This window comes from Meleagris gallopavo, chromosome 1 (assembly GCF_905368555.1).
Source record: "Meleagris gallopavo chromosome 1, MGAL_WU_HG_1.1, whole genome shotgun sequence".
NCBI classification, from domain to species: domain Eukaryota; kingdom Metazoa; phylum Chordata; class Aves; order Galliformes; family Phasianidae; genus Meleagris; species Meleagris gallopavo.
The window spans coordinates 110507709-110648472 of NC_139404.1; the positions used below are offsets into that span (position 1 = coordinate 110507709).

At 52.2% G+C, this 140764-nt stretch overlaps 2 protein-coding genes and 2 long non-coding RNA genes across 14 annotated transcripts; 2 read left to right on the forward strand and 2 right to left on the reverse strand.

Annotated features, from left to right (window-relative positions):
* The first annotated feature begins 34523 nt into the window (after positions 1-34523).
* On the forward strand, positions 34524-43753 carry LOC146545566 (uncharacterized). Its single transcript, XR_014879835.1, has 2 exons — positions 34524-34615; positions 43394-43753. It is a non-coding gene; the product is annotated as an uncharacterized LOC146545566 (long non-coding RNA).
* A 4080-nt stretch (positions 43754-47833) lies between these two features.
* On the forward strand, positions 47834-106299 carry BCOR (BCL6 corepressor). Of its 11 annotated transcripts, none has more exons than XM_085209814.1 (15): positions 47834-47973; positions 77454-77585; positions 78261-78342; positions 79103-81916; positions 82612-82665; positions 83090-83273; positions 88484-88765; positions 89157-89510; positions 92593-92921; positions 93256-93516; positions 97837-98003; positions 102746-102891; positions 103817-103894; positions 104101-104251; positions 105168-106299. In XM_085209814.1, the coding sequence occupies exons 2-15, from the start codon at positions 77500-77502 to the stop codon at positions 105460-105462; spliced, it is 5283 nt and encodes a 1760-aa protein (XP_085065940.1). In that variant the 5' UTR covers positions 47834-47973; positions 77454-77499; the 3' UTR covers positions 105463-106299. The 11 variants fall into 11 exon arrangements, with proteins under 11 accessions (XP_085065940.1, XP_085065937.1, XP_085065929.1 ...); XM_085209811.1 differs by lacking the exon at positions 47834-47973 and adding an exon at positions 62414-62490; XM_085209803.1 differs by lacking the exon at positions 47834-47973 and adding an exon at positions 62885-63024.
* LOC146545567 (uncharacterized) lies at positions 55630-57466 on the reverse strand. The gene is made up of 2 exons (XR_014879838.1): positions 56604-57466; positions 55630-56177 (listed from the first exon to the last, which is right to left on the reverse strand). It is a non-coding gene; the product is annotated as an uncharacterized LOC146545567 (long non-coding RNA).
* LOC146545568 (uncharacterized) lies at positions 67596-74243 on the reverse strand. The gene is made up of 2 exons (XM_085209870.1): positions 72415-74243; positions 67596-72256 (listed from the first exon to the last, which is right to left on the reverse strand). The coding sequence occupies exon 1, from the start codon at positions 73897-73899 to the stop codon at positions 72721-72723; it is 1179 nt and encodes a 392-aa protein (XP_085065996.1). The 5' UTR covers positions 73900-74243; the 3' UTR covers positions 67596-72256; positions 72415-72720.
* Positions 106300-140764: the final 34465 nt, after the last annotated feature.

Genomic DNA, 140764 nt, shown 5'->3' on the forward strand with positions numbered 1-140764 from the left:
CCAGCAAGCAGGAGAAGAAGCTCAGCTACCTATGCTAGAGCTAACCTAGAGCTGTCCTGTGGCGGAATACTTGGCTATACTAGCAAGAGCCTCTGCTTTGTAAAGGTTCCCCTTACCATTCATCCTCAGTGCAGTTAACTCAACTGGAATGCAGTTAACGCGTAGGCCTAAAGCAGGAGTGAACAAAATTGGGTCTAGAAGGAACAAAGCAAGTTACTCAGTGCTGTGTAGAGACTCTGTTTATATTAAACAGCCATGAGATCCAGCAGTATTCACTTGCCTGCCCATCAGTCTTGCCAGACAAATACCATCACAGAACAAGAAATACATACAGATCCAAGCTTATCAGGAGAAAATACACCTGCTATTATACTCAACCATGCAGGTTATGTTGAAAGAACTTGGTGTGAAAAAAAGGGGCGCAGAATGGAAAGAAGTGAGTGGGAGCTACCCCGTGCTAAGCACTGCTGAAAAACTGAACTCACACAAGTGCCTACATATGGGCTTAGTGCTCAAAGTCTGGGTCCTGCTTGCTTTCTTTGAAACCTTTGCCACAAAGTATGGTATTCAGCAAGACCCATTCCTATTTGCGAACACAGAGCACATCTTGGGATGTGCACTTCCCCTGGAAGGTCACGTGGAGGGAAAGTCCTATCAAGTGAATTTTTCTCTGTCTGCAGACTCATGTAGGATTGTTCTTAAGAACAGCATTAATTACACCCGGCCACTTCCTCAGCTGGAGCCAGTCAATACATCCATTGCTTTCATCAGCTGCACTGCCTGTGACAGCTAGGAATGACCTATTCTCTACAGCTAAAAACTTTATTTCTCACAAGTCCTGAAATCTGGAAGCTTCCTAGTTTACATTGGATTGGCCCCCATTCTAAAGAAAACCAGCTCCCAATCCCTATAGATTGGAGCTCCTTTTGATTTCACTCGTTTTTCAGCAGCTCTGCCCCTGTGATATAAAAATGATAAGATGCAGGATCCCTACACTCATTCAGAGCCAAAATGTTTGCAGCAATTTAGGTGCAAATGCACCTGTGTCTGGTAGGTACAAATAGAGGGAAGGAGAGAAGGGAACAGGGCAGACACGAGTCAGATGAGCAGTGGCAATGCTAAGGGAGCTCTGCCCTTTCAGCTCTTTTGGAAGGACTGCACTGCAGGAACCCCATTGGCACGGTCCTTGTGCTAGAACAGCTTTCATCTAGAAAGTAACTAGTTTCATTGGGTTTGTCCTGCTCAATTTACCTAAGTGATAGATGAGGACAATCATTGTTTTTCATTAATCTCCTCCCTTTTATTTTGCCAGTAGGTAGTGCTGCTGCTCACACTAGTCGCTTGAGCAGGTTCTCACCCCCTTTCTATGAGAGCAGCTCCTCTGGGGTCCTGGGCATTTACTTTTGAATTCTTCTTATTTAATATAATGCCAGTGAAAGCAGGAGGAATAGCTGTGTGATCCTGCCTTTAATCCCAAAGGTTAGATCAAGCCTGGTTAGTGAAAGCTTGAATTTCCTTGTCTTTCAGAAGCACGTGTGAGGCAGCTCTGTCCTTGTCTGTCCTGCTGAGCCCCCCAAGGACAGCATGTATCACAGCATCGCCCATGCTAGGTCCGCTGCCAGATTTGGAGCCACCAGACAGCCCCAGTGTCTGGCTGCTGGTTGTGTTTGTTCTGAGACAAGAACCAGCAAAGGATTGTGATTGTCCACTACGTGTTGCTCAGTCTCACTTAACCTGGTTCCAAAGGGCTGGGAGTGGCATGTTTGGAAACCTTGCCATGCTATGGCCATCTCCCTTCTTCAGCACTCTCACATCCTGCTCGTTTGAGTTAGCCAGTATTCTTAGCTTTGTTCATTTTGTTCTTAGCTTTTAAAAGCATTTCTGTAGAGTGGAGGGGCTTTTTCCTTCCAAGAAAACAACAGTACTTAACATGTGTGAGATGCTTTGCATCTTTCAATCAAACTCAGTTAACTAATTAATCCTTGCAACATTCCTGAGAGAAAAGCAAACATTATCTCATTTTTGCATGTGGGGAAACTAAGGCAGAAAGGTGAAGCAAATTGCTTAAGGCCAGTGAGAGATTTAGGATCACAAACACAGGAGCTGCATTCTGCTGCATTCTGGCAAGCAGAGCAAGTCTCCAATGGGTAAAACAGGCTGCAGGCGTGACCTCCCCTGCAAGCAATAGTTTTGCTGTGAGGCATGCAGAGAGGCTGATGCTTAGAAATGGGGAGATGTGGAGGAGGACGAGTAGACAAGCTCTGACTCTTTCCTGGTTCAAGCCCTGGTCCCGTGCTAACTGTGCTCTGTTGCTGCATGTGAGCTAGCTGCATAGAATGTACAGCAAGGGGAGCTGCAGGATGCAGCTGAAAGGAGTGGCAGCTGTGGCAAGATAGGGCCTGTAATTGGGAAGCAACATGAAGATAGAGTTCTGCATCTCCTGCAAAGATCTAATGGAGATGTGATGTGCTGTGCCAGTCATCCAGGGGAATAAATAAGAACAATCCGCTGCCTGTCCTAGGATTCTTCCAACTCAAGGGAGGATGCAAACAACTTTTCTGGTAAATATTTTTTACCGGTACTGTGCTCATTCTGCTTATAACAGTTCCACTTGCTCCAGAATGACAATGAGCAGCTTTATCACAGCACTCGACAGGGAGCCAAGTTCTAGCTCTGACAGCCGTGCACTGAGAGACACTGCTGTGGTTTCAGATGAGCTGCTCGAGCTTTCTGCTGCTGCAGCTCTGCACTGAACTAGCCCCAAATATCTGTCTATGGACCAGCTGAGAGAGAAGTGAGAGCATCTGTGCAGCAAGCAGCAAGGAAACTTTGCTCTACCATCAGCCAGCACTATCAAAGGCATTCCTTAAGGGAAGACTGTTCCAGCACTTTGGTCTTTTTATTAATCACAAGCATTCCTGCTTTTATTGAACAGGAGGACTGCTGACTGAGGAATTGACATCATCCCTCCAAACTGTCAAATCTTTCTTCTAGTTATGGGGTCCCTGTTTTAAAACAAAGCAAAAAGAGAACCAGAAATATGGCAAGTGAGTGCCAATAATTTTTAGCTCTGCACTGGGGCAAATTGTGCCAAGCATTTTGTAAGAGAAGGACAACAGAGGACAATCCATCAGTGCAGCATACATCATTGTATTAAAAAAATGCAAGTAGTGGGGAAAGCTTTTAATTTGAATGATATCGGTGCCCACAAGCACGACAATAATTAAAGGTCTGCCAGCACAGCTATTATACATTCTGGTTTAGTGCATTTAATATCTCAGCTGCTTCAAATCAGATCAGCCTGATGGCTGGCAAGCGTGTTTCCACTCTGGATGCAAATCAAAGTCGCGCAGACCGTTCTGAAGCCTCGCTTCAAGATTGGGACTTTTTTGCATAGGACAGGACAGACTGTCCTTCGTCCTTGTTGTGCAGCTCTGTGCTACTGGTACGCTTCCACCTTTCAGGAAAGAGGAGAATGAATCATTCTCCTTAGGGTCAGACATTAGAGACATTGTGCCCTACTCGAGTGTCCTTCTCCTGCTCTTCATAACTTCCTTTCTGTCTTTTCCTGGTCAGGTATGTACTCTGTGGCATAGCGTGGGTGCATCTTTCTTTTTGAGTCATCATGAGGGCAAGCAAAGGGATGCAGTCCTTCCTTCCCCTCCAGTCCCGTGCTGGTAGCTGGCAGAACACCTTGGGCTGCGTTGCATTCAGATCATCTTTGATAAGCTTGTTGTGAGGCTGCACCCATCTCTGACAGAGGAGGGTGGGCAAACAAGAGTTTCCTTTCCATCTTCTGTTGCCTCTATCCCCACAGAACCGTGGGACCTCCTTGGGAAACTATGTGGCACTTCTTAGTACAGAAACATGGTGGACTGAAACAAATGATCACTTCTGCAAATAGTAATTTACAGCACTATGAAAAAGAAGCCAACAACTTGTTTTATTTTAATTTGGAGGAGGTGAGGAGGAAGCAAGAGACTAGCAAGCTATGTGACTAGCGTTACTATGAACACTTAGCTTTCATGTCTCCCACTTCCTTCACACTCTGCCTTCCCTTTCAGACCATAACCCTATGAGGGCAGGAGCTGTCTCTCATAGGTGTTTACATAGATCTAAGCACAACAACCCTCTTTGGAGCCTCCCAGTCCTACTGCTGTACAATTGGTGGTGAAGTTCTAGACCGATGTTTCAACCCATATGACACTGAAAGTGCCCCTGAGGTCAGAGAGAGATGGCACATGCTGAGATCTGGGGAAAGTTAAAGAGCAGAGCAGTTAGATGGTTGGAGGTCACCAGTTAGATCACTGGGTCTGACATCACCCAGCAAAAGTATGACCTTGTCAGAATTAAAAAGTGAAGGGTTCAAGGAAGTCTGATGGGGAACAGGAGAGAGGGAGGGAGGCCAAATGAGGGTATCAATAGACAAACAAATACAAGGGTTAAAAAAAATCTGATGGTGGTTTTCTTTGCCACTTTAGCATCTGCTTTTGTATCAATTCACTCTTGGAAATTACATTTGAATAATTTTTCCCCCCTAAAAGACGTGGTAAATGCACTTCTAGGCTATTGTGAAGGCAAGATGAATTATAAAAGCATTTGAAAAAAAATGTTTCATTATATATTTGCAGTGGACTAAGGAAGGAATGCATCACAGGTTCAGGTAAGGCAGAAATCCCTCTTTGGTGGTGAAATGTCTCTCCTGCTGTCCTAGTTTAGTCACACAGCACACCCTTGTTTTGAGGGTGCTCTCTCATGTCTTCACTGCTCTTCAGGAAGGTGTGATTTCACTGAGCAGCCTTTCAGTGGGAGACATTAATAAGAACTCTGTTTGTCTCTTTTCATGCACATTATGGGGGCTGATTAAAGCTTTTCACACTCTGTCAAATGGTTCAAAAGTTATCAGGAGCAGGTATCTACCTTAGCGATTTAGTGTGCTGGAATGGTATTTTTGTGATGTAAGTTCTCCTTGCCTCCTGACTCGGAGTCTTGCAGTTGAATTCAGGCATCAGCCTGATCATGGCAGTGACCATCTCTGAGCCATTTCCCTCTTAGCACCACTGCAGTGGATTACACTAGTGTGTGTACACAGCATCTGAAATCATACCAGCCTTGTCTCCAGAACACACAGGACTAAAAGCACAGGACCCTAGCACTGGTCAAGTGCTGTTGGCTAGGTTCTGTTGTTAGCTAATGAACAGCACGAAACAGCATCAGTTTTAGTGACTACGCTGTTAATTTTAATAAGAGTTTTGTTTTATGCTGATCTCTGTAATGATTAGTTTAAATATTGCTGCCTGCTATTAATTGGTACTGCACCGTCTGCCTGGCTGCACACTGCCAATGCACTGTGCTGGGGCTGCTCCCAGCAGCAAGCTCTGCCAAGCAGAGCCCACGTGCAGGCAGGCTCGTGCAAAGAGCTGCGGTCTGACAGGAAATCAGAGCGAGCACGCTTCCATTTCTGTTGTGCCCTCACCCTCAGGGTGTTATTACCAAAACGTGGGCAGTGTGTCTGGTTATACCTGTTCTCCAGTGCTGTAGTGCACTGGCCCATGCTGCCTACTCTTTTTCATACCTTCCTTGCTTAGCTGCAGAATCTGGTACGCTGGAGGTGCCTTGAGCCTTCCTTCCTAGAGGCCTGCTCCCCTTCTACCACATGCAGCTCTCATCATTCCAGCTCTGATGTAAGCTGCTCCTTTGTCGCACTGCTCCTTGGCTGCAGGAGTGCACCAGATTGCTAGTTAATGTATGGGAAGAGTCAAGCACACAGCTTGATTTAGGGAAAAGCATCCAAAGCCAGTGCCTGGATCAGAGCACCTGGGAGAAGCTGTCTAGTAAAAAACTTCAAACACAGGGAGTAAACTGGACACCAAGTTGGTCCTCCACCAGGTTGATAATGCTAGATGGAAAAATGTTATATCATCCTCTATCTACCCTCCAGTAAGGGTTTTGCTACTCTGTTACCTTGGTGGCTTTAGCTGCCTGTTCATGCCAATGGTTTTGGAGGCTACCAGAGCAAAGAAGAGATGCAGGATATGATATGAAGTTAACATCAGGTCCCATCATCTCCTGCCCTAGCCAGGAAGGCCTGCAAGCAGAAGAGGAGCCACACAATCTATTCAGTGTTTTAGCAGCATCTGAGCCCACAGCGGTGACATGGCCACAGTCCTCCAGAGTCCCTCACTATCTCAGAAACATCACTGAGACTCTCAGGGCAAACAGAAGTACCAGGGTGCTCCAAAACCTTCCCCAGCACAGTGCTTGTAGCTGTGGGCTCAGGCAGGGTGCTGAGAGGCCTTGGCTCAGGCTGTGTGTTGGGAGGGCAGAGGAGAAGCTGGAGCATAAAGCAGATGGCATGGGAGGGGATTTGTCCCAAAAGGAGGGAACTGGAGAGGCATGTATCAGAGCAGCCTGAGAAGGGATCACAGCAGCAAGAGCAATAATGCAGATTTTTTGCTCCAGAATAAAAAGAAGGAGTTAGATTGTTGTGCAGATATCGCTGCTGGCAGATAGATTTTCCAGGGAGTTTCCAGCAGCACTATTAATAAAAAACAGTTTTTATTGCATACTTTCAGTTTCAGAACCATTCCTGTTCTCACTGCTTTTTTTTTTCCTTTTTTTCTTTTTTCTTTTTTCTCTTTTTTTTTTCTTTTTTTTTTCTTTCTTTCTTTTTCTTTTCTTTCCTTTTTTTTTTTTTTAATTTAAAAGACCACTGCCTCCAGAGTCTCTTGGGGCACCTATCTTTCTAATGCATAACTTTACCCAATTCTTCTGCAGGTCACCAGCATAATTTGGGGGGCAACTTCTCTGTCTTTCAGCATTTGGACATTGCATTTGTTTGCATCCAGCATTGCAGAAAGGCCACAAGAGGAAATGCCAGGGATGGGAAGAAAGCATATTCTGCTGGTTGCTAGGTGGTGTGGAGACTCCTGTACACCCCTTAGGCGTAAAACAGAACAGCCCCCAGGCCAGGCCAGGCCCATCCCTGCTTGGTCTGTGTCTCCCCACAGAACATTAAAGTTCCCAAACAGCTTCCAGCTCTCCAGGATAAAAGAGGTGGCAGATGCACGTGTGTATCTTTGAAGCAGCATATCTTTGTCCTTCCAGTTAGCTTTCTCTCCTGGGGTTGCTGAAAGCCAAATTTGCTCTCTAGAAACTGCAGAATGTGAATGGAGTGATGCAGCCAGAGACTCTGCTCTTGGGAAATGTCTGGGGAGCTGCAAAATAGCAAAGCTAAACACGATAAATCTTACCTGAATGCCCGCATTAAAATCACATTGGGGCAGCCCATTTGTGAATTACATGCTTGTGATCAGAGAGTAACTTCCATTATTTTTAATGTAATGGCAAAGCCAATAGGCAGCACAGCAGATGAATGGGAAATTGATCATCCCTTCTGGACAGATCCCACTATATTATGAAATCTATGTACATGACCTAGATACTACAGTGATGAATGCTTTGGAGATGTTTATACGTTAGATTAGACTCAGGTTGTTTAGGACACAGCAGCTGAATTCTGGAGCTGAGCCTTTGGAGTTTATGACTTGCACTGAGTTTTCTGACTAGCACAGTTCATTCTGTTTTTTAATGGATTTTGCTCCAACAAATACCTACAAATGCAATTTAAAAGTTCACAGATAAAGATTTTTCTTAAGTCCTTTTTTTTTTTTTTTTTTTAAAGGTCACTGTACATGAAACATTCCAATAATTAAGATCACCTTCCTATCAGAGTCATATTCTGATATTTGATAGACAAGCTAAGGTACTACAAGTACTGCCTCTTCATGCCTAGACCTATGCAATCTACTCGTCTCTCTCCTAGTTTGAAAAAACACTCCTGACAATCTTATAGTGAAGGCCAGACCACACTCTCCAGGCCATCCTTCACTCAAGTGTACCCAAGGTTAGAATGGTGTTTGCTGCCTTCCTGGGGACATCTTGCAACTTTTCTCCCACTGGGCCTGAATACAGAAGTCCTCCCTGCCTGTCTCACTGAATGTTTCCACCCAACAAGGATGTCTCTTTTTCTGGATGAAGCTGGGAAGATGAGGCAGGTGAGTAGTCATCCTCCAAGGACTTACCACAGTTGTATCTTTCCATTGGAGTGAAGCATTGTCATACCTCAAGCTGGTTTTACTCTCTCATAGAGACAGGCTGGTCTGCTAATACATCTTGGCTGTAGATTTTAAAGCCTTGTTCATCTCCCATCCCAAGTGTGGCTTAATCTTTTACTGGGAAATGAGTGTCTTTCTTTTGCATCCAACTCTCCCGTAAGAAATCAGCTCTCCTGTTTTTATAACGTCTTCCCGCCACCAAAGATGAATGGGCTAAGTATTGCTGCTCTTTGGACTCAGAGATTGCCATGCTCAAGGCTCAATGCAGTGCATCATGCCCTGCCAAACGCAGTCAGAGTGCTTGGCATGAGTTGCTCTGTGCTTTCCAAGGAACCATGTGTACTCTGGGCAGTGGTAAGAGAGTAATCAAAGCACAAGGCTTCAACTACAAAAAAAAGAAAAAGAAAAAAACAGGAAGGAATAGATGTTCTTCTGCCTGGGATGAGGAAGCAGAATCATATCGGAAAATTCATCCAGCCTTCAAAGAAATGTGCTTCAGTGTACAGCAGTGGCTGCATTACCTGGTTCATGAGATGCTTACACCATGTTGGGACCCACCTCCCAGGTTTAGATGAACTGCCAAGACTCTTGGGGGAATACTTGTGTTAAAGCAGTATAGAAGTCTAATCCTCAAATTCCTGACATTTTGATAGATCGTGGCACCATTACAATGCAGATTAAAAAGCATTTGTTACCTTTATTGTTTGTTTTATAGGCTAGATTAATGCCTCTATGTCAGTTCTTTCGCCAAACTGAATCACGGGTTCAAAACTCTAAAACGTGCATGTGAAAAATGTTCAGTAGAGGATTTGCTATCTAAGATTAAGCTCTATGCTCTCAGCTGGGGTTAATTTAGAACCATTAATAATGTGTGGGTTGGACATAAGTTTTCAGGCACATATTATTTTATTACCTGATCACATAATTAAAATGTCACTTATCAAGGGACAAATTTTAATGAAGTTAAAAGCACCTTGATGACATATTATTATTTGACCTGTTATATAAGAGGATTATTTCTTGCCTGTTACTGATTGAGTTTCTTTAATAGCATGAAAATAACTGGTTTTCAATTAGCTTTCTCTTTGGAGAAGGGGCAAAACCTTCTTCATCCTTCTTATTACCTCCAGGACCCCTGCTAGCTGAGTTATGCTGAGAAGACCCTCTGCTTTTACACTGAGCTCATCAGCTTGCTCAGCTGCTCAGGAAAGGGTAAACATTGTTAGTCTGTAATACAACGTAAGAAAAAAGGGTCAGGAGGAAAAGGCTATAATTACAACGATATCCACTAAAGGTCTCTCAAGTGGAATCTTGTTCAGCTGAGGCTGGGGGAAGTGACCCAGGAGGCAAAAGAAAAGCATAGATTTTGAGTGACAGCAAGGAGGGCGACAGGTTTATCAAGTAAGTAAATGCTGCTGGAAAGAGAGTGATCTGGCATGGGGTAAGATGCTCCTGTGGAAGCTCCAGGGAGGCACTAACAAAGCACCATTTTACTAGAAGGGGCTCCCTGCTTCCTCAAGATGGTAATAAGAAGTCATGGACTTCTGTGAAATCTGGCTGTTGATTCCATGGGCCAAAACAACCACAGGCACCTTGCTGCAGCAAACTTATGAGTGTCTAATTTTGAACTGGAAAATGTCGCAGCCTTCCATTCACAGGCAGGACTTTGAGCTGAATTGTGTATCCTGTCTCTTCATCCATGGTTTCCTGCTGGAGTACATTTACTCCCTCAAAAATTCACTACTAATTTACAGGTTGTTAATGATACCCAGAGTCTTGCTGGCTGAGAGAGGAGGATGCAACTGTCCCTTTGGATTCCCAGGAGGTCCTTGAATGGCTGTGACAAGCACCAGCAATAGGACTTAGATAAAAAGAGAAGTTGCTAACTTTGTCCCAGTGAATTACAGATACAATTTCCTTGAAAGATGAAAGGATTGTTCAACTGATGGGGAATACAAAGCTACTCTCCTCAGATTGAACTGAATCATCTTTGCCCATTTCAACTCCATTGTTCCGTTTCTTAACAGCATGTGATAGAGTCCTAATGTTTCTTGCATTAAGTTACTCTGAAACCCATGACACAAGTGACACAGATGCTCGTTTATATGAGCTTTATGTGCATTGAGAGCCTATTCCCTGAAAGTGTTTAGATGCATAAAAATGCAGAGATACACCCAGAGACATTTTTCTTAACTGCCCAAGGTTACAAATCCTCCTGGACTATCATTTCCAATACATTAAAATCAAATCGTCATTAAGATTCTGACCACAGTTGCACTCACAATGGACTGTACCATTTTATAGGATAGTTTCTGTGATATTTCATTCTTCTTACGCATTATTGGGTGTTTCTGGATTTTGACCCATGTCAAATCACAAGATTCCTATAGAACAGGAGTATAAAGAATATAAAGTCCTCCAAGCTGTTGGGCTTTATGATACAAGTGCTATGTTTCTCCTAGAAGATCACCACAGAGGCTAATTCCTTAGGATATAAAGAACCTATGTTTATGGATAGGAACTAATTTACCTTTAATAACTTGAATATTTTTTTATTTTATAATGACCAGGAGCTTTTACCAGAAGGTAGCAGCTAGCCCAACCGCCAACTGCCCATGTCCCTCAGTGCCACATCCACACGATTCTTGAACATCTCCAGGGACAGTGACTCCACCACCTCCCTGGGCAGCCTGTGCCACTGCCTCACCACTCTTTCTGGGGAGAAATTGTACCTAATATCCAACCTGCACCTCTCCTAGCACAACTTGAGGCCATTCCCTCTCGTTCTATCGCTGTTACCTGGGAGAAGAGGCCGACTCCCACCTCACCACTTCCTCCTTTCAGGTGGTTGTAGAGAGCAGTAAGGCCTCCCCTTGAGCCTCCTTTTCTCCAGACTGAACAATCAGACAGACTGAACATTTTCCTCAGCCTCTCCCCATAAGACTTGTGCTCCAGATCCCTCACAGTGTCATTGCCCTTCTCTGCATACACTCCGGGGTCCCGGTGTCCTTCTTGCAGTGAGGGGCCCCAAACTGAGCACAGTAAGTCTGTGTAGCAGGGTGGAGAAATTCGTTGTTACTGCCGTTTCACACAGAAGTTTAGCAAATGCAACCCCCTCTGGTGCCTTATCTCCTGCAGGCAGAAGAGAAGCATCCCGCTGGATGCAGCACTGACTTCCAGGAATGAAAGCTTGGTGCTGCCAGGTCTGGCCCTGCTGGTTCCAGCAGCCTGCGGAAGTCAGTGTGACATATGGCATGCTGCCCTGTGTGGGTTGCACCACCACGCACGCCCACAGCACAGGAACACACAGCTGCAGGGGTGCAGCACGTGAAAGCATCAGGTTCTCTGCATGTCTGGACATACAGCAAAAGGCAAAGCACAACTGCAGTGAGAGCCACGATGAACTGCAGGCATTAGCAAGGACGAATTCTGCAGGCCAAAGTACCCTGAACAACATGACATCCTTTTTAGTCTTATTTGGAATTAAAATATCCTCCTCTTTTCTTTTTTTTTTTCTTCTTCTTCTTCTTTTTTTTTTTTAATTCCTCCCAATGGAAAGCATGCTCCATTGTTGCTTAAATAGCATATATTTCTATAATGGCCTTTTAATGCAGAGCTGTTTTTCTTTAGGGCCTTGAATATATGCAAATGAAAACAGAGTGGAGAGCTGAAGTATAAAGGCAGCACGTTAGTCTGGAGAAAGGAGGGGGTGAACAACTGCAAAGATCAGCTGCGAGGCTGAAGCTTAGGCTTCTGGGGGAGGAGCGGGGAGTTATGAGTGCCTGCATCTCGTCCTGTGTGACTCTAACTGCCTTACAGCAGTAGCCTTATAGAAGTCAGAGCATGCGAAGGAAACAACCTCTGCTGAGATAAGTGATACAAATCAGAGAGAACGTTTCCATCCCCTCAACTGTGATGCCATCAGACGCAGAAAGTGCTGTTTAAATATGAATGGCATCCTGTTTATGTGCGTATTAACAACATGTATACCAAGAAAGGCCAGCCGACATGCAAATATTGCTCTGCACACCAGCCTGTCCTGCTGAGGCTGGTTAGAAAAATAGCGTCAGGTTGCAAATTGGTAACAATAAGTACAGCTGACACCAATAATGAAATAAAATACATATGTATGTGCGAGGGGTATAAAACTTGGGCTCTGAGACAGGTGCCTTGCAGTGCTTGGTGGTAGCAGCTCCTATGTCCCCAGTGACAGGTTCCCTGCTGCTCCCAGCTTCTCAACCAGGTGTCCGCTCTGAGTGGCAGCCTTGCTGCACACGCTCAGCTTTAAGCAAACACTGTGATTGTGCTGACATCCCCTTAAAATGCAAAAATGCTGTGGAAATGTAGGAAGGGAAATGGGTAAGGCCTGCCTGATCAACGGAGGCATTAGGGCTGCACAGTGGTGTCAGCACACACGATTTATGGAAGAGCTCTAAGAGGGAGAAATCCCAGTACAGAAGTTTACAGGTTTACGTATTTTGTGATTTCTATTAGGTTCTCACTGGAAGGGTCATGGAGGATCACCATCACATTTCCGTGCACAGGCTGTTTTTCCCCATTTAGCTGCTGTTCCTAGCCATGCTGGAAATTCTGACTAGGTCGACTTCACTCGAGCCACCAGCTGTCCAAAAAGTTACTCATGTACATTCATTCAGAGAAAGCCCTGAGGTTCGCCTACAGAGGGTTTTCACCAGCATTTGCACAAGGGACATCTCTGCATTTGCCAAAGTGGTGATGGAAAACACAGACCTGCAAGTGCTCATGTGGAGGTGTCTGCAGCAAAGCACGCAGAGGAACTTTTCCTTCCCTTAATTGCCTTTACTGTTTTTGCCATAGAATGAGTAGAATGTGATCTCCAGTGAACGTATTCAGCAGGGGATTTCTTCCTGTCATGTATCTTTTAATTCTCACCTCCTCCCCAACTGCTGAGCATGACTGGTCCTACATATTCACGTCACGTGTCTGCTGAAGTTCATCCAGCCTTCAGAAAACACCTTTGAAAAAGGTCACTGGACCACTCTTGTAAAAGTGAGACAGGCGTCATGCTTTTCAGTTTAACCTAGAATCATTACCCAGCAGAAAGTACTTTGTGTGGAATTTCTCTGAAGAACTGCCTGAAGTCACTCATCATTGGTGCATGAGTAATCTCAGGCAGCAACAAGCCAAAAAGGATGCAAACACCAGCAATGCTTTTAATTAATCTTTGTCTGAGTGAGTATTTGATTTCTGTACAAAGGGCCATATCCCAACTGCAGTAAGGAATCTTCTGGGTTTTGCACTGATCTTTTTGCTTTAACTGTTTCTCTCTGGAATGTTAAGGTACAGGAAATTATTATTATTTCTTGTTCCTTTGCAGTGTTGCCTTACTGCCCTGCATTGAGAAAACTTCCAAATTGTGCGTATCATCTGAGAGCAAAATTAATAATGATTAATAATGATCTAGTGCTGACAAAAACATCATCAGGCTCTGATGGGTGGTAGAATATGGAGGGCCTGATGTGCTAACAGCCTCACTTTCCTCCACTAATGTTTCTCAATTTGTTCTCTGAAGGGTTTGACTGAACTGCTGTGAATTCAAGCAAAATGTCCATGCAGTGGAATGGAAGCTTTGCTTAAACAAGAGCTTCAGGATCAAGTGCCTGAAGTTCTATAGGCCAGTGTTATCTGTGAGGTACAACAATATCCACCTCTTGCAGGGACCAGAGAAGTAATGGCCTCAAACTGGGCAGAGGAGGTTCAGGTTGGATATTAGGAACAATTTCTTCTCAGAAAGAGCAGTGAAGCAGTGGCACAGGCTGCCCAGGGAGGTGGTGGAGTCATTGTCCCTGGAGGTGTTCAAGAACCGTGTGGATGTGGCACTGAGGGACATGGGCAGTGGGCATGGTGTGATGGGCTGCTGGTTAGGCTAAGTGACCTTAGTGGCTTTTTCCAACCTTAATGGTTCTGTGATTCTAGAAGATCCTGTCATGTAAAGAGGGATAGCAGAACATGCGTAGGGTTGACATAACGGAGGTGTGCGGGGTGGGTTGGGAGGGCACAGTTCAAACTAGTTACCAGATCCTAGTTAGCCTCAAGCAAGGCAAAATGTGCTCAGTCAAGTCTTTCTTACTGCTGTCATCATACTAAGAAATGGTTTCTAAAATTTAAAGTAATTAACATACAACATACACTGGCATAATTTCACTCTTCATGGAACTGCTACATGAAATACTGCATCTAATTGGCCCTTTGAAAATCAGCATTATACATTCATGTCTAGGCTGTAATCAAGCCATATCTTCTGGTAACATGTTATGACTTTAAAGGCTCAATCCAGTTGTCAAATACATGTCAAACATGTTGTGATTAGGAAACAAAAGGTATTTATTTACTTTCACCTGAGCATCTCAGCTTCCTCTAATGCCTGTGCTGTGTGCTGAAGAAATGCAAACTAAAATACAAATGTAACTCCTCAAATTTTAGGGTTTAAACATGTTTTCAGGTGGCTTCAACCTTTTGTACAGCAATCTGTATTCAGCCCTTGGCTTTCTAGTGTGACAAGAGCCATGGAGATGAGAACAGGCACATCTGTGGTGTACTGCCCCTCAAGTATCAGCCTGGGACCCACACATGGGCTGGTGCCTTGCCGCCCTGCTCTGCCCTGTCTGGCTGCTGAGCTCTGCCCCAGAACAATTCCTTCATTATCCAAACGTGGGATGCTATTATTGGGATGGGAACATGGCAGTGTTAGCTTTATTTTTTCATTAAATTCAACAGACACTACTCAAAAGGTACATTCAGAGCCAACAAGGGCATTACCATTTTGTAGACAATTTTCTTATCATTGCCTTAAAAGTAGGAGGAGATCCATTATAGGACTGTAGTTTAAAACCGTGCCAGCAGAAGAATGTAGACATTATCCAAAATTAACAAGTCTCACCCCTATTTCTCCCACAGGTTAGATGGTATAATTTTCTTTTCTTCTCCAGCATGTCTTGGCAACACCTTCTATCAAGTCTGCTGCTGAGGAAACTGAAACATTTTGTTGTTATTAAACTAGATTAGAGAGGCAATTATCGAAGCACAATTAGCACAGTTAGCAGGTCTGGAGAATATGGTGCACTTTTATTGGACTGCTGGGAGCCACTGCTTGTTTTTCCCAGCTCTGAGGACCCAGGAATTCTGTGTACCGGTCGTGTAGATGTGTCCATGAGCACTGCAGCTCACAGCCCCTGCCTGCTCACCTTGGCATTTGCAGGACTGGGGCAGTGGTATGCAGTGGATGGGCAGAGGGAGGGTGCTACCAGGTTGACTGTTACACTCCTCCTGTAAAACAACATAAGGCTAATCTCAAACTCCATCTCAGAATCATTAAGGTTGGAAAAGAGCGCTAAGATCATCTAGTCCAACCATCAACCCATCACTACTACGCCCACTAAGCATGGCCCTCAGTGCCACATCTCCGGACTCAAAGTGTTTACCTTCTGCCAGTGTGCAAATGGCCAATGCATTGCTTCTTGTCACAGTTCTGAAAGAGTAAGCACATGGCAAGCTGAAATTTAGTTTCTAATTGACAAAATGTTTTTCCCTCTCTTTATCCTGTTTTGAGAAGGGATGGTTTAAATGAGCTGAAAGGATTCTCAGGGTACATCAGCGTCTTATTTTTTTTCTCTACAACTGACTGTGTTGGGAAGTCAGTTTATGAAGGGTAATTTACAAGCAATAGACTAGAGATAGCAAAGTCTTTATTAGATAAAATAGGCAATGCCAGGTATAGCACTGTCTGGGAAGTTATCTGATGCCAGCCTGACAGTATTCCAGCCCAGCGGAAATTATTAATCTGTGAAAGGGGGATGTAATGAAACACATTAAAAATGGCAGCACCAAAGCTGTCAGTCTGCTCTGTCACAGTGTGACACCCGTGGGGTGCGGGGATGTGCCAGCACTCGGGACAGAGTACAGAGCACAGGGGTGACACAACCACGTCTCACGCAGGTGGCTGTGACTAATCCCAGAAATAGGCATACAGGGTGGCACTGCTGTATTTGTTCACAGAACTCTCTGAGCTCACTGAGCATGTGCAATTTTACCCAATTAACTCAAAAGATGTTTTGTGGCACGTGTGCTTGTGGGCTCTGTAGGTGAAGGCGGGAGCGATCCTTCCAGTTGAGCAGCTGAAGCCCTGATTCAGCAAGGTACTTCGACACATGCATACATTGAAGCATTTGAGAAGTCCTGTTGTTGACATTGGGACTACTTAGGTGCCTCCAGCTGAATAGCTACTTAAATGTTTTGCTGAATATGACAGTGTCTAATAAATGCACTACAGGTCTCGGGCTTTTAAATGTCATGTCAGGCAGAGCAAACAGCGCTAACGAACACGGCGCTGCTGTCAGAAGGGTGTGTGCTTCTGGGGGCGAGGGAGAGCTGGAAATGGTGCACGCCGAGTCAGAGTGGGCTGCAATGCACAGCACGCTTCTCCCTGCTGCAGGAACCCACTCTCATCTCTCCTTTGGTAGCAGTTTGGTATTATTTCTCCTTATTAAGAATAAAAAAAAAAAACATGGTTCGCAATTTAAGCTCAAATTCTTGTGATTCACTGCAGTTCTGTTCAAATTAGGGGCCATCAACATGTCCAAGACGTATTGATCTGCTGAGGAGCCTCAAAGGCTGCAAAGCCCAATGACAATTCTTTTTTTTGTTGTTGTTGTTTCACCAGATTGAGTCAGAAGGCGGGGAGGGGCTGGGGAAGGACATTTTCCTGTCTGATATTGCATTAATGAATCCAGCCCTTTGTTCGGCCAGGGGCTGCGTGCTGACAAATGTGCTGTTTCCTGAGAGCCATAACATCTTTGTGCTGTGTCCAGGTGCAGGAAGTAGGTTGCATACTGGGAAAGCCTGTGTATTGAAAAAAAGAAGAAGAAAAAAAAAAAGAAAAAAAAAAAGGAATTTTAAAAATCATTTTAAGATTAAGAAAGCAACCCAAAATCTCAAGATATGCTTAAGATCAAAACAACTCCAGCTCCAGAAAATATCAGAGCCTCTTTTCATTCCAGGGCTAGCCATCCTTCTACACTAATGAAGCCCGGTTGAATCAGCTATTATCTATCCTTTTCCATAGATGCTGCCTTGTTTTTTTTCTTTCTGAAATCTTCTTTATGGTCATTAAGTCTGCTGCAAGCTACAGATTAGGTAGTTGTGTGTGCGTTGCTACACCGTGTCAGCCTGCTCCGTAGCTATGATTGACAGAAGGCCAGTTTCCTGGCACTGGCAATTAGTCAGGAATTGTAATACTCTGGATGCTGAGTTCTCAGATACTGTCGCATTGGATCATTTTACCCTTGAATTGCCTCAAGACCCAAGCTAACACCCAGGCAGCCTATCAGTTTCATACAGCAGCTCCCAGCTTCAAAATCAATAGGAGGTAAGTGGAGGGTGACAGGGTCCCATGGAATCTGACAACTTAGTATTGAAGCATAGTCCGCACACATAGCAGGAAAATGTGGGACTTGGTTTGCAATAAAAATCATTTTTTCAGTGTGGTGTTAAAGCTTGAAGGAAAAATGATCTAAATTGATACATTCTTTTTTTTTTTTAGCCAAAAAATATATATTTTTGAGCATTTCAAATAAGATTCAAGAAGGTTAGAGGCAAAAGAGTAGATCACAAGTCGTAGACGTTACCTTAGACACTGCTCATAAAACTACAGAGGAAGAGATATCCTTCCCAATCTCATCTGCACTGCAGAAAGCCATTTGTCAATCTATCTGCCTCATTCAATGTCCCCTTAGCACTATCCACAGCAGCACATGGAGAACTGGTGCCTAAGCCACCAGCACGTAGACCAACAAGCGAGCATCTTAATTACTTACCCACAACATCCTCTTTCTCCAGTTCCATGGCTGTTCAAGTCTTCCTGGTTCAAGTGCTCTGCCAGGATCTATTTCTCCAATTCAACTTAAAATAGAAAATCATAGAATTATTAAGGTTGGAAAAGACCTCTAAGATCATCTAGCCCAACTAGCAGCCCATCACACCATGCCCACTGCCCATGTCCCTCAGTGCCACATCCACACGGCTCTTGAACACCTCCAGAGACGGTGACTTCCCCACCTCCCTGGGCAGCCTGTGCCACTGCCTCACCAAAATGGCTTACTTTGATTTGAAGTGCCATTATTCTGCAAATACATTATTTTTTGTAGAGAAAAAAACAGGCTTACAGAGAAAAAAATTAATATGTTTTTAGAGATGTACCATTATAGGACCAGCTCATAGTCTAAGCAGGACACAGAATCTGGCTGAAAGTCTGTTACTTAGTTACATGGGTCTTGTATAAGCCATTAAAATTCCCTCTATATAAGAGGATATCAGAAATAAAAAAATAGCCAAAGTCATTGTAAACTATCTAAAGCCAAATATGTTATGTTCAGGACCCCACCCATCCTGGCCTTGAACACCTCCAGGAATGGGATATCCACAGCTTCTCCAGGCAGCCTGTGCTAGCACCTCTGAGTGATATTTTGTCACATTATTGCTTTGCCACTTAAGGAAGATGCACAGGGTCAGATGCCAAGAGGAGCTGACTGCTAACTACATAGCTAATCCAGGTGTGCTGAGCAGCGTAGAGTTATTTAGCTCATGGCTAGCTCTGAGCATTACAACTCTGTCCAATGCCTTCTCTGGAGGAAATCGTACACTCAGTCCTGGTGATCCCAGCAGGCCAGGACACAACCACTGAGCACACAGAGCAACAGCACGGCAGCAGCCAGCAGAACAGAGTGAGGCTCAGAGCACTGCTGAAGGGGGCTACATGGGGAATCACTCTTCTGATCTTACAAATGGGAACAGTGAAGCAAAAGGAGCTAGTGTCATGATCGGGACCAGAATCTGCAGTGCTGCTCCAGCTCCTTCCCCACCTCTGCTTGTGAGGGACCATTCCCAGAGAAGCTGTGCACTTACAGTGTGCCCCAGGTACTTCATACCTTGACTGCAGGTCAGGACTTAGAGCTATACAAAAAGAGAATTCCTTTATGAAAATTGGGGGCCTGCAAGACTTCAGAATCATGTCCTTATCTGATCATTTCTTATTTGTCTAACCTATTCCAGATTTTTTTTTTCCACAAAAAAAAAAAAAAAAAAAAAAGAGACTTTTGGATTTTGAACATTGTGGTAGTACATAAATCACCACCTTTGCTTAGCAAAGGCTCTTTTCTAAATCCAGTGCTGAATGTCTCATTCCATCTGAATCACCAACTCTGTCATTCCTAAGGGATTCTCCCATAGAATCACACAACTGTAGAGTAATCCAAGTTGGAAAGAACCTCTAAGGATCATTGAGTCCAGCTCCTGGCTCCTCCAAAAACCAAATTCTTTATTTGAGAGCGTTGCTTAAATACTCCTAGAACTCCAGCATGTGGGGCCGTGCCCACTGCCCTGGGCAGCCTGTTCCATGCCCACCACCTTCTGGTGAAGAACCTTTTTCTAATCCCCACCTCACTCCTAGACAAGGCTGTAAAAAAAAAAAAAGATTAAAAAAATATCCTGCTGAGCACATTCTTGAAGGCATGCTTGTTTCTGTGCATTTCACCTGAATTGTTCAACAGCACCTACTTCTCTCCGTTCAGTAGACTGCATGTAATGTTACATATGAGTATATGCTCGGGGATTTGCAGCTATCATGTCATGAGCCCGTTTCACTCCATGCATGGGGAGCCCTGAAGGCAGAACAAGGAGCATTTTGCCATTTCATCAAGTCTATTTCCCTTTCCTTAGTCTCTAGGGTTTCATAATTTTATTCCCCTTCTTTTCCATGGAAGGCCATGGTATTTCTTCCAGTGTGAGGATACCATCAGGAATACTATAGTAACTCATCCACACTCCTTTCCTGTCTCCAAACCTTCTTACACCCTTCAAGGACAAGAAGAATCGAGCCAAGATGGAGACCAGCAACAGACAGGCACTGAATTAACAGTGAACAGTCATGGTCATTTCAGTGGTTTTGAAAGCACACACCTCTGAGGTACTGAAGGAGTTAAACATTCGAGTATCTTACAGGTCAGCCTGCTGCAGTGGGAGAAGATGCTCTGCTATGCACGCAGTTAACCATTAGATGTCCCTACTCCCTTGGTCTTGGAAAACGATGCAGTCAAGCGTGATAGTCGGTGGTTAGCAACATTAGATGGAAGTGGAAAGTGGTCATTAATCGTCTTAATTAGCAAGTAAGGGCTGATACAGAGTGTCCATATGCTTAGGAAGGAGTTCTTGGACTGCAAACCCAACCTTCTGTAAATCGAGGTCCTCTCTGCCCTTTGGTGGACCTAGATTCTCTGAAGGATGTGGTCTACAGGTCTGGTAGATATTGAGGCACTACCTGAAAGCACACTGAGGTCAGGATGCTTTGCATGCTCTCATGGGCCAACAGAATTCGCTTCTCCATTGTTGAGGAGGCTGCAGCTGTTTTCCTCAGTTTGGTCTGCTTATTTAAACAGCACAATGGATTTTCTCTGTCCCTCCACATGGTATGATTAACAGGGATTTCTCAAAACAATAAGACATTTTCAAAAAGACTTACCAAGTAAAGTTAAGATAAGCAAAGCCTAACTCCTAAAAAGTTGTTTGGGGCTGGATTTGATCTTCAATATGGATCAGTTTGCTATTTGCATTTTCTATATGAACAAACCAGCCCAGAACAAAGTTAAATAACTTGCTATGGCCACCAAGCAAGTTGATGGAGAGCTGGAATTTGACTAAATGCTTATTCTGGTCAATTTGTCTCTTTCCAGTATTTTCATACAGATGATCACAGAAGAGAATGACATATCTGCTCTATGCTATAGGCTCACTGAGCGTAATTAAGAATGGAAGTAGGTGTTAGGATGAATGAAAATCTCAAAGGTAAAGAGATATGGGTAGAAAATCTTGAAAGTACTAATTACATTAATTGTGATCAATTAGAGTAAACTCTCCCTGTCCCTTCTTTTTTTGAGCAAAAGATTTTTGGAGGACTTGTGAACCCCATCTGATGCTCAGCAGAACCTTATGGGAGTCATAGAAGAGCCAGAATAGCAAAACTAGACCGGTAGCAACTATAAGAATGGCCCTGCCTCTCAAACCAGAAGTCCATCATCCCAGGAGTGCCCAGAACTGTGTGTGTAAGAACATGAGAACAAGCCCTCCCCAGCACACCTTCTTCCATCTCTATGTACCATGGGTACCCAAGGAAACACTTGCATAGCCACTGCATACATCAGCAGCCCTGGTAAGGGCACAGCCCTCACTTGCATGGCACTGGATCAGGTCTGCTGTGCTGTGGTTGGCCACGTCCATCATTAGCTATGAAAAGGCTTCTGCAGGGCCACAGAAATAAATAGTCGTTTCAAAATTCTCCAATAGTTGCTGAACTTCTTGGAGAAGAAAAAAAAAAAAAAAAAAAAAGCTTAACAAAGATGAATGAAACAAATTCTAAGTGTTTGAGATTTATGGTCTATGCAATGACCTTCCTTTGAAACAGTGTCAGTGTCATTCCCCTTGCTGGCTGAGCGCACACATGCACATGCACACACGCTGTCTCTGCAGCAATCCCGGCCCATTTCTTTCTTTCTTTATTTTTTGTCCACCCTGATTTATAAGGACATGCCCTATCTTCATGTCTCAGGAGCAAATAGGTCTTTCAGTAAACATACACAATGTGATTCCTTTTCTTCCTAGAGTCAAAAGGAAAAGGCTCCTTCCCATAAAATAAACAACCCACCCACCCTTTCCCTCAAGCCATCACATTAGGAAAGAGACAACAGGCTTGGCATTGTGCTCCACTGGCCTACAGGCTGCCTTCTGCAGTGAGAGATCACTGGGGATGGCCATCTCTGGAGGGCTCCCGACCATGGGTCACCTCGAGTGAAGCGTGGGGCTCTCGGACCCCGCGCTCCCTAGCATCTGGCTTCTCCCTCACCCTCATGACAGAGGCAGATTATTCCAAGATGAAATAATGCCCAAGGAGCCAAACGTTACAGACTGCATAGTCTGTGGGAGATGATCCAGTTCCTGTTTGACTGGTACCAAGTGATTTCTATGGTTGTTGGCTGAAATATCTTTTAAACTAATAGTACGTCATGGTTGTGATGTAAAAAAAAAAAAAAAAAAAAAAATCCATTGACCTAGGGACCTTGAAATGTATCCAATCTGCCTTACAACCTGACCCCAAGACCATTAAAGTCAGTTTAAAGTCCTCCTTTGATTTCATCGAACTTTAGATTGGCCCTTGGCAAATGTTTCAATTAATCTTTGCCAGGTTTCATGTTTGTAATGAAATCTAAATTCATGTTAGTTTTGTGTGGTTCCCATTTTTATAACAAATGTTCTTCATGGCCCTTGTTTCCAATAAAGAAACATGCTCAAGCCATACAGAACAAGTAGATAGAAGGTAAATGAGTGGCCATGTGAGACATATATTTTTAAAGGATACCGCAGTAATATCAAAACCACGGTGGTCATTAATCAGAAGGTCCCCAAATTACTTCTCACCACAGGACTCAACACTTAACACCTTTGCCTTCTGTACAGGAGTAATCTTAACACTGGAGAGCAACACTGGAGACTTGATTACCTGAGGAGAGGAAAAACAGAAAAAGAACTGTGTTGCAATAAGAAAAGCACATGTGGCCAAAATACAGTCAGTGGCACACTCATCCAGACTCAGCCACATAAACAAGAAGCAACAGAACCAATCAGCTGCTAGCATGTCTACATGTCCGCAGTAGACATGAGATCCCACAGATCAGCACAGACATCTTTCCTCTTCCACTGAGGATTCAAAGAGCTTGAATTATCCCACATTGGCCATGGCAAGAGTCTGCAGAGACAGTTGCCATGGATCAGCAGACACCTGATAGTTTGTTAGCCAGCAGTAAGTTCTTCATATATTCAAACTCAGGAAAGGATCTCTTTTGGGATAAGGCTTGGCTTTTTAGTGCACATTTGCCTATCACCTCAAGAAACCAGGCCATGGTGCCATGCACTCAGCCTACTACTTAGATGCTGTTTACTTCTTTGTAACACCTTTTTATTGTTAATTCTTTTTAAGAATGCAGTCAGCATTGCAGTTCCTCCTTCTCTATTATAAATTGGCATTTTGTGTTCTTCACCTTCTGACTGGAGTGATTATTTCAGACTATTCTTAGTGCTATCCCCTGTTCTTCACTCCAGATTAAGGACTGTTGGTTTGAGGGCTGCTCATTCTGGAATGGGTTTGTGGTGGTATCAAATAAATCACTCCCAGATGGGCTGTGAAAACTCTTCCTTCAAAACACAGATATCAATCAGGCTCCAACCCTTATCTTTTGTATTGCAGCTGCTCTGCTCATCTCCCTCATCCCACCAGAAATGTTTAAAACTTAACCAGAGCCAAGACAGTTTAAATTAGCTTTCAAGGACACAAGCTCTGCATCACATTCACTCCTATTTCATTTGTTTACATTCTCCAATAATGATAGCCCTGTGTTCTCATCCAGTGCTTGCTCAGGATCAATAAGCACACCTTCTGATGGCAGCATGGGTTTCCCCTCTATAGCCCCCAAAGGGTCACGATGTAAAGGTGATAACTGGTTTTGGTGCCTTCTAGAATAAAACCCTGCACATGGAGAGGCCAGGGCACGCATCAGCCTCTCAGCATATCTCAGTGGGAAGGCAGGTTGGATGGCACATAGCTTGTGGGAGACTCGGAAAAGTTGATTTAGTACAAGCCTGCATCTTCCACGGTAACCAGCAGCAATGTCAGGTTCTTAGGGTATGCTCTGCCAAGGAAAATTCTTCTGTTGACGTGATGCTCAGACTTGGTTACCGCATGGGAGTCTTCTGAAGGATCGTGTAGTGTGGCTCTCCAGTTGACATCATCTTCCTTCTGCTTTTGTCATTTCAGTCCTGTGTGGTTTTACGCAGAATCAGCGGTATGTGCTAATAATCAAAGGATGGCAGTCTGCGTGTTGTGCAGGAAGATGACTGAATGTACCAGTCTCTTCCTGAGCTGCAGTTTGGGTGCCTTTCTTTATCTGAAAGTCAACTGCACATCCTGAATTAACAGAGATAAGCTCCACCGAATGAAAATTCCTTTCAATCAAGGTTTAAGGCCCCGTTTCTTGAGGAGATAGACAAAAGTGCGCTAAAAAGCCAAGTCTTATCCCAAAGTACATGCTATCCTGGCTGCCAACACATTGTAAAAGATACATTTAGAAGATGCGTGTTTTTCACAAACATCAAAATGTTATGTTGTGTTGTGTTTGTTGTGCTGCATTTGTCCTGTGTCGCATTTGTATGTGTTGCATTGTGTTGTGTGCTGTGGTGTGTTGTGAAGTGTTCTGTAGGAGAAGTTCTTTTGAGAGCAGAACAGCCTTAATATAAGGCAGATCCTTCTGTCTGACTCAGAGTGGTTAAAACAACAACAGAACAGCCCTATGAAGCAATAGTTAGTAGGACAAGCAGGGGCGGGTAGTAAAAACAAATGCAAAATACACAGAGCCTTAAAAAACACAAGAAAGCAGGAAGCCTATAAATACTTAGGGAAATAAAACAAGTCACTGCCCTCATTTAATTAGCAATTTTTTTTATAACAGCAGTTTGTTGACTAGAGTGCAGTTTACATAGGGCCCACATTAAAAAATATATATGTATACAATCAGGAGATAGAATCATTTTAATCCCCCTATTCTCAGGATGGAAATGAAACTGCTAAGCTTGTCCTTTGTGCCCCCATCCATAGCCCAGAGGTGCAGAGATGACCAGGCTTTGCAATTCCTTTGGGGACTGGCTGCAGGGGGTTGCACAGCTGGCACAGCCAGCTGCAGGGAGGCAGCAGGGACAGTGACTGCAGGTGGGCGTTTGTCACTTCTTGCACATGGATAGATTCGTAAGAACACTGCCAGCAAAGCCAGCACTGCTTCGCTGAAGCATTTCTTGCTGTTGGTCAAAAATGTAATTTTCAATATTTAAATCAAAGCCCACTAACTGGGAAGCTATAATGTAGGTTTCCACTCGAATACAGCAAATCTGCCTGTGACTTTGGCTGGGTTGGAAGTAGGGGACCAGGACCGACCTCCAGAGTTCAAAAATTCCTTCTCAGTAAGAGCAATGAGGCAGTGGCACAGAGGAGGTGGTGGTGTCACCATCCCTGGAGGTGTTCAGGAACCGTGTGGATGTGGCACTGAGGGACATGGGCAATGGGCATGGTGTGATGGGCTGCTGGTTGGACTTGGTGATCTTAGAGGTCTTTTCCAACATTAATCATTCTGTGATTCAACAGTGATTCTGCAGCTATTCTTCTCGTGCTCTCTACTGGCAAAATAGGAAACTAGATGGTCCATTTTATTTGTCTGTTTGTTTGTTTTCACGGAGGCTGAGATCCTCCCTCAAGCTCGGGAAGCTGGGATATGTTGTTCTACGCCCCATTTCTGCTTCCCTTACTCGGGGGCTGAGCCAGACCCAGTGATGACTTAAATGGTAACAATGCAGCGTTAGAGAGGTTAAAGTGATGTTGAGGAGTGAGGTGAGAGGGATAACTCCCAAGTGGCTTTAATAGGTGAACATAAATATCCCGGGAGAGCCACAACCATGTAGTTATCTATCCCATCTGTCCATCTGCCACACACGTGTTACTGGTTATTCGCACACACAGAACGTATATCTGCAATAAGTATATATATTTGCAAAACACTTAACAAATCATCCAGAGACCGGAGGATTTACCCTGCATGCCAGGACTGCTCATACTGCCACTTCCATTACAGCTATTCCTCTCCAGCACTCCTAGCCTCCTTCAGCACGGCACCTTCATGCTGGTATTTACACGCTGTGTGCTCAGCGCAAGGTTGGAAAGGAAAATGGGAAGAGCTCTCGTTTCCCCACCTCTAGGATCAGTCAAAATGAAAAATTACTTTTTTGTGTGTGTTAATAATAACCAACCCCTGACGAGGAGACAATTTACCTGAGAGGCACTGCAGCTCTCAGCAAAACAAAGCACCGAACTCCCGCAGCGCTCTCCGGTCCTCCCTGCCCGGAGGGGAAGAGAAAGGGGAAAAAAAAGCAAGGTGCTGCTCTCTGCCCCCGCCTTACGCCAGGTGCTCAGACAGACGAACAGAGACGGCTGTCTGCGCCGGGGATCGTCGGCCTGAAAGGTGCGAATGGGAAAGTGCCGCATATGTGCCGGGGGCAGAGATAACATTGTCCTGCGAGCCTTCCTCTGCATTTCCTGGCGTGAGGTTTGCAAGTGCATTGTGTGGGGCTAATGGCTCTGTTAAGGTGGTGTGCTGCGGGAGGGAAGGGGAGGGGAAGGCAAGGCAAGGCAAGGCAAGAGAAGGGCAAGTTCGTTGCTTATCAATTACCGAATAAATCCCAGAGGGTTGTAATAAATGATGAGAGGAACCAGGCTTTATAACGAAAGGTTATGAAAGCCTTCTTTGGCGCGCGGAGCTAAGGAGTTGAGTGCTTCTGAAACCAATCTTGGATGAAATAGCCCCAAACACAGAGTGTTCCATTCACTTCTGGTGCAATTCAGACCTGCCCCAACTGTCTGGACTCCCTGTGCAGCTGTGGCCAGCTGCTGGTGCAGATCAGACGATGAGTTACATAAGCCTCTCACCTGACCCTTCACTGATGTCCCATCTGTAATACACTGTCCCTGTTTGTGATGGTGCACGAGGGGCCTGCCCAGTTCTATATAATTGCACTGGAAAGCTGTAGAACGTCCTAGGCTCCTACCTACACGCAATCACAGCAGGCACCCTGCTCTGGGTGGTCGTGCTTGAGCAGAGGTTGGATCAGATGGAGCAGAGCACCCTTCCCACCCAACCATGCTGTGGTTCTGTGGTTGTGGGATGGTCCCTTTACACTCAGGAGCAGTCTGCACGGCCGTGCCAGTGCATAACAGAGTGACCAGGAGAAGAGACTCACGCTGGGTTGCAGATACCAAAAGCAAGATGGGGGCTGCTGCTTGGAAGAGGTGCCTGGCAGCCTTTGAAGGCAGCGTGATACTGATGATAGAAGGTACGTGAGAGCTGAAGCTGGATCGATAGTGAATTCAGGCTTTGCTGGTGATTACTGGATTTTGAAGGATTGCTCTGATAAGAAAGGTGTTCCTGCAAGCAGGAACAGATTGGATTTTTTTCTTCTTTTAAATTATTGGGCTTTCCTGGCTTGAATATATATGTCAGTCTCTCTGTGGTATAAATTAGTCTCAGCTGATGATTTAGACCAGAGATGGTCCCTCTGCACATCCTTTTGTTCCTCACTAACTTGTTTATGGCTGGAGTTATGCTTCCCCCAGGGCCAGGGAGATTGGCTTTCCTATCAGCTTATCCCTTTTCTGCTCCTCCTGAGGATCTCTTCTTGAGGAGAAGGCTGCAGAGGAAGTGGTTAGCCAGCTGTGTGCCCATATGGCCGCAACGCTGTGAACACCATCCCCCAGGAACAGTTGTATTAAGTCCTCTTTGGATTTTGTACTCCTGGGGTTTAAAAAAAAAATCACTGTAAAATTAATAGTTTTTCACTTCTGCATTTGATTACTGTGTGAAGAAAACAGCCAGTACCCGACAGGTGTTTTTAGTCACCTCCAAACATGAGATGTCACACACGTGTGACTTCTCAATGAAAACACTCCAAACAACCCTGCCTCAACATCAGTAGAAAGCAATAAGTCACTGCAAGAACCCTGCTGCACATGGCTTGTACTTCCTTCGGGGAAGGTGGGGAAGGGCCGGGGTGTATGAAGGCAATGCTGCACTTCTCTAGTACATCCTAATGGAGGATCTCAAATTGCTTGGCAAACGGTGAAATCTCACAGCACAGCCCTCACGTTACTGAAATCCTGCCAGATGCTGCGCCCATTTTACCAGTGGGAGTGCTGAGGCACAGAGAGGTTGTACGGTTTCTGCAAGGAGAAAGCAGCTTACAACGGGAAGTTAAGGTTGGAGACCAGATGAACTCCAGAAGTCCCTTCCTACCCCTATGATTCTGTGATTCTGTGACACCTGGGATTGCAGAGACTGGCCCAAAGACCCTCATTTCTATTTTTATTTATTTATTTACAGTATTGATAAGACCAAACATTAAGACATAAGAAGGAGGTGCAAGATATGCACCAGCATCACCAACGCTTCCCTTGCCACCCCTAGCAAGCTGTGGCAGATACCCAGCAGTCACAGGTGTCATGTGCCATACGCAGAAGCTGGAAAGGGCATGGCTGGTGATCTGTATCCTTGTGATGGCAAGGAGTGTGAAAAACTGGCTGAAACAGAAATGAAGGCTGCCACTGCCCTATTACTCCTGGTCCATTAAGGTCTGAATGCTCTAAGCAAAGCTTTCAGGTGTTCTTAAACCCACGCTTCTCCAAAGCTATAGCAGCCCTCAAAACATTACGCCGCAGGCAAAACCAGCTGTCAGCAGCCTGGGAGGCCCAGCAGAAACCAGCTGTCCTCTGTCACATGCGTGCCACTGTCGCTCGGCCCCAAAAGGCTGCCTCTGGCAGCTGGGAGCAGCAGGGCACGGCGATGCCTGGGCTGTGGGATGCAGTGCTGCTGGGAGCACAGCGAGCCCAGAATGCAGCCACTGCCTCTCCTCCCACCACACACGGGATTCCTATCTCTGGGAGGGAGCAGAGATGGAATCCACATCCTCTTTCTTTTTGACAGACAGGGAATGGAGGAGTGGTGGGTCCTGAAGTCCCTCCTTCAGCCTGCAGTATCAAACGTGCTTTAAACCCGTGGAATGTATCATTCAGAACAAACCAGGTCATTTTAACTTGCCTGTCACAGGATGCATTTTTTCTTCTATATAATAAAGTAGAAGCTAAAGATCCAGGATCTATGGCTACGAGGTTTTCATGTTCCCTCTCATCAGTTTGGTTAATTGCTCGTTTCATTTACTAGCTGGGTTTTAACTTTCCTGTGGATCACTTGGCTCTTGAAATTCCATAAGCTCTGAAAGTCAGCAAATTTTGGAAAGTGTTCTCTGGAGGGAAGTCCTGGAACTCGTACAACAGGCATAATTTTCATTTGTGCAGGTTTAATGCCCTTGCAGAATAAATAAGCATTCACTGTCCTCCAGCCATGCCAACATGCGGTGGGTGTGCAGCCTGCCCTGTGCTGTATGGACACCTAAGCATTTTATCTTGCAGGCTTATGCCTCTGTGCACAGTAATTGTGATTGTTACACAGCAGATGCCTTCCAGATGAAATCTTGCTCCAGATCAGCTCTGTCTGGCTTTAATGCACGTAATAGCAAAACAGCAGTATTTGCATCCAAACTCTAACTTTTGTGTAAGGGGAACCGTGGGAGACAAAGGTAACTTTCTGATCAACCCCTCCAGCATCTGGGTGCCACTACTGGTTTGTTGGGCTAACGGGATAGCAGCAGTCTTGCAACTTTCTGAGAGTAATGTGCACGTAAACCATTCCAATGGATTGTTAACACATAAGAAGCTCACCTCCATCCTGCTCAGTGTGTTCATAAAGCACCCACCCTGTATGTTTCTGATTTCCCTCACTCCTCACTCATAGTGACTGTGTCTCAGTGTCCAGGCATCGTTTAAGTGCTGATGCAAGAGCTGTGCACTCAGCTCTTGCAAAGTCTGGTGGAGCAAAGCACTCAGCCTTACGCTTACCTTTAAGGCAGCTGAGTGATCCCCTTGCAACCAGTGAAACTACTCACATGCCAGTATGTATTTGCTTTGCTGTCTTAATGCATAGTGCCTGGAACTGAAGACCTGGTCAGCAGCGAAGCACTCTGAGCTGTCATCTTTACTGCTGGCTTCTTCCCCATAGCGTTCCTTTGCAATGCAGACCTAGTTCCGTATCCACATACAAGATGCGTGTAGCTATGGCTGTTTGTTAGTCTCTAGCAGATCCTGACATGCCGTAGATCCCTTTCACGTGAAAAAAAGGGTCACAAGAAATCACCACTTAATTAAATAAATGTATCTTGGGAAGATGACCCTTCCCCCAGCTCGCTGCCACCGTGAGAGCCCCACACACACTGCGGCAGCGAGCGGTGTGCCTCGGCACTGCGGCGTGCCCAGCAGGAGAAATTGCTCCTGAGATCATTTAACCTCCCCGGGGAGATGACAGGAAGGAATTAATCTTCCGCTGCTAATCCGCCCTGTGCTGCCGGATCAAGAATTGGCAGCGTCGGGGGTGCCTGCGCGGGGGAACCTGCTGGGGCATTTACCATCCGTGAGTGCTCCTTCCCACCGCCTCCGAGTGCGGCTCAGGGAGCGTGGGGCAGCGATTTCGGGAAGCGCCCGCAGTGTGCTGGTAAATGGTCTGTGCTACTGGGGCGGTGCGACGTTTCCAGCGCTGCTCCAACATCCAGTCTATGCCAGCAAGATGAATGCTGCGGAAATGCCTTCGCCTCAGTCCCATGAGTCAGCCTTGTCACTGAGTTTTGCTGGTGTTTGCCATCTCTGTTGTTTTAGATTTATTTCTTCCCTGGGGAGGGAAAATTTCAGTAGGAGACAGGCTCTTTAGCAGGGTCTCTTGTGATAGGACAAGGGGAAATGGTTTCAAACTAGAAGAGGGAAGAATTAGATTGGATATAAGGAAGTTTATTACAATAAGGGTGGTGAGGCACTGGCACAGATAATCCAGAGAGGTGGTGGATGCCCTTCCCTGGAGACACTCAAGGTCAGGCTGGACGGGGCTCTGAGCAACCTGATGTAGCTGTAGGTGTCTCTGTTCGTTGCAGGGGAGTTAGAATAGATGGCCTTTAAGGGTCCCTTCCAACTCAATTCTGTATTCTATGGAAATGTACTAGCATGACCCTGTGTAACACTTTATATCGGGAGTGGCTCTGCAGCTCTTTTGGAAATGTTCTACTTCTCCTGGTGAGCACAATGGCTTCAATGAACAGCTCAGTATTTGTGGCCAACCCCCTGGAGAAGGGGATCCAGTTTGTAGGAGTGAGGTGAGGCCCATCCTGAGCAGCACCTCAGGGAAGTGTTTAGGGGCCTGAGGTTTGTGCAGGTGCTCCTTCAGCATTGACTGGAACACTGGAGACAGCTCCCATCCCATAGAGCTGCTATTCGTTATTTCTGGGCTGAGACAAAGGGCTTCTGTGTTTCTTTCTTGTACGCTGAGCATTTCCTCTCAGAAATACTCAAGCATGCTCAGGGTGACCTGGTTCTGCACTGCGCTTCCAGGCAGCACAGCTGGGTGGGCTGTGGGAAGGCAGAGGAACCTGCTAGCATCTGGGCCAAGCTCACAAGCCCAGCAAACCCTAAACTTGCCTTAGGTGCCTGTGCCAGCTCGTGCTGGCTTGGAGCACCTGCTCTGCAAGCAGCGTTGAGCCAGCACTGTGACCTGGCACTGTGCATCAGTAGGCCTCAATGCTCCCAGCACTGCAGCCTGGCACTGTGTGTCAGCAGGTCCTGGGGCCACCAATACAGCCTGCCCCCATGCAATATGCACCCACTGCACTGCACCATGCCAACGCCATCTGACCAGTGTGGTTTCACCCATGGAATTGTTCAGGCTGGCAGTTGTAAAGGCTGAATATACAGCATTGCCATTTGACAGTCAAGTCACACTCCCCATCGAACACAATATCTTTAAAAACAAGAAACCTGGTGCAAAACAGAAGTAGAAGCAACAGAATATGGATTTCATTGCAGCATTAGAAACTGCTTGCAGCAAAAGATGGGAGCTCTGTGAAATCCAGAAACAAGCTGTCTGTATTATGCCTGATATTTATTTTAATTTTGAAGAACTGCAATTTGGGGACTACTACCAAAATACACTGTAAGTGGTATCCTGATGGATGATGTTTTGCCCAGAAGTAACTTTTCTTGCAAGCTTCTGAGTCCTGTTTGTCACTTCTCTGATGTTTCCAGCAGGCTCAAAAGCAGAAATGACAGAGTAAAACAGAGCTGGCTGTGTATCCGTGGTGAGAATCATCTCCTCTGGCAACGAAGTGCGATCGGTCCCCGGCCTTAATTACTGCCTTTCTACCCTCTAACAATATGTCTGCACTTGTGTTCCAGGGATACGGGGCTTTCCCTTATAGGGCCTTTGCTGTGTGAATCTTACGCTGAGGAGCCACGCTTTTCTCTCCCCCTCTTAAATCCCTCATAATGCTGGTAGCACGCTGCCCAAGCCCACCCCCTACACGCACAACACAGCACATGGCCAAGCAGTGTGCCCAGGCTGAGGCCCTGCCAGCACTGCTGGGAGAAGCCAGAGGTAGCACCGTGCTGAGTGCAGCCAGCAGCCAGAGCCCCGCGTGTGCCGGAGCTGGTGGGTGAGTCCGCTCACTCTGCTTGGCGGCTGCTTCTCAGCAACGCAGAGCACCTCTGTGTTCACAGCCTGGCCCTCAGGTATTTTGCTGCATAGGGTTTGTTTGTTTGTTTGTTTGTTTTTTCTTGCATTGCTAAAAACCTGGAGTCGAAAAGATTCTAGGAGGATCAATCTCACCTCAGAAAGGAGTATATCAAAACGTGCCAATGCTTTCAGTATCGTTGTTAAACTGCAGCCAGATTGCACTAGGATGCGCTCAGGAGCGATGATGCTTTTTTTGCACTTGCATTATGTAAAGGTTAACGGCAGAAGGGCACATTATCTAAGATACAGGGCAGTATGTATATGTAAGGTTAATGATTTTTCAAATGGAGAGCCCTGAAAAGGGCTGTGCAGGTGTAGCCTAAGGAGCCACATAAGCATCAACCAATTATTTTCACATTTCTTCTTTCCCAGTGTAAGCAGCTGTGTCCCGCACGAGTGTGTCATGACAGATGACAGTGACATGAGCAGACGAACCCCAGGGCGAGCCGCTGTCCTGTCAAGGAAAGGGCAAAGCCAAGTCCCCTAAATACGCCCAAGCTGTGTCACTGACAGCAATTTATGGGCATGGTCAGGCGCCTGGCGTCTGCGCTCTCCCCCAAGAAGCAGGTTCTGAGGTATTTTTAGACACAATTGCCACCAATGTTTGTCTTCAGTACAAATCTCTGACAAAGGAGAGCCCGATCGCCCACGACCCAGTGGAGTTTAACATTTTTTGAACCTGGCATTTAAAATGACGTTGAGCTAAGCCGTGCCTACCTGTTCCTTAAGGCTGAGGTCTGCAGCAGCAGTAAGCTGTCGAGAGAGAGGGAAAAAGGTTACTCTAACGATTTGTCATAACTGTTTACATTCATTGTGATTTGGCTCAGACCTGTGTTTTATCTGGCTCTGCTCGTCTGGTTCAAAACACTGACGATGGAGGCAAACACACGGTTTCCTCCTTAAGGTGAGGCCAGAAACATTTTAGTCTAAGTGCAGTGCAAAAAGATTGCCCAATCCATCACCTTCATCGGGAGCTGTATAAACAGGCCGGCCCTGTACGGCGCAGTGAGCACACAGCCTGCTGCCCACAGGGAGAGCTGGTTCCTGTTCTGGCTCACACCACAAACCTGCACTGCAGCGCCTCGCACCTGTGCCTTGCAAACACAGTACCCAGAGCCTGGCTGCAGTTATAAACCCTCACTGCTCGTGCCCCCTTCTCCATCTGAACGCCTCGTCTGCTGTCAGGTGATGCCTGAACACTTTGCACTGCTTTGCAAAGCAAACAGAAGGAAAGGGGCGGTCTGGGCTCTAGGACCAACGGGATGTAGCATTAGCCCAGGGCGTGGTCTGGGTAAGGAGAGGGGAAAAACAGCCAGATAAAGAGGTGATATGGAAAGAGAGGTGATGCGTGAAGATCTCAGGCTTCGCAAGATGCCGTGGAAGGAACAGAGAGATGAAAACACGAGCCACCCACGCCATCTGCCAGTGTTTGCACAGAAATCCCACCAAACCGAAAACATTGTTAACAGTCCATCAAAGTTGCTCAGGGTACATCCCACCATCACATACAAAAAGCCCAGGTGGCTCCCAGCCCTCCCACCCAGCACTCCTCAACTACCGCACAGAGTAGCAGTAAGGACTGACCATAAGCATGTAACAAAATCGTATTTCCTTGCAATTCTTTCCAACTGTTGTTTTGTTGGTACTTTAATATCACAACTATTGGCTCCACTGAGTTCCACCCCATCAGTGTGGATGCACAGGAGTGGTTTTATGCCACCACGCCGTGCCTTGGCAGTAGTATTATCAGCTGCACCTGTCCTGCGCTCACTGATGAGCTGCCCCATTGCCGTGCTCTGTTCTGCTGTGTCCACGTTAGGAGCTACCCCGCATTAAAGGCTGATTTGAATCCCCTGAGAGCCAGCAAGGATCTTCCCAATGGGCGGGCTACAATAAAACAGCGCAGTGTAACGCAAAGTGAAGCAACGCAGCACGAAATGCAATAATAAAACGAAATTGCTCGCGTGCTGGGGGGGGGTTCCCATCCGCCAGGAAAGCTTTCGTCCAACAGGAGGAGCTCTTCGCTTTGCTGAGACGATGCCAAAGGAGTGGCCGCGCTTTCGCTGCGTGCCCCCTCCTCCCCCCCTCTCCCGCCCCCGTTTCAGAGGAGAGCGGCAGCTTAATTGATTTGATAACAAAACAAACAGCAGCCGAGGGCTGCCCGCGGTACGGCACGGCACGGCACAGTTCGGCTCGGCTCTCCCTGCGGCCGATGAGGCGCCGGGTGTCACCGCGGTGCTGTACCGTGCCGGGGGGAGGCGGCTGCGCTGGGGGGTGCAGCTCCGCCCGGGGAAGCGCTGCCGGGGGGGGCGGCCCCTTTCCTGCCCCCGGCTCTCAGCGCGGAGGGCGGCACCGGAGAGACGGGAAAGCCCGCGGCGGGGCTGCCGGGAGCGGAATGGAGCGCAGCGGCCCGGGGTGGCGGGGACGGGGGAGGGGGGGGAGAACGCTCTCGGCGTGTGGGCGACAGCTGCGCCCCGCGGGCAGCGGCCGGGGATTAACACACACGCGCCTTTGCGTGGCAGGAAGGAGCGGCCCGGCGCGCTCCCCGGGGGTTGGGGGAGCCGGGGGCAGGATATGGGGAGGCCGGGCGTGCAGTGCCGGCTGCGGCCGAGAGGGGACGGCAGAGCAGCGGGAAGGAACGGCCGTACAGCCGCCTCCCTCGGCCGCGACCATCCGCCGCGCGGTCCCGACCCCCGTCCCGAGGGCAGCGTCGGTAGGGGAGGGAGGGAGGCTAAAGCGCCTCTGAGCGCTCTGGGCTCTGAGCGAAGCGGAACGTTGGCCCCGGGTTTCTCCCAGTCGGGAGTTTGTCGCTCGGCTCCGCTCGCGGCGCGGAAACTTTCGGCGCCCGCGGTGCCGCTCCGAGTCGCGGAAGGCCGGGGGTTGCCGGGAGTCCCCGCGACGGCCCACGCGTGTTCGCGGCGTCGGTCGGCCGAGAGCGGGCGGGCACCCCCAGGATGGCGAGGGGCCGGGATGCAGGGCGTCTGTTGGCTCTCAGCGCAGCCCCGAGCAGCAGCAGCGGCTCGGCTTCGGCTTGTTTTTCTTCCTAATTATTTTTTAAAGACTCGATGAGTCTTCGGTGTGGTTTGCTTTTTTTTTTTTTTTTTTTTTTTTTTTTTTTGGGTCGGCGTCGCAATGGGGATTTTGAGCTGTAAAACCCGAAACCGGGAACGGTGACTAATTTCGGGGTGTATTTATTCGGTGCATTCATTCTGAGACCGTAAGGCAGGATGGACTGGAGGTGTGTGCTGGGGAGGGGAGTGCTGCAGGGCTCTGCTGAACGCACCCCGAGGGCCGGGCAGCCCTATGAATTAGGGCGACGATGGGGTTCGTCATGTGGGCCCTGATGAATTCAGGGAACGCGAGAGCTGCAATTGACATTCCTAAAAACAATTAAACCGGTGGGGAGCTCTGCTCGAAAATCGATACGGCTCTACGTAACGACGCTGTATGGCTGCAGGCTGATTCCTCCCGTAGTAACGAAACGCGAAGTGGCTGCGAAGCACCGCGATTCCGAATCGCATCCCCGGGCCTCGAACGACGCCGGAGCGCGCGTCCCGCTGCGTCGGGGCGGAGACGCCGAGTAGCCCCAGGAAATTAATAACCTCGGGTATCGGTCGGGGCAGGCATCTGAATAGGTGCCCGAATAGGCAGCCGAGCTCCTTTGGTCTGGGACGAAAATAACCAGGGAGTTAAGCTTTAAATATCCTGTCTTAAGTGCGAGATGCGCTCTGCTGCATTGCTGAGTCGGCGGGGATGGGGACGGGGAAGGGAAGGAATAGGGTCGGGGTTGGGAAAGGGATCGGGGCCGCGTCGCCCCGCAGCCGCTCGCGGATCGGACCGGACACGTTTCCTGCGCTCGCGGGAGACGACAGCGCGGCCCCGCACCGCGCAGCCCTTTCCAACAGGGGGCGAGGGGAGGCCGGCTGGCGGCCGAGCCGGGCGCGGAAAGCCCCCGCGGGAGCGGGGTCGGCGAGGGGGGGTTGCGGGCGAGGACGATCGCGACCCGGCGCCCGGGCAGCTGCGGGATGTGCGGAGCGTGCTTTTATTTCGGCTTCGGCTCGCTGCCGAGGCCGCCGAACCCCGCGGCGGAGCGCTGCCTGCCGTAGGCGCGGGCGCGCTACGAGCGCCTGGCCGCCCCGCGGGGGCCGCGGCTGTGCGGTTTGCGGAGCGGTCGCTCCCCCCCGATTCCTCTCCGGCCGCAGGGAACAGGGACGCCGCCGTGCGCCGTTCTGGCAGCCGGAGGCTCCTCGGTGCCGGCACGGAAGAGGACACGAGTTGAATATCGTTTGTGCGGCCGGGACGAAATACCCAAGGCCGGCGGAGGGGGAGGGGGAAGGATTGTGTTCGCCAGCCCGTGATGAATAATCCGGGCTGGCCTCCCGGCTGCGGCGGCCAAACCGCTCGCGGCTCTGCCAAGAGATCAGCCGCGGCCTCTGCCCGCGCCCCGGGCGCCGCTGGCCTTTCCCCGGCCGCCTTCGGCACGTCGCAGCTGCCGGGCGCACGGCGCGGCACCGCCGGCACCACCCGCCACGGTGTGCGGGGCCGGGGTGCGACGAAAAGAAGGGGAAGGGGTGTCCCAGGGCGGTGAGCCCGACGGCAGGTGCAGTCCCGACGCGGCCCCGTGTGCGGGTGCGGATCGGTGTCGGTGCGGGTTGAGGCGTGCGAGCCCCTCGGTGCGCGCTGCCGAGAGGCGGGCGGTGCGTGTGGGTTTCGGCGTGAGTGACATCGACCGTGTGCGTGGCGCCGGCGAGGAGAGGCAGCGTGTGACACGGGACACGCGGCGTGCCCGCGTGACTTCCAGCGAGTTCACGCGTGGGTGAGAGCCGTGGCGCGGGGCCGGGCAGGAATCGTACCCCGCAGCCCTTTCCCGAGCCCGGCCCGGGACCGCCTTTCGGAAACCGCTTCTCGCCGGCGGCTCCGTCCCCAGGTGGGGCCGAGCCCGCGTGGGGGCGAGAGCTCCCGGGTCGGTGTGCGGACGGGCCACGAGAGAGGGATCCCACGGCGATCCCCGTCCCGCGCGGCGCCTAGGCACCGTTCTGCCCGTCCCCGCCGTGTTCCTGTGTGGGAAGAGCGGAGATTTTCCATCTGCCGGCCGCCCCGCTGTGACTTCGGCGCGAGTTCGGCGGCAGCGCTACCTCCGGGGCAGGGTCGCGCCGCGGGGCTCCAGCTGCTCCTCGGGGTGCGGGAACGGGACGGTGGCAGCTGCGGGTGGAAGGGCTGCGGCTGGCGGTGGGAGGCCCTGGAGCCCTTCCCGGGGAGCGCTGCCAGCGCTGTGCTGCCTCGGCACGTCCAACCGCTCCGGCACGAGTTGGCTCTCCTTGCCCAGACCCGATCTGCGCTGCGGAGACGGCAAATGCCCTTAAGGGGGGAGGGTCGGTTAAAGGAGCACTAGGGGAGGGGGTTTCCAGCGGACACGCGTGGGCCGACGCCGCACCACGGGGGGGCTCGGGGCGGCGTGGAAACAGCGCTGCGAGGGCAGTGGGAGGGGGAATGGCTCCGATCCTCCCGCTGTGTGCGTCGGCGCTGCCTTGCCTGAACGCGGTGCTAAGCGCTGATTTACAGGTAGGGGAAACGTGCTTTCCAAGCTCCGTGCCACTTCCCTCCGGTGGATTCAAATCATATATAAAGAGAGTGAGGTGGCGGTCTCCCGGGCAGCTCCTAAGATGCGCGGCGTTGTTGTTAACACATGTTTCAATTTGGGTTCGAGACTGTCAATTACCCGCTGAGGCTCCCGAGCCCCGGGCGGGTAGCACAGGGACGGCTGTGCTCAACCGTTGCCCTCCCGCACCGCCGAAGCAGCGATCTCGGCTCCCGCACCGCCTGCGCTCTGCCCCCGCCCGGCGGCTCTTGGCCCCCGCGGGGCGCTCCGCAGCTGTGGGGGGTTGGGGGGGAGGAGGGAGGATGTGCGGAGTGGGAAATGCAGGGGCAGCGCTTTCCTGCTTCCGTAACACTCTCTGTTTCTCGGTCGGAAAAACAGGCCGGCTCTGCTCGGCATCGGCAAGCCCATTGGTTTGGTTTTTTTTCTTCCCGAGCGGAAGAGACCCCCGTCTCCCCCCCGAGCAGAAGCCAACAGCTCGGAAAGGCCGCTCCAGGGGCAGCGGCGGAAAGACCGCCAATTAGCATCGCATCTACGGACGGCGAGCTGCGGGCGGATCGTCCGCGCCCCCTCCCGCAGCCCCCAGAACCCTCACGGGGGGGGATCTCACTCCGGAGGGCCCCGCCCGGTCCCGGGGACGCTGCGCCGGGGCGGCCCCTTGGCCTTACGGGAACCCAAGCTGCTTCCTCTCCGCTCGGCCCAAACACCCGCACCCGCAAAAAGCGGCTCCTCCGCTGCCCCTGCCCCACCGTCCGCACTCGGCCGGCTCGGGCCGGGCCCCGCACGCCTCTCGCTGCCGAGAGCCGCGAGCGCTCCGCTCCGCACCGCGCCTCCGTGACGAGCCCGGCATCTCAGGCAGCCTATAAATAATTTCCATTATGTTCAGCTGACAGCGCGAGGCGATTAATTTTAATAGCTGTATATTTGCCTGTTTCTCCTAATGCTCTGTAATGAGATGAGAAGCCATCCAACCCCAGATGGCTCCAGCCGCCTCCTTATTTATTTATTTGGTGTGTGCGTGTGCAAAAGAGGGGAGAACCGAGAGCGGACAGCCCCCCCCTCCACCCCCGGTGCCGCTCCCCGTGGTGGTGCTTCCCGGGGCCGGGGGGGCTGTGGGGGCTGTGGTTGTCGGTGTGTCATCTCCGAGGGTCGATAGGCGCAGAAGGGTAGCGTTCGGGGTGAAGGGAGCGCGGCTTTGAGCCCAGCCCATTAACCTGAATTCTGTATCGGGGCGGCGGAGGGGGCTTGGGGGCGGGCAGCGCTTTATGGAGCCGCGAAGAGACCCCGCCGGCGGCGGCCGCGAACAGCGGAGCTCTGCGTGCGGCCGTGTGACGAAGCCGCGCTGTTCTCAGCCGGGGGGGTCCTGCATTTGGGAGCTGCAGAGGTGTGCGTTTGGGAGTGGGGGGGAGAGAAGGAGACGGGCTGCTTATCCAGGTGAAACAGCAGCGAGGCGAGCACCTGTGTCTTTTTTTTTTCTACAAGGCGTGCACCGATAATTGCAGCAGTTAATTGCGTTTCTTTGAAGGTCATTGGAAGTTACGGGGCTGTGTTTTCTTTCCCGGCTGGCAGACAATGGCTGAGCGCTGTTTTAAATGTAAATCAGAGGGTATCCGCAGAAACCTGTGCTGTCGGATCGCGGCGTAATGGATTCACTCCGGCTGCGCCTCGCTCGCCACAATACAGCGCAGCGCCGGGCCGGGAGCGCGCCGGGGTTCCTCTGCGGAAGCGCAGTTGCCGACGAACATGGAAAGCATTAAATCGTGACGGAGGAGGGGGGGGGCGGCGCGGCATCGTGCTGCTGCTCGGGACCGTAGCGCAGCCACGCAGCGCCCGCACCGGGACGTTGGGCACCACGAGCCAGGGCTGCGGGGAGGGGGGGACACCCCGCCGCGGGCCGTGCCTTATGCCTTGAGGTCGCGTCCTCACCCCCGGGGGCGGCGGAGAGGGGCCGGGACCGAAAGGTACCGTCTGGCCGCGGGCCCCCTCTTCGGGGGAGGCGTTCTGTAGGAATGTGGCGCGCGAGCCCGGCCCCGCTGCCCCTAAGCCCTCGTTAACCCCGGGGCCCCCGCGGCCCCCGCTCGGCACCTGCAATCGGCTCCGCCGGAGGCGAGGACGTGCAGCAGCGCGGAGCCCGCAGCGAGAGCGCAGCCCTCCCCCTTCGCCTCTCCCCGCTAATAACAGGGCAGCGCTCGGGAGGCGGTGGTTGCGCGGCACGGAACAAACGCTCCGTGATTACCGCGGCGCGCCCCGGGCTGCTGAGGGATACGGGGAGCCGAGCTGAGCCGTGCCGAGACGCCCAGACGGGAGGCTTCGCGGTAGCCCCCGGGGGCCCGGCCCGTGCCGTCGTAGGGGCCGGGGCAGCCCGCGGGGCCGTGCTCGGTGCCTTCCCAGCGGCGCCGGGCCACCCCTGCGCAGATGGCACCGTGTGACCCCCATTAGGGCAGTGCGGCCGCCTCTCCGGCAAAGCAGTCAGCCCGGTACCGCCGCTTCCCCCGTTGTCCACGGCAACCGACGTATCTGATTGAACCTCGTTGTACGCGGTGACACCCGCATAATGGATCATGCTGTCAGGGCTTTTTTATCACAGGCATTTATTTTGGTCACGGCTGGTGATAACTTCGCTGCTCGGCCCTCGTGGCGGTACGAGCCCCGTTGCCATCTCCCCGCCGCCCCTCCCCCCCCTCCCCGCAGGGCGATGCGGAGCACGGGCCGCCCCCAAGCCGAGGGGCTCCTGTCCCCCTCGCCCCTCCGCGCACCGCAGCGAGGGGCTCCCCGCGCCCTCTCCCGTCGGCGCCGGCCCTGTGCCCCCCCCCGGCTGGGTTATCTTGGGTCACGCGGAGCGGGGACAGGATCCGCCACAGCCCGCGTGCCGGGGGAACCGGGCAGGAGGCACCGCGCCGCTCCCGTCCGCGCACACACTTCCAAAGTAAATACAGCGGGGCAGGGCAGGGCCTCCGGGAGGGGAGAGGAGAGGCCTCTGACAGGCGATTGTCAGGGCGGAGCCAGGGCTATTTGCAGCCCAGGAATAACAACGCTGGGGCTGCGGTGGCTCCGACCCGCGTGTCCAGGAAAGACCGGCTCGGGGTGTTTGTTTGGGTTTTAATTGGTATTTTGACGGCGGCCTGGCTCCGCGCAGGCAAACAATGACCTCGGGCCGGCTCGGGGGGGTGGCAGCACCGCCCCGACCCGAGGGAACGGGGCCCGGCGAGGGTGCCCCACCGCAGGGGCCGGGAGGGGCTGCGGACGGAGGGCAGCGCCGGGGCGGCCGCGCAGCCCCCGGGGAGGAAGCGGGGAGGGGGGGAGGAGGCGGCTCGGGGGCCCGGCGCGTTGCGGGGCGGGAATGGGGGGCGAGGCCGCCGCGTTATCTGGGTCACTGGGGTTAGAAGGAGCGGCCGATAGGACCGGGAGATCTGCGCTCCGCTGCTGCGGAGATAGAGCAGCGATCTGGGCCGGGCGGGCACCGCGCGGTTGGGAGGAAGGGAGGAGGGAGGACGAGGAGGAGGAGACGGTGGCTCGTTCCGGCTCCCGAGCCGAGCCCAGGTGCGCTGTGGTTTCCCTGCGCTCGGCATCCCCCTCCCCTCGCTTCCCATCCCCCGACCTCCGCCAACGTTTAACCCTTTCCCACCTCGGCGGGGCTGCAACTGAGGCGTGCGCCGGCCCGGCCGCGTCCCCTGCGGTTCCCCATTCCTTCCGTGGCAGAGACTGATCTCGGCCGGAGAGGGGGGGCAGGGAAGGGTGGGGGAGGTTGGCGTTGTGGTGCTGAGCACCGCCCTCGAGCAGCTCCCGGGCTCCGGCTTTGTACACGCACACGCACTCCCAGCTGCGCGGAGCCGAGCCAGCCTGGGGCCAGCCTTTGCCTGCTGCTGCCGCCGCTCTCGCTTGCAGGCAGCCACCAGCGAGGCTGCTGCTGCTGCTGCTGCTGCTGCTGCAACCGCCGCCGCCGCCGCCTTCCTCCCCCGCCCCGCTCCCCGCCGCCCTTTTCCTTCCTGCTCGGGCCGGGCGCCCCCGGAGCTCCGAGGGCCGGCAGCTCCCCGCTGCCGAAGAGGAGGGGAAGGGCTCTCCCCGCGCCCCATCGCGCGCAGAGCCCTTTAATCAATTTCACCCGATTAATTATTAATTTAACGCCAGTCAAGCTCGCCCCGGAGGAGCCGGCGGGGGGAGGGGAGGCTGATGGCAGGCGGAGGCGGCGGGGCCCGCTGCCAGGCGCAGCCCCGGCCCGGCAACTTTCGGCTCCGCCGCTCCAGGAGCCGGGGGGGCTGCGGTTCCCATTGCGGCGGATGCCCCCCTCCCCACTCACGCGCTCCCGCTCCCTCCCCCTTCTCTCCCGCCCGCCCCCCGCGTAGACACAGCCATAAAAGGGCCCATCGCATCGCGGTGATGATGGATCGTGCCTGGCGGGGGTGATTTGGTGTTGATCGCATATTATCACGGGCAGGTCGGACTGGTTGCTGATGGACGGCTTTCCAGCCAGCCGCTCGGGGAAGCGGCTCGATCGACAAACAGCTCGCTCGCTTTTAACTCCTTCTCTCACCAGCGAAGCCGAGCATCTGTCACAACAGCTCTCCGGGCGGCACTTCGCCTCTTCCCGCCCCATTCTGTCTTCGGCCTCCCTCCGCCCCGGGAGCGCTCCGGGTGCGGGGCAGTGCGGGGGGGGGCACGGCCTGGGAAGGGCTCCCCGCTGCCCTCGTTCCTCTTAATTCGGGAGGGTCAACCCGAGCTTTCCCTCTGCACGCGGTCGTGCACGACCCGGGGGGGCCTAGTTGTGCTTTTCTCTATCTTTCCCAGCGCAGGTTGCTCGGCGCTGGGATCGCGTTGTGCTCGGAGAACCGAGGAGGGGGGGGAGGTTACGGCGGGGAAGCGATAGCTGCGCTCTCCGGAGAGCCGCTCTCCACCAGGCAGCGCCTTGAAATCTATTTAAAGAGAGGGAAAGGCGGAGGGGGGAGAACAAAGGGGGAGGAGGAGGAGGGTGCCGAGCCGGAGCCGGGAGAGAGGAGCAAGAGCTGGAGGAGGCACCGCGCTGCCACAGCTGTGCGCCGCGATCGGAGGAGCACGGGCGGAGGTGGGCAGGGCGGCCCTTTCTCCTCTCACTGCCCAGGGAAGGGACGGGGAGAAGACGGCGGAGAGGGAACGGGGAGCCCCAGGGCCGGAGGCGCTTCCTGGCAGAGCCCAATAGGAGAGAAAGGCCGCGGGTTACGATTGGTATTAATTATTATTCTCCAGCAGCCAGAGGGATGATCAGGGCATCGTGCGGCCCTCGCCTCTCCCCGCTCCCACTCCTTTCTTCTCCCCCACCTTTCTTTATTTTCCTTTTTTTTTTTCTTTGCTGAAACTCGGCTGCTTCCTTCCAGCCCTCCGAAGATTTAACCCTTTGCCCGCGGAGCCTCGAGGTGGGCGAACACAAAGCACTTCGTGAAAGCCTCAGACCGAAAGAATCCCGATCAACACGGGAACGGCGCATGGCTGTAAGTCGATATGACACCGGCGGTGCTGGACGGCCCTGGGACGGTGGCACGCAGCAGGGGAGCCCGGCCCGGCCCTGCCCTGTCACCCCCTCGCCGCCGGGTGCCGCCGGGCACATCGCTTCCACACATGGTCTGCATTTCGCACGGCAGCAGCGTGCTTCCTCCCGGTCTCACGTTGCTGCTCTCCGAACAGAGAGAGAGAGGGGAAAAATAATAAAAAAAATAAAAATAATAAAAAAAAAACAACACAGAGGTTTAGAGGAAGTTAAAAATCAGGCGAGCTGAGAAATGCTCCGTGTTACACACATCCTGCGTGAAAGCGAAAGCCCGGCATTCCGGCCCTGCTCCACGGTACCGGCGCCGGCGTTGGACGCGGCGAGGTGACCGCTCCGCCTGCGGCTCGCAGCTCGCCCCGTCCCCCTGGGCGAGCATCGCCCCGCGTCCCCCCTTTCCTTCCCCTCCCAGACCAGGGGCGGCCCGCACCCCGCGGCCCCGTGACCCCTCCGCCACCGCCGGGCCCGGTGCCCCCCAGCTCCTTGCGACAGAAGGGCCGCATTCTCCCCAGTGGAAGCCCACTCGTTTCCTTGTTGGCAGGAACAAAGCGCACATTCAGAGGGGTGGCTGCTGACGGCTCCCTCTGTATAGCACTGGAAAGCGGGTGGCCTTTGGTTGCTGGCAAGGAAAATTCTAATCAGGGCGCTTGTAAGCGGGGCTTTATAGAAGCTTAGTTACAAAAGGCTTACACCAGAGTAATGCAATAACTATAATAACAGCCAGGGAGCCCTAAAGGGGGTGGAATGCGCTTGTGTCTGGATGATTTTCCCCGCTAGCACAGAGAGGGACTGTTTACTGCAAGTGCCATTAAGTATCGCTGGAAACTCACCAACCGCAGACTTATTTCAATCTACTTTATTGTTGGATCCTCGGCCCCGACCGACCGACACCCCCGGGGAGGAGAAGGGCCGGGAGCCGCCCCGCAGGGAGCCCCGGCCGGAGAGGCAGCGCCAACCCCGTGCTGCGGGATAGGCGTCCGATAAGGGCGAGGGGCCCCGGGGCCGGGCATCGCCTCCAGGGCTGCGGTACCACCCTCCCTCCCCCTCGGCCCCGGTTGCGCTGCGCAGCGCTGCGTTAACGGCACAACGGAGCGCGGCGAGCGAAGAGCCGCTCCGCGCAGGGCAAGAGAAATGGGTTTTTAATAGGAAAGGTCCGCGTGCTTGGCAGCCGGCCACCGCGGCCGGGAAATAAACAAACAGAAGAGCGGGCGGGTTCAGGTCGGAGCAGGAGCGCGCTCCCGGCAGCGCAGTCCCGCGGCACGGCCTCACGGAGCCGCCGCCGCCGTCCCCCCGGCCCCGCTCCGCAGTGCGCAGCTCCGAGGGCAGCGCGGCTGTTCCCCGCAGCGGGCGGCGGGCCCGGGGCCAACGCGGGGCCGGGGGTGTTTATCGCGCTCCGGAGCCGCTGCACGCGTAACCGCTGCCGTGCGGCACGGCCCGGCCCCGCGGGGCGGAGAGAGAAGGGCGAGGGGGGGGAGGGAGCGGAGCAGCGCGATCGCGAAGCGCCGTGAAACCGTCTGACAGCAGAGAGCGTGCGGGGGGGCCGCTGGGAGCCGGGGGAAAGCAGCGTTGCCGCGGCTCTGCCTCGGCTCTGCCTCCCGCTGCAGCCACGCTCCCGGCTCGGCCCGCGATGCGCCGTGCAGGGACTGCGGGGCAGGAAGACGGGCCCGGCACGGCCTCGGGGGCGAAGTGAGCGGGTCCCGGGGGCCGGAGCGGGAGAGCCGAGAACGAAGTCCAAGCGGCGGCCCCGAGCAGCTCGGGGAGCTGAGCCGGAGCTGGAAGAGAGCCCGGCAGAGCGGCCCCGCGGCGGGGGCAGGCCTGGCGGTCAGAGCCCTTTGCCGGGCACTGCGGGCGCTGCCCTCGGCTCTTAACGGAGCAGAGCGTGGCCTGGGCTCGGGTTGCAGGACGCCGGGAGGGAGCGGGGCTTCGGGCCGCGGCCCAGCCTCCCTTTGGGGCCCTCGTCTCCCTTCGGCGCCTCGGTAGAGAGCGCAGCAGCCGCGCAGCCTCCTGTCTGGGTCTCGCAGCCGTGCGCCGAGACCGTGGTGGGTGCGGATGTGCCGTCGGGGCCGGCAACGTCCTCTCATCCTCGAGCTCTGCGGCTTCGAGGACTACTGAGAGGGGTCGGGAGCATCGCAGAGCAGTGCGAGGGGTCGGGCTGGAGGAGGGCATCGCGGCCGAGCCGGGGAGAGCAGGGAGCGGCCCGGGCGGAGGAGGAGAGGGGCAAAGAGCGGGGGAAGGCGGGCGCAGCCGGCAGCGAGCAGGACGCCGCTTGGCAGCGCGCCGAGGGGCACACTGCAGCCCCTGGAGCCGGCGAACGGCCGGCGGATCGTCGGTCCTTGCCAACGAGGCAAGTAGTGCCGCAGCCCCCGCGTCACCCACGGCTCAGGAAGTCCGCTTTTCCCTCCCTGTGCCGGGATGTACCTGCGGGCAGCCCCCGGCTCTCTGCCCGTCCGGAGATTCCCGCACCGTCCTATCTCCGCGTTGTGACCTACAGCGGCGCTCTGATTTATTTTTAATGCGTTCCGATTCCCGTTCCGTTGTCAGGAGCCGCATTGAGATTCATTCTCCATCCCCTGCTTTTCAGGCTCCTGTTCTGCTGGAAGGCCCGGGCGATGGAGTTTAATTCGATTCGATATGATTTAATGAACACCTTTATCTTTTGTTTTTAGCGGGGGGATTAAGCAGACGGCCGCATCCCGCTCTCGCTGCATCACACGCGTTCCCACCGAATCCTATCTGGCGGCACACACTCCCTGTAACATTTCATTAACAGCCCCCTTGATATATTGATTTTTAATATTTGTATTAAATGTTGTGTAAAATTGAACTCGGGCGTTAGGAGAGATTGTGCGAGTCACAAGACATGCCTCCTACTTAATTGTTATTTTTTTCGGTCCTGGAACAACAGTTGGAAAGAAGCCAGGAGGAGAAGCTGTAAAAAAGAAGAAACCTCCCCGGAGGGGATCGGGAGAGATGGGCACAGAGAGCGGGGCCGCGCAGCGCGGGCAGCGACTCGGGGCGGCCTCCCCGCCTCACCCCCAGCCCCGGCCGTACCGACCCTCCCAACCCCCTCCCCGGGGCCGCCCCCGCGCTCCGTGCCCCCAGACCTCGGCCGCCCTGCCCCGCGTTGCCTCCTCCGGCTCCCCCGGCTCGCTCGCCTCCCTCCCTGCCGCTCCATATGGTTTCTCCCCTCCTCCTCCTCCTCCTCCTCGGCTCCCCCTCTCCATGTTGTCGCCGTGCCTTTCCCCTCTCCATGTTGTGCCTCCGGGGAGGCGCGGACGGGGCGGCCCGGAGGGGTGCGGGATGCGGGCCGGGCCCGGTACCGGGAGCGACGGGGCGGGAGGGCTGCGGGCCACAGCCCCGATCCCAGAGTTTCCCGAGTGTGCGGAGCTGAAATGAAGGAGCGCAGCCGCCCCGCGCGTCCCCCTCTGTGTTTTCATAGCTCCCTCCCCCCCCCCCCCGCCACTCTGCTCTCCCCCGCCCTCTCTCCTCCCCCCAGGAATAGTAGGCATTCAGGGATCAGCATAATTCACCTGCATCAAAAAACTCGCGGGCTATAAAGCAGCGGCTGATCCCCCGCTCAGACGAGCGTTTAGCCGTTCATGCATCATGAGTGTCAAATAAATGCCTGATTGAGGCCCTCAGCGGAGGAATTAGCTTCCCTTCTGCTGGAAGCGCGGAACACAGAAAGTGCTGAGGCATCCTCCCGGGGTGAGCGCGGCTCCGCTGCCGGCGCTGCTCCCCCGGCACTGCGGGGCGGGCGGGTGCGGGGTCCCGGAGCGGGGCGGGTGGGGGCACACACGGGTTAACGGCAGCACGCCCGAGTCGCAGATGAATTTCAAGCTCCGATGTGCACAGTTTTAAATAAAAAAAAACAGAAAGAAAGAAAGAAAGAAACACGCCCGAGCCGAGCAGGCAGCGGTGACCTGCAATTTCCCCCTCTCTCCGAACTGAAATGCGGCCAAAGTAGCTGAAAGTTAACTTCGGGGCTCGGGGGGGGGGGGGGAGGGGGGGCGGGGGAGGGGGGAGGAGGAAATCGCTCCGGGTTGAGATCTCTGTGTCGAGTTTCATCCCCTCCTGACATTGCTGGCCGCGCGCCAAAGTCCTGAGAATGGAAAAGCGAAGGGAAGGGCGGGCGGGGGAGGGCGGGGGGCGCGGGGAGCGGCTCCCGGCGGAGCGGCACAAGGCGCGGCGGCGGCCGAGAGGGATGCTGCGGAGCGGCCGTGCGAGCGGGGCGCGGGCACCTTCCGCGATCCGCTCGTCCGCTGGAGAGCGTGAAAAGCCGCTGAGAGCTGCCATTGTTACTCACAGGCGATGCGGGAAGCGGAGCCCGCGCTCCGGCGGGAGATAAATCGCCTCTGACGGCGCCTCTTCGCGCCGGGAGCTCCTCCGATCGCAGCGGGCGGACGGACTCAGGTCGGTGCCGCTCCCACGCGCGGGAGTCCCTTTAAATCCCCGCTCCCCTCGCTTCTCCCGGGGCCGCTGCCCACCCCCCTCCCCGCGCTCCCCCCCCGCCGCCCCGGAGCCGCCCGCGGCCCCGCTGCCACCGCACAGCTCGGCGCGGAGCGAGAAAAGTCCGAAACGCTCGGGGCGGGCTGCGCCTTTGCCAGGAGGGGTCTTAGCGCCGGGGCTTTTGTCCGGGGCCTTCGCGTGCCGCTCTCCGGCGCGGAGCCTTTGCGGAAAGTGACGAGAAGCCCGTGCTGCCCCGCGGGTAGCGCCGCTCGGTTCCGAGGAGGTCGGGCTGAACCCTGCCCTCGGGGCCGCCCCGTCGCGCCGTGACCGTGACGGCGGCCCGACGGACCGGTGGGGCCGCCTCCCCCTGGACCGAACGTACCCTCCGCCAGCACCCTCAGAAACGAGCCCGAGAGGGCGGGGGCATTCCTCCGGCGGCCAGAGCGCTGTTTTCTGTCTGACGGGCACCTGGCAGACGCGGGGCTCCGCACACACGCGTGCGGCCGCTTCGCCCAGCGGCACCGCTCCCCGTTCCCGGACACCGGCGCTCGGTGTCATCGCGGCATCTCCGCGCCACGGCCGAGACGGTGTGGTTGTTCGGAGCGAGGCTGCCGGCGGCCTGACGCGTGGATTCCCGACCGGGAGAGGCTCTCCCAGGTGGGGCCAGTGCGGGCAGCCGGGGCCGGACAGACAAAGGCCGCGGCGGAGCGGTGCGGGGTCGCCCGCTTCCCCCGGGGCTCGCAGGGCAGCGTGGGTCGGGCTGCGTCTCCGCCGTCGCATCGCGTGCACTTGGAAGCGATTGTTTTCCCTTTCCACTTGTTTGTCTCCTGCTAGCCTCGTAAACTGCCTCATGATTTATTACCTAGGCTAAGTGCTTAATTTGTGAATATGAAACAGATTAAAAGGAGATCGGCGTATTTTAGCAGGCAGGCCGGAGCAAAGCCCGGCAGCTGTTTCGAGTTTGTCGGCATCTCCCAACCCCGTGTTAAGCCTGCGAGTGATCTACGGGGGATCCCCGGGCTCCCCCAGAGAAGCCCCCGGTGCCCGCTCCCCCCCGGCGCGCTGTGCGTGTCCATGCATGGGAACGGGCACCCGCAGCTCTCGCAGCCGGGCCCCGGGGGAGGCTCAGCCGGCGGAGGGCCCCGCGAGGCGCGCAGAGGGTTAACGACGCCTCTGCCCTTTCCTTCAAAGGACTCGGCTCGAGATAGAGTAAATACGACCGGGGAGGGGGGGGTAGGCGGGGGCGGGGAGGGGGTGCTGCTCAGGCCACATGATACAAAAGTAAGACAAGCACACTCCGGAGAACAAAGGCTTCCTACCCCCTTCCTCCCCCTCCCCCCAAAATCTGTCTTAATTCTGCGAGTAAACTTGAGCAGCTCTAAAACAAAGAGCAGCGACGACGGAACTCGGAGCCAAGGGACAATCAGAACAAATACCTTTGACGCAGCCCAAGCACGCACTCCCTCCAACCCCCCTACCTCCGCACACCGCGGGCCGTCCCCACGAGGGCCCCGTGCCTCGGGCCGCGCCGTCGGGGCCGCCCCGGTGCTTCCGGGAGGGCCCTGCGGGCCGGGAGGCGGCCCCGGGTCGAGCGAGTGTCACCTCGCCCCCCCGCCCCCTGCGTGCAGAGCGGGCTGGCGGCTGTCACGCTTGTCAGCTGCCCCGGAGAGACGGGGAGGGGGGGTGATGAGGGAAAGCAGCGGGCCGGCAGCACAAAGTGCCGCTTCTGAGCTCGGAAGGCAGAGGGAGGCGAAAATCCGGGAGCACCTCTGACCGTCGCTTCGGAATGGGCAGTAAGAGCGCTGTGTCACCCCGTGGAAAGGAGCGGAGCAAGCAGACGGGGCTGGTGTGGAGAGCGGGGACTACTGTGCCCTCAGCGCACCTCAGGCAACGGCTTTGGGGCTGGTGTTGGAGCACAGATGGGGCCAGAGCACCATATCCCGAGGTGTGGCAACCAGGTGTGTTCCTGGTGTGTGGCTGAGCCCCGAGAGGGAAAGTGGTGTGTGTGGCACTTGCAGAGATCTCTGCTTGTACGTGTGTGTGAAGATGTCAGAGTGAATGGATGTCAGAGCAGATGTCTGGGGAGCGCTGATTGGCGGTTGAGACTGGGAAGCGGTCCAGTAGGTTCATGTGGGTGAGGGCTTGGGGACACCTCCCCGTGGCAAGGAGTCATCTGAAGAAAGAGTGAGAGTGAGGCAGCAGCTGACACACGTACAAATGTCTCACTTTGGTTTAAGACATCGTCCTGTTTTCTTATTTGCGACAACGTTTGTGGCAAACCAGCACAGGAGCAGTTTACCAGGGTCCTCCTGGGCTGTGCATAGCCGTGCTGCCCCACACAATGACTTTGGATTGGAGCGAGGCCTTGGGGAGGTGTGAAGAGGAGCTGCCAACAACTGGCCCCGGGTGTCTGCACTCCCTGTGGGTCTTGCATAAAGCTCTTCTCTCTCTGGGTACCATCAGCAGAGAGCAAAAAAATGGGCTTGTGTCACAACGATGAGACACAGCGCTTTTCTCCTACAGCAGGGTGCGTAAGGAGAAGCAGAAAAAAAGGACAGCAGCGGTAGGAAAGGCAAAAGAAAAAAACCCACAACATTTTCAGGTTAATGGCTCGGCCTTTGTGGTCATCCTTACCTCGGGGAGGGCCGTGAGCCCTGGTTACACTGCTGCAGTGCATGGCACGAGCAGTCACCTGGTCCCTCGAGCACCCTTGTAAGGCAGTCCAGGTCCCCACAGAAAATGGTTTGCGTGCACTTAAAACTATGTGGATTGGATTTGCTTCCAGCAGCGCATAATGCCAGTTTCAGCCTGATCCCGTCTGGCTTTCACTGAATTAATGCCTGGCTGGATCTAAGTCCGAACGCCTGGGACCAGAGCGGAGCAGATAGTCCTCCTGCTGCTGTCCCTCGGTGCCCTGAAGGCGTTGTAAAATCTCCTTGGCAGTGCTCTCAGGGGCGATCTCTAAGCCGCAGGAACAGCACCGAGAGTGCTACTACAGCAGCAGTGGCTGTCAAATAAACAACAAAACAGAGGGGAGAAATTGTGGAGCGGTGCAGGGCTCAGGATGCACAGCCTTGGGGCAGCGGGCACATTCCAGCCGTGCTCTGTCTCTCTGGGCTCACCACTACCGCCTTACCCAATAGCGGGGTTACGGTGCTGGGAGCCCCACTAAGGGAAGGTGTGCTGTGACACTGCTCTTCCAGCAACACGGGGAGGGGAGCATCGAGGATGGCGAGGTCCCCATGTAACCTTTGGGCTCCTCGAGGCCCCACTCCCATCACCAGCATCCCACCGTCAGGGGAGAACAGTGCGTGTTTGTGTGCGTGTGTTCATGTGAATGTAATTTTGTGTCTACATAATGTGGATTATCTCTCTTTCAGTGGCAAATCCGTTTGGGGGTTTAGATAAAAAGAGAAATCCTGCAGCCGTTCCCTCGCAGGGAAGGGGCATGTCTCTTCCTATCGCTTCCCCTAATTCTTGGCTTAAGGAACCCGTGAAGTGCCTTTTTTCCTACCTGAGAGTCTCCTGTTCACCCGATGCACAGCAAAGAGGTGTACAGAGGAGCACACAGCAGTGATGCACAGGGATGGGGATGAGGGCAACGGCGTGCACTAACATAGAGATGATGCCCTGTGTCACTGCACTGAGTGATGTGAGGGGTTGCCCCATGACCCAACCCTGCCAGGAAGAGCAGTGCACTATAGGCGCAGGACACCCAACAGGCTGTGTTCTTCTCCAGCCCTGAGCACTGCTGGGCTTCGCCAGGAGAAGGGCAGCCTGGCATGGGAAGAGATGTCCGTGGATTTCAACGCAAAATGACTCTCCTGCAGTTCTCATTTCACAAGCAAGGGCTGGGCAGGTTCTGAAAACATGGAAGTTGTTGATGTTTTGGTTCAATTAATTTTTTAAATAAGTTGGAATGCTACTTGTTTCACATTTGATAGGAAAACACTGTGCATTTTAGTAAGGAAAGACAGAGGTGAGTGCGTGTGGGAAGCATATTTCCCACAGAAAGAGAAGAGGGCTTAAATGAGGCATTCATGTAGTGCAAGGCCTCTGCATGGCAGCGGGTGAGATCTGCATTGAAGGAAAAGACCTGAACATTGGTATTTGCCCAGTGGCAGCAACATCACTTGTGGAGAGGGGCAGGTATGTGAGGTAAGGCACTCGGTGCTTCTTAAAAGGCAGTAATAGCTCCTGGGAGAGCCCTTCCGTGTGGCCTTGGTGCCCATGACCCCCTCTGATGTATGATATTTAAACAAGGGAATGTCAATATTGGTTTTCCACATCCAGCCCCGTTCTGCTCTCCGTGGAAGCTAATGACAAAACCCCCGGAGAGGTGGAGGAGAGCAGACCCCAGTGCTGCAGCAGCTCGGGAGGGGGAGCAGGATATAAGGGGCTGCAGGGCTGCACAGTCATGGACACATCAGGGTGAGAAGAAGCAGCCCTGTCCCGCAGCACACTGGGACAGCAGTCAGAGCGATTTGTGCTTGCTGAAAGTATAAACTGCATTTATTCAGGGGAGGTTCAGGCTGGATATTAGGAACCTTTTCCTCTCAGAAAGAGCAGTGAAGCAGTGGCACAGGCTGCCCAGGGAGGTGGTGGAGTCATCATCCCTGGAGGCGGTCAAGAACCGTGTGGATGTGGCACTGAGGGACATGGGCAGTGGGCATGGTGTGATGGGCTGATAATTGGTCTTAGAGGTCTTTTCCAACCTTAATGATTGTATGAGCAGATATCCAAAACAGGGCCACCAGGTCTATCTCCTGACACGCATGTCCTTTGAGGTAGGAAAGTGTAAGTCAGAGGAAGAGAGGGCAAGCGTGTGTGACTCATAGCAAAAAGAGGGCACGTGGGAAGAGTGAGTGCAGGGAGAGCTGTGCTGGTCGGACATGCAGGCTGTGTCGTGTGTCATGGGAAAAATAATTTTATAGAAGATAATTTCAGCTTCAAGGGGCAGGTGTGGTGTGACAGCACGGCACAGAGCGAGCATGAGTCAGGGGACGTGCACAAAGGGAGTGTAAGTGAGCGCTGCACTGCCCTCACCTCGATGGTGCTTTCTGCCAACACGGCCTTTCTGGAGGCTTTCTAGCTCTGGCCAGAGAAGCTCAGCCTGCTCTGCAGCTTGGCCAGGCGACGCTTGGTGCTGTGAGTTTGATGAACAACACCGGTCTGCGTGGAGACAGGCGACTTTAAAAATGGGTTTTTAATAAAGTCGGTATTGCTAAGGCCATCTATTAGGGTAATCTGCATAGGATTTTAAGCAGGTAAACGTAATGATGCCATTAGGACTTATGACTTGAGTGAGACCTGTAGCGGAATGCGGCATCCAATCCTGCGGTGGTGTTCGCATGTCAGAAGAATGTTGGCAAATTAATATGGGATCAGAAAAGGGCTACAAAAGTGATTCGAGGTCTGGGGATCGCATCTTATTGCCTGAGACGAAAGAAATCTCATCTATTAATTTATCCAAGAGGAGGCTATGGCTCGGTTTGATCATAGTCTTTAAGTGCCCTAAGTGTCTCTATGGGGAGATTTCTGATAGCAGAGATCTCTTTAATGTGGCAGACAAAAGCATAATGAGATCCTATGTTGGAAAATGAAGCGCTGTGAATTCTGAGCAGAAATAGGTGCGTTCTTCTGAAAGCAGTGAGGGGACACAGCCGCCCGTATGATGGAGGCAGGCCGGGGGGTTGCTGTTACTTACAGGTCTTCCGAGCGAGACTGGATGCCAGGCTAAAAGCTCGGCCAGGATTTATGAGCCTGAGACAGGAATGGCTGCCTGAAACTCGCTGGCCCGTGATATGTGGCAGGTCAGAGCACCGATCGTAACAGCCCTTCTTTGGTTTAAAAATCCATGAATTGGGTATTTCAGGTCTCCCGAGCCCTGGTATTACTGGAGGTCTTGAAGGAACACATTATAGGCTGTCATCATTTAATTGTATGCAAGCCGTGGTATTGCCTTTTTAAAAAAAATTTAAATAACTTTCCCCCCCCCCCCCCAGTGTTTGTTAGACACAGGAGTTAAGCAGCTGTTAACAAACATGACAGCATTTTTAAACACTTTAACAAATTCTCCCTCTCCCATTTGCCTGGCTTTGTTTTGCAGAGGCAAAGTCTCATTAACGCTGTGCGTACCGGTGGCTCTCGGAGCAGAATCTTATATGACATTCCAGCAAAATACGTGGTTTGGGATGAGGAGTCCCCATGCCCTCCCATCGGGTGTGTCACCGGTGTTATTCACACACTGTGTACTCAGAGCAGGGGAGTGTACTCAGATGCAGGTGGGCGGCCATTGGCCATGCAGGAGAGTTCGGCCCGCAGAGCCCGTGGCCTGGCTGAGCCAGTGGTGGGGAATGGGGAAAGGGTCGTCAAGAGGCACCCGGTGTTCCTGAAAGTCGTCTCCCTGAGGTCTCATAAAATGGCCTCCAGCAAACGGGCAGTGTTTTTCTCACCCTGGAGGGGGTGGCTAGATGGCCTTAGTTGTCAAGACAGCACAAACTTTCTGCATGTCTTTTAGAAGGGAAGCAATACGGCCGACACCCCCCCACGCCGACACCCCCCCCCCCCTAGCCCCAGGCGCTGACAACAAACCCCGGCAGCAGTTCTCGGAGCCTCGCAAATGACGGCCACGGGCTCAGGGGCTTGCGGACCTGTGATGCATTCAGTGCCTCGTTCATCGCCTTCACCAGCAAGGGCCACGAGCGCCACGAAAGGTGGAGTTTGAAGCACCCGGGGGGCCCTCAGCCCTCTGTCCGTTTCTCCCTCCCTCCGCCGCTGCGAGCCCCCGGGGGGATGCCGTGCTTTAGAGGCGAGAGGGCAACAAAAGGGGACGGGAGGAGCTCCGAGCTCCGCTTTCCGTGTCCGGGAGGCGTTTCGTGCTCCGTAGCGAGAGGGGATCACCCCGAGGAAGTTCAGATCAAGGAAAACGTCCCGGGCGTCTGCGGGATCGCCGCGTTTCGCAGCGAGGCCGGAGGAACGGAGCTGAGCACGGCTCCCTCGGCCGCCCCGTGCCCCCCCGGGGGCCTCGAAAGGACGAGCACCGCCCCCGCCCCCCCTGCAGCTCCCCGCAGAGCGCGGCCGCCCGCCCCGCCGCCGCCCGGCCCTTATCTCCGGCGGAGCCGCTCCGCATCAGCCGCTCCCGGCCCCTCCCCCGACCCCGCCGCCCCCCGGGGTCACCCGCGATCCGTCCTGGGTTGCTGGGGGAGGTGTGGGGGGGAGCGGCCGGGCGGAGGCGGGGGGGGATAAAAGCAGCTGCGCGCAGAACAAAGGTGCTCGGGGGTGGCTGCGGTGGCGGAGCGCGGCGCTGCGAATGGGAGATTTCCGCTGGCGGGGCTTCGCTCGCGCGGTTCCCGTCCTGCCCTTGAACTGCCGAGCGAACGTCTGCGGCGCGACCGGGAGTCGATGGTCGCGGCCCGTCTCGGGCCGTTGCTAAGTGCGAAAAAGTGGGAGACCTCCCGTGTTTACTTCGAGAGCGCGGAGAAATCCGCGCGGCGTTTCTGACGGAGAGCGCCGGAGCTCGCCGGCGTTTGCGTGCTTAGCGGCGAGCGGAGGAGCGGCCGCGGTGCGGAATATCAAAGGCGGCCCGCCTGGCGCGGCTCCCGGGCTACGCTCTGCCGGCACCCGCCGCGCTCCGGCCGGGGGGTGCCGCTCCCCGCCGTTCCCGGACCGCCCCCCGGACCGCAGCGGGACGGGGTGAGCCCCGTCCCCGGCCCATTGGCGGTCCCGCCGCTCTCCCCGCGCTGCGGAACGGCTCCCGACTGCGGGGCTGCGGCCGTCGGGGAGAGCACGGTGCGCGGCTCCTCGCGGCCCCGCCGGGCTATTTTCTGCTCAGGAGTTGTGCTGAAATAACATCGGTGCGCGGCGTAATGATTTATTTATGTGGCTAATAACGCTCGCATCTCGTCGCTGTTTGTCTGGGCGAAAGACCAGCTGCGGGGCATCGCGCGGTGCTAGGAGCGCCTCTTAGCCGGGAATCGATGCTCCTGAGACAAACAAGTGGGCAGCTTACCGAGCTCGGTCAGCCCGCGCAGTCGCTCCCTGGATAGCGTAGAAGGGACGCGCCGGATCGGCCCCGTGTGCCCTCGAGGCTCTGCGGGCAGCGCCAGGCCTCCGCACATCCCTGGCGAGCGGCGCCCCGGCGCTAAGTGCCATTAACATCACACGCACTAAAATAGGAAAGAGCGGCGCTGAATTTAATTTGCAGGCTTAAAAAAGAAAGAAAGAAAGAAGAAAAATAAAAGGGGGAAAAAAAACAACCAAAAACACAACCGCTCGGAGCAGCCTGCTGGAGGCGGGAGGGGGCTTCGGGCGGCGGAGCCCCCCCGCCTCGGATCACATCTCCGTGCAGGCAAACGGCCAGAGGTGGCCCCGCCGCCTCATGCCCCCTCCCTCCCCCCACCGGGCCCCGCAGGGCTCTCCCGCAGTGTGGGTCGGTGTGTGGGGGGGTGGCTCCCGGCGGCTGCTTCCCGCCCCCCCGGCACGCACGCGGCTCTGCCTTCCTGCCTGGGGGAGCGGGAGGAAACGAGGGGGGGGAGTATGTAGGGGGGGGGTTGGTGGTGGAGAGGAGAGCGTTTTGGGTACGTGCCCCTCACCCCCCCCGCCTCCCGTTAGCAGCAGAAGTTCACAGCGGAGCGAGGCGTAGCGCGGGGCTTCCGGGAAAAAAGAGCGGCGAATATCGCGGGGTCGGGACGCAGCGTGCAATGAGGGCATCACCGCCCGCACGAGGGGCACCGCCGGGGCCGGAGCTCGTGGCATCCGGCGAGGAAAGCGGCTTGGGGTGGGGGTGGGGGGGGGGCAGAGAGAAAAAAGGGCTTTAAAACCGGGAGGGAAACGCTGTCGGGAGGAAGTGTAAGGCGAGAGGGAGGCGGGGGAGGGGAGAGCGCCATCTTTTCATGTCACAGCCACCGACACAGCGCCGGGCTCGGCCGCAGCCTCCCGAGCGGCTGTACCGTGCCACAGCGGGCACAGGGCCGGGGGGGGACCCCGCGCACCGCCCGCTCCGCCGCGAAGGAGCGGGACCCGACCGCCCGCAGCCCCATGAAGGGCGCTTTATTCCGCAGCGCTCAAACCCCTCATTGTGTCGGGCAGCATCACCTGCCTCCTCCTCCTCCTCCGCCGGGGCCAGGCCGTTGCATTTAATGCCATGCACAGCGCGCTCCGGTCCGGCCCCTCCTCGCCGGGAGAGCTCGGCGGTGAGCTCCGATCGGAACGCGGAGGAGGGGGCGGCTCGGCACAGCGCGGCTCGGCTCGCCTCGACACATCGCATCGGCATCCCCCCTAGCAGCGGCTCTCCCGGCGGCTCCGGGAAAGCCATCCCCGGGCGGCAGCCGCGGCACACGCGGCCCCGCGCAGGGACCTGCCGTGTGCCCGGGGGGGAGCCGCGAGGCGGGCGGGGGCCGAGCCGTGCCCGGAGTGGGGATTTGCTGGGTCGTTGGCTGCGCCTGGGGAAAGGAGGGGGGGGCTGCTGCGCGGGGCTGTGAGGGATTGGAGCGGGGCGGGGGGGCTGGGCTCGGGGGAGGGGCGGGGGGGCGGCTGTGCTGCTGCCAGGGACGGCGGCTGTTATTATTGTGATGATTATTCGCGTTATTGTTATTATTTTTAGGGGGCCGTGCCGGGCGGGGGGCTGCAGCCCCCCGAGGTGAGGGCGGTGGGAGAAGCGGCTCCGCTGTTTCTAATAAAGGAAACGACTTTTATTGAGCGATAAACGCGGGGGAACCGAAGTGGTGGGGGTGGGTGCGCCCGGCGGAGGCAATCGGTTCGGCGGAGAGCGAAGGGGGGGGAGGCCGGGGCTGCTCGCGGTGGGGGGTCCGGGGGGCGCGGGGTGGTGGCGGTGGCCCCTCTGGGTATGGGGGGGGGGGCGGGGCCGAGGGGGAGGTGTCGGCTGCGCCTCGGCTCTCGGGATCTGCCAGGGGCGGCGGGAGACACGTCTCCTGTTTCTAATAAAGGAACCGGCTTTTATTGAAGGATAAATGCGGGGAACCGAAGTCGTGTGGGCTGCAGCCGCCGAGCCTCGTTAGCTGCCGATGTGACTGTGAAGATAAAACGCTGCCGAGAACGCGAGCGCCGGCGGCGGGGGATGGAAGGAGGGAGAGAGGGAGGGAGGCAGGGAGAGAGAGAGAGAGAGAGGGACGGGGCCGCGCGATCCACGCGGCACGGCCCGGCCCCGTGCCCCCGCAGCGAGAGATGCCCGGGGAGCCCCGGCCCGTGCTAACGGCGCGGCCTGAGCCCTGGCCAAGTTTCTGCGACTTAGGGGAACTCTGGGGATGAGTAATCTCGCCCAAGCGAGGGGCCTCGAGGGTGCTTTTTCTCCTCGCTCGCTCGCTCTCTTCTCCTTTTTCCCCGTGTCATCATCTGCGGACCCAGTCACTCCGAGAACGCGGTTCTGAGAAGGGCGACGGGAGGGGAGGGAGAGGGGGGGGAAGCGGCAGCTGCGGACGGACCGGGGCCGCCCCGCTGGGCACGTCGGGGCGGTGCGGCTCACAGATCTCCGCAGCTCAGTGTCCCGCGTGGGGCCGCGCGGAGCTCCCCGACGGCAGCGGGCACCCGGCGCCGCCGCGCCTCGCCCTCGGGGCGGTATCGGGAAGCGCTTTGTACCCAGGATCTGGGCTTATCGCACGGCGGGCGGGGGAAACTCCGGGCCCGGCGGGCAGGCCCCGGGCTGGCGGAGCAGCGGGTGGCCTCGGCCGCGGCCGGCGTGGGCGCTGCCCGACAGGCTGGGAACGGCGGAGCCCGCGTCCCTCCCGGGACCTCTGCCCCGGGCCCGGGAGCGGCCGCGTCCCCGTCACCGCGCCGGGAGGTCTGAATGGCGTTGCGGACCGGAAAAGACTTTTCTTTTTCCTTTTTTTTTTTTCTTTCTTTCTTTTTTTTTTCCGAGGCTGTTTTCAAAATGAACATTTTCCGCGATAAGAGGTGACCGATCGGAATCGCCGGGGGGAGGTTGTAAGCAGACGTTGTGCCCCGGCTCGCTGTTATCTTATCTTTCACACTTGCAGGGCGAAAAAGTGGCTTATCTTTATACCCACCCCCCTCTCGCCTTAATTGCTAAAAACACTGTGAAGTGTTAAGTACGGGACTAAAGAATCTCTCCTCGTGTGTGCCGCGCGGGTGGGGAAAAAAAAGCGAGCGATCCGAGCGGAGAAATGAGGGGTTCTTCCCAGGAGAAGGCACACGTGTGCGCCCCTCCCTGCCCCCGCCCGGTGCCGCCGCCCCCCGCTCGCAGGGCCGCTCCCGGAGGCCCGGAGCCCGCTGTCACCTCTGGGGCGGAGTGAATAACCCCAGTGTTTGCGAACGCGGCCGCGGCATTGGTATTCAGGGCCGAGCCGCGCAGCGTCTCCTGCTTTTCTCTCCCCACCCCCTCTGAAACAAAACACAACACGAAAACAAAACCAGAAGGAGGACGGAGGTGATTCATCGACTGTATCCAATTATTAACATACAAGCTGCAGGCTGCACGAACACACCTTCGAGCCGTGGAGGTTTCCTCGGCCGCGAAACTCAGAGCGCGGCGACTGCTCGGCCTGTGCCGCCCGTCCGTGCGTCCGCCCCATCGGCGTGTCCGTCCCGTCGGCGCGTCCACGGGGTTTGTCCTTCTCCTTTGTATGAGCGAGAGCGCGGTGCTCGTTCCGGGAACCGATCGCGTCTCGTGCTCTGCTGGGAGGGGGTTACATCACGGCCGTACTGTCAGCGGAGCGGCCCCGAACTGCGCGCTGGGATCGCCTGTAGTCGGGCTGCGCGGAGCCCCCCGGCTGCGGGGGGGGTCACGCTTTGCTGGCACCGCGTCAGCGCCGGGAGAGCTGCGGACCCGTCACGCCGGCCGGGGCCCGGCATGTTTTGTTATTCAGATTTCCGCACTTCCATTAAAAGCAGCCTCACAATAAGCAATGATAAAGGTCTGATTTAAGACACACTCAAGCCGGGCAATTCAGAGCTCAGGACGGTGATCTGTTATTTATAGGCTTTTCCCAGCACTCATCACCGGGCGCGCTGAGCACCGCGCTCGCATTCATTCATTTCACCTCCGCGGCGCCGACTCCCCTCCCCCCTCCCTCCCCGGCCCCAGGAGGACCCCGCTGGGTTTCATCCCCAACTTTCGGGGCGGGGGGAGCTCCTGGCGAGGAGGGTAGCTGAGAGCCAGGGTAAGGCCGTCCCATTGGGAATCCCCCGCGAGAAGCCCGCAGTGCCATTAACGCCGGATTTGTCTTTACGAGGAGGTTAAGCGCCCACCATTAACGGGGCAGCCGCTCGGGCGAGCGCATCCCCGCAGCGGCGCGGAGCACCGAGCATCCGTGCGCGGCCCCCCTCCCCGCCCGCTCCCGGCTCTGCTCTGCTCTGCTTCCCTCGGGGAGGTGTGGGGGGGAGGCCCCTCCGCGGGGCCGCGCTGTGCCCGCGGGGTCCGCCGCTGCGGAGCGGGGAACAAAACGGCACAGAGGCGAACAAGCGCCGGTCTGTTCCACGCCGCCGCGGAGGAAATGGCGTTCGCAAAGAAAGTAAGTTTGGCCGAGGGGGGAAAAGGGGAATGCAGCGAGTTCTCCCCGGGATCACTTGTAATCAGTAGTATTAAAAAAGAATAATAATGAAAGAAAGAAAGAAAGAAACTGCATCAGCGTCAGTCCCGCCCCGTTGCGCTGCAGGCAGCCCCGCGCCGAACGGACTTTGTGCTGTGAGCGCGGCCCGACGGCACCGCGGACCTCGGACGGAGCTCTGCGGGCAGAGCAGAGAGCCGTGGAGGCTCCGCTCTCCTCCCGAAAGGAGCGATGTTAATGAGGTTTTCCCTAGGAAAGGGGGGGTGGGGGTGGAAAAAAGGCAGCAGAGGCCTTTCCTCCAGCTGTGCGTCTGTAACTCACGTGCGTTCACTCTAATAACTTTTAATGTCTAGCCCTAAAACGTCTTTATAAAAAATAGCTTTACAGCGGCCCGGGCCAGGTGTCTCTCTGCTTGTTAGCGGAGATGAAAACAAGGCGCGCTGCTGTCCCGGCGGTGCGCGGCCCCCCGCCGCCCTCCCTGGCCCTGCCCGATGTCCGCAGCGCCGCAGCGGGGGAGCACTGTGCGGTACGCAGCGGAACTCCGCGCTGCGAAGTGGAGCTGGGAAGCAGCTCCGCGCGATGTGTGCGTGCTCCGTGCCCCCTCCCCGGGCAGTTGGCGAGTTTCCCGACGTGGCTCACGTCCCGTTTTTTTTTCTTCTATTTGAAAGGGGGGGGGTGGGAGGGAGGGGTCTTGGATACGAATATCCCCGGGACACTCCCGCTTCCCGTTCTCCGATTCGTCCATCTCCCCCCGTTCTTCCCCCCCCCCTACCCCCCGTTCATCCCCCCCCGCTGTGCGGGCTGCCCGCGATCGGCTCCCGCAGCTCGGCAGCGTGCGGAGCGCGGACGAGGTGCGGGTCCATCTCGGGAGCCCCAGAGCCGCGGTCTCGGCGAGCCCGAAACCGGGAGGAGCGGCGGGGATGGGCGTCGCGAACGTGAAATTTACGAGGCGGGCTCGGCGAGCCAAAAGTTGCCGTGCCAAAGTAAATAGACGCAGCCGATAAGTACCAACCCGGAGATTAAAGGGCTCCTGAACCCGGGCACAAAGCTTACAGCGGCCGGAGAAACGCCGCCGGGGGACCCGCGCTCCGGCTGCCCCCCCGCACCCCCCTCCTCGTCCGCGGTTGCCACCCCGTTCGCACGCTGTAAAAAGCGCGTTAAGGGCTTCCAAAGCCGGATCAGGCGGCAGCGCGCTTTAATAAGCCTCCCCCCGCGCCCCCCCCGCCCCGCGCAATGCAGACGTTGACAAACGCGGCTTTTTTTTTCCATCCCGATTTTAGAGCCGCGAGAAGGGGGCCGGGGGGGGGAGGGGAAGGGGGAGGAAGTTGGGGGGACGGAGCAGGGGGTCGGGGGGTTGCCGTGCTGGGGGATGCCCCTGAGGTACGGGGAACCCGGAGGCGGCATCGCGGAGCCCCGCAGATCCGTCTGCCAGCGCCGTGCCGTGCCGTGCCGCCGGGCTTTTGACAGCTCGGGGTGAGGAACGGAGCGAGCGGCGCTGGCTGGGAATTGCGGTTCCCCGCTGGCCTTCTGGGTAGCGAGCGCGGGGCGGAGGGGAGAGCGAGGGCGGCTTCCCTCCGGGCGCGGGGTGCCCCCGGGAGCCGCAGGTCGCGGCCGGGCTGGGGGCTCTGACCGCCGGCGCGGCACAGCCCGGCTCTGCGGGGAGAGGCGGCTCGATGGGCCGGGGCTCGCCCCGCCTGGGCAGGGAGCGCGGCCAGGGGAGGGGGAAACTTGCAGAGGGAGCGAGCGGTGGCGGCGCTGCTGCTGTGCTGCGCTGCGCTGCGCTGTGCTGCTGGCGGCGGCTCCCTCGGTGCAGCCTGCCCGGGGGGAGGGGAAGGGAGGGGAGGCGGCGGCTGGAGGAGGAGGAGGAGGAGGAGGAGGAGGGAGAGAGGGAGGGAGGGAGGGGGATGCGAGGGGAGCGCAGCGTGCAGCAGACGGAGCCCGGTCTCCCAGCGGCAAGGTGAGGAAGAGCGGCTTTCCCGGCGGACTGAAAGGGGAGGGGGGGGGGAGGAAGAAAAAGAGAGAGAGAGAGAGGAGGAGAAGAGGAGGAGGAGAATTAAATCCCCAGCCACACACACACAAAGCCGCGGCGGCCGGGGCACGGGAGACGGCGGTGCGGGCGCGATGTGGGGAGCGCGGCGCTCTCCAGCACAGGAACTTCGCCCGGAGCAAGCCAGCAACATGGCGCTGCCAAACCCGAGCCGGCAGCCGGAATGAGCATCGCGGGCTGCCGCTCCCGCTGCCGCCGCTGAGCCGAGCCGAGCCGCGCCGCGACGAGCGGCGGAGCCCTCCCCGCGGGCACCTGCCCCGCCGGCGCCGGCCGCGCTCCACACGCCCCCGCGGCTCCGAGCGGGGCGCAGCGCGGCGCGGACGGCGGGAGAGGGTCGGGAAACTTTTTTCCTCCTCCCGCACCGGGGAGAACGGCGAAGCGGGGCGACGGCGTCGGGACCCACGGCGCGGACGGCGCACGCCGCAGCCCCGGCGCGGCAGGAAGGTCAGTGCCGCGCTCCCCGCCCGTCGCCCTCGGGAGCTCCGGGCTGCCCTCGCCCTGCCGCCGCGGGTGGGAAGTTACGGCGTGGGGCCGCGGGGTCCCCGGTGCGCCTCGTCGGAGGGAAAGTGGGGGGCGGTTGCCGGCCGAGATGCCCGCGTGGGGCGGGGGGCCGCCGTCGGGGTTGGCGGTGTTCCCGCTCGGAAAGCGCTGGGGAGCCCCGCTCGGGCCGGGCCCTGCGCTCCTCTCCCCGCCCGGGGCGACCGCGGGCAGGTGAGGGGCGGGGAGAGCCCGCGGCGCTGCGTGCCCCGTCGGGGGGGGGGGCGGGGGACGACGGGGACGGGGCTCGTACTCCCCCCCCCCCCCCACCTCCGCCCGCGCACGTGGGGAGGGCGGCGCGGGGCTTTCCCGTGCGCGGAGCCGTCGCGGCGCGAGGTCCGGCGGGACGCGGAAGTTCGGGTGGCCCCGGTGGTGCCGTGCGGAGTTGGAAAACGGCCCGGGGGGGGATCGGCGCTCGGAGGGGACGGGGCTCGGCGGCTGCTGTGTGGGGCCGGGCCGAGCTCTGCGCAGCAGATGAGCATTTGATGTTCGCGGAACGAGTCCGGGGGCGAGGGCTGCGGAGCGTTCGCCGTTCCTCTTTCTTTCTTGGTGTGTGTGTGTGTGTGTGTGCGCGCGGTTGGGTTTGGTTTTTTTTTGTGTGTGTGTGTTGTTTTGTTTTCCTCCCTCTCGTTTCCGCGATGTCTGTCGGATCTCGGGTTTGCTGATGGGGGGATCGGTGAAATCCCCCCCCCGCCCCACAGAGAAAGCTCCGAACGCAGCGAGCGGTGCACAAGTGACAAAGTGCGGGACCGGCTCTAATGGCACCGCCTCGCAGCATTAATTCCCACTAATGAATCTTTTCCAGAAACTCCGCTCATTGCTTTCATCTGCTCTCTGGAGCCTGCAGCTTTTGTATTCGTGTTTGTATTAAAAGAGGGAGAAGGGGAGGGTGGGGGGGGGGGGGGGCGGTCCACCAACACCACGTCGCCCCGTAGCCCGCATTTCCCAAAGGTTTCCATTAACTTTTTTTTTTAATTCCCCCCTCCCGCGGGGGGGTAAGCTTGGGGCGCGGACGGGAGGGCTGCTCTCACCCCCCCCCCCGCCGGTGGCCCCGCGGCGCCCGGGGCGGCCCCCCCCCTCATCCCTCCGCCCCTCCCTCCGCCCGCGCTGTGCCCGCGCCGTGCCCGGTGCCGCCGCCTCCGGCCCCGCGGTGCTGTCTGCAGAGCGGTGCCGCGGATCGCAACGCTGCGATCCATTTCCTTTCGCGTCTCTTCTCCCGGAGTTGCTGCGTGCTTTTTCTTTCCTTATTTTCTGTTTTTTTTTTTTTTTAATTTATTTTTATTTTTTTTATGCATGCATATATGTATACGTTTTTCCCTTGGGGCATGCAGCGCGGCGCTCCCCCTAATTGCTTTTAGGAGGATTAGGAGCAAATTCCTTCCCCCCCCCCCCTCACCCCCCTCGCTTCCCCCCCTCCCGCTGCCTTCGCACGCCGGGGCCGCGGTTGATCCCCGGCGCAGCGCTTTGAATCGCTGTCACAAATAGGTGACTCAGAGTTAATTAGGAAGTATGCGCCGGATCAATGGGCTGCACAGCTCATTAGCTATTCCCCGGCCTTTTGCAGCGGAGGACCTCCGCTCCGCGCTCCGTCCCTCCCGTCGGGGGCGGGCGAGCGGCGGGCAGCGCCCCGGGGGGGTGAGGGTGGAGGGCAATGCGGGGGGGGGGCGCGGAGATTCTCAGGTGGGAGAAGCCCTACCCTGGCATGGAGTGCTCCGAGGTTGGAGGTACGAGCGTGGAATGTTCCCAAAAACAAACAGGCACGGGGCACGGGGGGAGGAGGGGGGGGGAACAAAGTGTGTGTGTGTTTATTGGAGCGGACACGGGGGAGAGCAGACAAAATCTCATTTGTCAGGCATGAAGGTGGGCTGTGTGCAGGCTATAAATACACGGGAGGATCGGGTGGGATGGGATGGGATGGTCGTCACTTCATGCACGGCAAGGTGTGGGGAGCGGGCAGGGGCCGCCCCGGTATTGTTTGGCCGCTGTGATAGATCGGTCTAGACAGCGCTCCGGCTCCCCGCGAGCTGCAGAACCGGAGCCTGAAAGGGAGAGTGGGGGAGTCGCTGAGGAAAAGGTCACCGCGATAGCTTTTTCTTTTTTTCATTGGTGGTGGCGATGACTGTTAACCCTTAGAGCCGAGGGGGGACTGTAGCCGCTGGTTGTGTCCTGGAGTAGTGCTGGCAGGGACGCTCACTTCCGTCCGTCTGTCCATCCGCTCTCTGGGAGTGCTTTCCTGCACCACGAAAAGAGTTCAGTGGGTGAGCGTCGCACCGCTGCCTTCCCAGGAGGTTCCCGTGCAAGCTCCAGGGAGCGTGTGGGTTGGTGAGGCGACCCTCCCATTTTCTCCTGTTCCCCCGCTGAGGCTGCAGTGGGAGCCCCGCGGTGGAGAACCCCTGCGAGTTTCCTGCAGGTCCCATCAACCCGGGGCCACGCATGTGTATGCAGAGCGGGTCGGTGCCCTGTCCGAGCGCTGGGCTCGTGTCCAGGTGCGGCGACCCCGCTGTGGCTTTGGGGCCGTTTGCGCTGCGTGTGCGTGTTTCCCTTTGTAGCGAGACGTTCGCGGTGGATGAGACGCGGTGGTGCCGTGCAAGCCTGGGCGGTACAGATTAAAAGCAGCGGAGGCTTTGGAGCGCTAGATAAAAGCCGGCTGTGTGGGATTCGCCTGCAGCGCAGACCATTCCCGTTGCTCTTTGTCTGAGCCCCGGTTCCGGGCGCTACAGCCCTATTGGAAGCACTCCTGAGCATCCGTGGGGCCCGGCAGCAACGGCTCAGCGCCATTCGCACGTCACATCTAAATACACGGCTAATGAGATAGGAGCCGCGCCGGAAATGGCAGATTTGTTGCATATCTAATAGGGACCGGCACAAACACACCCAGTGGGGCTTCCCTCTCTTCCTCCCCCTCCTTCTCCCCCCCCAAAATAAAGGCTGGGAACGCCAGGCTGCCGATCCGAGAGCGCCCAGAAATCACTTCTCTCATTTGAGTGCATTCTGAGCCACATTGGCAAATGTCTCCATTCTAATATTTAAAGCAATATTTAGAATGTGTGAACTGTATGACCAAATATGGACTGGGTCTCGGAACAATACTGGCTCCTTGGCTGCACTCTGGCACGGGTGGACAGCCGCACTGTGTCGCATGCTGCATTGGTCCCTACCAGGGCTGCCCCAGGCTCTGTCCCTGCCCCCCTCTCACCTGCCCCATAGCAGCTAGCTTTGCCTTACGCTGGGAGTGTGCTTTCAGGTCTTCGTTGTGGGCAAAACGGATCGAGGCCACCACAACCCAAACTAAGAGCACATGCCAAAGCACTCGTCGCACTGTGGGGCTGCCCTTTAAGGGCTCTCACCATGCAGAGGTCCAACCTCAGGCTGTGTGGCCACAGCAGAGGCAGGGACACAGCTCTGGGCGCTCAGCACAGGGCAGGATGTGGCTCTGGTTTGTGCAGGTGGAGGTGGAGTTATAGGGCTCGTGCCTGGGGCTCGGCGGTGTTCAGTGCGCTGTCATTCCCTCACGTGCCGCAGTAGATCACGTTGTAGTGTGGGCTTGGGAAGAGCGGTGCGAAGCCGAGTTGAGTCCTTCCTTCTTCAAGCGGCGTCGCTTTGGAAATAACGGATGGCTGGAGCTGGCCTGCTGCTGGCACTCGGTTTTGCAAGAGCCGTGCGATGCCGTGCCTTGCTGTGCGTGCAGCAGGCAGCACGAGGCTGTGGCTGCAGGCAGGGGGAGTTCCCGTGACCGCCAGCTGCCTGCCTTGGGCTCGTCCCCGCGGCCTTTCGCTCCAGCGATCTCTGCTCAGGGCGACCTTCCCTCCCTCCTCCCTCTGTCCCTTGGCCCGAGGACAGGGCCGTCTCCCCTGGCAGCGCTGCTTCGGGTGGGTGAGCAACCGAGGTGGGGACGGGAGGAGGAGGCCAAGAGCTCGCAGCAAGCACGGATTGAGGAAAGTTCTGCCGCTTTCCAGTAGGGAATTCATTTTCCCTCGTTTGCTGGACAGCAGTTGTTGGCGGAGAGGAGGGTTTTTCCCTCTGTGCTTCCACTTCTGGAAAAGCGAGTGCATGAACACACCTGCCCTCACGCCTTGTGAAATTGTGCTGGGACGATGCGAGGCTCTGTGCCCCCAAACCCGCCCGGTGAGCCTGTGGGTTCGGTGCCGCGTGCTCACAGGTTTGCTCGGCGAGGATCTTGCCGGCTCGAAATATAATTGGTGATCTGAAAGACAGTTTCCAGTATAATCTCATTATGCACCGCAGACTCCCGGTGTTATTTTGTAGAAGGCGGACAATGATCAATTTACATTGACCTGGGGCTGGGCGAGCTTTTAGATGGTAATTGCCATATTGATTTGCATGCAAAAAGAAGACCTGCTAAAATTAAAGACCGGAAGCTAAATTAAACGAAATTTATTGTCTAGGTGCAAACCCAAAGACTTGTTCAAGTCTGGGGTAGAGTTGGAAATGAGGAGAGAAGCGATTCCGGTCGCGATCGCGTTGGAAAACGGCCGTACGGGGCCGGAGCGGGGCTGCAAAGCCCCATTGTGAGCACGGCACACAACCAGCGCTGCGCCGTGTAAGCCCCGACCGGCGGAACAATCGCCGAATAAAATATCTCCTCTGTCCAATGGAAATCTGGGGCTGAATGTTGGGATTGTGGCGCTAAGGAAAACAAAGCTTTATTTGGATAAGACAATTAAAGTGGAAAGCACAGAATCCACCAGCCGCGCTGGGAATCGGGAGGATAAAGAGCCGAGTGTGCTCAATAGGCCGCTGGGGAAGGGGGGGCCGGGGGCCCGGCATTGTGCTGCGCCCGCCCGCCGGGAGGGGCGAGCGGCGGCCGCGGGCTGCGCTTTGCGCTCTGCGCTCGGCTCTGCCCCAGCGCTCCGTGTGCTGCCGCTGCGCTGCTCCGGGTGCTGTGGGCGGGCACGGGGTGCAGCGCGCTTCGGTGCCTCGGGAGCTGGCGCCGCGCTGTGCGGTGCGCTGCTGTTCTGCTGTGCGCGGTGCTGGCTGAGCGGAGCTGCCTCAGCTCTTCCCCGAGCGTTCGTTCAGCGCTGGGGAATGCCTCACCTTGGGGCCCGGTGCGCCTTCCGGGATTTGCATATTGCAAAACAGTCGGGCCTGCATCATTGGGTGGAAAAGTCAGATCTCCTCCTCCGTGCGGGAGCGCTGCGGCTGGTGCTTGGCACGGGTCTGCCCGTCTGTGGGAGGGCTGGGGGTACTGCAGCTCCAGGTGGCATTTATGCATTGAGGCAGGCAGGGACAGATGAGTGAAATTCCAGAAAACTCGCTAATGACACGGAGAGAGATGTGCAGGGCTCCCCTTCTTTCTGCAGATCCTTCTGTGACCAAACTTTCTCCACGCGAAAGCCCCTGGCTATGGAAAGATCCCACAGGGATCCCTGAGGTCCAGGCGGTCCCCTTTGCTCCCACGCCCCTGTGTGCTATGCTGCATCTAAGCCTCTGCCACTCACCCCCAGCAGTGGGAGGCCGAGCCTTGCCAGGAGAAGCTCTGCCCAGGGCTGGGTCCCCCTGGCTCCCATCCCTGTGCTCCTTTCCCCCCCACGTCAGCAGTCAGGCGCAAAGGGGATGAGCAGAGCCCTGCACAAAATGAAGCAGCCTGGAGAGAAGTTACGCTGCGCTGCGCCAGGAGGGCTCGTCCTCCTTCCCCGGGCACACCTCCACGCCTTGCTGTGCCTTGCTCTGCAGTGCCAGGGCAGCACTGTGCCCAAGGGCACGGCAGCGCTCCCATGGAGAGGAACTGCTCCGTCTGAAGTTGCAGCAGCAGGGGAAGCTGGAACAGTTCTTGCGAGCAGGAAGCGACCTCCAGGGCTGAACGTTTGAATGGAAGTGCAACCTGGCATTGTGCAAAAACCCAACCTAGGGTGCAGCTGCCAGCTCTGCAGGACACGGGGCTTGGGAAGCACATGGGAGGCTGCGCCGTGCCGTGCAGTGCTGCGCTGCGCTGTGCAGTGCCGCAGAGCCATGCGCGGGAGCTGGGGAGGCAACGCTGTGGCCTGCCCCGAGCAGGCAGCTTGAAGGTTGTCTTATTTTAGCTCCAGCAATCTCTCTCTAGATCCGCTACCGCGAGGTCTCGCTTGCAATAAACCGTATTGGCTCTCCTCTTTATACAAATTGCTGGTATGAAAGAAAAGGCAGCCTATATGCGCGGAGGCAGGCAGGAGCTGGCGAGATCAGGTTTCCGACCGAGCTCCCGGAGGAGAAGTCAGCATTTGATTGAAGCTACACTTGGTTCTGGGTTCCCAGGGGACAGCGGCCCTGAAACACGAGAGCCCTCCCTCTTTCTTTCCCCATTCTCCCTCTCTCGCTCTCCTCTTCCTCTAAAAGCCTTTGTGCTGAGAGAGCCTCGGTAGCACGAATCACCGCTCTCTTACGAGCGTGGCGCAGCCTTTGCTGACATTGTTTTGTGAGCGGTGGTTTCCACCAGGCCAGCAGATTGCTCGCTGCGGAGAGGCAACGGCTGGCCAATGGCACCGGGCCGGGGCTGCGTGCGAGCTGTGGATCCAACGGGGATGTTGGTGGGAGATGCGCCCCGTTGGTGGGAGACACATTGCGCTGGTGCGGGATGGCACCAAGGGATGAGGTGGAGGCGTGCTTCTGATGAAGCTGGCTTTTCCCCTGTGCCGCTGCCATTTCCAAACCTGCATGTAAACACCGAGAAAGTGTGTGCCAGGAGTTGGTGTGACGGGCGCATTTCAGAGAAATTCACCTCGTTGCAGTTTCTTTGTAGAGACGTGTAGTTTGGGTAGCGCTCGGTGTCAGAGCGGGCAAGGAAACACTTCCTGGAACTGATTTATTTTCCCCTCGCTGCTGCTCGGCGAGATCCACCTCACCAACTTTTGTGGCTGACAGAGCGATGAGCGAGCGCGGGGCAGGAGGCACGGGCCGTCAGACCCCGGCTCCAGCCGCACCACCACCGCAGCGCTGGGTGCGGGTGCGCGGTGGCACCGGGACGCCGAGCGTGCCACGCGCTTTGGGTCGGCGCTGCTTTTCCTTTTGCCGTCGTCTCCCTTCCGCGGGGAAGGGCGCAGAGTCGGGTGCGCTCGGGCGCGGGGACGGCCCCGGGGCCGCTGCCAGAGGCGGGGGGGCGGCGAGGCCCCGCCCGACCCCCGCTCGGTGCTCGGGGCGGGGGGCTGCGGGCGCTGGGGGGGTTCCTCGTTCGGAGCGAACCAGCTGCGGGAGTCGGTGGTAGAGAGGCGAGGGCGGACACAATGCTGCTGTTGTTGGTTTGATGTCGAGCTGCGGATTGTTAGTCTGGGTTTAACTATGTGGCGAAGGGGAGGGGGGGGAACGCGAAGGCTGTTTACGGCCAGCGCAAATAATGTGACAGCTGTTGGAGCGCGAACGGCCCGCGCCTCTCCGGCACCCGCACACAAAGCGCTGCCGCGGCCGCAGCGATTCCCGGGGGGAGAGAGGCAGCTCCCGGCCCCCGGGAAGGACGGCAGCGGCGGTTCCCCCCCCCCCTCCCCCCCGGGCCGGGAAATCCCCGGCTGCCCCGGAGCGGCCCTCGCTGAGCCTTAGAGCCGCGGAGCCGTGCGGGGGCCTTGCGGGAACGGAGCCGTGAGGCGCGGGCGGTGCGGTGCGTGTTTGCCTTCGGAGCACGTGCTGCGGGAGGAGGAGCTGTGTCGGCCTCCTGGGATCGCTCTGCAGCCGAGATAACCCGGGCGGGCCGCACCCCCGGAGATGGCAGTGCTGGGCAAAACGCTGCTGCGGCCTCGGTGCCTGAGCAGCAGGGTTCTCATCTGAGCCTCTGCTCAGCCTGCTGTTACATACGTATATTTGAGGCATAAGGAACAAAATGCTGCCTGTTCTCAAAGTTTGCTTCTGCACCCAAAGTGCTCTCCCAGCTCTTGTGGAAGAGCCTTGGGAAACCCAAGGGAGCTCACAGAACTGGGTCCTGGCCTAGATTTGTGCATGACACCGTTTTGCTCCCTACCAAAGCACTCTGTTCTATATAGCGGATGACCTCCACGTACTAGGGCCTTTTCCTTTTATTATGTTTTTTTTTTTTTTTATTCTTTTTTGTTTTTTTGACGAGGCAGCTTTAGGGTGGGAAGTGAGGAGAACAGTGAATACTCACTCCTGCACTCTTTTATCTATCTTTCTCCAACCCTCTTTACATGACGTTATTTTTCCTTTTGGCCTTGGCTGTCCCCATGGCTCTCTATGGGTGATGACGTACTATTAGCGATGAAAGCACTCCTGTTTTCACGCAGCATTTTAGCTCCCATTCCTCTGCCAGGGTGTTGGTGTGACACGTGCAGGAATACCGCTTGCGAAACGCGCTTCGCCTAGGAGCAAAGGCAGAAAGATAAGCAGGGCCGCACGGCCCCAACACCGCCATCTCTGCCTCCTTCCACCGTGTTTGAAGCTGCGATGTTTGCAGGATTACGCTGCAGCCTCTGAGCAGGGAATGTCGCTGGCATAAAGGAAAAAAAAAAGAAAAAAAGGAAAAAAAAAACGAGAAAAAGCTAATGCAAATTAGAGAAAAATAATTTTCTTTCAGCGATATGCAATGTATTAGTCACTTGTTATCATGCTTAGAGGCAGACCTCATTTGCGCGTCTGCCAACTCGTTCACATCTGCTCAGAGCCGTTCAGGGCATTTTAACCTTGGCGGTGTCGTGTCGTAGTCCCACGGATCAAGAACGAGTAATTAAAGCTCTGAGCGGCGGCACAAACCCATCGCCGCCCATCTGCAGCGCGCTCCGTTCGCGGCTTTGTCTCGGCGCGGAGCAGCGCGCTGGGAGCGGGGCCGGCAAGGCGCGGGGGCTCTGCGCCGCGGGGCATCGGTGCGCACAGCAACTTTTGCTCTTTATTTTTTTTTTTTTCCTTTTTCTTTCTTTATTTTTCTGGAAAAGCTGAGCGTTCTGGTTGGGGTTTCTTCCCCCTACTTCCCTCCTACACTTTTTTAATTTCCTTTCTTTTCCCTTCTGCGCCTTCAGAACGGTGCAGGTGATGCGGGGTGGAGATACGTGGCTGCAGAGATGTTTGCTTCCATAGCCGGAGAATCGCCAGCGCTTCCAGAAGTGCTCGGGAAGCATTTCCCAGCATGGAGAAACGTTAGCGCTGTGAGCCCGACCTAAACTTCGAGGCGAGGCTAATTCTTATGCGTTGTTTAGGAGAAACCGAGCTGTTTGTTTGCGTGTTGTTGGGAGGAGGGGAAGAGAGAGAGAGGGAGGAAGAGGGAGAGAGAGAGAGCGAGAGAGAGAGAGAGAAAAGGGAGGATAAGCCCCAACTTCCCAAACACTTCTCATAAGCTGAGGGCTGAGCTGGCCCTGGGGAAAGCACCGTGCCATGCTGAGTCGCGCCGTGCTGAGCCAAGCCTTGCTGTGCTGAGCCGTGCCGTGCTGAGCTGTGTTATGCTGAGCCGAGCCGTGCCGTGCCCAGCCGTGCTCTGCTGAGCCAAGCCTTGCTGTGCTGAGCCGTGCCGTGCTGAGTCGAGCCGAGCCGTGCCGGCCATTTGCCGCAGGAGTCTCGGAGGCCCGGTGGGGCTGTGGAGTCGGGGGGGCAGGGAGGGGAGAGCGGAGGGAGCCGCTCCCCATCCATCAGCCCCTCGAAGCTGTTGCTCCGTAAATGAGGGAACCACAGGCCCTGTCAGCCGCAATTATGCAAAATGAAGGCGTCCGTGATCAATATCTCCCAACGTCCCCGACGGATGCGGGGGGGCCACCCCGCCCGGCGTGCGGCGGCGGCAGGGGCTGGGAGCGCTGAGCCGGGGCGGCCCCGAGGGGAGCAGAGGGCGGACAGCCGCGAACGGCCGCTGGGTGTGACGGGGGGGCAACGGGGCCGCGTACCGAGCATAGCGCTGTGAAGGGGAGCGCGGCCTTCGATCCGACTCTCTCGGAGTTCTTTATTCGTGGGGGCTGGGGGAGGAAGATCCCTCCCAGCCCTGAAGTTGCTGTGACAGACGGGGGGGGGTCCGGCAGGGCGCAGCCGGGAATGGCGACCCGGCGCTGCGCTCGCCCACCGCCCGGCCTCCCGCGGCCGAACAATGGGGGCGGGCGGGGGGAAGGGGCTGGCTCGGGGGGTTTTCTTTTTTATTATTTTTTTGCTTGCTTTCTCTTTTTTTCTCCGTCTCTTTTCTCTCGCTCGCCCTCCTGAAAAGCCAAAGCCGCCCGGGATAAAGGCGACAATGAGCGCTCCCGGGGCGCCGAGGGCGCGGCGGGTTAATGGGGCGGGGGCGCGCGGGGCAGCGCTCCCTCCCTCCCCGCGGCCCTCTGTTACCTGCGGTGCCGCGGGGCCGTGCGAGCGCCGCGACTCTTCCCCTCCCCCGCCCCCCCGCTGCGGGCCCGGCCGTGCCGTTGGCTCCGGCGGAAACCTCGCTCCGTGCGTGTGTGCGAGCGAGCGTGGGCGAGCGCGTGTGTGTGTGCCTCTAAAATGGCGCGGGCGGCCGGGCGGGGAGATGCCGCGGCGGGTGGGCGGCCGGAGGGGGCCGCGCTGCCGCCGGGGGAGGGGAGGGGAGGAGAGGAGGGGGAAGCCGGGGTTCGCCGATCTGCGCTTCCCCTCCGCGCCGCCTCCGGAGCGTTGCGCTGGGGCGTGCGAGGAAGCACGGGGTGCGATGGGGCCGGGGGGCGTCGTGGCTGCCGGCGCGGTGCTGCCCGTGCGGTGCTGCCGGCGCGGCGTCCCCGCGATCCCCGGGCGCTCCTCGCCGCGGAGCCGGGGACACCCAGCCCTGGGCCGCCCCTCGGATCGGATCGGAGCGGGCCGGGGCTTCCCCGGGCTCCTTCCCCGCGGGCCGGGGGCGGGCAGGGCCGCCCGAGGGCTCGCAGCCATTTTGCCTCTCTCTTCTTATTGGCCGCCTCCCCGCCCCCTTCCCCAGTCCCTGGGCTTATCATTAATTGAAAACTTTTTTTTTTTTTTACTCCCTTTTTGGCTGTAACCGGCGCCGAGAGCAGAGCGACGATTCGCCTCGCGGCATATGGGAAAGGGGAAAGCGCTGCTGCCGCTCCGGCGCTGCCTGTGCGGGGCCAAGGCGTGACAGACGGCGCGGGGGGGGGCGGACCGCCCCTCCCTCCCCCACCGCCCTCCCGGGGGCCACCGCGAGCGTGTGTGGGGGGGGGAGGGTGGGGAAGGTTAGTCTCTCCGCCGGGCCGGAGCCTGGCGCGGCGCGGTGCTTCCCCCCCCCCCCCCCCCCCCCCCCCGGACAGCCCCGTGTTTACCCGGCGGCGAGTCCCGGCCGCCGTCCGACACGTGATGGTGCGGCGGGGGGGAGGGCTGCGGCGGAGCACTCACATCGAGACCCGCAGAGGAGCCGCGCACGGCTCGAGGTGGATTTCCAATCGGGTTAGCGATCTCGCTGGCGCATTGTGCCGGGCGCTGCGCTTAAATGAAATGCCACACGTCCCGGGTAAAGGTCACACTCGTGCTCTAATCCGAGGAGCCGAGCGGCGGCTCTCGAGCCTGCGGCTTCCTCCTCCGGCTCCGGAACGTGTGGCTGGCGGGGATGCCGCGGGGAGGCTGCAACAAACAACCGGCGATATTTTCCCTATTTTTTGTTTGTTTATTTTGCAAAAAGCGCAGCCTCCTTCCTTTCCCACCTCCCCTTTGAGCACGCGGCCGATGCCAGCTCGCTGCCCGCTGTCGGGACTCAGCGACAGGGGATCAAGACCCGAGGTAGGAACGCAGCGGCTCAGCGCAGCTCTGAACGGCAGCCCGCATTTATAAATACCGCCCGAGCACTGCCCTTTAAATCAAACTCCAGATGAGGGCTAATCGAAGGAGATCGCTACGAGTCCCCGATTGCTTCTCGCTCCCCACGCCGGGATTTGCGCAAATCTACCAATGATCCTTCCAGCGGCCTGGAACCGAGCGTTGGGGCCGCCCTCGACTGCCGCCCGCCCCCCCGTGCCCCCGGCGCAGCCCTCGCTCCCCCCCTCCCCCCCAGCCGCAGCGCTGCCGCCCGCCCCGCGGTTGTGCAGTGGAAACTGGCGGGCAGCCAGGCGGGGCTGGAGGTGGAAAGAGGAAAGGCGCCAGAAGGGAACTCGTGCGCCGCTGCGCCGCTCCCCCCGCCCCGCTTCCTGGCTCCCCGCGCCGCGGCCCCGACGGCCGTCCTGCCCCCCTCGACGGCCGTCCCCCGCCCGGCTCCCGAGGCCGCGAGGATTCTCCTTCCCCCTCCTGCCGCCGCCCGGCACCGGGTTTTTCTCGTTTCCACGCCAAGAGCGCGTGAACAAAACTTCGTGCTGCTGCTGGCGTCGACGGCTGCCAAAAGTCTGTTGACGTTGCGAGGGAGACCCGAACGCTCCCCGCTCTAATCCGCCGCCCGAGCAGCGCGGTGTGCCCCCGCCTGCCCCTGCGGTGCGGGGCCGGGCGCTCCCGGCTGGGCTCGGCACGGCGTTGCGTGCAGGTCAGTGCTTGCAGGCGCCGCTCACAGCTGGTTTCACACGGCGGCAGCGCTGCGGAACCGCGTGTACGCGTCTCGCTCTCCCCCCTCCCCCCGTCGCGCATCACCGCCTATATTTAGCCGCGGAGGGCCCTATCGGGCAGGCACCTCCCGGAGGAAATGCCGGTCGCGCTCCGGGGGCTGCGGTGCTCCGGGACGGGCGGTGCTCAGCGGGGAGAGGAGGAGGAAGGGGACGGAGGGAGGGAGAAGGGCCGGACGCGGCCTTGCTTTCCCCGCCGCGCACCGCGATGCCTGCCGTCGGGGTTTCGTAACGGGGCCGCCCCCGCGGAAGGCGGGTATAAATAGAGGAGCGCTGCCCTCGTCGTAGTGCTGCGGGCATCCCGGGGAGGGGAGGAGAGGAGAGGGAGGGGTGCGACCAGAGGTGCAGCTACAGTGACGCGAGGGGTTGCACTAGCAGGCCACTACCCCTTTGTGGTTCGCAGAGAGTTCACTGGGTGCCGAGCGCACGTGTGTGCCTGGGGTGGCTTTAGGGGATGGGGCTGCAGCTGGTGACCCTACGCCCCAGAGGGCTCTGATTCAGGAGGCTCTTGTCCCCCGCTGCAGTTCTGTGCTTAGTTAGTTGCCCCGGTGCGAGCACTGTGCCGTATCTCAGCCATCTACATCCGGGGGAAGCCCAGAGCTGGCCCCAAAACAAGTGGGGTGCAAGGCTCCCAGCGGTGCGGCCACCAGCCGTATGGAAAGCCTTAAATCACTCCAGCCATGCTGCTGCTGCCTCTATTGAAAACATTACGAGCGGCGCATCTGGAAACCAGTAAATCTGTCCAGAAACCGTCTTTGCAGTGAAATAACTCCTTCTGAATGATAGCGCGGTCTGTAATCTCCGTAGATTTTTGTTTCCTCGCAGTGATTTTTGTGGGCTTCATTATGGAGAGCGAATGGTGCCAGAGAGAGGAGGGTCACGGCGCTGTGCCATTCATATACATTTGTTCCAGACGCAGAGTTGTGCACAAAAGGCCACTCCGAGGGGAGAGGAAAGTGTTGGGCAGCGAACGCCGCTTGGGCCCTTACATCCCTCCCCACGTGTGCGAAGTATTGTGCTGAGGTGCAATCTGGGATTCTTCCCCATTAAATGCCAAAGCCATTTGCATATCCCGGAGCCTAACAAAGGAAATGAGTTTGCTGGGGAAGCTGCGTGCGGTGGGAGACGCTATGCGCTGAGCTCCCCGCGGTCAGCCCTGTGCGCAGCGAGGAGCACCGTGCCGCCCGCTTGTGGGCTTCTATTTTTGCGAGAGAGGAAGAGCCGAGGGATATCCTGTGCATTAAGGCTCCCCCTACTTCTTAACCCAGCATTCGGCAGTGGGATGCGGGCTGAAGCGCAGTCGAAAGCGTCGACTCGACCTCCGAAGAGCAATTAAAATCTTGCACCGGAATAAATCATGCGCCGTGCTAATCCTGTTAATAAAACGCAGCTTGTCCTGACACTTCGCTCATGCAGCAAAGCAGGATTTAATGCGAGTGGAGGTGGTGGTGGGAGGGAGAGGCATTCCCTTCACTGCCGGGTGTGGGGACGTGGCTGCCTCTCGTCCTCTCATCTGCTGTGGCCAGCCCCAGCCCACTGCAGGGACCCCGTTGCTCCGGCCCCACCGAGGTGGGCGTTTGGGTGCCGGTGTGAACTGCGGCATGCTCTGATTGAATGTACCGGGGAAAGTTTTCTTTGTCGATAGCCCAGAATGGTACTTAATTTTCTGGACGCGCGCTGGGGAAAAGATCCATCTCCTCTGACCTATAAATGCCCTCAATTTGCTCCTTTATTGCAGGGTATCTCCCTTAGCGGTTGGCGGAGGCAGCGCGCTCCCCGCACCAACGCGGCATTCATTATTAATGACCCGGAGGGAGGCCGCCCGCTCCGCTCTGATGTTTGCATTTCCTCCCAGACAAATCTGCTCAACTTTCTTCTTCCTTCCACCCCCCCCTCCTTTTTTAATAGAATATAAAACCGTGAAGAAAAGCAGCGATTTTTTTAAGAAGACGTCATGCTTTCTGCAACCCCCCTGTATGGCAACGTTCATAGCTGGATGAGCAATGAAAGGGTCCGCATGTGTGGAATTAATGAGGACAGGTAAATATTTAAGCTGCGAGTTGTGCAGCCGAGGGCTTACCGTGAGCTTGCTGCCTCCTGCACAGGGATCAGCTGGGTGCCAGGGGCGGCGGTGATGCGGGCCCTGATGTCTGATGGAAGCGATGTGTGCCTTTAAGTGCTTTGATTGAAGGGAGTTCTTTGGGGTAATGATGAAACTTTCCTTCTGTTGCATGTCAGCGGTTTTTATCCCCGGGATTTGAAATTTGGCACTAAGGTATATTCTTTATCAGTGCTTGCCGTGGTAACAAGTCCCAGTGCTGCAGCAATGCTATGGCACAGATGTGTAGCCCCTTCTTTAGCATGGAACAGCTGACAGCCGTATGATATTAGTGTGTGTGTTTTTAATTTTCTCTGTTGCAGCATTTATGGGTGGTACGTGGAAAGGGCGTGTTTAAAATGGTGTATTTTCTTCTTGGAAAAGAAAAAAGTGAGGAGGAGCAAATAGTAAACATTGACAACAATTGTGGGCATTGCAAGAGGATGCCCTGAGGTGGGCTCAGTGTGTTCTTGTTCTCAAACAATCCTTTTTTGCTAAAGCAGTCACTGTGCATAGACAACTAAATACAGTATGGGATGGGGCTGCTGTAGTATACAACCTTGGGCTGATAATGAAGTGTGTGGGGTGCATTCCGATAATAAGCTTCTGTTTTTTAGTAGGAAAATCCCAGTTAACGATGGCGATGCACCGAAAAGCAGACTGGAGTTGAGGGAAGAAAACCACCTGAATCACAGTGTGGTAAGAAATTATTGCTATCGCATCTGTCCTCCCTACCTGCCGGTGTTCCCGCATGTTGCATGTGGAGAGGCGATTCAAACACCGTTCTGCTGGAGGGGCACGTAGGGATTGTTTCTGTGGAACAGTGGAATGGGACTTTGCTTGTTTATTTCATTAGCCTCCTGGTTCTGACTTTGTGGTGTGCGCTGCTGTATGACTTCATCCTTCTCTCACTCCGTTATGAGTAATGCCACGCACCACACCGCTACATCTACCACAAACGGTTCATGTAGTCCCTGAGCAGCAGAGCTGACGGTCTCCTCCTCTGAGAGCATGTGGTGAGCAGCGAGCAGAGTTCAGTGCCTTGTTGTCAGCGATGGCTGACCTGGCTCTGTTCTGTGTGCTCAGATGCCTTGCAGTCAAGCTGCGGAGGAGGGGGAGCTCCTGGAGGAGGAAGACGGAGGAGGAAGGAGGATGTTCTCTGTCCTGCCCTCCCAGCTCTCCCTTGAGCTCTGCTCTCCATGCTCCCAGCCTCATTCTGAGTTGGCGGGGCTGGAGGCCGGATGTGGGGTCTGCCAAGCACTGGCTCTGGGCACGTTTGGGCTTTTTGGGTTCTGGATCCTCAAGCTTTAGTTTCTGATCAATGAATTGGAGATACAGAGAGAACTTCATTGATGTTTGTAGTGGTGGTGGTTCTTTTCAAAATGACAGCGTATCTGTAGTTTGTGCGGTAGCCTTTTTTTATCAGAATGCACAACTAATTGTTTCTTCTTCTGTGAAGGTGGATGCAACTACAGCCCATCGAATTGACAGCCTGGCAGCTCTGAGCATGGACAGGTCTGGACTTATGCGAGAAGGACTCAGGGTCCCTAGTAGCATTGTCTATTCCAGCTTGTGTGGACTTGGCTCTGAAAAGTCGCGGGATGCTACAGGTTCTATAGCTGGTCTTGGATTTACTCCTGAAAGAAATCCAGAGATACAGTTTAAGTCTAATGCTCCCGAGGCAGTAGAAAACGCAGCTGTCTCTGGAAAAGGCCCGAATGGTTTCAGCGCTATCTACAAAACACCCCCTGGAATACAAAAAAACTCAGTCCCGACGGGAGAAACACTGGGCTTGGACCGAGCTGCAAGCGACAAGCAGAGCCCTCTGGGCGTCAATGGTGCTAGCTACCTACGGCTCCCCTGGGTGAACCCCTACATGGAGGGTGCGACGCCCACCATCTACCCTTTTCTTGACTCACCAAATAAGTATTCATTGAACATGTACAAGGCGTTGCTACCTCAGCAGTCGACCTACAGCTTACCGCAGCACCTGGCCTACTCGCCTGTCTGCACCAACGGCGAGCGCTTCCTCTACCTGCCCCCCTCCCACTACGTTACCCCCCATATCCCCTCCTCGCTCGCCTCACCCATGAGGATCTCGGCTGCCTCAGCGTCCCCGGCCATCCCGCCGTTGGTGCATTGTCCGGACAAGGGTCTGTCATGGAAGATGGGAGTCAGCCCTGGTGCGCCGGTCGAGACGCACGCCTACCCGCACCTGCCGAACAGCAAGCAGCCCCGCGTCCCTGCCGCCAAACCGGCACCCAGTGGCCTGGCGCCTGACCCTGCGCTCCTGCTGCCGCACTCGCCCCGGCCATCCCCTCGCCTCCCGCTGCCTGCCCAAGTGGGGGATGCCTACGCTGAGTTCCACAAACACTTCCCCAGCATCGCCACGTCGCCCTCCTCCTCCGTCCCACTCCCCAAGCCCTACCTGAATGTGGGTGGTGACTTCCCACCTGCCCGGCTGCCCAATGGCAAGCTGCCCAAAGCCAGTGAGGCTGCTGAAGGGCCGGCACAGGTGGTACCTCATGCCAGGAAGGCCAGCCACGAGCGGAAGGATGGCCGCTCACCCCCGCTGCTCGAGAAGCAGGCCCCGGCCAAGGATGTCGCTGACAAGCCCCTGGACTTATCAGCGAAAGTTGTTGATGCTGAAGGTGCTGGGAAGGTGGAGCATGTGAAAAAAATGCCACCGACAGTACTGGTGCATGGCCGGGCGGGAGGTGGGCTGCTGCTGCCAGGGGGTGATGCCCAGAAGGAGACCCTTTCCCCTGGGACCTGTCCCATCTACCGTCCTGAGATCATCAGCACGGCACCTTCCTCTTGGATTGTTCCTGGGCCCGGCCCTGGTGAGGAGAGCGGCAAGAGTGTCACGCTGAAGAATAAGGCACTGGACTGGGTGATTCCCCAGCAGAGGAGCTCCTCCTGCCCCAGGATGGGCGGCACAGAGGCAGCGGTGGGCAGCGTGTCAGGGACTGTGCCGGCAGGGGGACGGCCAGCTTCGGCCTCACCAGCTCCTAATGCCAACACAGATTGCACCAAGGCAGCCAGGAGTGGCATGGAGAGTGCAGCCTCAGTTATCCAGCACGTCGGGCAGCCCCTGGCCACCTCGGCCAAGCACAGCAATAAGGTGACCAAGCCGTGTGGCCAGGAAGCTGGTTTCAAAGCTACCGAGAGCGCCCTGGCCTCCAGCCCCATCTTCCTGCCACCCAACGAGGCGTTCCGCTCCCCACATCTGCCCTACCCCAGGAGTTACCTCCCATACCCTGTCCCGGAGGGCTTGGCCATCAGCCCTCTGTCCCTGCACGGCAAAGGGCATGTCTACCCACACCCGGTCCTGCTGCCCAACGGCAGCCTCTACCCTGGCCACCTCGCTCCCAAGCCTGGCCTCCCATACAGCCTCCCGGCCGGCCGCAGTGAGTTCATGACCTACCAGGACGCACTGGGCATGGGGATGGTGCACCCCATGTTGTTGCAGCACTCGACGCTGGAGATGGGCAAGGAGGAGAAGGGAGAGCGGAGGTCGCGATCCCACGAGCGGGCACGCTATGAGGATCCTTCGTTGCGTGGCAGGCTTCCTGAGCTGCTGGAGGCAGGCGGCAAGGTGCACTATGAGGTTGCGTCCAGTGATAAGATGGTGAAGTTACACCAGGGATCTGGCCACGGCAAGAGCTCCTCCAAAAGTGACAAGCATCTCTTCCCAGAGCTCCTGCGGGACGAGCAGGACTCTAAAAGTGAGGCAAGCTTAGCAAAATCTGGATTTGCTGCTGAGAGTGGTGGTCAGGCTAACGACCCAACAAAGCACAAGGTAGAGCAGGCGTCTCAGCACAGAGATTTTATTGAGTTTGGAAGGAATAGTGATCTGCAGGACAGCTATAATTTTAAGCAAGCCCCAAGTTCAGCATTGTTTGGTTTGAGGAAAGAAGACCTATCTGCTGTTCAGGGCAAAGAGAGAGTGGCCCTCCAGCCTGCGCCTGCCTTCCTGGAGGCTGCCCACGAGACCGATGGCCCCGCGCTGACTTTTGGCAAAGCGCAGGACGACACCAAGCAGTTCTGCTTGGGCACCGCGCAGCCCAGCCTCGAAACCAACCAGACATATACCAAAGATGGACCCGATGACGCGGACTCTGCTGATGGCAAAATACTGAAACCCAAGCCATCTAAACTGGCAAAACGCATCGCGAACTCTGCTGGTTATGTAGGTGACCGGTTCAAGTGTGTGACGACCGAGCTGTACGCGGACTCGAGTCAGCTCAGCCGGGAGCAGCGGGCACTACAGGTGAGTCCTGCGGTGCAACGCGCGGCACTTGCCATTATTTCTCTGCAGTAAGTCGCAGTCAAGTATTACAGTTGGTATCAGCAGCGCAGGTGGGGAAATACAGGGATTCTTTCGCTAGGGCGTGCTTGTCAGGAACGGTTTTATGTAGCGCGAGAAGCCTGTTAATTAAAGCGAGGTTGTGTGAAGAATAGCATGTATGACTTTCATGTATGCATGCACGAGTAAGTTTTAAAGGGCTCTTAATAAGATCTGCTAGAAATGTTAATGTATGTATAAAATGTGTTTGCAGTTGCAGAGGGGAGTTGAGCAGGAATGCAGTGCATGCTATGGCAGCGCTAGCGGTGGCTGTAATCTCTGCCTCGGCCGGCAGTGCCAGCTAGCAAAGTGTGTCCCAAGTTGTGATTAGTATGCCAGGCGTGCCGTGCGGTGCGGAGGAGAGCGGCCATGGAGGAGTGGGGCTTGCGCTACGGTTCCACCAGGCGAGCGAGTAGTCAGGAGTAGGGGCAGCGCCGAGGCTGATGCTGAGGGATGGCAGAGAGATGCTGTGTAGGAATAGCCTTAAGGTATTTTACTTTTAATGAACAGATGAGTTAAGCCAAATTGTTTTGCATTGTTAAGAAAAGAAGTGGTTGATGCTTATAAAAATGGATGAAATTATCTAAATGATCCATTGAGTGCCCATTTTAATTACATAGATGGAAGGATTACAAGAGGACAGTATTTTATGTCTACCTGCTGCTTACTGTGAGGTCAGTTCTTCAAATTTTTATTACTAGACTCTTACATAAACCTTTGAGTTAAATTTCATTTCCAAATACACAAAGGGAAGTTTGTGGGCCATGGTCGTCTTTATTCATTGTACAGTTTTGTGTTGTTTTTTTTAATTTCTTTTTGTTTTTGTCTCCTTTTATCTCCAAATTGGAATGTTTTTGTTTTATATACAGTATACATTTATATCTATATATATATGCATATATATACGCTTATCTAAGAAAGAATTGTGTGGCTGTTTGCATATCGATGCTAGAAAACTGTTTGACAAGTCAGGTGCTTAAAACTCTAACGCTAACTGTCTGGCTCAGCTTTTTCTTTGGAAATACTTTCATAGAAGGTAAGGTAAATGAAGGCGCTTTTATCGCAAGACTTTTTTTTTCATATCAATTCTCTTTCTAGCGTGCAATGATGCGCTTCTCAGAGTTGGAGATGAAAGAGAGAGAAGGCCAAACAGCTACCAAAGACTCAGAGGTCTGCAGATTCAGCCAGGCAGACTGGGAAAACTTGAAAGGAAGCGGTGAAAAGAAGCCAAAGCCTGTCACTCTGGAAGATGCCATTGCTGACCAAAATGACAATGACAGATGTAAGCGCGTTTCGATGGCTTTCGGAAATGTGTCTGTGTGTCTGTGCCGCAGCAGCTCGGACAGAACTGGCGTGGGGTGATCTCTGTCTTGCCGCGTCGCTGGTTGGCATAGGACGCATGGAAGTTGTGCAGATCTCGTGGCTATGCCTGGTCCTGGGGGTGTGTGGTGCTGGGGATGGAGCCCTGGAGACGGGGAAGCGTCAGTAAATAGCTGGTGTTGGCTTTTTTGCGTTATGCGGGCAAAATCGCTTCTTATTTTGGGAACTGTTGGTAAGCATCTGGCTTCCATCAGTTTCCAAATTGGTTTTCTTTTACGAAGTAATTAAGGAAAGGATTGGTTCCCCCTGCTGCTACTTTGTTTTTAACTGCTCCAAAAAAAAAAACAAAAACAAAAAACCTGCACTGAAAGCGTCGCTAAACAAGGGGAAGCACAGCGTGGGCATTGTGGTGCCTGTGTCAGTGTGTGCGTTGGGCAGCCTGGGGGATGTGTGCGCTGCTGTGGGTAGGGATGCGCAAGTAAGGCCAGTAGGAAATTTATTCGGGCAATTTAATAACTTTGAATTATTGTTCTGGTCTTTGTTTAATGCTTTTGGCAGAGAGCACGCCAGTCAATCGTGCTTGCTCCGTTACTCACCTAAATCAAGTTACTGTGGCATTGCTGCCATGAAATAGCAGCGTGAATGAGGGTTGGTCTGGCCAGGCAGCGGGGGGGGGGTTCTGAATGTCGAGTGGAGCAGCATCAGGTTGGGGAGAAGGCTGAGCTGCGGGGCTGGTTGGAATTTCCCTCATCATAGTGCACTGCTGTAGGCAGTAGCCACTGCATAGTGGCTGTAGGGAGGAAGGGCAGCACCCAGCTGGCGCTCCCCTGATTGGATCCAGGAGGAAAGGATGCACAGTATGCTGCCTGCCCCCCCCTCTCACTCCCCCCCCCCTCCCCCCCGTGCTGCCCTCACCAAAGGCCGGTGTTACAGTATTAAATCCATCACTTGTGGAGGTCTCCCATTCTGGAGTCCGCTGGCTACAGCGTGTCTGAGGCAGAATTGTGCTCAGTCTTGTTAGTTTGTTCCTCCCTGCTGCTGATGTGCTCTGATTAGGGGGGATTTTCAGAGTTTGGCTGAAGCTGTAAGCCCCTAACATCAGAACTCCTCTCTAGCATGCCTGCCCATGCTACCGACAGTGTTTACAGGCGCACATTCAGCCCTCAGTACGTTTTTTATCGTGGTGTTTCACCTCCTGCCCCTGGGGACAGCAGCAGATAAATCAGGAGGCCCCTGGCTGCCTGCGGCTCAGCACGCCTCAAGCTGCAGCTCCCAGCACACCACTGTCCAAGCAGGTCCACGCGCACCTCGCTCTTTTGCTTGTTGCCTGTGATCAGAGGAGAAATGCTGTTTGCTTCCCGTTTCCTCCAGTTCCTAACCACGCTGTTGTGTTTGGCGTGAAAGCTTGCTAATGTGCCTGCAGCGCTGGGCTGGCTCACTGCTGCCGGTGCAATGACAGCAGGCTGGGTAACGTAGCAGGCGATGCTCGAGAGGCACCCAATAGTATGCAGGCTCTTCTGTTAAGGCACTCTCGGGAATGGTTTTTTGCTTAGGTGTGAAGCACGCACATTGACTTATTTTTGAGGCAAATGAAGGCGATACCTGATTCCTTCAACTTTTACTCTGACTGAGCTTTGCAGCAGTGCCTCACAGTGCTATGCCAGAGGTTCGTGCCCGATTTTAGGCAGGTGGTGTGCTGCCCCGAGATGGGGAAATCTAAACTGAGGAAATTTAAACACCTCTAACTCGAGGTGCTTTGATTCTCTCCCATCTTGTTCAGGTTTTCCTGGGCATTACGAGAACAGCAGCGAAGCTGCTTTGTTGCCAAGGTGACTTGTAAATGTTGCTGAGGCAATGCTTCTTCGGTGCATTTCCATAGCACAAACACGATAAATTATAGGATGCATATGTCATGAGTCAGAGAATTGTTCGGAGATCAAGTGATTTAAGCTATTGGCATGGACACGCGCATCAATACGGGCATGTGATGATCGCATGTTGGCGTGCAGCACAGCTGTCGGAGCGATGCTGAAAATCATACCGGAGTGTGAAAGATTGAATGCATTCCGCAAGCCATGAATTTCCTCATCGGGGAGCATAATTACCCGCTCATCTCATTTTATAGCAGGAAGACGCTGCCCATTTAATCCTTAACCGGGAAGAATGGGACCTGATAGGTTAAAGAAGGTTTAAGAAAAAAGTTGAAGCAGTTTCTATGCGTGAAAGTGAAAGCTGCAGTTGGCTGATGGGCAGCATCGGAACGAGGTGCCGCTGCGCATGTGGCCCAGCAGCCTTCTGTTCATCTGTTCTGCTGGGCTGTGAGTATGCCTGGGCAAATGGAAGGTCGCAGCAGCGAGCGTGTCCCATGCCCTGCGCAGTTATCGCCTACACACGATGCAAAAAAGAAGGAAAAATGGCTGTGCAGGGAGACAGCAGTAGCAGGAGCAGGAGGAAACAGACTGGGGAAGTTCCCAAGCAGAGATGCTTGGAGAAAAAAGACACAAAACCAACTGGGTTTCCTCTGACATGTTGGATGCTCTGGATTTGGTGCTGAAGGTGACTTTCTGACTGTGTCGTGATCTGGGTGCTGGGTGCTGGATGCTATTTTGTAGCACTTGGGCTGTCATTACAGCACAGGTATGCATAAAGACTGCCTTGCCTAAGTGAGTGCAGTGCGAGGTAGCTGCGGGGAAGAGGAAATGCTGTTTTTAGCTGCCATGTTATTTGAACAAAAGAACTGCAGCTCAAACACGACGATGTGTTTCCTTGTTTGCATTGCATGGGAGGCCCCAGTCTCAAACAGCTGACGGCAACAGGAAAGTGGAAAAAAAACAAAGGAAAGTTTGTGCGTGGTTTTTTTGCTGCGCGTGTGGAACTGTTTCTCGTGAGCCAGTGTACTGAGATGTGGCTCCGGGCAGAAGCCATATGTAAAGGAGCCCCTCGTCTGTAGTGTCATAGGACAGCAGCCATGGTTTGTGGTGTTGGTGTTGATTCTTGCGGTGCGGTGAGAGTCGCGATGCTTGAGGGCTGAGGCAGGAACATGTTTGAGAGTTTAATCTCATAGAGGTGTGTTGCTATGAGAACTCAGCATTTATCCTCCGTTTCTGGCTACCTCTTCGCTGGTTGAATAATGAGGATAGGAAGGCTCAAAGCATGTTGTTGTTTTCCACCTAGGGCAGAGAAAACGATGTTGTATAATCATTAAGGTTGGAAAAGACCTCTAAGACAATTTAACCGTCAGCCCATCACACCATGCCCACTGCCCATGTCCCTCTCTGCCACATCCACACGGTTCTTGAACAGTGACTACCCCATTCCTTGGGTAGCCCGTGTCACTGCCTCATTACTTCTTCTGAGAAGAAATTCTCCCTTATACCCCACCTGAATACAGGGAGGCAGATTAAAAGCACAAACAACTTCTCCTTGTCCTTGTTGGGCACACAAGTGCTGCCAGGCCTCCTGTTGGCTCGGTGCTCGCAGTGCTCCTCACAGGCTGCAGGAACCCACTTGACAGGGAGCTTGGATGAGCCCCACACAGCACAGTGGCCCCGCTCAGCTCTGCGGGGCAGTTATGCAACATGGATTAGCGAGCACAGGGGTCTGGCTGTGTCACCGCTCCTCAGCCTGCCAGCAGTGCCAGTGGGGGAGAGCTGTCAGCCAGCACGGATCGGGCGTCCCTGCCCTCTGCCTTGTGTCTCGGCGCTGCCTCCCCGTGCCAGGCCCGCCCTCCCTCCTCCGGCAGAGAAGGAATTAATACGGAGGCGGTTGCCTGTGGTGGCAGCGGGCTGGAATTAGATCGCTGGTTCCTGCGAGGCTGAAGATTAAGAGCGACCAAAGCCTCCACAGGCTGCTGCTGCCTGTGACCCTGTGCGGGCTGCACTAGGAGGTGTCTGCCGGCTTCTTTCCAAACGCATTCTTCTTTTGGGGGAAGTGGGGGTGCCAGATAGCAGAGTGGCTTGAACATCCCAACACGTGGCTGGAAAAAGTCAGCTTGTGTTGGGATTTTTCTTGGCCAAATATCTTCTGCTGTTTTACACAACAGCCCTGCAGGCGTCGAGCAACTCTGAGGTGTCTCCTGGTGCCTGCAAACTGCTGCGTGCTGCTTGGAGCCTTTTCCAAGTTGCAGTGAAGAAAAATCTCATTAGGGAGGGGCTATTGCTTTCCCCTCCCACCCCCCCAGTCTGCCCTTTCTGCATTTGAAGGGCATGGTGAAAGCAGCGAGTGTTGGCAGAGCTGCATGAATTTGCAGCTCTGGGGATAAGGAGGGATGCGCTCGGGCTGCGTTGGGGGCTACAGGTGCCTGGGGAAAGTCCTGGGACCGAGGCATCCATTTAAAATCACTCTGTCCTCAAATTTTGGGGAAGAGGACCAGGCACAGAAAGTATGGCAGCACAGTGTTTCTGTGTTACCTTGCCAGGCCACATCCTAGCACGCCTTTCAGTGCTCACCTGGTCACTATCCCTGGAAATCCTCCCTGAGTGAGTGCATTTTTTTTTTTTTTTAAAGGAAATGATAAGAATCACGTCTGTCTGATTGCTTTATGTGAGGAAGCCTTTTTATAACCTTGGATTCAAGTAGTGCTTTTTGCAAAATACCATCACTATTCTTAGTGGTATTCCTGTGTCTGAGAGTGTGTGCGCCGTTTCCCACTTACATCTCCAGAAGAAGGGACAAATGCTTTTAAGCCAGAATCTGCATTTTGATGTGCAAAGTTAGGGAACAATTATGAATTAGTGGAAAAATGATGCGTTATTATAATCAGAGAGTATTTTTGAAAAGAAAGTCATTGCAAAGTGTAGCTTGGGTTATTACTTAGCAAGGCTCGGCGGCGAGGTTGCTTGCTGAATAGTGTCTGTGCTTTCGATATGTAAAGATGTTTCTTTATTTTAAAAAATATATTGTGATGTTTCTATGGCTACAAGCATTGTGAGTTTTGTACTTCTCCAAGTGGTGTGTAAACAACAGTGAGAATCCTACTTTTGGGGATTTGTACATAGCGGTTGAGAAAGCTGCTGGGTTAGGCTGACCAGAGAGCTGTTACGAAGTATGATTCCATGTTTACTTGCGTGCCTCATAAACTCTAACTCGTGACATTGAAGAGATCAGAGAGCTCAGCTTTCTCACAATGAATTGTTTTGCACTTACCACGTCTTTATTCTATTTTATTTTTAGGTAACTTTGCTAGTGCAGAAAACAACCAAGGTCACTTTCTCGAAGCTCTGGAGGAAAAAGATCTCTCAAATGAGAAATGTTATTTAGAGAGACATTCTATATACGACAAAGCGGAAGACCAGCCAACAGAAGAGATTGGCCAACATCCATGTCCGCGTCTGGACAGGAAGCGTAAACACTCTGGTGAGAGAGTGCAAAACGATGGCAGCCAAAACGAGGGCTTTGTGGACGAGATGCAGGATGAATTTATATCAAAGGCAAAAAAGAAGAAGAGCTCCAAAGGTAAGGTGGCATTTTGCTGTGGTCTCTCTCATGGAATGTCTTGTGAAAGGAACATCCCTTTGGCTTAATGTGTTTCCATTTTTGAACTTGATAGTTACTAATGTGAGCACTGTCATTTCACTTAAAATTATATATATGTATATATATGTATGTATATATATGTACGTGTATATATATATACGTATATATAAAAACCCTGGTATACACGGGTAAAGCACTAGTCCTTGGACACTAGCCACAGCAGTGCGAGTTACTGTAGTGCATGTAACCCTTAATGAGCGAACCTTTAAAATGCATAGTGCGGTGAGACTATATGCCCCGAAAGTGAAATGTAGCTTTTGTTTTAAGTTGAGGGGGCCTTTTGATTAATTTTTAGTTATTTTTCCATTAGATGACTGGCCTGAGAGGGAAATGACAAACAATTCCTCTAACCACTTAGAAGAGCCCAATTGTAATGAGGTGACCAACCTGAAGGTGTGCATTGAATTAACAGGGCTCCATCCCAAAAAGCAGCGTCACCTGCAGCATCTTAGGGAACTATGGGAGCAGCAGGTGTCACCAGAGAGATCCCCGTCCGGCAAGTTGGGCCGGCAAAGCAGGAAAGATTTAGCTGAGGCTGTTCAGCCAGAGGCCACTGCAAAGGTCAAAGACTTCACAGAAGAAAGGCACACCAAGAAAAGGTCAGAGGCCAAAAGCAATAGAAGTTGGTCTGAAGAGTCCCTCAAAACAAGTGACAATGAACAAGGTATGCAGAGACTACTAGGGAAACCCGCTGGCTTTAGCATTTACAGTGACGCATGCTGCCACCGATGTTAAGGAACTGTCGAGAGCTTTATTTTAAAAGTATCTATCTCTCTATCTTTGTGTAAGCACTGACACCTCCTCTGTACGAGCTGCACCGTAGCTGATACTTGGCAGACAAGCAAATGTGTTTGTGTATGTGTGTGTAACTACGTGTTTGTGCGTGTGTGTGTCTTCTGGCTTTAAATAACCCTCTCGTAGATAACATGGAGATAGAGTTTGTGTCTCTAGAGGAGATGGGGTTGTGTATGGTGGTGGTGGGCGAGGGAGGTAGGGAGGGAGCAGACTGTCAGTCTGGGTGCGGGATCGGAGTTGGTGGGTTGGGCAGCATTGGGACAGCTACCAGCGGTGTGTCTGGGAACCCAATGTCTCCGTCACTCTGCGCGCTGCTGGGCTTCCCTGCCTCTTCTTCTTGGAGCTGGAGCCAGGCTCATCATCCTTCATTCATCCTTCCGTTTGCTTCAGGTATCCTCTCAGCCCCATGGTCCCAGGTACTCAGGCTCTCTCGTGTGGGGTCACCTCCTGAAGGGGCATCCCATTTCCTTGGTTTTGTTTCTGACTGTGTTCCCAGTGTCCCCTTTCCCTGCCCTCTCTCCTCCTTTCCGCTCAGTCCTGGGGAGAGGCCATGTTGGGGCAACTCCCAGGCAGATGCTTGGGCTCCCCCAGGGCTGGCAGCTCCATCAAGCTGGTGGCATTGCTGATACCCCCTCGAGAGGGAGAAGCAGAAGGAAGGGGTCCTGCTGTCCTACACCAAGGGCAGGACTGAAGCCAGGTCACCCTACACTGGGGACAGTGTTCCTGGGTGGCATCTCCAAAGCAGTCGCAGGCAAAGCTGCCAGCTTCAGTTCTGTCCTAAAGCTTCTTGCCCATCTTTCTACTTGTTATGATGATCTAACTGCAGAAAACCCCAAACTTTGATGCTTATTGTTGGGGAAGATTCTCCAAAAGGATTTATGGAGCAGAAGATCAAGACATAGTTTAAAAGGAGCTTTGACTCTTCCTCCCTTGCTTTATGTGCTGCCTTGGTGAGCGTGGTATCCGCTCAGACATCCCTGCCCAACTCCTGCTCTCCTTTGTACTTCCAGAAAGAGATATCTTGTAGAGATTAAACGAGGGTCACTAACAAGGAGGTGCATTGTGTGAGGATGCTCGGCTTTCCCCCGCAGTGCCTCCCAAGGCAGTGGCAGTCTTCTCTTAACACATAACCTTGGGAAAGAGAAAAAGATGCTGCCATTCATGCCCTGCTTCAGAGGCATTGAGATTCAGTCGCCCATGGCTATGAAAAGCCTTCTGGTTTTGGAAGCTTCTCATAAAACCATAAACCCATCTGAGCTGTTCCTCATTGGCCAGTGTGTGGAGGTTCTAGAAACCGTTCAGGTCACTTTGCTGGCCTCGCTGAAATGTAAGCCTTTGAATCTGTAGTTCACCAGGATGGGGAAGTTTTCCCTGTTGTGCAACAGAGCATTCACTGTGTAGTGGTCACGCCAGGATGGAGACTTCTGCATGTTCCTTCTCACCCGGGACCTGTCCTCAAATTTCTCTCTCTGGCCTCAAGCAGGTGTTTCTAATACAGGAGCAGACCCTGTCTCTGGCTCTTTCTCTCTGTGGCTGTTCCCATGTGCTGGCCGTGCTGGGAGGCACGCTCCTACAGCACTCCAGCCATGGCCCGCGGTGCCGGCAGCAGCCGAGGCATCCTGCAGCCTGCGGGCAGGGAGCTGGCCCTGCTCTGAGTCAGCTCACCACAAGCCACATCACTCATGGGGCTGGGTTTTTTAACTTGCATGGATATTAAAGGGATATTCCTGCCTGCTCTTGCTGCTCTCCCATCGTGGTTAGAAAGGTCTGTGGTGCTGGAAGGACGGCCCCACAGTGGTGGGCTCAGCCCTCAGCTGGAAGGCATCCTGCCCAGCTGCAGAGCCTGGAGGCTCACTGGATTTTGGTGCACAATCTGCATGTCATGTGTCCCATAAACTCCCCGACATCTGGCTGGCACACCACCATGTGCATCTTTTTCTAGAAAATGGCTCCAAAGAACTAAGGGATTTCTGTTTTCATCTTCAATCCAGAAAGTCTTCTGCAAGTTGCCTTTGCAGCTCTATTTAAGGGAAGGTAGAAGTGTGAAGTTGCCCTCTGAGAGCATTCTAGATTTTTTGTTACCAGCTGGCTCTGGATCACGCCTCTTTAAATAAAGGTTTCAGTTCTGGGAGCAGCCTGGTGCCTTGTTTGCTCCTGCCACCTCTTCTCTTCTGAAAGCAGCATTACTTCAGAGACTCCTCGGTGAGAAGAGCCTCTTTCAAGTGCTGTGGGTTTTTTCTGCACCTTCTCTCAGTGGTGTGGCATTGTCAGGCTGAAGTGTCCCTTCCTTTCCAGCTGCCCTTAGCGCATCTTTCTGCAAAGGACTTGGTTCTGAGGTCATCTCAGTTCTCTTCCTGAGGGGAATTTGGGCTATAAAAAGTCAGCTTTCCTGTCCTTGTTTTGTTGCAGACCTGCTTGCACTCTTTCTCATCGTGGCTTTTGGCCCATAAGAACGAGCCCTCTACCAACCCAACCTGTCCTTGCGAGCATCCTGCCGCAGGCCTCTACTGTACTGACTTAAAACCGCTGCAGGGATGCTCCCTCTCTTGCTGCCCTCACTGCTGTCCCACCAGACTCCTCCACACTCTCCATTCTCCCTCTCCCCCTTCCAGCTCCATCCTTGTAAGTGCAGCCCGGCAGGGCGCAGGTGCGGAGCGCTGGGTTCCCGGTGCCTGGAGCAGGCAGCCCAGGTAAGGAGCAGCCGCTCCCCGGCTGGGTGCTGGCGGCAGGGAGCTGAGTGCAGCTCTTCGCATCGGGGCGTCGCGACTGTTAGCGGACGTTAGGTTGCAGGATGCTGTTTACAATTGGAATGCGGCACGCTTGAAATATTAATGATTTGAAAATGTAATTGGTAGATCTCTTAAGCAGTCAAGGAGCTCGTGTTAAGTGCTAGCAATATGTTTTGCTTTTAACGCGCCATGCAACGTGTAATGCCTTTCCTTCCCGTTTAGGCTTGCCTGTATTCCCAGTGTCTCCACACATGAAGAGCCTTTCATCCAGCAATGCAAACAGCAAAAGGCAGGCTCAGCCAAGCTGCACTCCAGCCTCGAGGTTGGCTGCCAAACAGCAGAAAATTAAAGAAAGCCGGAAGACAGATGGGCTGTACACAGACGAAGAGGAGGATTTCCAACCTGAGTCTCTGCTGCAGAAATACGCCGAGTGCGAGAAGCCATCAGGGAAACGTCAGTGTAAAACAAAACACTTGGCACTGCAGGAGAGGAGGAGGAGGTCATCCCTGACAGGGGATGACACCACAGATATCGAAAATGCCGAAGATAAGGTATCTTTATTTAGCCTTAATTGCCCACTAGCGCTCTGAGTGCAGAGCTAACGCACAGAGCGACTGCACTGTATGCATGCAGGCAGCGGTGCTCCGCGCCGGCGTTTCTGTGCGTGCTTTGCACGTTCTACGTTTGCTTTCCTTACCCTGCCTGCGTTTGAGCTGCTGTTGTGGGGATGGAGGAGTCTGGTGTTTAAAAGCCATTGCAGGGCCTTCTTAAAAAAAATTCAGCGCCAGCAGAAGGATGTAATTCTTTGCCGGCAAAGTGCTGCATTGTAAAAGTGGGGAGGGAAAAGTAAAAGACAAAACCCCAACACGGTGATGGCTTTGACAGGTGGCGGTACCGAAGAAGGTGAGGAAACGCACGGAGCCCACTTCAGACTGCGACTCTTCGCCTGCCAAGCCTTACGAGCAGAAGCTGTATGAGCGGCTGCAGCCCGCCCCGCCGCCCCCCCAGCCTGCCGCGTTACAGGTGGCCAGCCCCCCTCCCGAACCCCCCCCCAGCCGGCCCATGCCGCCCGAGGCCCGCCGCCTCATCGTCAACAAGAACGCGGGCGAGACCCTGCTGCAGCGAGCAGCCCGCCTGGGCTATGAGGTGAGCCTGCGCCCGAGGGTGTTCCAGTAGGATGGGTGGGAGCCTGGTGCGCTGCGGGAACCTCTCCCTCCTCCCGCAGGGAGGGCTGCAAGCGCGGGGTGAAGATCTATTAGCAGCCCTGGCTTCCGCCTAAATGCGAACCATCTGCAAACAGAACCCAGGGCTTTTTTTTTTTAGGTGATCTCTAATGAGCCATGTCATTTTTGCCTTTGTCCCTGGCTGAGGAGCGGGTGGTTTAGAAGCGGGCTTTTGTTTTTCCGTCTTTTCTCCAAGGAGCGATGGGTGTGTGCCACAGCACTCAGTGTCCTCCTGCATGCTCAGATGTACCGAGGGAGCGCTACATGCACATTGTGCCGGCGGCCTGGGGCTTCCCAGTGCTGCTCCTGCTCACAGAGCAGCTCCCTGGAGCTATGGAAATCGGAAGGTGATGCACTCAGTGGCTCAGCTGCTCAGGACACTTGTATTTGGGTATACATGTGAGGTATTGTCATGCAGTGCCGGGCCTTGCACAGCAGCATGCAATTCCTGGCCTCAGTGTGGCTGGTGAAGGGACAGCCTCAATATCACCACTGGTGGTATCAGTCTGAGCATCAACAGAACTTAAGGGCTTGTTGGAGCCTGAGCATGGCCTCTGTGTGGCCGGGGCTGGAGGGAGGCCTGCAGCTCTGGGAGAGGGCAGGCAGGAGGTTGGGCCCCACACTGCAAGAAAGACACTGGGTCCTCCAAGTGCGTTCCAAGAAGGGCAGTGAAACTGTGAGGGGTCTAGAGCACAAGTCTTACAAGGAGCGGCTGAGGGAGCTGGGATTGTTCAGTCTGAAGAAGAGGAGGCTCAGGGGAGACCCTACCACTCTCTGCAGCCACCTGAAAGAAGGATGTGGTGAGGTGGGGATCAGCCTCTTCTCCCAAGTAGGACGAGAGGGAATGGTCTCAATTTGTGCCAGGATTGGTTCAAGTTGGATATTAGGAACAATTTCTTCTCAGAAAGAGTGGTGAGGTAGTGGCACAGGCTGCTCAGGGAGGTTGTGGAATTGCTGTCCCAGGAGGTGTTCAAGAGCTGTGTGGATGTGGCACTGAGGGACATGGGCAGTGGGCATGGTGTGATGGGCTGGTTGATCTTAGAGGTTGGACTGGGTGATCTTAGAGGTCTTTTCTAGTTTTTATGATTCTGTGGTTCTGTGGCGTGTGTCCTGTGCACAACTGCTTCCAGCGTGGGGCACTTCTAGCTGGGAGGAGAAGCAGTAGTTGCTACAATGTTACTATGGCAATCTTCATCATTTAAATTATTTAAGATCTAAAATTTCCCATGGATCCAAAGCCAAAATATATTGCAGTGTGTGCTGTTAGGTTTGAGTGGGTATTTTCTTCCTGCTTGGCATCTGCAGAGACAAGCGCTCAGTTGCACAGTGAGCTGCCACGGCACACCAGGCACTTTGCTTTCTGTGCTCCACTCAGGTCAGTGGGAGCTTCTAAAAAAATCTGTGATGGGCCAAGGCCCTGCTCAAGCAGGGGCTGAGGAGTTTCTGTCTGCTTTGCTGATAGCAGGAGCTGGCTGCAGCCCTTATCGGGATGGCTGCAGCCAGCAGCCAGGGTGAAGGATCCGAAGGCCTTGAGCGGACCTGTGTTTGGGTGGGGTTTTCATTTTCTGTCAGAGGGCGGCTGCGCTGGATCTCCCCAGGAGAACAGCAGGGGAAGAGCCCTGTGGCTATTAGCGGGGATGGCTGCGGTAGTTGGAGCAGCTGTGGGAGCTCTATGTCTGGCCTGTTTGCTAACCAGCAGCTGCGCTGCTGCGCTCAGTAGGAAACTGAATCCCCTGGAAAAATTGCAGTGGTCAAGAAGTTCCAAAAAAAAAAAAAAAAAAAAAAAAAGCTGTTGGGTCAAGCTCATTTGCTAGCGTGTGACCTGAGGCAGCTGGAGGCGCTTGTTCTCTGCCGTCCCCGTGAGCAGCAGAGCTGGTGGTGCCGAGGGGCGGCCGTGGCTCATTCAAAGGCACATCGCTGTGCTCAGAGCTAACCCGGGGCTGCAGGAGAGCCGTGCGCTTCCTTGGTTGGAGTCTGCGCCAGGCCCTGCGCATCAGCCTGCGGTCGTGCTTGAATCCATTACGTTTTCACCATTTGAAACAAATGACTTGAGATAATAGTAGTCTTAAAACTGTAATTTACTGTTTGCGGAGGGGGGAAAGAGGAGGGGGAATTACAGGGAGCATAAAGGCTTTTCGGAAAAAAATTACAAGCGGCTTCTGTAATGAATGCGACGGGAGAGAAAGGCTGCCCGTCCGTGTGCTTGCTCAATGCTTTTTAGTCCGTGCTTGGACTTGGGATGTTCTCTGGTAGATTAGGGAATAAGTCCCATCTGGGAAGGCAGTTAAATGTGTGGTGTAGGCGGGGCAAAGGCTCTGGTGGGCTCTCTCCGCTGACACTGGGAATTGCCTTGGGGCCCAACCCCGTGCCGAGCACCACAGGTTGTCATGTCCGCTCCGTTCCGTGGGTCTGTCTGTACTTCGGCTAGGAGCGGAGCGGAGCACCCACACAGGCATTGAGCTTTCCTATTGCATTTTCATGGCCTTCCTCCAGTGTTAGTGAGAGATGCTCGTGGAACCCAAAGCATGTTTGTAACACCACATGTCCCCACATTCGGCACCGATGGCTAATTTTTTTGTGAATTGAATAAATCATGTTAAGAAAAAGTTAATGAGGCATTTAATTAATTAACAATGTAGAGTTTTATGGGCTTTATGGTTACATTTTGTGGTTAATGGCATTCTTCTTATAGCCTCTTAATGTAGAATTGCCCAACAGAATTAGCGTTTTTGGCCAGCGGTGGGTCCTCTGCCCTGAAACGAGCCTTTTCCTTCTGCAGAAATAGTTGAAAGGCCCTTTTCTTATTCTGGGCTGCAAAAGCTATTTTAAATGGTAACTGCGTGCTAAAAGTGGCACTGAGCGCGGCCAGGCTTCTGCTGCCTGCAGCCATCCATCCGTTGTGTGCCCAGCAGGGAGGCCTGGTGTGCAGGAAAAGTCATGCCTTCAGGGTATAATTTCACACCAGTCTTCCTTGGGAAAGCACGAGGTGAGAGCATCCTCCTCTCTGGGCTGGTTCTTGGCCCTGGGGGCGATGAGTGGGATGATGGTGGCCAAGACTGGAGGTGGGATGGCTTCTGGCTGCTCTGTGCTCAGGCTGGTTGGTGTGGGCCTGTGAGAAGCATGGCTCCATGCTGTATCCAGGATACCAGTCCCCAGGTCAGGGATGCTGGGAGCACGGCTGATTGTGGGCTTTCCGCTGGATTTGAAGCCAGGGGGAATATCTGCGTTGTGCGTAGTGTTCGCTGAATTCTTGTCTTTTGACAGAGCAGAGGGCCCCCCTGACCCTTGCTGTACTTTGTAGTTCTTGGGAGCAGCAAATGCACAATCAGTGCTTTCATTTTGCTGTGTGTGTACCTATAGCATTGCTTAGAAAGCATAGAAGCACTGAATCATAGAATTGTTTGAATTGGAAGAGGCCCTAAAAGGCCGTCTAGGTCCAACTCCCCTGCAATGAACAGGGACACCTGCAGCTACATCAGGGTGCTCAGAGCCCCGTGCAGCCTGACCTTGAGTGTCTCCAGGAATGGGGCTTCCACTGCCTCTCTGGGCAACCTGTGCCAGTGCCTCACCACTCCTATTATAAAAAACTTCTTCCTTATATCTGGTCTAAATCTCCCCTTTTAATTGGAAACCATTTCCTTGTATCCTATCACAACAGGCTGTGCTAAGGAGTCTGTCTCCTTCCTTCTTATAGCTCCCCTTCAGATACTGAAAAGCTCTTCTCGAGTCTGTCCAGATTGGCTTGGGGTTTTTTTGCACAAATAGAGGAAGACTTGCATCACCCCAAATCTTTGGTTGGACTCCACTGTGGTGCACGAACTGCAGGACGAATGGTGCTGAGTGTACAGCACTGGGTTGGCTGTTCGGAGCTGGTGCCAAGCTTGGGTTCCACCCAGGAATCAGTGTGCGTGAAGATGGGATTTCCCTGGTGATGATAGAGCCAGGCTTTTTTGTTTCCTGATAGTAAACTGTCCTTTATATGTTAAATGTGTTTTGCATCGGGTCACGTGCTTTTTCCTTTTACAATCCCAACTGATGTCAGCCACGATGCTGTTACACATGCAGAATCCTGCAGTCAGAAGTGCAAGTGTAAGGGCCAAAGCATTGCTCCCAGCCCCACACATGGAATTATCATAGCGATTGTGTTTGTTGTCTCCTCCATAATCTTTTTCTTTAGAGAAGAGAAGCCCGTGCAGTGACAAATAACTCAGTGTGTCTGTTTTTCGTCCTCTGCTCTTTCCAGGAAGTGGTGCTGTACTGTCTGGAAAACAAGGTCTGCGATGTCAACCACCGTGACAACGCGGGTTACTGTGCCCTGCATGAGGCCTGTGCCAGGGGCTGGCTGAGCATCGTGCGGCACCTCCTTGAGTACGGAGCTGATGTCAACTGCAGCGCACAGGATGGAACCAGGTGAGCAGCACCCAGCACCGTGATGGCCACATGGGGATGTGCCTTGTCCCTCTGCCTTCTGCCCCCAAGCTTGTGTGAAGCCCCTAGGGTTGCAGTGTGCTCTGCCCCTTGTCTTTGGGGCCAGGCCTTAGGCACTCAGGGTGATGAAGTGCTGGAATTGTTGTGCCTCAAATTCAGTCCAGTGTGGGTTGTTTTTTTCTCCTGGGAATTTTAACAAGTTTTTTTTTTTTTTTTTAAGAGTTTGTGAAATCCCCAGCTGCAGGGCAGGAAGGAATGATACTTGAGCTGCAGCTCCATTTGTCTGTGCTCCAGGTCCTTTGAATTGTGCCAAAAGAGTGGTCTTTGCCTTGTTAGTGGTGTTACTTTTAAGAGCACTTCAGGCTTTTGCAGTGATTGGGTGTGCAAGCCCTATATGTGCTATATAAAAATGTTGTTTTGCTTAGCTATTAAACCGTATTATCTGCACGTTGCATATTTTGGATTGATTTTTTTAGTGCCAGTGCTGGCTTTTGTTTCCCTTAAGAGAATTGTAGGGGTATTCACAGAATAGATACTGAGATTGGTTTTGTTTTGTGTTTTCCATTTTGCTTTGTGGATGTAGAGGATGTGGCTCGGCATCTTTTCTAAGCTCCTGGTGCGTCTCCTAATGGAAAGTCCTTCGCTACCCCTTCGCCTGCCTTTGGCTACCTCTGCGGGGCTGACCTTGGGATAACTTTTCCCCCGAATATGCAGTACTTGATGGCAGATATTCATGTTGGGGGCAGATCGCTTTGTATTCTGCCAGACTCCTGCTGCTTGTTATCTTAAATTGTTTATCACGTTTGCCATCACCATCCCAATAGCCGGGGAGGGAAAATCAGCATGACTAAGCATGCCTTGTTTTTAAGCTCTTCATGCATTAGCTGGGGAAGGGAGGAGTCTGCAGAACAAAAGTTGGGCTGTGGGGTTGGTTCATCAGGACCCCGATGGCTGCCCCAAGGCAGCGGTTGGAGGAGCCCCCCAGGGGCACCCAGCGCCCCGTTAAAGGGATCCCAAAGCTGTTTGTCCCACTGATGGAATAACTCAGATAGCAAACCACCCGGAGCTGTGCTGTCACTGCCACCTGGAAATGTGGATTGGGTTTCAGTTCAAAGGTGGAGTTGATCTTCCAGGAACAAACTTGGCTTGTGTGAAAGTTGGTTTGGGGAAAATGTGCTTTAGGAGTGAATGTAGTAATGGTCTGATCCTGGATGTGCTGTCAGAGCTCAACTTGTGCCACCCTCTGCTTTCTGGTGGCAGGCTTAGTGTTTTTTGAGATTGTGCCTTGTGGACGGTGTAAATGCCAGGTGCATGCAAGCCTGATACTGCAGTGCGACAACTAACAGAACTGAGAGCAGAGGCTTTGGTGGGGAGTGCCTGAGCAGTGCTGCCTCTGCTTTCAATTGGGCCAGCCTTGTCCATCTCCCCAGAGCAGCTCCTGGCATTCATAAGACAAATGGCATTTTGATCTTGAAGCCTGAACCAGTTCTCATCCTTGGAACTTTTGGGAGAAAAGCAGTGTCAATCTTTCTCAACTTTGTTGCTTTTCAGATTCCAATTTGCAGATTCATAGAATTGTTTGAGCTGGAAGGGACCTTTAAAGGCCATCTAAACCAACTTCCCTGCGGTGAACAGGGACGGCTATGGCTAGATTCATGGATGTGTTGCCCCCTTGGAAAGATATTTATGTCTTAAAAACAAACAAACAAGAAAAAGAAACCCCATCATCAAAGACTTAACACCCCACCCCTGGTTCTGTAACTGCACTGAATGTGCTTCGTTGTCCCCTCCACCACCTCCCCAGTCCACTCATCAGCCAGAGGTATTTTTGGTCGCTCTGGGAGCTCTTGAGTCCCTGGGCAGCAATAGTGAGCTCATTCAGCATGCTGCTCTGGCAGCCAGCGTGAGCCCGCAGTGTCACCATTGGTCAGTGTGTCAGGGGGGCTCGGTTTGGTTCCAGTTCCTGACACTTGGGTCTGTGCTGCTGTGCTTCCCTATGTAGGGAAACAGGCTACAGTGTTTTGCCTCCTTTTCCCTAAATGTATGCTGGGGGGATGCTGAGCTGTTGCCAGCAGGCAACGTGCTGAGGTGGCTCTCTCCATGCCCTCTGGTTGGTTTGGTAGGAGTAACGAAGCCTCTTGCTGCAGTGAGGAAATCTGGATGGTGCCTGGAAGGCTGCAAGCAAACCCTGGCTGGTCTAAATAGTTTATAATTTTGGTGGTGGAATGATAAACCCCCAACGAAATGTTTTCCTGACTCGAGGAGCAGTAAAAATAGTAATAAGGGTTGGATGGTACATCAGAGTGGCTGAGATGCGCATCTGCTGTAAGATGTTGCTGCTCTTGAATGTCCCCAGACCCTTCTGGGGCCTTTTTGAAGGGTATGTTTTAAAAACAAACTGTACTGCTGTTAACGGTACTATTAGGGGTAGAGAGTGTTTATTTCCTCAGTGCTCAGGGCAGAAAAGATTATATGGACAAAGGAGAGCAGGAGAGGACTCACAGGGATCTTTTTCTCATGTCAGAAAGTTGCTAGCTCCAGCACTCACTTCTGCATCCTACAAATAGGGTGCTATGCCCCGTCAAGATGGAGAAACATTCCTTCCTTTGCCTGCCCTGATGGGAGAAGCAAATGAGAGTATCCTTCACATGATCCCACCAGTGAACCTGCCAAAAAGCTGTTCTAGCAATAAACAATCCTGTCAGTGCCCCGTTACTGCCTTATCTGCGTGAATCTCTCCTTTTTTTCTCCCTGCCAACGTTTTCTTTCCTTCCTTCGCTTCCTTCCATTTATCGTTCTTCCTCCTTCTGCACGACCTTGCTGCACCTTTCCTTCTCATAGCCTTCATAAAGTGCAGGTTGTGCCAGGCTGCTCTGTGGGTGGCAGAGATGGGGCTGCTCCATCCCACTGCCTGCCCTACTGCTGCCCGGTTGCAGCACCCTGCTCAGCTGTACAGAGGGGAGAGAGGCTCCCTCCCAGGGTTTTCTTCTTTAATAAACTTGGCCGGGTGTTGTTAAATCTGTGGAAACACTGGGCAGCGATTGAGACGCTGTTTTTAATAAGTTAAGCAATCATCTTGAATTCATTACTGCTTCTAAAGCCACTTAGGTAAGTCAGTTTTAAAAAAAAAAAAAAAAAAAAAAAAAGACAACAAACAACAAACAAGAAAACCCACAAACCAGTAAACCCACAGTCCTTCCCCCATTCCGAATGAAACCAGAAAATCCTAATTCTGAAATAAAATGGAAAACAGTTCACCATTAAAAACTGCAGTAACGTGAGTGAGTAGGGGATAGAAATGTACTCAGTGTTGGAACATTGCGTGCACCCTTCCCTGTGCCCTGCCAGGTTTTTTGGCATGGGTGCCAATGGGGATGGTAGTGTTTTGGTGTTGGTGAGTGTTGCTGCTGCACACGCGCTGAGTGTTGAGGGGAGGCTGCCTGGGGTGCAAGGCAGTGCGACATCATCTTTCGCAGGGCATCGTGTTGTTTCAGTGTGATGTTGGAAAGATTGATGAGGGGTGCTCTGACCCTTGGCATGGAGTGAGCCCTCTCTCTGTAGGGAATGAGCTCCACACTCTCTGTGTTCACCTCTTAATGTCAGTGTAGCGTGTGCATGTTAACAGCAGAACTGCGCACAGCTTTCCAGTGAGGTGGGAGCAAGTGTGAGTGCTTCGTGTCCCCAGTGTTAATCATCCTAAATCACAGCCTACTGGAAAGCACTTGGAATAAGCACACCTGGAACGTATTTCTTTGCGAGATGCTGCATCTCAAAGCTCCCTCCCACCAGCCCCACTCCGCAGTAGATGTGAAGGCAGCGGCTGTCCCCTTCTGCCCCTTCTGCGCCCTGGCCCCTCACTGTTTTGCGCAGCCACCAATCCCCGCTCACTCCCTGGCCACCAGCCCATACCAATGCAGTGCTCACATAGCAGGGATGCTGCCACGTGTGGTGGGGGGCTCGGCCCTGGTGAGCAGCCAGCACCACTTGGCACACAGAGCCGAGGGCTTCGCTTGCTCCACTTCCAGATGAGGTTTCCTTGTGATGCGGCTTGGCGAGTTTTGCAGGCAGGCAGCACGCGGTGCTGGCTGCAGCCGTTCTTCTCTCTCTAGACTTGTGATCTGCCAGGGGCAGCCGCGTTTCTGCTCAGCAGCCTGAAGGGAGGGAGAGAAGCACAGTTGCTGTGGCTGCTCGCCCCTGGGCTTGGCTGTGTTCCGTTCCCTGCTCCTCGCTGTCCTGGGAAATGATGGGATTTAGCACGTCTTCATTAGTCAGGGGACGATAGGTTCTGCTTCCAGACTGCTCTCCGTTACGTATAATAAATTTTAAAGGCAGGCTGAATGGGCCTGTGCTGCGCAACACGCTGCTAAATGGGCAGAGATTTGGAGTGGCAGAGTGACTTGCAGCAAAACGATGTTTTTGAGGCATCGTGCAAACTCCTGCTTTCTGTTACAGGGCTGTAATTATTGTACTGGCCCTCAAAATGCGTAAGGCATGAATAGCTGCAACAGAAATGCCTGCCCTGAGCAGTGTGACTGTGAAAAACCGAGAGGGGAAGGAGCGCTGTGCGAGTGAAACTGACAATGAGACGATTGACAGCTGTATTAATAGTGTTATTCGCTATAAATAACTTTGGTCTGAAGTCAGAAGTTTCTTTTCAAATACATTTGCATAATTCTTGAGTCAAAGTGTAACGCCGCAATCTTTTTTTTTTTCCTTCTCCCTAGGCCTATCCATGATGCAGTAGAAAATGATCACTTAGAAATTGTCCGCCTGTTACTGTCTTATGGTGCTGACCCAACGCTTGCGACGTACTCGGGGAGGACCATTGTGAAGATGACCCACAGCGAGCTGATGGAGACCTTCCTCACAGGTGGGTGGCTTCTTGGTGCAGATGGCCATGGGGTGATGTTTCAACCCCAAAAAGTCCTACTCCTTGCTTCCTGGAAGGGGACTTGCAGAGCTTCCCTCTGTGTGCAAAAGCACAGCCAAGTTTCCCATGATCTTTCTTTTTTCCCCATATATTACGTTTTGCAAGTTCTGCTTCATTCTGTATCTCATAAAATTATGCCTACATTCTTCTCTTCAAACATGTGTCCATGTTCTAACATACTTTTAGAGTTTTCCCATTCATTCTGATTAAAGACACTTGTTTTCCCTACTAACCTCACCTCTGGAAGAGTTTCCAGTACTCACAGTCAGTGAGTTTAAGCACTCGTCCATGTATCAGCATAGAGAACACATAGGTGTGTCAGAATACCGGTACTGTAGACTTCTTGGTGTCTTGAATCCCAGTGTTTACCAACTCAGTGTTCAAATCTCGCAAGTTATGTCTGCATACTTTGGTCTCCTAAACATAGCTGTAGGGAAAAGCTTTTTACATCAGTTTCTTTGTGGCCACTGTTTCACCCCCAATCCATGTCCAGAGTAACTGCAGGCCAAAAAGCATGGCAAATCCTACATTTCACAGAAATAAAAGGTCACTATCAGCTACTGCAGCTTGAGGTCAGGTCCATCTCTGTCAGACCCAGAGTGGTTATGTGATGTCATATGGTTATATGTGGCCATAGTTTCATGTGATGGGAGAAGGGATGCAGGGAGAAGCAAATTCCAGGTGTATTTTGAGGATGGCATGTACATGATGTCTTCCGTAGCGTGTGCATCAGGAATATGCTGTGTTTGTTCTGGTGGAAGGCTTGAAGTATGCATGGTGGGACTCTGTATGACACACGGTCTGCTAAACTTGCCAGCTTTTTGTTCTCATCAGTATGTTTTTGTTGTTGTTTTTTCCTCTCCAGAGTATTTAACCGACCTGCAAGGTCGAAGTGTTGATGACCCTGGTTTGTACTGGGACTTCTATGGAAGCTCTGTGTGTGGTAAGCAAATGTTACCCTTTATCTCTTTGTATGTGGAGACTTCCAAAGCATGCAGCAGGTGGGAGTGGAGGCTGGCTTGTTTTTGTGGCAGAGCAAGTTAGGAAGGAAGCAAACCAATTTTTTGTACAGATCACATTATTGGAAGGGAAGCAAGATTTGTAATGGTCTCTTAAATGTTCACTTGGTCTCTATTCAATTTTATTTAGATCCGAAAGATGAATCCGGATTTGATGTCTTGGCAAACCCCCCTGGGCCGGGTGAGGAAGACGAAGATGGCTTTAGCGATGTGTTTGAGTTTGAATTTTCAGATGAGCCTCCCTTGCCATGTTACAACATACAAGTGTGTCTCTCTCAGGGGTAAGAACACATACAGGTTTTGGGCTTGGGTTGGCAGCAGCTCATCTCCGCTGCATAGCAGAGTGAATGACATTTGAACACAAATTCCTCCCCACATTCCAGACAGACACCTGGTATAACATCCCCAAATGCAAGCAGTTCTAGTCCTTTAAATTGGCATTGATGTCTGTAAAGTGTTCTTAATTTTATTTAATGAATAAATTCTGCTTTGCTGAGCGGACATACTTTCGGGATCGTCAACACGACAGCACTACTGCTGTTCTAGGTGCTGCAGCAGAACTTGTTTAAACTCTGAATGAGATCAAACACCTTACAGAAGATACTACGATAATAACAATAAGCAAAGACCTGAAAAGTTTTATTCTCTGTTATATTCAAGATATTAGCTTAGTAAACAGCTACCATTTGTCATTTGAACCATTTTAATGACAGCTGTGGGAAAAGTAGTTCTAAATACTAATCATGCAGGAGGGCAGGTTTTAGCATGTTCTCATTACTTGGGTGATTGATGTAACTCAAGTTTTCTGAGGAGAAAAGTAGGAAGATTAAATTAAAGAATTGTCTTCTTAATCTGAAAAATAACCCTCCAATGGCTTGTATTCAGTATCGACATCTCTGGAAGTCAGAGATGCTGAAACTCGGGTTCTAACTGTTGGCTGTCCCCTGACTTGCTGCCAGGCTCAGACTGGTGAAAGTTTGAGACGTTGGTACGACTGCTGGCACACGTGCTCACAAGCCTCAGGTTTGCAGGTTCCAGCACCTGCATCCACGGTGTGTGAGCCCCAGGGCAAAGCTCTTGGAGGGGGTGATTTGTTTGTGTGGGGAGGGCAGGGTTCTGTCACACAGCAGTGGAGCGGTGGAGGGCTGAGTAGCTTCATGTCAGTTGCTGGAACCTTTTTTTCCTTTGCCTCCACAGACCGCGAAACTGGCTCTTGCTCTCAGACGTGGTAAAGAGGCTAAAAATGTCGTCTCGCATCTTCCGCTGCAACTTCCCCAATCTGGAAGTCGTCACCATCACAGAGGCAGAGTTTTACAAACAGACTTCTCTCAGCCAGTTGTTCGCTTGTGCTACGGACCTTGAAGCGTTTAACCCAGAAAGCAAAGAGCTGTTGGACTTGGTAGAGTTTACAAGCGAACTCAAGACTTTGCTGGGCTCCTCGCTTCATTGGTTGCATCCACATGAGGACCCTCCCTTCGACATCCTTTGGTGAACCAACAGGCCGTTTAATGTACAGTGCTATATACAGTTACTTCTTTATGTATATGTGTTCAAATGCAATTGTTTCTGTAAAGAAAGGACACTATTAAATATGAAAATATCTTTCCTTTATATAAGAGATCTGAATTCCAGTTGGATGGATTTTGGAAGAATTTTTTTTTAACTTCAGTCAGTTTTTACAAAATTGTTATATAATGTTTCTTTAAATGCACACAGGCTTTGGGATAAGTTTGTTATTACTTGGAACATTTTTTTTTTTTTTAGAGAACACACCCACACATTGACTTTGTTTCATACAAAGCACTGATTACACAGAACATACTTTTTATAGGTGATGTGATCAAAGTCATGTGGCTTGTTTGGGAGATAGGATTCGGTAAGGCACTTGGTGATATTATTTTTGTTTTTTTGTTTACAGAATTACCTGCTTTGGCCAGGTAAGCACTATTGAATATAATTCAATAGTTTGTAATATAAATTAAACCATATCCATACGCATCAACTAATTGTAAGAACTTTTATATCCTAATTTAAAAGCTGTGAAATTTAGTTTTCACACATCAAACCGGATTGTTTATATATGTTTAAACATTTTATGCTCTTTATTTAAAGAAGACTTTGAACTATTTTTTCTGTACCTTGTAAAATATTGAAAAACTAACATATGTTGAAGTTGCTTGAAACTGTACATAAACTAAATTTTCTGAATTGTGTGTTTATGTTTGAGATCTGTGTTTTAACTTTGTAAGTAAATCTCCTGCCTTTGTATTTATATTTTACAAAAATTTTCTTAAAGGCAATAAAACTGTTGAGAAATGAAGATGCTAAAGTGACTCCCATTAATTCTGTGCATGATTGTGAAACGAGCTCTGACTTAATAATGTTTATGAAAGGAGCCTCTACGTGTATTTCCTGCAGAGCAGAGCTGAGCTGGCACAGGTGCTCGAGAGCGGTTCGTGAAATCGGAGGTAGAATCTACATTGACTTTCTAAATTCAAGGTTACGAGAAAACATTGGGAGCCCTTTATGGGACAGAGGCTTAAAAGCAGCGTTCACAATACTTTCTGCATTGCCTTTTAGTTGAAGAATTGTGAATAGGTTCAATTATTTTTCCTCCTTTGTCATCTTTTTAAGTTGAATTGACTGAATTTTCAGTGGTGTCTGCAGAGGGGAGGAAAATAGTACTAGGGTAAATCATTTAGTTTTAATACAAAGCGCTAAGGCTGTGAGCACACTTTGGGGTAACCAAAGGGAGAATTTTTCAGGGAACAGAAGCTCGCTGTCATATAGCTCAGGAATTGCCATCGAAACAGTGGGGCTTGTAGGGCTTGGACAGGCCCTGCAGTGCTTCAGGGTTGCATGGCAGGCCCCTCTTCTCCCCCCTGCCCTGCAGGCTAGCAGGATATGGGCACATTGCGTATTTTGACCGGCTCCTCGGGATCCTGAGATGTCCTCCTGAGCATCTCCCCTCAGTCAGCTCTATGTGCTCTCCATGCCCAGTACAGTTGGGCCTCCTCCATGCTGACACTCGGCACTGTGCTCAAATACAGTAACAGCCGCACGCTGCTGTCATGCAGGCACGCCTGCACGCTAAAAATAGGGTAATGGCAGGGACACCTGACCTCAGTGAAGTCCCTTGATGTAACGTGACCATTTTATCCTTGGGGTGTGCTTTTTTGTAATGGCGGCGTGCTTGGGAGAGCAGAGGAGACTAGCCAGGCCTGCGGGCCTTGCAGGAAGGCTTCCCTGGGTACCCGGGCCTCGGGGTATGAACTCCTCCTCCTTGCCTCAGCCAGAGGACTGGGCTCTGCTGGGAAGCGTCCCCTTTAGGCTAAATAACCCACATAACTCTTTGTGGAGCAATCCCCCAAAGGCTGAGCCCAGGCACCCAGTAGAAGCTCAGTGTGGCCTTTGGTTTGCGGGATCATGGGAGCAGAATGGAAATAATATCAGATCTGCTCCCAGCAGCCAGACTCACCCCCAGAAACAGCTTGAAGCTGGCTTCTCCCTTTGTTTCTGTGCTAAACCCATAGGTGGGATCCATGGCTTGTGCATTAAAGGGAACAAGGTGTCAGGGAGCAGCGAACGCAGGCAGCTGCCATTCCCAGGCTCTGTGTGCAGGACTGCTGTTAGACATTCAGGTTTGTTACTTTGTTCACGCAGGAAAAAAAGCCCACATTGCTGCTTTAAACTTGTTCAGAAACTAACTGAAAAATAGCACTTCCGTTTCGCATTGCTTGCAGTGCATAGCATTTGCAGTTCTTTGTGGGTCTTGTGTTGGTAGGAGCAGGCTTGGCACCACTACACAAAGCGTGAGCTGAATGTCACAGTCATGAAGAGGTATATTAGTTCCTTTCTCAGTCACCACTGCATTTCTGCCAAGAGGAGATTCAGGAGAAGAAAGTGACTGGAATCCAACAAATCTAGCTCTGTGAACATGTAGGTGAAAAAATCCCCAAACACATGTGAAGATGAGGCTTTTTCAAGCAATCTAACTGTCCCACCCAGGTCTTCCTAATTACGCATTTCACCTCTCAGAGTGCTTTGCACTCATTTCACCTTGCTTGCACATTGCACCCTCCCGCAGGCTAGGTGTGTGCTGAAGCACTGCCAGCAATGCTGCCTTCTGCCTTAGGGCTGGAGTGAAGGCACTGTGTGGTTACGTCTGGTTTGCCAGCCCAGAAAGAAACCTCCACACTGCGTGCACATTTTGCTCCAGCAGACCGAAGTGCCGGTGGCTGGTTGCTCTCTTGAGCCAGGTATGAAGTGCAATTCTGCCACTAAATAGATTTTCCTTTTGTTGTCACATTAATTTGCAGCTCATTAATAGTGACAGCAGTGAGGTACTGCACAGAAGCAGATTTGCATATTCATGACTAACTTATTATTAAACAAATAAGATTTCCCTAGCTTAGGAAGCACCCAGAGTAATGCCACACTGTACATTATATCAACCTGGATGTTTTATTTTCTCCTTAATATGTTAATAGATGCAAAGGGTGCTTTTTTTAAAAATTAATGTGCATCTATGAAATAAGATGTAATTTAAAATATTAGAATCATTTAAATAGTGATCCATTAACAAACCTGCCAATAACTGAGCAGGAAAACCTACCGCACAAATCAATTAATCCATTCTAACTTCTTGCATCTGGGGACAGTGGAGATTCTGGGGATAGTGGTAACAGCGTGCCTCATCCCATGCTCAGTGGAAAGTGTGGGAAAAGCTCCCATAGTTCAGCAGCTGCTCAAAACCTGTGGACAGGAGGAAGAGGGGATGCAGGGTGTCCCTCCAGAGTGCATGTTGGCTCCCTTGCTTCTGACAGTGAAGGTCATTTCCCATGAAGCAGCATGATTTTTTTTTTTTTCCTATCATTCTGTTCAAGACTATCTCGCTTGCATATCAAGCCTTTCTTCAGTTCCCTGCTGCATCCGTACTTTTCATTCCTTTCTGGCTCTTTTAGCAATGTTCAAGGCACTGGGCATAATTGCTTGTGCAGGAAGCAGCTGGTCATTGCAATGCTCCTCTCAGCCCTCAAGTTATTTTTTCCTGGCTCCAGTTTCCAGAGGTGTTGCCTAACCATGAGACCAAATGTGGTTCTGACCCCTTCCTGCTGTTCCTACTGTTTCTGTGTGAGTCACAGCCACCCCTCCTGCAAGGATGATCCCTTCTCTATCAGAAGATAACTTTATTTTAAGGTTGGAAAAGACCACTAAGATCATTAGTCCAACCAGCAGCCCATCACACCATGCCCACTGCCCATGTCCCTCAGTGCCACATCCATACGATTCTTGAACACCTCCAGGGACGGTGACTCCACCACCTCCCCGGCAGGATGTGGGATCTGTCCTTAGCACCATGTCCCACATCAGGTCCTCTCAGGCCTGCAGCCTGGTCTCTACTGCTTTGTGGCTGCAGCCATTTCAGTGTGCTAAGGATGTAGAGATGTCAACATGCATGGCAGACTTGTGATGTCAGAGATGGTGTTTTGTATTTGTAGCTGTTTCAATATTGAGGAAAAGGCTCCCTAATGAAAATCCTTTTCCAGTGTGTCACAAAGCTCCCATTTAAGTAAAGCCTATGCAAAGGTGAGTCCTGACAGGCCTCCTGAAATGGAAAGGGCAGATTATTTAACCACCGATCAACACTAATAACTCTTGGCAAATACAGTATGCAAATTGAGAGTATGTGCTGGAGGGGTTCTGCATGGAGAGCCTGGCCTGGCTGCTTTCAAGGCACCACCGTGAATGACAGAGAGGGGCTGCCACTGTTCTGGGCAACCAGTGACAGAGCACCATTGGAATAAACCCAGCAGTTGGAAATGAGATATCTTACTATTGCATCTTAGGGGAAATATTGATTGAAGTGTCTTTGTGATGTACCAGTCTACAAAAAACAGTTAAAAAGAAACAACAAACAAACAAAAAAAAAACCTTTTCTGAATTGGACTTAGCTTAGCTCTACCCTACAGAATACTGAAAAAGCCAGAAAGGAATGAAAACTACGACTGCAGCAGGGAGCTGAAGAGGGTTTAGATGCGCACACTGGCTAGTCTTGCACAGCCTGATGGAAGAAAAATCATGCTCCTTTGTGGGAAATGCAGAACAAAACATGGAGTGGGGAACTGTGCAGAGTAAGGACTCAGCCTTGGTCTCAGCTCTGAGTCACGGGATGGTGACACTAGCATGGAGAATTTGGAGCCCCTCATTATAGGGCCAGCTCAGCAAGGCAATTTGGTGATGGCTGCAGTAGCCCTCATGCTGCTGAGAGTGGTGATCTCCATGCTCCCCCATGAACTGGTGACTGTCACAGACCTGGCAGAGCCAGGTGCCCGGCCATGGGCACACAGCAAGGGAGAAGGGCCAGACAGCAAAGCCTTGCCCTATTGATGGCCGTGTGGCACTGCCTCGGCTCAGCTGGCACGGAGGGATGGCAGTCAACTGCCTCCTTAACCTTGGATGCTCAGCACAGCCACCAGCTCCCGATGGAGCCCTTAACAGCCCAGCAACCAAAAGTGCCTGGTCCCCAAGGGGTTACCTCGCCTGAAGTGGCTGCCGTGTCCAGGGAGCCCTGTGCCTTTGATTAGCCCTGTTTTCAAAGACTTAGAAGTGAGCTTGATTAGCAAAGTCAACAAAGAGTTGCAAATAACGCTGCATCAAAAAGGTGCATTGTTAGTTTTCAAGGCAATGCCCTGGGTACAACTGCCGGCAGAAGGAAACCATTCACCCCTGCAGCAGCCCTGGTGCAGTGATGCTGTTTGGGCTATTTTGTGAGCACAGCAGGGGCCGTGCCAGGGGCAGAGCAGGCTGGACACTTCCAGAAAGCCCCTTCCAGGCTATTTCCACAGCCAGACGTCAGCTCAAAAATGCAGCCCTATGCTCAGCCAGTGTTGAGCATCCGGCTGAATGTCTTTCCAACCCAGTGCCTGCCTTAGCCTCACCTGTGCTAACTCTCAGGCAAAGCCGCATGCAAGAGCTGTCACTCAGCTGCCGGCTGGAGGAGGACGAGAGGGGCTCTGCTGCAGGGCTGCACCGCGACATAGCAGCTCCATGCACACTGTTCTGCTGCTGCCACTGCTGCTGCTGCTGGTTTGGGAGCGCACAGGAATGCAGTGTCCTGGGCTGTCTGTTTGTGAAGGCGTAAGGTATTTTTTTAAGTACTCAACAGAGACTTCTGCAGGGCTCGGTCTTTTTGCAAAGTAAATTTATTTGACAGGTTTATTCCTTTATCAGGTATTTGTCTAACCCCGTGACACCAGGAAAACTGATTTCTTGGTAGAAAAGTTAAAACACAGATTCCCAGAAGATGTGTATGGGCACAGCCAGTGTCCAAAATATCCTCACTCCAGGTTCACTGAAGAATCCCAGGGACTCAGCACGGAAGCTTGGGATCCCAGAGCTGCTGGGGAGGCTACACGGTGACCTCACCGCAGCACCACAGTGTTCAAGAGTTGGGCAGGGAGATGCCCCAGTAGCAGGGCAGGACACAGCCTGCTGTAGGACTCGGCTGCCATCTGTTTTTGGAGTGGGTACTGGCAGCCTGGCCGAGCAGCTGGTGGAGGCAGGGGTTAACAACATGGCTTCTGCAAGGGGTGCCTCCATCTGAAACCATGGGGAGATGGGAAACACCTTCAGCGCCTGAAGGTTTTGCAGCACTGCTGACTGATCAAATAAAAATATGTGAATCATAAATCAATGTAATTTGAAGCAGATTTATTTAGAAATTGAGATCGGGCACTGAGGGGCTCATTTGAATCACTCTACCTTGCCATCAGGCCTGGCTGCCCTTGCACAGCCTCCCGCAGCTGTGCCACGGCTCCTCCTCAGGCCCAAGCACATGAAAAGGAGATGCTGCAGCTCTGCACAATGTGTGCATATGAGTGGGTATTCAAGGGGCTGGCTGCCCGTCCTCAGCTGTGCAGGAGATCCTGCCCGGAGCCAGCTCCCATCAGGCCTGCAGCCAGCCTGCAAACACATTCATTTTTCTAAAACGGCACCCAAGAGCTTGAGCAGCAATACCACCAGGGCATTTATTAATTTTTTAACATCGTTCCTGCTCCCTCCCCTACTTGTTGTGATTTGCATACCTGTTAATCCGTTCCCTCCTGCAATAATTCTGTGACAGATAGGGAAATTATTTCTGAGCAATAATTCCTTGACTCGAAAGCTGTGGAACACCTTGAGTGCTCAAAGCAGAGACCTCGAGTAAGTGGAAGCAGGAGACCTGACCTCGCAGGTCAGGGCACTGAGGAAAGCCAGATGTATTGAGTTTGTGAAACAGAGCCCTGCCAGCCCCAACAGTGCTGTCCCCAAAGCCCCCTTGCCCCTGGCAGAGATTTGCCTCTAGAAAGCTGCTGATGCTGCTGTTCCCTACTGGCAGTATTTCCCCCACAGCAAAGCTGCTTCCTGTGAGAGAGGGGAGGCAAACCTGAGCCCTGGAGGGTTTCATTTCTCCATGCAGCACTGCTGGGACAGTCTGGAATGCCATCCCCTTTCTGCACACACTGAGACCAAGCACCCCACGGCAGAACCATGCCATGGGGCTAGATCTGACCTACAGGATTTGAGCGGCTCCTGATAACGCTCTGCCTCTTAGCCAGCAAGAAGCTGCAGAAAAACACGTGAACCTTGCAGTTCAATTCTTAATAGTTACTGTTGTCTTTATCTTCTTCCCCCATGTTTTTTTAAATTTCATTTTGAATCATAGAATCACAGAATAGCTTAGGTTAGAAGATATTTTAAAGCCTACTCAGCCATGGGCAGGACTGCCCCCCACCAGCTCAGGCTGCCCAGGGTGGCCTGGCCTTCGGCGCCTCCAGGGATGGGGCACCACAGCTTCTCTGAGCAGCTGTGCCAGCGCCTCACCGCCCTCTGGGGAAAGGATTTCTGCCTAACGTCTAACCTAAATCTCCTCTCTTTAAGTTTAAAGCCATTCCCCCTTATCCTATCACTATTAGTCCATGTAAAAAGTTGGTCCCCTCCCCTGAATGACATCTCTCCCAGTAAAAAGCCTAAAGGTGGGCCGGTCATGCGCAGGGAGAGAAAGAGCGAATTCCTCCAGAAGTCCCTGGAAAAGCCCAGCCAATTTTTCTCATCCTCCCACCTCCTCTGTGATGAGGAAGGGACAGGCCAGGGGGCAGGGAAGGAAGGGCAGCGGGTAATGAGTAGGTGGTGGGGAGCCCTAGGGAGATTTGCTGCCCTTACTTGGAGCCAGCGGCGTGGGTGGACAGCAGAGGGAAACAAGGGAGAACAGGAAACTGGGGAGGAAACTTTTATCCCATGATAACCAGACAGAAGAGCAAGCCCCCAGACAGCACACAACGCTTAGTGGGAAAGTGAAAAAAACCCAGCAAGCTGCATGCTACGCTCTGGAGAAAATAAATAAATAAATAAATATATATATATAGCTGAGGTTTGAAAGCTGCTAGGGTGCTCGGAATCAGCGGAGCATCCTCATGTGCTGCATGTGACCCTTCTTGCTCCCTGTATGGCAGTGGTCGGAGGAGAGCGGTGATGCTCGCTGCCACCTCTGGGCACAGCACAGCTGGAGCAGCACGGCACAGCAGGGCATCGCCTGACAGGCGTGCTGCCGGCTGCCAGAGGGGCTTGCTTAATCAGGCATTTACAGTGAGGTCGAGGAGGTTCCTCTTTCTGGACTATATTAAGGCGCGTGCAACGGCTTGAGGGTGGGGGTTAAAGGACGGCAAAGAGTTGTGAAAGAGCAGCACGGCAGAGCCGGCGAGCAGCTAAGGCTTTTTGGCAGCGTTTCAGAAAATGGGGTGGTCCAGTTAGGGAGCTCAGGAAATTGTCTGAGCTAGATTAAACATTTTCTAAAACCTTCTGGGTGCTTGAGAGCTGACTTGAAAGTTGGCAAAGTTAAATAAAACAAATGCTAACGCATTCCCCTCAATTTATTTTGTTACGGGGCGAGCACAAAGTCAGCCTATTTTTCACTGTTGTGAATGTCCCCTTCCATCTGAAGGCACGAGTATCCCACGCGGTGAGATCCTGTGTCTATCGCTCAGCTGTGCAGAAGGCCACATGTGACACACAGGAGTTTTTGCACACATTTGAACAACCATAAAATACATCACTTTCAGGCATAAAACGGGATTTCTTGCTAATTGGAGCTTGGGTGTAGAGGAGTCTCTGTGGGTCTGCGGCTTGCTGAAGTCTGGCTTCAGCCACAAAGCCACGAGGCATGCCGTGGCAAGGAGCCTGCCCTGAGCCTGTTTGCCAGTAGCTGCACGCTGTCTTGGAGGAGAAAGAGCTGCTGCAGCGCAGGCGAGAGCAGCACCATTTTTCCCTGGCAGATCTCGAATCCCACACAACAGCAGCAATGAAAAAAACACAGTGAAGTTTTTCTCTCTGGGGAGGGTGGCAGTGCCAAAACGCTCAGTGCCTGAGCAAAGCAGGAGCCCCTTTGCACTCGTGCCTGCCGTGGGCGGTCTGACCTCAAGCTGGGAATGTACCTGCTACTGTCACATGGGGAAAGTTGCCACTGGTGGAATTGAAGACAATATCAGGCACAGAGCAGATGTCGGCAGCTTCCTTGCTCCATGGGAATAAGGAAGTAGGGAACCCGTTCAGGCAAATGGTCCCACATCAGTCTTAGCCTGTGCCTGATTCCCCGTGATCTCTGCAAAAGGTAAATGAACTCTCCTTCATTGACGGAGCCCAGTGCTATCAGTAATATCTGTCTTTGTGGCAGAGCTGCTTTGGGTGAGAAAAGAAAAGCAGTATGGCCCCAGGAGAGAGACAGAAATCAGAACATAAATGCAGGTATCAAAGCAGAAAAATGCAGAGAGCGGCAGTAACCCAGGGTATGTTGGAGAAAAAAACAAATTCTTATCACAGTCAGAGCAGAGGAAGCCATCCCACTGAAGGGAGGAGACGAGGAGGACAGCTGACATCCTGCAGAGAGAGGCTCTGAGGCCCGGGGGAGGGTGGCACAGCCCCAAAGGCTTGGCACCAGGAAGGCTGCAGCTCTCACAGATGCAGAGGTTGCCCTGCGCTGCTGCTGACAGGCAGCCCAGCCAAGCAGCCAAGCTAGCAATTACCGGGCAGATGCGGAGGCTGAGAGCAGGTGTGTGCGCATGGGTATTTTTAAATGGTGCGGTTTACAGACTCCTCGCCATCCGCCGAGTCCCAGGAGAAAGCGAGAGCCTAAACACCCACCTGGACTCTGGTCTGAGGAAAATGAATTATTAAACGAAGTGGAGATTTATTGTCTCCTAAAAAATTTATTAACAGGGCTAGGAGAACAACTTTCTGCATGCATAATGTCGGGTGGCAGGGGCAAGGAACTGAAGTTTTGCCGTTGAAGGAAGTCTCTTCTCAGGAGAGACTTGCATCTGACCACTCTGCGGTCAAGAGCATGCCGGCACCCGCTCTGTGCCCTGTCCTTCTCAGCATCTGAAGGACAATGGGGACAGACTGAGCAGAAATGCTCAGGATACTCACCCTTTCAGTACAGAAGCCATTTGGCAGTTACAAGTTAGGAGAACTTTGGCTTAGAAAGCCAAAGGAAAGCTTTTGCCTTGCTTTCGGAAGGAATGACCTTGGATCTGCCCTAGGCATTGGATTTCTAATACATCCCTTTTTTGAAAGGAGGAATGAAGAAGCATGATCTGACCTCTGGCAGAGGAGTGTTGCTGTGAGGATGAGGAAGGGAGCGTGGATCCAAGGGAGGATTCCCAGCAGTGAGTCAGAGGGGGAACTGTTAAAAATAGTTTGGGGAACAGGGACAACATTCTAAAAGAAAATACTCTGTGAAAAGAGGATAAAATAAAATCAGTAAAAGCTGGAGCAGCAGTAGTGAGATAGAGCTAAAACTGAAGACAAGGAAGCAAAGGTGGAAGGGAATACAAAGAGAGGATCCCACCAATCATTGTGCTGTAGGTAATGTTTTACCACCACGGCTTATTGGAGGGATTGCTATTTCTAGTAATCTGCGAGTGCTGTCTGCAGTGGCAGGTGGGGATGAACGTGCTTTCCCTCCTGACTGTATTATGATGCCTGAAATAAATACAGATTTTTCTTTGGAAAAGCTGCCAGTTACGTTCTTCATGTCAGAGTGGGGATGCTTGAGGCAGAAATGCTAAAGGAAAGCCCGGTTCCGATGTGTAGATGTGCACAAGAACACCCTCTTGCAGTTTACCTGCATCTGGAAAGAAGACAGAAGATTACCAGTGTAACCTTCAGAAATGTGATTGCAAGAACATTGTCCCATTAATGCTGCTAGTGGGATTGTGATTACATTGTTTAAGGTAGCCACAACTGGCCAACTAGCAAATCTGAACTGCATTCTGTATAAAAACTCTCTGCTTTGCTTGCTGCCTGAAATGTGGGTCTCAGTGAGAGGTGTGGTGAAGACAGGTTGGACATATAGGATCTTGCTTTTCTAGTGACTAGAATTCATCTGTCAGCATTCAGCTATCAGGCGTGACACTGAACAGGCACTGCAGCGCTGGTTTGCAGGTGGGAAGGTGAGCCTGTGTCACAGTCCAAAGAGCATGGCCAGAACTGGCCTGCTAGTCAAGAGCATCTTTGCACAACTCTCCATATCAGATTCTCAGACTGATTGCTGATTGGTACATGGCAAGCCGAAGAGAAAATATTTTCTAAAATGTAATCACCTTGTTCACCTCTGCTCTAATCACACTCCAGGAAGTACTTTCTGGTGAGTCCATCTCACGCTGCAGGATAGTAAGGAGTAAAAATTCCTGCTTGTGCCCCTACCCTGTGGAATACTGCAAGACAGCAATTACTTCACAAATTTTTATTCCGCCCTTCAGTGCCCAAGCCTATGAAAATGGATGTAGCCATTTGTCTTGTTCCTTCTCCCTCCTTCTCTAGGGGCTCTATCACTCAAGCAAATTACAATTAGAATGAAAGGGACTAAAACCAGCACGCTGCTAGATTTCCCATGGATACGTCCTCACTCCTCGTGTGCTACTGACTTCTGATTGTCCACTTCTGTATAGGAAGGGAGAGAGGACCCTGCTCTGACTACACCTGACATTTTCTTTTGAACTTTTATTTTTCCTGCCTGTACTTGAACCTCCTTTTCAAGCACACAACATTTCATTCATGTGCATAATGGTGACGCTGGCCACACTGCTCTCAGTGCAACAGAAGCAATTTGCTCATGTTGATTTACTATAATAGCTAGTGTCTTTTCTTGTCCGAGATGTGAATTTTTGCTTGTTTCTACTGAAACACACGCAGATGCATAATGACATTTCTTCTGCTCAGAGCCGTGACTGAGTCCAGTGGAAGGCATCTTGGAGCTCTGAGAAAAGCTGCAAGGGGAGTCTCACTCTGACCCCGTGGCCATGGTTTACGAACCAGATGGTAATTTTTGTGTACGGATGGCCTTTAGCCACACTAAGACACATATTTGCAGTAGACCTGGCCAGCTGATAAAGACTGTGTTTGCAAACAAACAAGCTTGTTGAGAAAAAAAGGTTCCATTTTAAAGTGCGTTTCACTGGAAACCGTATCACAACCAAGTCCAGCCATTCTATTCAAAAGCCAAGCAAACTCTCACCCCACCCCACCTATCTTTAAAATCCCATTATCTTTGGAGGGAAGATGAACAGTAACTAAGCTCTTTGTCAGAGCTGTCCTCTGAGCACTAAGCCACAAGGTATCTACATCGGGTGCTCTGTGGGTGGAGAAGCACTGCTGCTCTGCACTGGTAAAGTGCTCCCACTGTGAATGCAGATGTAGCAGTAAACATGGTTGGATAAAGCTATAAAAACAACCCTGTCAAATGAAAAAACAAACAGCTTTGGCAATCATGAAGATAACTATGGCTGCCCCAGGGGCAGTGTGGACAGTTACACATAAGGCAGGCTCGCACCAGGATCTCACAACTGGCACAGCTGTTTTGCTGAAGAGCTCAGTGTAGAGCCCGGTATGTTGTAAAGGCTGCCATGTGCTGTACCCTGTGGTAGTTCATACAAATACTTAGATGTAAAACAGGTAAAATGACAAATTATGTGGTGATGACTGGACATGACTTGAGAATAGAAAATGGGATTTCACTGCATTTAAAAAGAATGTATTTAAAAAGAAAAATACAAACTTGTCAATATTCTTATTATTATGCTTCCCTTAGACAGGCAGACAACGCAACTGAACAATTGCAGAGGGTGTTTGAGCTGAGAAAGGAAAAAAAAGGAAAAAAAGTTCAGATACATTTCAAAGCACCACGGCTCTCAAAAACACCAAAGGAATTTTATCAAACTTCCCGGAAAAAAAAAAAAAAGAAAAAAAGAAAAAAAAATTTGCTCTGCAAGGAAATAGAACAAGAGAGATTTCAAAGAGAGGGCTTTTTTTCCTGGGGTACAGGGCTAGGGGCTGCAGACGCTCACACCCAGCCCTCCTGCGTGTCTGTCCCAAGCTGTGTGCAGCTTAGCAATTAAGCCAAGCCGGGCACTGGGCTCACCGGCTCCATTTCTGGATTAATCGTGGATATAGCTGAGATCCCAGATGTGCACAGAGCAGCTCTGTTACCACAGAGCACCAATTCACCATCGCTTAAAATGAGTGCAACTTTTTTTTTTCTTTTTTCTTTTTTATTTAATTCCTCCTCTAATTAACAGCAGGTAGCGAATAGAGAAGTGTTTATCCTCCTCCCCCCCCTCCCGCTCACTATCCTGCTGTGTTATGACAGCTGGAACGTTAATTAACATGACCTGGCAGATAATATTTAATCCAAGACAGTGCACCACGGAAACATCCAACCGCCTCAGGGCAGGTCACCTACCAGGTGTGCCCTGAAGAAACCCTCCCGCTTGCTTTCCGACCCATGCCAGTGCCTACATGAGGTTTCACATTTCTTCCTGTACTTCCCAAAGCACTCCTAGAGGTGTGCCAGGCCTGCTTGCATCTCTCCAGGCCAGGCCCCTGCCTGTATCTCTCCAGGCCAGGTCCCTGCCCAACAGGCTTGCCTACCTGTAGCCCATCCAGGCCACACGTGGCTGCCGGGCTGCCGCCTCCTCGCAGAACAGCCTGCTCTAGGCAGAGCTGGCACAGAGGAGGCCTGCTCCAGCAGGAACCGCAGCGAGCGTTCAGAGTGAAACCACATGGAGTGCAGCTTGATGCAGCCTCAGAATGCTGACACATCCACGTGGTTGCGGAGCTGAACAACAAATAAATAAACAAACATGTGCTGGAGGCTTTTTAAAGGGCTGTGTTACCGCAGCTGATCTCGAAAGGGGACGGGCTGAGGGTTAGCTGTGGGGAAAAGCACCTGACTCCTCTGCTCTCGCTTGGCCAGCTCCAGCCAAGAGAAGCGCAGGAGGAGGCAGGGGCTGAATTACAGGGTACCATATTATTTCTGTAGTAATTGGTGTCTGGTTATAAACAGCAGTAAAAGCAGGAACTTGTTCCCCGGGCTCCAGGATGACAGCAGCCAGGAGAGCCTTCGTGCGTCCCAGCCTGCGTGGCTGTGGGCCAGGCCCATGGAAGTCATGCCTGTACAGCACCCACATGTCGCGCAGCTTTTCCTCCAGAGGCAAAATGCAAGCACTTCAACATAGGGTGCTGAATCTGGGCGACTGAGCTGCAGTGTTAAATAGAGAGCATTCCTTTAAAATAGCTCTATCATCTGCAAATATAGGAAGACATGGATGTGGTGAAGAAGATTTAGAAAACTCCCCTCTGTAACTGAAAGATCAGAATTTCTGTTATCTTTGGAAATACTAATTTAGCAGATGAGTAACCAGATGCTATCTCTAAGAGATTTGGACCAATGATTTCTAATAATTTTAACAAATAAAAGCAGCATCATGCATGCATGCACACACAAACATACTTCTTGAAATGTAGGCATCAAAAAACTGTTCTATCTGTAAAAAAAAGCATATACTTTTATTGCCAGGAGCAGCCTTTCTGACCACAGATATCTAAAAGACAGAGTGGTCTTTGGGTACTATTTAGTTCCAAAGGGGCTATAAAAGGCAGATGGTCTCATTAGAAACAATTTATGCATATATATTTCTAGGAGTTGAACACTGCCAGAATAGGTTTAGCTCTTTCACCATACCGAGGAAAATATCACCACTTGCAAATGTTTCCAGTTTGCAAAATAATGACCTATCCAAAGTAGCTAAGCAACTAATTACTCAAATACTAGAAGGTTATATGCCAATATTATCACATTGTTGGTCTCTTGGGCAAACAACTTCACATTCCTCAAGCTGCCATATAGTGTCATTAGACTGCGCAGGAAAGTCCTTTCTTAATAGTACGGGAGCAGCAGCCCCAATGCCCCTGTGCTTATGCCATCATTTCAACTATTATTTCCAATCTCCAAGTCAAATCACTAATTAATTAGAGAGGCAACTCTAGCAACGCAATTACCCACAGGCAGTTTCTTCCCAGATGTGAAGCCCTTGTTGGAGATGGACCACAATCGCTGTTGCTGTAGATTGTTTGTGATTTTTCTCTCCAACACGTCGACCTTTACTCTCAACCCTGGCAATACCTCTCCCATTCCCTGCCTGTGACATGTCTGCTCGATGCATTCCTCCCCCTAGCTCCAAATCCTAGAGAATTCAGCCTGAACAGCCTCAGGATGTGAGGAGACAGCCGTGTGCAGGCCCGTGTACTTTTCAGGCCCGTACACAATGTCTTCAAATGTTTCATGGAGGTAGAGCAGGCGAAGCACAAAAAAAGAAATGATGAATTGTGTAGAGAAATAGGGTTTGGCTCAGGAAAAGACAGCATGTCCAGGACTTGGTTTCTGGATCCATGTACACCAAATAAGTACTTTTGGTGATGGATTTTTCATCAAAAATGTGGATAGAAATGTGGAACAGGTTGACTTTTGACTTTGCAGAGAACAGAGAACAAGAGACAGTGTGGAACATGGGGTTTGTATCCCATCACCTCTGCTTTTTAGGGTGGTCTGAAGCAACAAACATTAACTGCTCTCCCCCGTAGATAGCCACTAGAGGGGCCATCACATGTGTTTAACAAGGGTATTCCAAGTGCAGACTCCTTTGTGGGACCTGTGTATTTGATTTATGGAGGGGTACTGGAGAAGTGGATGTGGTGCCTGTAGCCAGCCTACAATGTGTCTCATGTTGCCAAAGAGGGAGAGAGCTTTTTGGCTAGTATTGCATCTGTCCTTCAGAATAGTTAAGGTGGAACTGATGAATATTTGGGTCTGTACAAAAAAAAAAAAAAGCGTAAATAGGGGAAATGGGGATGGAGAAAGAGAACAGGTAGGGGTATGAGGAGGATCTGCCTGTTTTCCTTAAATAACCTTCTCATAATACTGTGTCTTCAGGATGGCGGCAATCCAGTTCAGACACTCCCTTGGGAGACGGTCACTGGCACTAATTATGCCCATACAGAACACAAGTGTCCTTAAGACATGAAACTATAGAAAAATCTGTGTCAGCATGAGCAGCTGCAAATTATGTTCTAGCTTCCCAAAAATAGCTTTGCTTTTGCCAGGCTTTTTTATGGTACCCATCCCCACAGCACCCAGTAGCCTCAATTTGCAATGTATGTGTATACCACTTCAGAACTGTAACAAAACATTTTGTCATCCCCTTTTTTTCCCCCCCCCCCACTTATTCCAAGTATTGTGTTGGTCATCTTCTGCTCATCCTGCAGCTGTGGGCTCTGGCAACCTCCCTGCTTGTATAGAAGCCAGGATTACCCAACTGAAGCCACATGCCTTAGTTCTTACCTAGCCCTGAAAGACAGGGCGATGCTATTTTACAGGCTGTGAACTCAAGCACAGAGGCTAGTCGCTGTATTCTAGGATATTTATGCATCAATGTCACATGGAAAATCTGCAACAAGCAGGGACTTGAATCTGTATCTCCTAAATCCAAGGTTAGTAGATTAATCATTTCTTTACAGCCATCTGTCCAACTACAAAGTATTTCTGAATTTGTGTTAGATTTATCTAGGAGGAGTTAACCGCTGATACTTTTACCTTACAGGTGATGTAAAAATTAAAGGAAAAAAAAAACCAAAAAGGAAGAAAGTATTTTGTTACATCAGAGGTAGATAGAGCTTAAAGCCTCAACTTCTGTGACTTTACCTAACTCTTCCAGAACTCATCTTCAATTTGCTGCAAGTTATATTTGCTAGAAGAAAACAAAATACATAAGCCAGCTTATGAAAGAGTTATCCTCAGCAAACAACACTGGAAAATAAAGGGAAAGGGGATGTAAGTTGAAGCAAGCTCTCCCTATGTGCTTTTGAGCCAGCCTATCAGATTGCTGATAGCCATTTCTGATTCAAAAGCGCCATTGCATAGGCTTGGCATAAAGCACCCAGTATATCTTCATGTACTGGTTAGTGCTCTCACCCATGTGAGGTGATCCCCATAGCAACATAGCCATGACAATACAGAGCCTCTAAAGGTCAGACTAGAAAACAACAACAGTATTTCACAAAATCTCTAAAACAAATACAATTTTATTTCAGTGACATGGAAATTAAACATACTCTAAATTCTATCGGACCAAGGACACTCAGGCCTCCTTCCAAAGCACGACAAGGAAAGCTTGCCAGTACTTCTGAACTACGAAGAACTCACCTGACAGATGCAACACATCAGTGAAATGGTAAAAAAGATCCAGACAGAATAACTCTGTCCTTCTTCTTGTATAGGATTAAAAACTGCAGGTCTAACTTTTACAGCCTACCATACTTGATGAAATGAAACATATCTGCAGAAGATCATGAATGGTTGCACAAAGTTACTGCTTATCCACTAAGCAGGAGGCCAACAGTGACAACCACAAAACGCAAGCAGTGGTCTTTTTTTCACACTGAGCAGCACATCACAGAAGGCACAAAGTTCTTAGCTAAACTCGGGAAACAAGCTAAGTAGCAATTATTCCTATAAAGCAATGCCATTTGCAGAAAGTTCATACCTCTTTTAGTGCCTGTGCCAAGGGGGCTTTTTAGCTATTAATGGACCATCAGTCATTGCAGCTCAGACATCTGAATGATTGGGAAGGCGCAGGTGTGGGCAAAAGCAGCAGAAGCTACTCTCAGATGATGATTGCATCTTAGGGGTGGGGAATGCAAACTTTCAAACTTTCATTCAGAGAAGGAAGCTTTCCTGACATCTTTGACCCATGATCAACCATTCACATGCCCCACAGAGCTGCCCTCCTTTCAGAACTGTCCTGTGCTGCTGCAGCTGGTTAGGGTAGGAAAAGTCAGGAACAGACAAGCTATGAGAAGTCCAGCTGCACCCACAGCATCTCTTGGTGGCTCCATTTGGTAAACCACCTATTTTGCAGTTGAGGGAGAGTCACTGAAAGCCAGCGTGCTCTATTCTTGGCAGGTTAGTGCTCTTGGATGCTAATGCTTCTCAGTGCTCCTGGAGATGCGAAGGTTCACATACCTATCTATTTTACACTGGAGGGTTGTCTCCAAAAAGGCCTCCTTTCCCTGTTCCTTCTACTCCTGTCAGATATGTCTCTGTTAAATCAACATTACGGACTCAGGATATGAGCTACAGCCAGAGGCAGGGGCAGCCAAATTGGGTTAGGACGCTACTAAATTAGGTCTCAGCCAAAAAAGAAATGAGAGGGAAAAAAAAAAGAAAAAAAAAAAAAAAGAAGCTTGCATGTTGGTGCTTTCAGCACAAATTTTTCAAGGGAAAAGTTCTTTTCCTTGGTTCTTAGTATTATTCTTGTATTATACTTTGGTGTGTAGGGGCTGTGAAAGCTGCAAAAACACACGCTGGGGACTCCCTTGATTAGGACATTATAACAGGACACGATAGCCCAAGTTTCTCCCCTGTTCTCCTCCTGCCCTATAAGGCCCAGGAGTGCTATGGGGCTGATTTATTTCTGCAGTGCAGACTGCAAGGTGCTTGGGCAATGTAAGCCCCCTTTATTTTGGAGTGACTGATTTTTGTCACAGTGCTGTACAGTTCCCTGCTGCAGCCTGGGATCAGAAGGGCACAAGTCCCTCTTTGTCCCCTCCTTCACTTCAGCCAGGTGTCCTTTCCTGCCACTCCCAAAGTCAGAGGAGAGAATTTGGCCCAAGCTTTTAGAGAAGATAAAGCCTAAATGTCAGGTGTCTCCCTAGGCAAGCAGCAAACACTCCTTTCACCACAGAGCACCAGAGGATGAAAAATTAAATCCAAAAGAAAGCATGAACCATCCATATATCACTCCCTAGGCTTCACAGTACTAACCTCTTAGCAGCCCAACAAACATCCTGTGCTCAACCTGAGAAACAGTCAAAACACCAGAATGTCTAAAAGGCAGTAAACCAGGTCAAGGAACACAACCTTGATCACAAAGTGTCACTTGCAAAGGAGTGACCTGACTTAGTGACATGATGTGGGCTAAATCTTACCAGAGGAACAACCCATGGCCAGAGACAGGAGATACAAGCCAGGGAAAATCAAGGCGGAGCTGATTACCCCACCAATGTGAAAGACAAAAAGAACTGTTTTGTTTTTGTTTTCGTTTTTTTGTGTCCCAAGTGCAGGAAGGCATAAAGCAGTTGACTGTAATGTTAGGAGGATACAAGATTTTGAAAGTAAATTCATGAGGGGAGGGAGAGGGAGAGAACAGCTGTGCATAATGTCATTATCTCCAGTACTTGCTGGAAGTAAGCCTTCTCTCTTACTAGAACATATTCTTTTTGGTGTGGGGGTCAGCTCTTAATCTATTCTCATACAGCATCAGACACAATGGGATCCTGATTTGCTGCAAAAATGGAAATTAATATTACAGTGGCTTTTTGCTATTCATTAAATATTAGTGGACTAAGTAGTCTTCAGTCTCCATTCTGAGCAGAATGCATCTGCCTCTAAAAAAGATCGAAGTGATCTGTTTCTTGATTTGGCAACCACAATACAACTTGCCCAGCAAGCAAAACACTATTGACTTGGGTAGTGTGAAAATCCATATGCGATATGTTGGATGTACTGGTGGTATGTAAAGGAGGCCAAAAGAGAGCAAGGCTGCATACGGTGTGTGGTGTTGTCTTTGGCAGCATGTCGCAGAAGGGTAAGTCTTGTTTGTGTTCTGTGAGACTCGCAGAGGCTGGCCTTGAGTAGAGGTCTGCCTGAGCTGCATGCGAGGGGCAGAGGTTAACAGAAAGCAGCAGGGCAGTGGGGCAGCAGGGGGACAAGGGCAAGGCAGTGTGCAAGCAGCAGAGGCAGAGTGCTAGTCCAGAAGCTGTGGACAGCAAGACAGCAGGCTGCCTGGCTCTGTGGCCTGCCTGGGCTGTGTGGCTTGTCCAGGTCTGCAGCCTGCTGAAGCTCTGCGGTCTATCCAGAGAGTAATGAGCAGGGCTGGGCTGCCTGCAAGGGCACTGCCCCACCTGGAGCAGTGGTGTGGCTCAGTCCTGTTTGGAAAGGCATCCTGCCAAGGAGGGGTGGCCATGCACTGTGCCATACATTACTGTAATACTTTGTAGTGCTGTAATTGCCACCTCCAGCGGTGGCTGTCTCCCATCTCTGGCAGGAGTAAAGAAGAGTTGGCAAGTCAGGGAGAGTACTCCCTGTTATGCATCTAGGAATACAACCTTCTTGTCCTTTAATCTATGTACATTAATCCTCATAGCCATCCCCACTAAGTGCAGTTCCCTTTTATAAAGGGGAATTGAAAGCCTGGAAAGATTAAGTGATTTGTTCAAACTATTGGGCAGAGCTAGGAGTAGAACCTAAATCTTTGAGGGCCTCCTGTTGTGCTTTAACCATGAAAAGAATTCATCCCTTCCTGATATGTCTGTGCAATCTCATTGTTTTTAAATTATGTTCTTATGAGGTGGCACAGATGTTGCTGGAGGTTGCATTAGACTTCTAGATGAAGATGTGAAAGAAGAACAGAATGTAGCTTGGATCTCCAAGTCTGAATGTGTTTGCGGGAGTACGAATTGGAATCATCATATAAACGCCCCAGATTCTAGACCTATTCTCCCAAGAAATAAACCAAGGTGTAGAGTGTGATCTTAAGAGAAAGGAAAGATAAAGAAACAGAAAATATGAGTGGTATAAAACAAATGGTAGGAGGGACTTGGATGAGGGTGAAGACATCCATGCTGTACGAGTCATAAGCTGGCTAAATGGGTATGCTGAGCAGGTAACCTGTGCTGACATGTGTCAGCACTGTCATTCCTTGGAGGTGTCTGTAGGGTGCCCACTGATGCAGGCACTGTGAGCTGTATGAGAATAGATGGGGCCTTTATTCAACGTTTCTTCCTCTGATGTTGTGGATGACCATCTTAAGCAGGGTTTTGTTGAAGATGAGGAGGAGATCCTGCAACTGTTCACCCTCGAGGTGGGAATATTCTTCCCCTATCTTCAATTATATTATTTGCTTTTAGGTTTGTGGCTTTTGCTTTTCTTTGGCAGTAGCACAGAAGAACATTCCACTGAAGAGAGCTGAATTTTGCCAACAGCTTGCTCAATTGTGGTGGAAAGGGATGGTGCTGAACTTCTTGTTTTGATAAGTGTTCTCAGCCATCTGGAGAACCTCAGCCCAGTTCCAGTAGGATACAGAACCATGACTTGCTCAAAGAAGTTGTTCTTGCAGTGTGGTGATCTTGGGGACATGCTGAACTGCAGCTGAAGAATAAAACAACCTCAATATTGCCTTGCAGTCCTGTTTCCTAAGGTTCTGCATCATAACTCATACTTCCCAATATTACTGTCTGAATAGAGAAACAGAGAGCAAGCTTGAAGGGGCCCTTGTCCTGGTCTACTCCAATGGTCATTTATGTTCTTGTATGTGATATTAAAATGGGGATATTAGCTCTCTTGTGAAGACATCTATGCTTGACAATTTTGGACCCATAGCTTTCAAGACAATGAAAGCAATTGCAGCCTTTCTCTTACCATTGCTACTCATTCTGTTATAGTTATTTCTGGTGTCATAATACTGAAGCATTATGGAACTCGTACTCATCAGATGGCATTTGTGACTGGTCATCTTCTAGGCAACACCTGGTCAAGAGAATGGAAAGACAAAAGATAAAAACATTATTTGGTACATTACATTTTGTAGAAAAGTAGCAAGATCAGCTAAAGAACCTACCCTTTTTGTAGTCATTTTTTCCTTTTGACTTCAAAGCACTTTTGAAATCCTCCCACAGAAAATAATGTCTTCCAAGGAACTCCAATATCTTGAATAAGGAGAAAAAAATCAGGTATTCCCCTTCCCCTACTCCGCCCTCTGTCAGTAAAAACTGTGGTTGCAGAGCAGTAATCAGAGAGATTTTTCTTTAAAGGATGAAGAAAGCATCAAGATCAAGATCAGAAACCTTTCTTAATGTTGAGTTTGAAGTGTGGTAAACTAAAAGAGAATTGCCACCCAAAGAAAAGCAGATAAAGAGACCAGCATTTGTCTAGTGTGTTGGTCTTTACAACTCATGAGTTCAACACTAATGAGTTATGGGTTGGCCCATGAAAACATAATGTGTAAATTAGGAATTTAATGATGTGTAAGATTAAAAGCTGTGTGGGGTTGCATTTATTTAAGGCTGCCATCTTGTGTTCAAACAGGAATTACTTTATCAGACAATGTCCCTTTTACTAGGTTTAAATTGATTCCGTTATGCGTGTTATGGAGGGTACTCAAGTGCCCGAGACTGCCAGCTGACAATATTTCCCACTAAATGCTCTTTCAGTAGCTCTGTTCACAGCTTTATAATAGCAAACATACTGTGCAAACCATAATGACTTCGTCTTAACTTCCATAAATAAATGAGTGTGGATTTCCCTCCCCACATCCCTCTCCATAAATTTAGTTGCAGGAAAGTTGGGATTCAAGACAAGAAATATAAAAACTGAAGTCCTTACTGCTTCTGTATTTGAGTTGCTTTTGTTACACTTCACTAACAAGTCTTCTACACTGATCCCCAATCTCTTCCCTTTCACAAAAAAATAAAAATAAAAATAATAATAAAAAAAAACAAACCAAACCAATACAAAAAAACCCCTAATTTTACCGGTGAAGGGGACCTTTACACATCCATTTGCATTGAAGAATGTGTCATGGTAGCATTTTGCAAACCAGGAATCCTAGTTCTCAGGTCATGGTCTGCTGACGTCAGTAACCGACACAAGCTCTTTTAGAGGCTTGACACTGAGCCAAGCACACATACTAGAGCTTCCTGGGATGGCCAAGGGACAATCTGGGAAGGGCTCAGTCTTTTGTGTTCCCTGATGAGCAGAGTTTAAAGTTGTGTAACTCCTTGATGCAGCAGAGAAAAACAAGGATGATGGTTGAGCGTCCTCTTATCTTTGGAGACTTAATGGAACACTGCTTCACTCTGATTTGATTCACATAGGGAGCAAAGTTTTAAAGTAAGGCCCAAAGTACAATTCAGCTATAGCATCTAGTTAGGTGTGCTGAGAGGCTCATGTTCCTCATTTAGCGACTTCCTAAGCTTGCGGGCAAGTTCCACCCACCATCCATTGGGTAGAGCAACTTCTTAACAGATGGAAAACCGGTTTTCAGTGCCCCACCCTGCCTAATTTGAGCAGATTTAAGGACTTCTCCTAGGAAAGCGGCCTGAACATCAAGCGATTGACTTTTCTGATCAGATGCCATCATGACTGTACAGGCTCATACAATGTTAGAGCTAACATGGTTACTACCTCTGTGATCTTATGGCTTGATCTCTGAACTGTAGTAGGATCAAAACCAGCCTCTGCTCTACGGAAATATTACGTGAAACATCAGCGTGAGGAGAAACTGCACCCACAGAGGATCACATCTGGGTCAAATGGAGATCTGAGACAAGCATCCCCCCTGTTAACAAGCATTCTGAACTCATGGCTGTTGAGGAAGATATGTTGGAAAGCTTAGTGATGAAGCGGTAGAGTAAAGCAGTGAGTCTCTAAAGAGGGTAAGCTTCTGCTGCTAGTCTGAACTTGGGAGGTTGACTCCATGAGATGGATGTGATCTGAGTCTTACCCCTTTCATTAGCATTTTCTCCTCACTAGTGGAATGAGCTGCATATTTAGCATTTGGGCTCCTGTGAATGCCTTTTGCAAGCTGTATATGTTTTCAAAGTTGGGTTCAGATAAAGACAAATTTGTTTGCAGTTGATCAGATATGGACTGCTCCAGCCTGAAGCTGTCCCTGTGTCTCTACCCCACATGTGTGGAATTTATTCTTCATTGCTTGTTTCCAAGAACCATTATTTTTAATAGCTGACTAGTATAGCTTTTCATATTTTAATTGTCTTCTTTAATCAGAATAGAGGCCATAGCTTACTATATGTTTATATGGTGCTTAGCACAGAGTTACTCTAACTCTTGGTGCAAGCTCAACTGAAATATTAGCAAGAAAGATATCTGTAAACATGCTAACAGGACATAGCTCTTATTGCTGTTTTCAGCCCCGTTTCCTAACAACACGAAAGTTATACAAACACACTGTCTGTTAGTCCTCAATGATGAGCTTTTGAGCTTCACTGGTCAGCACGGAATCAAATTTGGCAGATGGCAGTGGTGATGGCTGTACTTAGAAGAGAAAGACCCCAGCTTGTACTTCTACCAATGACAAACTGAGGAGAAGACATTACCTATGCTGTTTGGCAGCTAACATCTCCCCCAACGAAATCTATGTAATACTGGTTGAGTCACCACCTGTGCTGTCTCTTGTCAAAACAAGAGGCTACAGAAAAAAAGTGGTGTGAGGTCTTATGTGGGCTCGACAGCAGTTACACAGGACAGGAGGAGGGCACTGTGGAGATGAAAAGATGACCCAGTTTGGGTATTTAAGGAACATGAGAGAGACTAGAGTGTATGAGAGGCTGGAGACCATAGTCTTGGGAAGGATTTGGGTGCTGCAGTGGAAGTATCATAAAGTATAGATGATGAAGTTCTGGGGAGCAAGATCCAAACTTTCAAGGTTCTGTTAGTTCTTCTGCATATGGAACAATTAATATGTGAGTGATGTACTTAGTTTGAAGTGTTGAGAGAATCTTTCAAAAGGCTTGCTGTTCTCTGTGAGCTCGTGACTTGCTTTACAGTACTTCTTATGAAGGACAGAATTGCTCCAGAAAGTTCAGAATAGTGTTTACTTATTACTTACTTACACTACGAGAGTCTGAATCTCCAATGCAGCAGGCGCCATGCAAATGTGCTACTGGTACAGTAAAGGCAGAAACACTGTGGAGGAGGCAGGGAGGCAACTTTTTCTCTTGAGTACTTTATACAAAATAAGGATTTGGTGGTAAGGCAAACAAATCTAAATGATGCCCACAGGGAAAATCTTGGTTTTGGCCAGGAGAAGCTGGCTTCTCTACCTGCTATATATAAAAACCAGAGTCGACCAAAACATTCCTCTGGGCTTGCTTCTGCCAACTCCTAAAGCATCCAGAGGAAATTCGAAGTGGACTGAAAAGCAGGGTACTACAGAGGTGGTTCACTTACAAGAATAGCTTGAAATCCTCCTCTGAAGCTGAACGCCAAAATGCCTTGGCAATTCAGTCACTGACTGGCATTCCTGTTCAGCCAATGTGTGTGACTGCTGCTCTGCTGCCTATTTTTAACAGGATGCAACTATTTATCATGTTTCTGGCCGAGATTTTTATAGTTGAGGCTTCTGCCATCCATCAGCTCCAGACAATTTATGTGGAACATGGCTTTCTCTCAGGATCTTTTTGAGCTCTCCAGTCTAACAAACTGGCATGCAACTTTGCCATCGGATCTGGGGGGAGCTCAAATGTTGCTGTGGATTCCAAAGTCTCCATCTGGAGCAGCCACTGGTGCAGGTCACGCAGCTGCGCTCCTGCTCCATCCTACCCGCTGCCTGCGCATGAGGCTGGGAGCAGGCTGAGCCTTCCCTTGTGCTGTGAGCTCTTTGATGTTACATCTATAACGTTTTATGTTAAATTTTAAAAAGATTTGGGTCAGGGTGAGAGAAACAGAAACATCCTGGTTGCTGTTTCTAATGTGAGATGGTGTCGGGGACGTGGTGAAATCTAGCCCCCCTGTTTCCTGTCCCTCACTGAGAGCTTCCTATTGACTTCAGCAGGGCTAGGGTTTTCAGCCCCTCAGCTTTTAAAGCCTTGCTGACATGCATATAATAAGTCTTGAGGTCTACTGGGTGCGCAGGGGATGGAGCATGCTGTTGGGTATTCTGTAATTTCTTTTCAACTGATATAATATTGCTGCTGTTAGAAATGTAGGGAAGGAGCAAAACCAAATAGTTTTACGTCTGCCATGACAGACTAAATTAAAGCTTTTAGTGAGCACAAACTCTAGAATCTTCTCTTTTGTGTGACAAGGCCAGACTCAGATACCTTTACATCTGTTCCTTTTCCCCAAAAATATAATCTGCCCTGTTCATGGTGTAAAGTATATGGAGCACATGTGAAAATATGAAAATCTGGTTTGTATCTACCGACAAGAATCAAATTGTATATTTATTTTTAGTAGTACTTTCTTTCCCCCACAAAATGGCATGATGATGGAAAAGACCGTAAATTTCTCAGCTGCTTTAGAAAGTCAAATATAAAATGTTTTTATTTTATTTCGTTACACTTGCAGACTCTCACCACAACACTCCAAATACAACAGAAACTGCAGCTGAGGAGCCCTCTGTTGCTGTTACACACTATAGGAAACTCATCCCTGCCCCAGCCCCACTCTCTCCGCATCATTTTCATGTATGGATATTAATTTATGTGTTCACTAGAATACAAACGTTCCCCTGTCTCTATAAGTTATAGAAGCAATCATCCAAGGAAGCATCAGAAACTCCTAAAGTCAATTCTGGTGTCATAATTTCATACTCTAACCTGAGATGCCAAATCATAGCCCTTTATAGATGAGAAGCGGGTATGTGAAAGCACTCCCTTTTCAGAATTGCAGACTTTATTTCTCTATAAAACACATTTATACTGGGAAATAATAAGTGGCTAACATGGCAATGCAAAAGGGGGATCTGTGCACCCCGAGTTCTGGGGAAAGAGAGCACGTGGAGTGCTCTTAGGTAGGGGTTGCTCCCCTTGCTCTGCATCCTATACACGTAGCACAGTGAGATTCCCAGGATCAGCCATAGGCTCTGATATGGATGCATTAATAAATAAGCAACAGCAACAGCAGTAATAACGTTGAGTAACCCTCTTAGCCTAACCCATAATGTTATGAGCCAGCTCAGGAGGGAGGGTTCATCTTCAGTCACATAAATCAGCCTGCCTGGCTGAAGCTTTCTGACGTATGCAAAGCATTCATTAACTGCTTTAGACTCCCAATTGTGCAGCAGCTGTCCCTTGGCTAAACTTGACCGTTTCTTGGGCTACTTCATCCTCTCTTCTCTGCTAATTTTACACTGCACACTTTGGCACCTTGACTTATGATACCTTTCAGCATTTTCCTCCCCAAGGTAACACAAAAATCCTCTAGAAAGGAAGTCATAGAGCAGTAAATACTACCTGGGATAACATTTCAGTAAGAAGAGCTCTTTTATGGACCACCTAAAACTATGTCTAATGCAACTGTGGGCAACCCTTTCCCGTATTTGATTTGTGTAGCTGGGAATGCATTATTTATTTATTTATTTATTTTAAAGTGGGGAATGGAAAATGTCTTCTGGGATTTTTGTGCTTCGTTACTTCCCTCTTCCCTCCATGCTGAACTCTGAAGAGGACCAGCTCACTGTGCTCTGTCCTTAGATATTTCCTGAGCCCGCCAGCCACTGGCAATAGTTGATGGCTCCTGGGTGTCACGTCTTGCTCTTGGAACAGATCAAACTTCACCCAAAGGTGTGTCTGGATCCTGCCAGCCAAGGGTACTTGCCACTGACTTGGATTCCCAAACACTGATTGTGATTCTTCTGAAACTGCATCCTGGCTGGAAACCGTGCTGCTCCTTCAGCCCCAGCATCCGCAGTGTTTGCTGTTACAGGACTCACTGCAGTGCTCACCAGAACCAAATAATTTTGGATGATGAAATCACCCCACTTACAGAACCTGGTTTAATTACGCAGTGTGAATGTGGAATAAGCAGTGGATGGGACAACGAAAGTGGAATATTTCATGTAAAGCAAATTCCAAAGCAAGCAGTTAATAGGGGAACATCGTGGATGTTAAGTAGATTAGACACATCAATAGAATCTACATAAGTGATACCAAATTTAGTAACAGCAGCAGGGAAAACAGTTTTATTTTAAGTCAGACTCTGCCGAGCTGCGGCACCAGGCCTATTTAGGGTTCTGCACCGTGTTTCTTTGCAGCATACAGAACACTGAGTGCATAGGAAGAGTTAAGAAAAGTAAATGGAGTTGAAATTTCTGCAAAATGAATGATGTACTGTACCTATGCATTTTATAGCAGTAGGTAAGTAGTTTAATGTCTCAGCCAATATCAAACACTTCATTTGCAAATCTTAGTGTGCTGGGCTCCCTGGTGGTTTGTGTAATAAAATGGGATGGTTAAAGGGCATGTCCTTGCATTAACTATTCTTTCTAAATTTGAAGGGCCCGGCTGTTATGTAAATATTTACTATAATTAACTGCTGGAGTTCACTTGTTGTCCTAGTTTGTGGGAGTTGTCTGAAGTCACTGTTACGCACAGAGAGCCAGACGCTATCTGTACCTGGTCACTCTGACCATGACCTAGTGTTGGGGGAGAGGAGGTCTGCTTAGTGGTGCTCGTTGCACGTCACCACTGCAGCCATGCTCAGTCTGCTCCAGCATCAGCCTGCAGTCGGCTCCTCGCCATCCAGAGGCAGCTTAATTGGGTTACCGCTCCAAAGCCCGGGCTCTGGGGCTGAAGGACTGAGGCACCTGCGGGCGCTGCATAAAGCTGGCTCACACCTCTCTACAGGCACTCTGCATGCTGTTTTTTCCCTGCAGAGCCGTCTCTGCACCGATTTCCGCAGCGCTTCTGCTGGCTGAGAGGCTGCGCTGAAGCAGTGCGGCAGCCCGCAACCCAGTGTGCAGCTCACTGGCACCTGGGACTTCGCGCAGCCCCAGGTCTGGCAGCAGTAGCCCCAAGCCAGAGCTAATGAGCTCTGCTGGATCTGACCGGTGCTTTGTGGGCCCTCTCAGCTGTCTTCATGTCACGCTGACTAACGCACGTGGAGGATCCTCATTACTTATGTTTCTTCATCGCCTGGGGTGCTCCAGCCCCTCTGACTACAGCACCGTGTGAAAGAAAGGAAGAAATCAATGCCGAGCGTACAGGTGGAAGCAGGAGAGCAAGGCAGGCCAAGAAGCAGCAGCTGTAGCATGAGGCGCTGCACTTATCTCCGCGCTGCGTGCCAAGGAGCTCTGGCTGCACTTTTCATTCCCCCGTTCTCCCTTAAAATCTCGTTTGACGTGTTTGGCTGCCGCGCGGCACTGGTATGCATGCCTGTGCGGGCTGCTGGAGCTGCCTCTGAATCTATACCCGGGAGGAGGAAGGAGTCTTTAAAAATTAATACTGCGAGGCAGCTTTAGTGGCAGCGCTGGCAGAGCAGGTGGAGCCGCTGCGGGGAGAGCCCACGATCGGCGGGGGGACGCCCCACCGTAGCACCTGCTGGCCTTTGCAGTCTCAAGAATTGAAGTGTCGGTTCTCCCTGACCTCCAGAGCTTTCCTTTGTGCCAAGACCCAGGGCACTCCTTTGGCACTGCTGACGTCTCTGGTGGGCTGGCACTCGCTCATGCTTTGGCCATCGCTGTTTGCTCTCTGCTGGCTGCAGTGCCCTTCGGCTCAGCGGAACGGGTCTGCGCTGGAAGGCCGAGCTGGTGGGAGAGGCAGCAAGGACTTTTGTTCTTTTTCCTTTTCCTTTTTAATTTTAATTTTAATTTTAATTTTATTTTATTTTATTTTATTTTATTTTTTTATTTCAGGCTTTATTAAAGCTTCTAGCATTTCATCTCAAATACCTCCAGAACACCTTTAGCAGTCCTGGCATGAAGCTAAAGCGCAGGGACGTTGAATCATCTGTCTAAAGGATTCTAGCTGGTGTGACCCCTGCATGTCTGATGACTAGGCTGCGGAGGGAGCCACGGTTTTATGACATTAAATATTAACAGCTGGATATTAATAATGAAGGCTGACAGCTCCTTTCCCAGTTCCTGAGGTTGTTTCTCCCCCCAGCTGCAAGTCCAGCAGGATTTGTGTTTTTTTCACTGCCAAAGCATCATGGTCAGGGCCCCCTGATCTCAAAGGGTTGGGGGAGGTAAGAAAAATAGCATGAGGTGTCCCTGCCATGAATACAAGCCATCGCCTTCCACCAGGGCCCTGCACAGTGCGGGTTCTGCTGCCTCTGGTTAGCCCTGTCACAGGCTGCTGATTGGAAAGCAATTTTCCGTTAAAGGCAGAGAGAATGTAGGAGGCTAATAATAAAAAAAGGGGGAAAAAAAAAGAAGAGAAAGCAGCATCAGGAGACCTAATGGCAGATCTTCCTGCATTGCTCAAAGCCAGAGGAGAATAAGCTACTCCAGCACATTCGTGTTTTATTGCTGTTCGGCCTGTGCAAATAATGCAGTTACAAATTTTCATACAGCATCCTCCAAAATTACATTTTTACTCTCTTCCTTGCTTTTTTTCCCTTTCTTGGCATTGGCCATAGTTTTCCTGCAGGCTAGGGCAGCCGAAATGCCGCTTCTGTCTGCAGCTATACCAGCCTTGATCATGAGATAATTTACAAGAGATGCTAATGCACAGGGCAGACTGCTCCCTCCCTCCAGCAGTGCTACCACAGCTGAGCGTCATGCCTGCAGCTCCAGCCAGGGCTGGAGGACAGGAGAACACCAGTCCTTTCTTGAACTCGTGATCCTCGAGCCCTGGCCTGCAACGTGCTTAAATGCTGCTGAGAAGTCATCTCAGAGGAATTTGAACAGGGCTTTATTTGAATAAAGAAATAGAGCGCAGAACACACAATAGTCGCTAATAAATCACAAGTTGCTTTTATTTTGCTAGTGCAACTCGGCCTTATTTTTTTTCTGTATTGGACTTTCCTCCAAATTACATTTTCCAGTTGTGCACTTTTGTTCTTTTTACCATGTGACAAATGGAGGTGCTGTTTATTATTTATTCTTTGGCTTTAATGTTGTGCAAGCCAGATCAATTCAGCTTTTGATAAATAAGTCTGCTTTTTGCAGAAATTACCCACTTGGATCAGTACTCTTTTCTTCTCCTTCCACGGCAAAGGCTGACCTCTAACCCTGCCTACTCCACAGAGAAGCCCCATTTATATAGGCACTTTCAAGTTCCATCTTGGTCAAATCTAGATCACGTCCTCTATTCTGATCCCTTTATCAAATAACACTCCAGTACCCTTTTAGGGAAATAGTTTCTAATGTTCCTCATGCCCACACTTAAACAGAGCGAGCTGGTGCTTTGGATTGACATCAAGTAACTTGGAGTAAAATTAATTTTTATTCCTAGTAAAAGTAACTCACAGCAGATGGCTATAAATACATGTAGATTGAGCAGGACAGAAAGCTGGGGCTGCATGAGGTAAATCTGGACCATGACAGACATGCTGGGCATGGAGAGAGTCATTAGGAAAAGGTAAGGATACTTTCAGCTTCTTATCTTTTTCTTTTTAGCCCTCTTCTGTGTGCTAAGATGCTCCTTCAGCTCAATATTTTCTCACATCTGAACACAATTGCCTGGCTGTGTTACTGGAGACAACATTAGTTACGACTTTTGACTCAGTGTCAATGAGGAAAAGGCAGTTTGGAAGTGTACCTGTTGTCCGTGTTTGAGTGGCTGTTCATGCAGTATGGCTGAGCCCAATTAGTGTAAAATCAGAATCCGGCTGTTCCCTTTGGTGTGAGATAAAAAAATCTTCAGGAGGAGATTTTTGAAACTTGAAGGTTCGCAAAATCAGGAAGCGACATGAGGGACACAAAAAGCAGATATGAAGAAGTACGTGCAGAAAAAAGACCTGAATCTGGAACACAGGCTTTAAAAAAAAATATTAAGTACCAGGCAATTTTGGTAAAAAGATGGGACTTAGCAACACTTGATTAAAATTGATCCTGATTGGTTTCCGCCCGCATTTAAAGCTAAAATGTGTTCAGCTGAAGTGAACAGTTGGTGACAACCATGTTCAAAAACAGTTGCATGTTTTAGTAAGACTAATTCTATGGGCTCTTCCTCAGCGTCTCCCTTCCAAGCATCTGAGCACATTCAGAAGAAGCCCAGCCTACAATAAGCACTGGTCTTCTGGGCTCTCACTGTGTCTTCAGCAGTAGTGGCAACAGAGTTGGCTGGAAGGAAAGATCCTGAGCACTATGTGGGGTTTTCTGCTGGCATTTTCTGCCAGGATAGGACGAGCTCCTGATGCCAAAATGATAGAATCATAGAATCACCACAGTTGGAAAAGACCTCTAAGATCATCCAGTCCAACCATCCACCTATCACCAGTATTTCCCACTAAACCACGTCCCTCAGTACAACATCTGTACGTTTTTTGAACATCTCCAGGGATGGTGACTGCACCACCTCCCTGGACAGTCCATTCCAATGCCTGACTATTCTCTTAGAGAAGTATTTCCTAACATCCAACCTGAACCTCCTCTGGCACAACTTGAGGCTGTTCCCTCTAGTCCTATTGCTAGTTACATGGCCCAGGAACTGGGAGAGGCTGATCTGTGGCCCTCTTCTGCAGATCTGTTGGTGCTAGATTGAGACTGAATGTGTCAGCAAGGAAAGGGCCCTCAGGAGGGCCCTCAGTCAGATCAGTGTTCAGCTAGGGAAGCCCCAGGGCTTGTGTTCCAAAAGATTGCAGGATTTTATTGCAACCTTATGTCTCCAAAAACTGAGGTTTGAGATGAGCAACATCAGGGAGCACAGTAGAGGGATTCAACCTGCGGTTGGGAAACAGGACTGGTGGGCGAGGAAAGGGTATTCCCTTCCTTACAGCCCTATGCTCAGCTGTGTACATGGCTTCATGCCCGGGGGCTGAAGGAGTTCAGGCACCGTGCTATGAAGGCGAGGGGATGTAGGGCATGTAGGACATGGGGAGATGTCTGCACTCAATTTCTGCTAGCGGAGCTGTTCCACTGGCTGGAGGTTAGGGATGAGAGGCAAGGGGAAGCTAGACGTGTTTAATTGCCTGTAACTAATCAGGCATGTACACTCATCCTTCCCCTTCTTACTCCTCTGAAGAAAGCACTCTCTCTGCTCTTCCTAGTCCTGCAGGGTGGTGGTGAGCAGCTCACGCAGGTGGGGACAACACGACATACAGCCACTGCCAGCCTCACAGTGTCCCTGCTACTATGCTACTACCAGCATGGGGCACAAGGATGAGCACTGTTGGGATGGTTGGTGTGTCCGTGCCCCTGCAGCATAAAGGCCTGATAAAAAACGAACAGCAGCTGTGACAAACAATTGGGACCGTTAGAAGAAGAGCTCAGATCTATTTGTCATAAATTCACCCAGTGTTGTACCACAGCCGCTGCTGCTTGGGAGCTCATATCAGGAGAGGGAAAGTGCCTGGAAGGAAGCAGCAGGCAAATCTCTGCACATCCTTGCCTACTGGCAGCTGGCTGCCCTGCTGAGTCGCTGCTGGGGAGGGTGAGCCCTGGGCTTAAGGCTGTGATCACAATCCCCTGGTTTAGGGTGAGAGCCTGGCTTAGAGCGAGACGCAAAAACGCAATATCCAGCGCTGCCCTAGGGAGTGTGGTTGGTTGGCAGCATTAGCAGTTAGGTGGCTATATTAGCATTTTAATCAAATAACTAGATATCATAGAATTATATGTTTGAATCTCTGTAGGCTAAACATAGCTTCAGAGGCAAATAATTTCCATGTAATTTCAGGGTGGAGAATGTCCTTTGGGTAACAGCTGCCTGCTCTGCATGGGCATTAAAGATCCTGTGGCACTTCATTGAAAGCAGGGGTTTGTCTCTGAGGCCTGGCTTAAACCATCCGTCATCACGCTGGCTGTCAGCCCGGCTGCAGTCCTGACACCCCAGAGGTCACGCGATGCCAGGCAGATCTCGCAGCTCCTGTTTGCTGCTGTGGGAGCCACGTGTACAGCCTGCCTGGGGCGCAGCTAGGACAGCTTTGCTGACGTGGATCTGGGTGTGCTTTCTGATGTAGTACCATAGGTGCCCAAATCCTACAAAGAGGAAGGTCTCCAAGGAGAGGAGAGGATTTGGGCTGGCAGGCCCAAATGCTGTCCCGCAGCGGTACCCAATGGCTGGCTGCATTGGGCAGTCCATTGATTCCTGTGCTGCAGATGTATCTGCAGGCACAGATCCAGTACAGAAAGCTCTCTGGAGTGCATTCAGGCCATGCTAGACCTGATCTTATGTATTTTTTCCTCAGTTTTTCGTAGCGTCAGAGATTTTAGAAGTTCTAATGACAAACCATCTGGAATAGGTTTCTTTTCAAAAGAAAAGAATGAAATAGATGTGAGTTGGCAGGAGCTTTCAGGGAGATTTTCCCCACCCCCCTCTGTTTATATATTATGCAGAGAACTCTACAGGAAAATGGGATACATGGAGTTGAGCATTTCATGACAAGTTGTCACATTCTGTGCATAAATTTCTGTAAAGTGTTAGGCACCAGCAGTGGGAGGAGATATTGGGTCACTCAGTGCTAATCCTGGGAAGTTTAGGGGACTTTGCGTGTCCTTTAAGAGTGTCCCTTTGATGGAATAAACATCACCTGTCCGTGGTGATTCCTTCACGGCACATATAATCCAGGCGTTTATTCGATAAAGGTACCTATATAAAACAGCAATGACCCAACAACATTCCCAGTACTACTATCAGTCCTGTCCCCATTTTCATCCCTGTATGTTTTTATATCTACTGCAGAAAATAATGAAAAACTGAAAGTGACTCTCAGTCCCTTTTCTTCTTAAAAGCACATGCTAATCTTATTTCCTGTTCTGCTGTTTTCAGAGGCTAACTCTTGTTTGGCATATTTAAGTACCTGTGGAGCATTTGAAGGTCTTTGAGTGACAGATGTTAAAAACGTCTGAACATCTGAGCTCTATTAAGCACTCCCCAGGCAGATGTGAGGGACATATCAGAACCAGTATCAGAATTTGGATGGTCCCAGCTCCAAACTTTGTGATCTACTCCCACCTCCTTCAGATACTGTTTGCAGATGATGGGAGAAGGGTGCTACACTTTTGATGACTCAGCATTTGCTGGGGGAGGTTTGCGTTAGCACGCAGCTGTCCTCTAATTATGAGCTCCTGTATTACTCCAGCACTGCCCCTGAGCAGTGCATGGCACTGTCAACTTTGCTCCCTAGGAGGAGGGTAATACTGAATCTAGCACTACTGTAGGGGGTTAGTGGAAAAAATTGATTTTTCTTCTCTTAGCAGTATTAGGACATAATTTCAGCAAAGAGAAATGTTGCCTCCAATTCCTCATTCTCCTTCCCCTCCCCTGTTTCATGTGAACTCATGAAAGCAATATGCTTTCTGAAGGTGTGTTTGGAGTGTTATTGCTTAAACCTACAGGGAGATCACATCTCACACAAACACTGTGGTTGTTGGTAGTCTGGACAGTGCTTGTACCGTTGTACAGACACGGGCTGGATGCTGGCTTGAGTTGCTAACGTCCCCAGATCTGCAGTTTACTTGAACTTATTTTCAGAGATAGCGTAAAACAGTAAGTACTCATAAAAAATTGGAGCACTGCTCTGCAGAGCCCAGGAAGTATTTCCCTTTGACCCTACAAGACCTCTGTCATGTGGAATCCCCTTGAGTAAACCTCACCATCGCAAGTACTCTCTCTAAACCTCTCCAGCCTATGGAAAAGCCCCTGGTGCAGCAGACTTCCAAGAACACATACAATGCTGGGCATCCAGGATCTCTGGAGTGCCCCCTTTCCATAGTTCCAACAAGGCAGAACAGCTCTAATCA

Coding starts and splice junctions, on each gene's coding strand:
- LOC146545568 (XM_085209870.1), bottom strand. CDS start 73,899: ATGGCTGCGAGCCCTCGGGCGGCCCTGCCCGCCCCCGGCCCGCGGGGA.
- BCOR (XM_085209814.1), top strand. CDS start 77,500: ATGCTTTCTGCAACCCCCCTGTATGGCAACGTTCATAGCTGGATGAGC. Junction 82,666..83,089: donor TACCTGCTGCTTACTGTGAG/GTCAGTTCTTCA, acceptor TTCTCTTTCTAG/CGTGCAATGATGCGCTTCTC. Junction 89,511..92,592: donor AACAAGTGACAATGAACAAG/GTATGCAGAGAC, acceptor CTTCCCGTTTAG/GCTTGCCTGTATTCCCAGTG.